Genomic DNA, 144,179 nt, shown 5'->3' on the forward strand with positions numbered 1-144,179 from the left:
TTTACTAGAATTGTTAGAATTAGGTACTGGCAACGGTTCCATTTATAATAATAAATAATGCAGATATGTGCTGCGTGTTGAGAATAAAAATTAAAGAATAGAATGACTAAAACCCAGACTTTCATTGGTGGCAAAGTTGAAGCATTTGGGTTACCTAGACTGCATCTGTCACTGTCTACAAGCAGATTCCATGAATGCAGAAGGAGATCAGGTAGTAGAGGGGCTGTTGGCTACATATACAGACTAGCATCTCCCTCCCTGCTGTCTGAGATAAACGGTACATCTTAAAGAAGCAGCTGCAGTTTACACTTCCTGTGTGGTGATAATGTAGCAAGTAGCCATGTTGTATGCCTTTTAAATCCCCCCATCCTTCTTTAATTTCCAAAATCTCTGAGAGAGGTCACAGCAGTCATCTACCACCTTTGGTTAAGGAAGTGTTTTCTTATGTCTACTATGGGGGAACTTATAGTTGGTAAATGTAGTTGAGTTACAGTTACCAAAAGTGAGCTTGACTTCTGCAGGTATAAATAAAAGAAAACGAGGAAAGTTATTTAATTTAAAAAAATAATAAAAAAACGATGATGTTGTTCACAGGTTCCATCAAGATTATGGAACAGTTCTACTTTCTTTCACTGACATCTTTTAAGTCAGAACTTGCTACTTATTTTCAATGGCATTGGGGTAGGCTCTGACCTCCCATAACCCTAAATTAGATTAAACATGTAACTGGAGGATGAATAACTGAATGATCTGAATAGGTAGATAGCCAGTTTGAGTGTTAAAATGTATTTTTGTACGGTTAGGTTAGTATTAAAATTAGCTTAGATTTGTCTTAGGATCTGAACAGGATAAGGTCTTCTGTGGGGGGGGGGGCTCTATTAGGCTTTAAGTTTAAGTTAAAATACATTTATTTAGTTAGATTTGTTAACCAGGGCAAAGTACTGATCCAGGCGGACCTATTCCAGGCTCAGCCTGGGTGCAAGAAATCAGTGCAATAAATAAAATAAAAAAACAGTATAATTATACAAGCAAAATTTACAAATGAAGTCATAAAAGCATGCATGCCTACACAACATTCATTTCCATAATAAAGGCTTATAAAAGTTCAAACAAGTATAAGGCTGAGTAGTTATTTACAGCTTTCAAGCATGTGGACAAGTATATACAACACGGAAAGAACATGGGCTATAAGAGAATGTTTGCATAAGACATTAGGTAACAGAATGTGGGGTAAGAGGGTTAGGTTATTTTATGTTGGGACAGCATTGACATTTTGCTGATTTAGAGAGGTGGGGTGTAAGAGCTTTTGTAGATCGAGGTAGAGTATCTAAGTCCCTGATACTTGGTGATATAGTTTCTCAGGACAGAGCTGTAACCAGGGTAGGATGAAAGGGGTGGCTGCCTCAGCCACAAGCAGTTAGGGGATGTGATTAGCAGGTGCAGATGGTGCAGGAGTGCAGTACTGGCATTGATTTGTGAAGGATATCGCAGTTCCATAAATGAATGCATGAATGCCAATACCATATTTGTGGTCACAGCTGAAACTCTGTGTCTGTGATGATTTAACAAGCTGGTTGCTACAGTTTTCTATAGCACTGTTGGAGGTCACGTATAGTGGAGATGTTTGGGATGAATTTAAGTCTTTGGAGTGGTTTTAGACAGCATTACTTTTTAATTAGAATTTAGTAGCAGTTTTCTGGTGTTTAGCCATTTGGCCAAGGAAAGGAGGTCATATTGAAAGCAATTTTTGATATTTTGGTGTGACTGATGTAATCTGTAGATGACCTATTTTGGCATCAAGTGCCATCCCCCAGTCTACCCCCCCAACTTTAAACTGAGGAGCAATATATATATATATATATATATATATATATATATATATATATATATATATATATATTCTTGGACTTTTGGAGCAAAATAAATGCCTTTCCTTTAAATTTGTAGCAAACTGGATGCTTCAGTTCCATTTTCAACAGATGCAATACTAGCATTCATTTCTGAATGTTGGTAATGCACTGAACCAATCAGAATCTACCAATAGTGCCCCCTAACACTTTGTGCTCAGAGCAGCTACCCCCTTCACCCCACCCTAGCTACTCCTCTGCCATGTCATCTGCATACATAAGGATTTGAAGGTTATGGAATTCTGCTGTGAGTTTATTAATGTAAAGGTAGAAAGGCTGGAGTAAAAGAACAGAACCTTGAGGAATATATTTGAGTAGTGGGAGTCTGGATAATGAAGATGATGATGATGGAGATCCTATTTTTAACACCAAAAGTACAGTGGGAAGTGGAGAAACTGATGAGGACTTTGGTACTGATAACACAGGCTTGGAGTGTTGTGTGAAGGAGAGAGTGGATACCTAGGCAAGCTCTAGCCACCCCAAGGGGTCTAGACAGCTATAAATGTACACAGACTGCAGAGAGGAAAATAATGAGCATATCTAAACAATCCTGTCTTGGTTTGTGATTTGTTGTGGACTTGACTGGTAAGAGCAGTTTTATTTGAATTTATATTGCATTTGTTATCACTATTTTTAACTGTTTGTAGGTAGGAAGAGACTGCTTATTAACAAGCTTTACTTTGATTCATATTTTGTTGTTTTACCTTTAGTTTCACTGCTGGTTGTGAGAAAGGGATAGGTTTTAGACAGGCAAGCTCTAGCCAACCCAAGGGGCCTAGACAGCTATAAATTTACACAGACTGCAGTGAGGAAAATAATGAGCATATCTAAACAATCCTGTCTTGGTTTGTGATTTGTTCTGGAGTTGACTGGTAAGAGAAGTTTTATTTATTTTTACTGTTAAAAGGAGGTGCGACTGCGAGCTATAGTGAGCAGAAGCTACTTCACAAGTGCAACGTAAAGAAATCTTGTATGGTCAGAACAACTTTATTGTATTTTATTATTTAGTTGGATATTGCTGGTATAATTTTTGTCATAGAAGTTGATTTAAGTTCCTTTGAATTCTTTGCTATTGACTTTGTGTAATTTTTTTCCTTTGCAATATTTTATTCATTTAAAGCTGAATATGGATTCCATAAATGAGTATGCAATTAACGATTTGCTAATGCACAAGTATCTTGTACAGTGTAATAAATGCTATGTATATTTAAAGGTAACAGCTGATAACACTGGTGATCTTGTTCCTCATGTCAAAAGTTAGATGATTTTCTTACCATTGCTAGAAGCAAATGTCGACTTGATGATGATGATTGCACATGTGCAGTTGGCATGGCATGGAGAACTGTTGTATCATATATTAATGACTGGACTGATGAACTAAATAATGTTAGGCATAGAACAAATAGAACAGATTTAGGAAATGATGCATCTGTTTTCTGCAAAGATCATTCAACCCCTATGAAACATGATGATGCCCCTTAGAACTATGGAATTGTGGATGCAAGTACTCAGCAATCCGAGGATCCAGTTTGTTTAGAAGGAAACAAAAAAAGAAAGAATGGACAAAGTTCTCAACAAATAACAAGGAAGAAAAATAAACTAATGACTGTAAAGGAAAGAGAATACGTAGTAAAAAGGATTCTGCTTTGTTATGTAACACACTGATGACAGGGAATGAAGATATTTGTCTATCAGAAAACCCTCAGTCTACAGAAAAAGGCATCACCTTTCCAATGGGAAAGGTAAAAAAAAGAGGCAAGGGGCAGGAGAAAAGGAAGAAATCAAAAATAAATGTGGAAGGATTGAAGAACATTACTGTAAGAAAAAAGAGAAAGACAGATGTTAAATACATGGCACAAGCTGTGGATTTACATTGCCAGCTGGATGAGAATTTTATACATAATGAAAACAGTGGAATTAATAAGACTAATAGTGATGAAGATCTATCCTTCGTAACAACTGATAGAGCAGAAATGACTGTATTACAAGCTGAATATTCTTCACAGATGGTCAGCAAAGATATTCTTGTAATTGAAGATTCAGTTATTAGATGAACTGATATTTATATTTGCAGAGATGATAATGAACATTGAATAGTGTTATGCTTGCCAGGAGCAAAAATAGAAGATGTGAAACAAGCCTTGGAACACCTTAATGTAAGGAAGTGTGGATCTGTTTTTATTCATGTTGGTACAAATGATGTCACCAACAAAGATTCTCTGACTGTTAGTTGGGAACTGACAGCCCTCCTAGATAGTATAGCTTGTACTGGTGTTAGGACATATTTTCACAAATCACCTATAGAAAGGATAGTCAGGTCACTGTGAATGAAAAGATATTTTGGATAAACACCTACATGGAAAAAATGTCCTGTTTTAAAAAATGGAAATTTGTAGAGCATCCATGCCTTCTTTTGGGCAGCACATATGTGTTCAGACAGGATTGTGTGCATTTGTCTAGATCAGGGAAGAAATTTTTGCAGCAGATATTTTGCAATATTTGACAAACACTAGCCAGGATTTTTGCCAGGTCAAAAATGTAACAGTTCACAGATAGCAACAGCTGATGCATCTCTGATGGTTGATAATGCTAGGAGCATTAATAATAAAGTTTTTTATTAGAAAATTTGCTACGTTCCCACAAGATTGATGTTGTTATTGTTTATGAAATATGGTTAAAGAACAATGATTGGAAACTAGTTCTGACAGGGTATATATGTTTTTACTGTAACAGACATTCTAACAAAAAATCAGGTGGAGGTGTTATGATAGGGATTAAAGATAGCTATGAGACCTGTGATTATTACATGTTCAATGATAACACCAATACTATAGACTGTGTAACTGTGGCAATAAGACAACCCTGAAACATATAACAATTGTTGGAGTGTATAGACCAGCAAAGTCAAGTGCAGATGACCTAGAGGAATTCATATATCTCTTACATGAAACACAGGAGGGAAGAATAATGTTAGCTGGAGACTTAAATTTACCAGAAACAGACTGGAATAATATTAATTCAACAATGTTAGTAAAGAAATTATTCACAGAGTATATTCAAGAACAACAAATGCTTCAGATTGTTAAAAAAAACCTACCAGGGGACGGAATATACTAGATATTGTTTGTGTTCCCAAAGAAATTACTGTAACTTCAAGTAAATTTTTACAACCATTGATGTGCAGTGATCATGGGGTTATTAAGGTTAATTTGTTGCTAGATAATTCTGCCAAACTGAAATCTAAGACAATGCACAGAAGGTTAATTATAGATTATAGGGAAGCAAAAAAGTTACTATATAAAATTAACTGGAGTGAGGTGTTCAGTGGAAAAACTGCACATGGAATGTGGAAGTTTTGAAAGAGAAATTGTTTGAGTGCAAAAAGTCAAAAAAAATGTTTAACATCAGGATCTAGGCATGCAACATCAGGGAGGTATATTTCCATAGAACAAGATACCTGATTAAGGTGAGAGACAAAAAATATAAGAAATGGAAGAGAGGTCGAACTACCACTTTGAAAACTGAAATAAACAAGCTAGACAAACCAATTAAGCAAAGTGTTAGACAAGATCAAGAAAAATTTGAAGAAAATTTATATAAAGATATTGAGCATAATAGGAAACTTTTTTATAGATACATAAGATGTGGAAGGAGTAAAGATACACAAACTGATAAACTATGTGCAGATTCCAAAATTTATTCTCAGACACAACAGATTATAGATATATTTACAAAATATTATGCAAAACAGTTTCGCTCCACAAAAGGGGTGGTAAGTTGTCCTAGTGACATCCAGGTAACCCCAGATACTGGAATCAAATTAGATTATATTGAAAAAGAACGGTGCAAACTGGATCCAAACAAAGCGCTGGAAGGAGACGGAATAAGTAACATTGACCTGAGAACACTTCAGCAAGAACTTACACTACCATTATATCTATTATTCACTAGGTCATATACATATGGGGAGATTCCTCAAGATTGGAGACATGCACTTATTAAACCTGTCTTTAAGGGAAAGGGGAGTAGGACAAACCCAGAATCATATAGACCCTTAAGTCTACTTTCATGTTGTGGAAAAATAATGGAGAAGGTAATACTGGATAAGTTATTGTCAGAACTGGATAGGTTGGGACTTGAAACCGTATAATCAGCATGCATATGTTGAAAATAGATCTATTACCACCTGTAACATGATGTTCTAGAACAATATAATAATAGCTATAATTGAAAAATTGTGCTGTGATGTGATTTATATAGATTTAACTTCAGCATTTGACAGTGTCATACGCAAAACCGATCAATAATTTAGTACAACTAGGTACTGATGTATTGTTGATAAGATGGATAGCTGCATGGCTTATAAATAGGACATGGCAAGTATCACACACCAATGGACAGGTGAAATCCTTGGTTATAGTCAAGGTATCCCACAGGGCTCTGTCCTAGGCCCTTACTTGTTTAAATTGTATCATTCAGACCTTACTTTTTCATCTGAGGTGTTCTACAGTCTATATGCTGATGACCTGAAATTGGGTAAACTGATTACAAGTGTTACAGATAAGGCATGTCTGCAAAATAATTTGACTAAATTGACCATTTGGGCACAGGAGATTAATATGTTGATAAATACATCAAAAACTAAGCATATGAGATTTGGGAGACATAAACTGAAAGGTGAATATTTAATACAGCACACAGTGATTGAAACTGTAGACTCATTTTTTTTTTCCATAATAAATTTTTATTGAAATATATTTTCCAAAAACATTACAAAAATACAATAAACATCACACACATACATAATACACTATAACTACTACAAACCATTTATACAATATCTACATGAAATGCTTCCTATATTTAATATATTCCTAAAATCAGTATCATGCTAATATAATATTGAAGACCTTTTACAAACTAACAGAAACTGTAGACTCATTTAAGGACCTGGGTATATGGGTAGATTCAGCTATGGGTTTTTCTAATCATATCAACCAACTGGGTAATGATAGTTATAGAACTATAGGTTGTATAAAAAGATTTATAAAGTCTAGGAAATCAAACATAATGAAGTCATTGTTTGTTAGTTACATTAGACCCAAACTTGAGTATGGAATAACAATATGGAAACCCTATAGGAAAACAAGCATGAATAAACTGGAAAGTGTACAGTGGAAATATACCAATGGCATCCATGGATGTGAAAATCTAAGTTATTATGAAAGACTAAAATATTTGAACTTGTAGTGTCTCTTACAGATATCTAAGAGGAGATCTTATTCAGGTATATAAGGCATTTAGGGACAACTACCTCTGGGAATGTTTGGAGTTATCAAAAAGTACTAGAGAATCATCAGACAACTTGTGTAGAAGATTCTATAGGAATGAGAATTGTACTAATTGGTTCTCTGACAGAGTAGCTGATGCTTGGAACAGACTACCAAATTACATTAAAGCAAGCACTAGTTAAGATATCGTTAAGAACAGCCTGGACACTTATTATGGGAACAAGTGTTTTGGTATATTGGCAAGCTAGAAGGGCATTAATGCCCGTGCTTGAAACATTTATATGTATGTATGTATGTATGTAAGTAACCGTGTCAAATACTTTAGTTAGAACTATAAATATTGATCATGTGACTTGCTGTCTGTGCAGGTCTATAAATATAACATTAATAAACATCGAGTTAGCTGTCATTTGCTCCAGCTGACCCAAAAGCCATATTGTTTGGGGGATAGGAGTGCTTTATCAGATATGTATTCACAAAGCTGGTCATAAGCTATTTTTTCTAGCAGTTTTCCTAGAGATGAAAGTATTGAACTAGGTTTAAAATGTGAGCATGTCTGGGGTTTATTTGTCTTTGGAATGGGTTTTATTATGGCACCTTCCTATAATTTGGAAAATATTGTAGAAAATGTAGAGATTATAGATATGCTTGGTGGGGGGAGTGATATGTCGTCTGTCCAGGCTTTATTGAACAAAGGTTCTAGGCTGTCAGATCCTTATGTGTTGTGACAGGGAATTTTATTGATTATGTTAATATCTGAAGTGGAAACTGCTTTGAAGTAAAGCAAAGGGGAAATGTCAGGAGGGCTTGGGTCTGCTGCTGTGGTGTTTTATGTAAAGCAGAGGGGAAATGTCAGGAGGGCTTGGGACTGCTGCTGTGGTGTTTTATGTAAAGCAGAGGGGAAATGTCAGGAGGGCTTGGGTCTGGTGCTGTGGTGTTTTATGTAAAGCAGAGGGGAAATGTCAGGAGGGCTTGGGTGTGGTGCTATGGTGTTTTATGGAACAAAGGGGAAATGTCAGGAGGGCTTGGGTCTGGTGCTGTGGTGTTTTATGTAAAGCAGAGGGGAAATGTCAGGAGGGCTTGGGTCTGCTGCTGTGGTGTTTTATGCAACAAAGGGGAAATGTCAGGAGGGCTTGGGTCTGGTGCTGTGGTGTTTTATGGAACAAAGGAAAATGTTGGTGAATTCATTGAGAAAACAGTCTCGAGAGTGCTGACATTTGCTGCTTATGAGCGAGTTATAATTAAAAGTTTTTCTTATTAACTCTACCAATTATTTGATTTTCTTAGACCCAGATTTTGTTTTGGGATGGTTGAGAAGGAAGTAAGGAAGGAAGGGCTGGGATTGTTAGAGTTATATAGCTTTGTGTTGTGTGATGACTTTTTTGACTAAGTTTCTAAGGGTAATGAATATTCCTTTAGCTTTGATGGTGTTACTTTGCTTTCATGTTTTTTATCCCTCACCTCCGAATGACAGCAAAGACTTAAGTTGATTGATGAGCCATGTAGTTTGGTTTGTAGAATCGGTGGCAAGTGGAAATAGTTTGTTTTGTACTGAAAGTAGGGTAGATATTTGGGAGCTGGCAGCTATATCTGGGTCCTCTGTGGTTAGGTTAGGCATACAGTCAATTTGCAAGAGGGTATCTTGACATTTTTCGAAGTTGATAGCAAGGTATGGTTACTTTTTGTATTGTAGATTGTAAAGTCCACATGGTGTGGGAGAATTATAGTTCTAGAAATTTTGTGTGGGATGTTTATGATCTCTTATTCTTAGAAACACTGGTTATTTGTTTTGTTGTTTGGTCAGGTGGGATCAGAAATTCTCTAAGTCTAGGTCCACTTGTTGTTGTTCTTTCATCTTTTCCCAGTTAGGGGTCACCACAGCGGAACTCTGGTCCGCTAATGATTGGCAGTAGATTTTTACGGTGCCAAGGTGCCAGCTCGATGCCCAACCTTCAACGAAGGCACGCCCATTCACGCATGTCTTTCGAACGCCACTCGTCTAGGTCCACTAACCATTCATTAATGTCTTGGTTGTTTTGATTTAGCAGCTTAAGTTGAAGTCACTCATAATTATTATTTGTTCAGTATGGTGAGTGGCTTGAGTTATTGAGCGGAGTGTTTTAGATTTGCCAGTGAGGCGGGGGTGGTAAGTAGGTGGAAGCAATATAAAGGTCATTATTTTTGGTTGGGGTATTTTTACTAATAACTAATTGAGATCATGATCTGAGGAGGTTTTTGTCTTGTGCCTGTGCGATTTGTAAAGGATCATTCTACCGTCACTAGTTTTACATCTGTTGCCATTGTTTAAAGTATAATACTGGTAGCTTGGGATGTGGAAATGAATAGGGTGATTTGTTGTCAATGATAAATGACTCTGTGATGGCTATGACATTAGTATAGTTTTTGGTGTAAGAATATGTTGAACTACACAAACTTGTTTTTGGTACTGTCAGCATTAAGGAGGCAGCATATGAGTGTGTTAACAGTTGGTGAGATGAAGTGTGTCGAAATGGAGGGATGACCTGAGCTAGCTTATTTAGTACTGTTACAAAGGAGGAGTAAAAATCTGATGGGAGATAGTGTAATTATAAGTCTTGGCCACGTGGGCTTATCAGATTTTGTGGGATTCATTTTCATGTTAAAGTGGTGGGCGTTACTCTGAAAGGGTAGGGAGTTAGTAAAACATGTAAGGAATGCAATGGTGTGTGGCAGTGTATTAGTAGAACTGATGAGGATATGGATATTTCACGGGGTGGTGATTGGATTTGCTTATTGAGAAGCTGTTCATTGTATAGTGTAGAACTAAATGTGGACCACATAATAAGTTTGTGTGTAGTGGCACGTATAAAAATTATGATAGTTAAAAGCAAACATATGTTAATGGCAGACAATGAATGATTGGCTGTTTAGTGGGGATCTGGATAAGTGGTGATTTAGTGGGGATAGCTTTAATCAGATAGGTGTTTCAGTGAAATTTTGTGTGTTGTGGAAAGTGAGGTGGCATTTTGTGGAATAGTGAATATTGCGGGTGGGGCAACAATGGTAGGGAATGGTTTTAGCTGAAGAAAAAGGGACTGATAAGAGTGTGGAAGGAGGGATGGATTCTAATCTGCAGCAATTTATTAATCACTGGATTCTACTACCACTACTCCCTAGTCTTGATAAACCAGTATGGGTAGCATAAGTCAGTAGCCTTCCCTCTTCTCAAACTTCCCACCTTCCATATGCCTGGAGACCACAATGAAGTGTATTCATTCTGCTCTAATCCACTGATTACAATGTTTCTGTTCTGTCCTTCATGATATCACCATATATAAATTTATAGAAGTTTTGAAATAGTATTATATTAAAGTGATGAATAATCTAACAATTATATATTTCAACTTTAATGGTATTCAACATTTTAAGTAAAAAAAAAATGGTCTGGCATTTATTTCATAAATTAGTTTCCCACATAGCCTGTATACAAAATCTCAACTGGTGACTAAAATGCATATAGTTGCAAGAGGGAAAGGTATGAAAAGCAGAAATGTAGTTATCATTACTATTTCTTTAAATACAAATGTGTGTTACAATAAATCAGATACTGACAGGTCATTTTTTTTGCTGGACTGTATCCCATTTAATGGTAGTAAGCCAATCTTGCTAGAATTGCCCCTTGACATAAGAAAATACAGTTCTTGGCCAAATTAAATGAAATGCCTATTCAGAATAAAAACACAGTATTATTTTCTCAGGAGACTGAAAAAGGTTTAAATACAAACGTGGACGGGATAAACTCTAGGGCTACTCTGCCACAAAGAAATTTGAGTTAGAATCCATAGAAGAGCTTATGTTAGCTATTACATGGGAAATCCCTAAAGAATAACATTTTTTATAATCTAAAGATTTGCATTCTACTCCAAATCATGGTCAACAAAGTATAGTTGTATGAGCTGCATTTACCATAACAGTAGATGTTCCATTTCCATAAAAAGGGAGAACCAGTGTTACCTGGGACAAAAGTGAGTCACCACAATGATTTTGAAGAGTCCTTCTGAATTTTCAGAATTACCCTGGGTATCAATGGAAAGGGTGAAATACATAAAGGAACATCTCATCATAAAAGGGTTCTCATCTAGGAAAAAAGAGGTCATTGTTCCCCTCTACTCAACACTTATTAGACCCATTATAGAGTACAACGCCCCTTTTGGAATGTACCTCACAAGACATCTGCAGCAGCTGGAAAGGCCACAGAAGTACCTCACAAAGAGGATTACTGGCCTCAAACAAATGCCCTACACTGACCGTCTCAAAAAACTCCAGCTTTACTCCATAGCATATCTCCTACTCCGAGGTGATCACTGCCTAACATATAAAGCTATGTCAAACCTAGAGCTGTTGGACATGCTACACCTAAAGAAATCCCAATCCCTCCAAGCTACACGCTCTAGGGACCTAAACCTTGTCACCACAATAAACAGGACATGCTGGAGGGTTAGATTCCTGTCCCAGAGACTTCCCATACTCTGGAACAGAGTCTACCCATCTATCTCAAGCAAAGTTCTTCATTAGCATTCTTCAAGAAAAATCTTGATGAGTGGATGGAAAATAGGAAATACACCCCGGGGATCACTTCTGTGTCTCTGCTCAACTGTGGCACAGGAAAATAACTTTCTTGGGTGGCATAAGCCAGGGAACCTTGTTGGCTAGGCTTACGTAGGCCCTTGGGCCGATAGCCTAGTACCTACCTATGAACCTGACCATGAGAATGAAAATGTATTTGTTTTCCAGGTTAGCCAGCACGGAGCCCTGAATCAGAACTTGTTCAGTTGTCTGTTTTGAAAGGAAGCAAACAACTCTATTTGAGGTGATCCCTGCAAATGGATAAATTCCTGGAAGATGCTCTTATTCAGTTTCCATTCATGAGAGTCTGTTCTGGTCCTGACACTATATTTTGCTCTGACATTATGTAAGATACTTGGAGGGTTAAGGAATGCTGTAGCTCAATCTCTCAAACCATCACAGACAACCTGCAAAGAGGGTATGACCTGGTATCCCTGCTTGTTTATGTACTGCATCACTGTGGTGTTGTCCGTAATCACCCAAAGAAGTCTTGGGGACCACAGATGATGAGATTTTTAGGTATGGATCAAAGCCAACATCTCTTTGACATTTCTGTGCTTTGGTTTGTCTGAGGATCTCCACAGGTCTTGCACCTTTAACCCCATAGAAACTGCTTTCTAAGCAAAATCAGAGGTGATTGTAGTTACAGAATGACTGGATATATTCGGAGAAAAGGGGAGACCTGCATTTAGAGACATTTAGTGTTTCTACCAGTATAGTTCCTTTTTTACAAAACCCAAAATTCGAATCTGAAATTCCACAGGATGAAGATGATGGGTTCATGTGCTTTTACAAATCATATGTAACCTGATAACTGCAATCATTAGAATCATAGAAGTCATGTACTCTAGAATCCTGAGATATTCAATTGACTGATTGGAAAAGCTCAAGAAAGTTTCCATATAAAAATCCACCTTTTGTTGTGTAAGAAAAGCCTTTTGTTGAGAAGTGTCTATAAGGCAGTCTAGAAACACAATCCTGTCTGACAAACACAAGGAGGTTTGTTGTACACTTATCTGGAATCCCAGATTGGTAAGAAGAGATAGAACCTATGTTAAAGACTCTTGACATCTTGGAAAAGAACAAAAAATCAAATGGAAGCAGCCACATCATGTAAACCACGTTAACAGTTTCCTTCATGCAAGTAGCATGCATCACACACCCCACCCCCTCCCCCCATTTGATTAGGTCACTCCCTTATGGTGAGTTTAGGAGAATTTATTATAACACCTCAACTAAAAATTGAAAATAGAAAAACTTGATAAGGTGTTTAATGGGTTGGTGGATTGTGGTTGTTCTAGGGAGTTACTGAATGAAGCTAGGAATGAAGTGTTACAAAAAGGAGAGGGAGGTAAAAAGTTTATGGAAGAAATAAGGACCATAAAACATAAAGTAATGATGAAAGACTGTTTTTTGTGATCAAATTCTCTCCATTTTCTGTGGTATTGGAAAAAATAGTAAAAGATTTGTGGCATTTGGTATGCCAGGATGAATACCAAACATGTAACCTTTTTGTATGGGAGGTATAGTAATTTGAAGGAATTACTGAGTGTTGATTCTGGATTTATGTATAAGGAGGATAGGATGGGGGCTTGAGCATGTGGGAACTGTAAAGTTTGCAACAAAAAAATTTAACAGGAATGAAAATCAATGTCAAAAAGTATGTAGTAGTGGAAAGGTTCAATTGTGAATCTTATGGGATGATATACGTGATTGAGTGTGAGTGTTTGGACACAAAGTGGTATATAGGACAAACTAAATGCAAGGTTAAAGTTAGAATCCGGAGCATTCGGGAGATATAACCCCAGATCTTATGTAGCTCTGTGGCAGAGCATTTTTCAGTAACACATGGAAGGTCTAGTGAGAGTCTCTTTTTTAGTGTTTTAGTCCATCCAAACTTGCCTAGAGGAGGCAATTTCAGGGAGGAATTAAACAAACTGAAATGTAGAATGATATTAAATAATAGAACATTATATCCTAGGGGTATGAATTTAGATGCTATTTGATAATGTGAATTATGTATGTGTTACTTATTTATTATAATGTTGTATTTAGAGGGAAGTATTGATTGGTGACTTAAAATGGGTTTATACCTTTAAGTGATTAATTGGGTAATTGTTAGATTAATTAAATGGGCACTTGATTTATATATGTATGACCATATTGTGTTGATGAGTTATTCCCAGAAGGCAAATGGCCGAGGTACCAGAATAAAGAGAAAATTTCATTGTGGTTTACATGGTGTGGTTGCTTCCATTTGATTTTTTTTCCAGTTCATGGTTGTATTTATTTGTAGTATTTAGTACAGCTTGGAAAAGAGTCTACAAAGATAAAGTAATCTAAATAAGGGAATATGTGAATGACATTCCATCTGCAATGAGCTATGACTGGAGCAAGAAACTTTGTAGAGACCTGTGGAGTTGCAGATAACCCAGAGAGCAATACAGAAAACTGATAATGTCACCCCAAACACAGAAAATCTGAGAAATTTCTTCAAGCCTCAGGCTATGGAAATGGGATGATAAGCATCATGGCACTCACAGGTATTAAGAGGGGGTTACAGTGTTTGAACTTTGGTGCTTTCACATAAGGACCAAGAAATGAAAGATTCAGAAATGGTCTCCAAGAAAGTTCTTTCTTTCTTTAGAACCAGAAACATTCTAGAATAGAAGCCCTTGACCTTTTGATCTAAACACACTGGTTCTATGACTCCTAGGGTGAGTAAGTGATGAAGAACCTGAGGAAAAAACTCTTTGCTTTGGAGAATGAGGAGTAATTCCCCAAAAAGGAGATATTTGTATCTAGTGCCAACTGTACTCCTCCTGAACTGCTCTTAGCACCCAAGAGTCTAAAACAATTTGCTGCAAAAGAGAAATGTAAAGAGCCCAAGTCTGGGACAGATTTTGAGAGACAATGGGCAGGAGGTGAAGCTATGTGGAGAGTGCTAGACAGTCCCTCCATTTTTCAGAAAGGATTATTGTTTCTTGTTCTCCTTCTGCCGTCTCTTTTTGGCCCCATTTACCTTGCATTGACAGAGGCTGCTTATTTTGTTTTTTAAAAGGAAAACAGGATTGGGGAGATTTGTAAGGGGGGCTTGAAAAATCTTGCACACTCCCTGAAATAACTTCACTTTTTCATTAAATTGTATAAGGACCCGAGTAGCACAGGGGCAAACCAAAGCCTCCTTATTAAATGGAGATTCAAAATGTCATACTTTACTTCATCTGCAAACTTTTGGTAATGTGCCAGGCATATCTCATTAAAACTGCAGCAGTGGCAGAGGCCTTAGGCACAGTATCTGCACAATCATACACCTGCTTTAACGTGTGTTTAAATACTTGGGATATGGTAGAAACAATAGTATTCAGAAAGGAGCTACCATCTGAAGGAAAAGAGGCACAGAGTACTCCCTCAAACTGCACAAAAACAGAATAAACTTCTACACATGCACCTAGCAATTGAGAATTTTATAAGCTAATGTGGAAGAAGAAGAAAATGATTTCATCACATCTAACACCTTGCCTTCTTTGTCCACTGGGGAGACATTGGTAGTAACTAATAAGCTGTTGTCAGCTGGTGAAGAGATAAATATTGCAGCTGAATCACACCCAAGATGAGAAACCAAAATGGTGTTTTTTGAGGTAGTTTATACAGTCTATCTGCCTTTTTCAGGGCTGAAGATTGAAAGTCTGGATTATTACATCCGGTATTAAACACACCTTCCAAGGCTGGCAAATCAGAGGGATGGGTGTAGTATGAAGGGATATCCACTTATAACTTATCATAATATCCCCTTCAGCCTTGGGGGAGGATCCACCTGTTCCCATAAAAATACCACATTCATATATCCCCTTCTTAGCCACAAGGGATTCAATTTTTCAATAGGAAGTTAGACTACGTTAAAAAAAATACTAGATAAGGGGAAACTGAAGTAAAACCTGACTCTGTGCTTAAAATGTTTCTCATATAACAATAGCAAAAGTATTCCCACCTTTCTTTGTTAACCAAAACAGCTGCATAAATTTCATATGCAAACCTGAGTTTTCTTCAGCACATTCTTCTAATTACTGGAAAGCTATAATGGACAAAGAATATCCACCAAGGCTGTTGCATGTATGGTACTACACAATTAGTCACTCCTCCCTTTATTTACTAACATAAATTACTATTAAATCATAGTTCTTTCTTGATACTGACCAAGTTAGTTACATTAGAATCATTATATCCCTACTCTGTGAAGCTTATAAATGGAACAGGCTGGCTTCAGACATGTTATTTGGAACTTTAGATATACTAATGGAGAACCTTTGTGACTTAAACTGCATCACACTAAAATAAATAGAAGCCATTTAGTTTGGGAGTACTTTATTCTAAATGCTATTTCTCAGAATGGGTCAACTTTGATGGCCATACTGTATCAAATATTGTTAGGCCTTATAAAGTATTATATTAACAGTCATCAAAAACAAAGAGAAAACATCTCAGTTCTATTAATTTTCCCAGAACATTTGCTGATTTTTATCTATTTTAAATATTTCTATTTTATCTAACTATGAGCAAGTATAAGCTTGAAACTGATAGTGTAATGATGAACGTTGTTAGTGCATATGCTCCACAAGTTGGGTGTGCGATGGATGAGAAAGAAAAATTTTGGAGTGAGTTGGATGAAGTGGTGGTGAGTGTACCCAAGGGTGAGAGACTAGTGATTGGAGCAGACTTATTGGAGCAGACTTCAATGGGCATGTTGGTGAAGTGAACAGAGGGGATGAGGAAGTGATGAGTAGGTATGGTGTTAAGGAGAGGAATGCAGAAGGTCAGATGATTATGGATTTTGCGAAAAGGATGGACATGGCTGTGGTGAATACGTATTTTAAGAAGAGGGAGGAGCATAGGGTGACGTACAAGAGTAGAGGAAGAAGCACACAGGTGGATTATATCCTATGTAGGAGGGCCAGTCTGAAGGAGATTGGAGACCATAAAGTGGTGACTGGGGAAAGTGTAGTTAAGCAGCATAGAATGGTGGTCTGCAGGATGATGTTGGTGATCAAGAAGCGGAGGAGAAGTGTGAAAGCAGTGCCAAGAATTAAATGGTGGAAGTTAAAAAAGGGTGATTGTGAGGTGGAGTTCAGGGAAGAGTTAAGACAGGCACTGGGAGGCAATGAAGAGTTACCGAATAGCTGGGTAACTACAGCAGAGCTAGTAAGGGAGACTGCTAGGAAGGTGCTTGGTGTGACATCTGGACAGAGGAAGGAGGACAAGGAGACATGGTGGTGGAATGAAGAAGTACAGGAGAGTATACAGATGAAGAGGCTGGTGAAGAAGAAGTGGGATTGACAAAGAGATGAAGAAAGTAGACATGAGTATAAGGAGATGAGGCGCATGGCAAAGAGAGAGGTGGCGAAGGCATATAGAGAGTTGTATGAGAGATTGGACACTAAAGAGGGAGAAAAGGACCTGTACTGATTGGCTAGACAGAGGGAGAGAGCTGGGAAAGATGTGCAGCAGGTAAGGGTGATAAAGGATAGTGAGGGAAAGGTACTCAGAAGTGAGGAGAGTGTGTTGAGTAGATGGAAGGAGTATTTTGAAGGGCTGATGAATGAAGAGAATGAAAGAGAGAGAAGGTTGGATGATGTGGGGATAGTGAATCAGGAAGTGAAGCAGATTAGCGAGGAGGAAGTAAGGACAGCTATGAAGAGGATGAAGAATGGAAAGGCTGTTGGCCCAGATGACATACCAATGGAAGCATGGAGGTGCTTAGGAGAAATGGCAGTGGAATTTTTAACCAGATAGTTTAATGAAATCTTGGAAAGTCAGAGGATGCCTGAGGAGTGGAGAAAACATGTTTTGGTACCTATCTTTAAGAATAAGGGTGATGTGCAGAGCTGCAGTAACTACAGAGGGATAAAACTGATCAGTCACAGCTTGAAGTTATGGGAAAGAGTAGTGGAAGCTAAGTTAAGAAGGGAGGTGATGATTAATGATCAGCAGTATGGTTTCATGCCAGGAAAGAGCACTACAGATGCAATATTTGCTGTGAGAGTGTTGTTGGAGAAATACAGAGAAGGTCAGAAGGAGTTGCAGTGTGTCTTTGTGGACTTAGAGAAAGCATATGACAGGGTGCCTAGAGAGGAGTTGTGGTGTTGTATGAGGAAGTCGAGAGTGGCAGAGAAGTATGTAAGAGTGATACAGGATATGTACAAGGGTAGTGTGACATTGGTGAGGACTGCGATGGGAGTGACAGATACGTTTAAGGTGGAGGTGGGATTACATCAAGGATCAGCTCTGAGCCCTTTCTTATTTGCAGTGGTGATGGACAGGTTGACAGATGAGATTAGACAGGAGGCCCCGTGGACTATGATGCTTGCAGATGACATTGTGATATGTAGTGAGAGTAGGGACCAGGTTGAGGAGACCCTGGAGAGGTGGAGATATGCTTTAGAGAGGAGAGGAATGAAGGTCAGCAGGGCTAAAACAGAATATATGTGTGTAAAGAGAAGGAGGGTAGAGGAATGGTGAGGATGCAGGGAGTAGAGTTGGTAAAGTTGAATGAGTTTAAGTACTTGGGATCAACAGTTCAGAGTAATGGTGAGTGTGGAAGAGAGGTGAAGAAGAGAATATAGGCAGGGTGGAATGGGTGGAGAAGAGTGTCAGGAGTGATTTGTGACAGACGGGTACCAATAAGAGTGAAAGGGAAGGTCTACAAGAGGGTAGTGAGACCAGCTATGTTATATGGGTTGGAGATGGTAGCACTGACGAAAAGGCAGGAGTCAGAGCTGGATGTGGCAGAGTTAAAGATGTTAAGATTTGACTGGATTAGGAATCAGTATATTAGAGGGTCAGCTCAGATTGGACAGTTTGGAGACAAAGCAAGAGAGGCGAGATTGCGTTGGTTTGGACATGTGCTGAGGAGGGATGCTGGGTATATTGGGAAAAGGATGCAAAGGATGGAGCTGCCAGGTAAGAGGAAAAGAGGAAGGCCTAAGATATGGTTTATGGATGTGGTGAGAGAGGACATGCAGGCGGTTGGTGTGAAAGAGCATGATGCAGAGGACAGGAAGAAATGGAAACAGATGATCCGCTGTGGCAACCCCAACGGGAACAGCTGAAAGAAGATGATGATGAGCAAGTATAAGTTTCAGGTTGCAGAATCATAACATGTGGAAGGTTATGGCAAGAATAAGATTATCATTATTAAATCACGTCAATAGAGGGGATACTAGGGACTTCGTTATCCAGCTAGTAAGTGGAATATTAATATTTACAATATCCATGCTTTTAATATCAAAGAAATTCATACGTATTTTGTTTTACATTTGTTCTTCCTTTTACATTTGCAGCCATGTATGGCTATATTAGCTATATATCACAATATGTCCATTGTGGAATTTATTAAAATTTGAATGCTTTAAAATAGGGTTCACTATGCTCCTACTAAAGTATAGGCATCAGAGTTACAAAACCAGTCGTTTTTGTTGTCTGTTATAAATGAAGTTGAAAATAAAAGAATCTGAACTGACCCACTGGAAATAATATTCATTAACAAGGCTCATTACAAGCCATATGCTTAAAATGCAAAGAGAATACCTGGAATATAACATGTAACAAACATTTTGCAAATGGCATATTTACAATTACAGATAAAATTACAAAGAAAGCATAATATATATATATATATATATATATATATATATATATATATATATATATATATATATATATACATAAAATAAAGAATATAAAAGTATAAAAGCAGATTTTTATAAGAAATGTCAGATAGCTGCACCTTCATATTTTCTGCCATACATTAAAAATATTCCAGTTATTTTAAGAATTTGATTTATAGCATCAAAAATAAAACAGCAGGCCTAAATTACAGAATATGTATCCTTTCAGATTACAACAGTTAATTAATTTGCCTTTCCATATTGTATTTTCATTCGCAGTCTTCTGGTAAGTCATTCAACTATGCCTATGTTCCCAAGGGGCACAGTTCCTTTTGGTTCATCATCACTTTTGGGCCATTAGCATATCATGAAGCAGCACAAATAACTATATGACATTTCCCAGTCCCACCATCTTCCATTTTCTCTTGATGAAGCAAAAAAGAGGATTTAGAGAACTGGTATACTAAGAGGTCGATCACAGTCATTTTTCAGGTAATAGAACTAGACTTTTAAAATAAAAGATTTGCAAGTATAGGATGTAAAGCTTTTAGCCACGATAACAATACACAGCTTGATATGAGCAACTTTAGGAGGCCACAAAGCATCATATCCAACTGTTTATTTATTTAACATTTGTTAACTGGGAAAGTCCGACTTGGAACAAAACCAATTTTCAGCAGAGGCCCGGGGAGAAATGCTCCAGACATATGTCTTCCTAATGTGGGAGGAAACCCACATGAATGTAGGGAGGACATGCAGACTCTACACAGACGGCACCCGAGCCGAGAAACAAACCGGAGAACCTCTTGTTGTGAGGCAACAATGCTACCACTGCACCATCCATTGTTATACTCTGTTATACTCATTAATTTGCTATTAATTTCTTCTATTAAATTCTTGCTTCTTCACCGCATCTTTTAAACAAAAGGCTTGTTATGCAACAAACTGATCATATTATAACTTTGTTGTGCTGCACTACAGCAGCTAAAACACAGTATGCATCAGTGCCACAAGGGAAAATGACAGCACATAGAAACAATCAAATGACAATAAAAATATAGAAAAGTCAAAACCTGTGTAACTTCAAACACATGAGCCTAGGTTAATGATCCAACTAAAACATGAACTCATTGTAACCTTACAAGAAAAGCAACCAAGCACAGCCCACATTCAATTATAGTTACCACTGGTAAGAAAGAACCACAGGGAATTAAACAAGAAAAAAAGGACATTGAAAACTACAGATGGAAAAATATTCCAAATGTCATGCACCATAAAAATAAAGTCTAATAATGGAAATGTTTACCAGGGAATTATAATTCTTGAGGTGTATAATAATAATAGTAACCTCCAGAGCATTACTACAGAGATCCTAATTACTAAGACACACTCTTCAATGTATAATTCCCTAGTAAAGGGCTCGATATACAACAATAACAAATTATCTTATTATGTCAACTTGTCCTTGTCACAAAACAAGAGGTAGACCTTTGGTGGCAAAAGCACAGCAGTATAGCAAACATCTGTAGCACATTGTGAGCTGGTGCCACAAGGTAAACATGAAAGCACAGAAAAACAAGTAAGTATATGAATAAATAATAACACAAAAACTGCCTAACATCAAACTAAGAACCCAGACAGGGGTAGTTACTGGTATTGGGCTGTGGGATTTCAACCCCTTTCTGTTTTATTGCTACTTTATTCTACTGGAAAGGAGGCACAAACGTTTATTTTCTGTAGAATATTTATATTGCATTCAGTAGTGTACTCCATATAATTTTCCATTTTCTAAAATCAGAGACCACATAGGGTTTTTGAACACAGTTCCAGAAACTGTTTTAATTGTTTGCAGATGATTCAGAAATACAAGATCAGACATCCTCACCATACTATTGACCTGTTATTTAGGTCACATCTTCCAGACTACATGTAACTATAGAATGTATTTATTTGTTTATTTATTTATTTGTTTATTTATTTATTTATTTGTCTTTGTTGACCAGGAAAGTATGACTAGACAGAGGCAGTGTCCATTTTCAGAGGAGGCCCAGGAAGAAAAGCTTCACCACAGTACATTTATATTAACAAGTGAATTTCAAACAGTTCTCAGAAAAAACAACAGTTAAATTTCTCATGAAACAACAACAATAATTACAAGACAGGTGTGACAATTGGGGAGAGATGGGTGAAGGCTGCCAGCCTAGTCAAATAGAATTTGATACATAATTCTATCAACTTTGTAAATAAATGTAAAATACAGGCATGCTTTCTTGATAATAAATGTAAAATACATGTATGTTTCTTAAGTGTAAAGAATACTGTGAAATGTGGAACTGCAAAATATGTCACAACATTGCACTCTACTGGCCCAGTGAAGCATGTTGTGACCCTTTCATATTAGAACTTAGCTCCACTGCGGCTGGATGAAGGTTTCATGCCCACTGTTTTAAGGCTAAAGTTTATGACCATAATTTAGATGTGGAAGGTGCTTTATTGCTCTAGTTTCTGTTAGAATATACATGTGAAATGTCTTCTATTATTGTAAGTTTCTGTGCAGGTGTTAGATTGCTAAATAATGCAGTTTGTTTGCCTGGGAAAACCTAAGTGTCAAAAATGATGTAATTTGGGGAGGGACCCAGCAAACATGTTTGTTAGTAATGTTTAAATACTATTTCTCACAAGAGACTCGAAAGCATTTTGATCTGGATATTCAACTTATCAGCACTCTGCCTTGTGCTCACATGTAAGTTTTAGCACTGTGATTTCTTGTAGGAATAGTTAAAGCTACTAAATATTAATTAGGTATTTTTCTTTGAAATCAGACCTGTCATACTGTATTATTTTAAGTTTCTGTGTGATCTCTGAACTCTTAGATATCTCTGTGGTGTAGTAGCTTTGCCTTGTGTTTTAGTTATTTATTATTAAATATTTTTAAAACCTTCTACCTGTGGCTGATTTGTGTAGAGATAAGCTCTAGAGTACATTGCATATTTATAGAGGTTATTGTAATAGGCCACTCTAAAATAAGCCTTGACTGTTAGTCATACTACCATTGGATAATAATATTGCACAGTAATAATTGGACACCCTTTTAAGGGCCTTTGAGTAGCTAATAATTATTAGCTGGTGGTGGCAGTAATTACTACAGTATAGCCTTGGTAAAGGGGCACAGCTGGAGAACCTGTGACAGCCTTTTCCCAAGAGGGTCTGTGTGGTTATATAACCTCTTCTCAAAGTGTGTGTGTGGTTTGTCAGCTACCTGGGCAGGGACATGAAGCACTGGTTGGACAGAGAGGGTACTCAAGGTTAACTTGCCAGCTAGGCTGAGATCTGGATCCTATAGCTGTGCCAGTGGGGAGTCTTATTTGGGACCTGGAGAGCAAGGGAGCAACCAGCCCCAAACTGACTGTGATCTCTGTGTGCACTTAAGGGAAATTCTACTTTATTGTGTGTATTAGTTATCCTTTCCTCCTCTTCTAGGAGATTACCTCCCTGGTGTAAGTGGTGAGGATTGATGCTCCTTGATTGCTGGGCCAGGGCACAGTCATCACAATAGGTATATACAGTAAAATATTTACAATCAACAATTATAAGTGTATAAAGTTGTTCCAGCTATAAATTCTTGCAGAAGTAAATGGATTGTTACTGCAAAAGGGAAACATTATTTTAAAGTTTAGTATTCTTTCATTTCAGTAAAGAAAAGTTTGCAAGGTGTTTAAGATATGTACTTAGTTATTAAATGTTGTAGTAATGGAGATTTTAGCATTGTATAGGTTTGTAAAGAGTTTGAGAGATAAATTGACGTAAGTTATAAAATAATGTAGGAGGGGATGGAAGATATTAGTATTATATGGGAGGACAGTGGTAATAGCATAAGGCAGAGAGCATGGTATAGGATTGTTTCTGTTTAGGCTACCTGTTCCAAAGTGATGTTACCTAGAAAGTTTATAGCTTAAGTATACAGGGTATGCATAAGAGGGGTAAGAATGGTGGATGGGGCAGTTAGAAAAAGAACAAGAGGAGAAGTGTTGTTTAAGGGGGGTGAAAAGAGATGTGTTAATTCAAATGCAGGAGTGAAAATTGTTAGGGGTTTAAAGATTCAAGTGGAGGAGGGCAAATATTTTGTGATAAACAATAAGAAGCTTGTACTTTCACTAGAGGTCTCAACCTGGTGATGAACATGAGCATGAGCAGGATTGGATAAGGTGTTGTTTGAACTGAATTTTATAGCTTGGGAGTTTGTTACTCATTTTTACTTGTGCAGGGTCGGGTATTCCAGAGTTTAGAGATGTGACAGGAGTATAATGATTCCCCCAATTAATTATTTGCCTTAGTAGTGCTTAGTAGAAATTTATCACCAGAATGGATGCCCCTTGTGGGGGTGTAGGACAATAACATATTTTTAATGCAGGAAATTGTTCAGGAAAATGTATCCATTTAGATGCCATAACTAGCTGAGAGTATGTTATGTAGTTGTTAAGCTCTAGACAGTTTAGCTGCTTTAAGGCTTGGTAGTGGTGAGCTCGGTGTGTGGTGTTGGGGGCTAGTTTGGATTTTAGTGTGGCATGCGGGTTTGCAAGGATAGGTGAGGCATATAAGAGGGTTGGAAGCAAAAATGATAAGGCTAGGGTTTTTCTTGCTGGGTCTGTTTTGCTCTTTAAAGTGAGCCACATTTCTGGTGGGTCTTTTTAATTGTTTGAAGAATATATTGATTGGATGTAGGATTGTCATCTATAATAATACCCAGTAATTTAGTCTGTGGTACTACCTCAATTTTAGTATTATTTGCTGATGTAACTGTGTATAATTTGCTAGGTTTATGCTTATTACAAATGTGCAAATATCAGTGGGATGTTATAAATACTGCTCAGCCACTTCTCATGTATGAGCACTTCATTTGTTGGCCAACTTGTGCAAGTCTGGCTGATGTGGAGGCTTAGCCTCCCACCTTCTCTCCTGCAGTATGATTACCAGTATTTCCTTCAGGCTGCAATTTTTGCACCCAGAATTGCTATTCCATTTTACAGCTACCTTCTGTTTCATATTAGGTTTGTGAGTACTATCTTTTAAGAAAGAAGTAAGTTTGTGATGTGAGCCATGTGACCAAGGTGAGTTTTCAATTTGCAGTAAAATTGTGAGGAGGAAGACCTTAAGCCATTTAACACATTTTCTTTTAATGAAGAGAAAAAAAGACAGACTTGTAGTAATGAAAAGTAAATTCTAGGCATACTGTGAGGCAATGAAAAATCTACTTTATGAAACATTTATTTTTAACAATAAATCAATGGGTCCGGCAGACTATCGATGCTTAGGTGACTGAATTCAAACGTACAACATGACTATGAAGTTTGTGAATTTGATGAACTGTCTGACTTGCCTGTAAGAAATAAGTATAGTCTCTGGCATTGCAAATGATTATTTAAGAGAAAGACTGTTGAGAGAGACAGAATTAATAATGGAAAAAGTCACAATGTTGTGAGTCATCCATCAAATGTGCAGCTTAAAAGTATAACAGAGAGTTGGAATTATGTAAAACTGAGACTGTATAAGAAAATATTGTAAACATAAAGTCTAGAAACTTAAAAATATATAATAAAAAATAAAATCAAAAATGCAGATAACTATACGGTAACCAAATTAGCATCTATTGATAAATGAACAGGCAAAAACTAGACCTTCTGTAAATTTTGTAACTACAGATATAAAAAGGCGCATTGTAGAGCTAAAAATCAAATATTTAGATTATGAGAAGACAGCAGTCATTTTTCAGAATGTTATTAAACACAAAAATAATGCAAAAGCAGAATGGCAATGTTGTGTAAACAAGTGAGCAGTCAAAACCTGAACACCATTAAGGTGCAGTCAGCAAATGCTGTAAAAGCTAAATGCAAAAGTAACACATTCAGAAATGGTCAGAACAACTGTGTAAATAGCATTAAAGCTAAGCATGATAGCTAAATGGTCTTTTGATCTGAAAAGCTATGGACTAATGCCAAAGTGTATGTATATGTATTTATATATATATATATATATATATATATATATATATATATATATATATATATATATATATATATATATATTTAAACTGGACACAAGCACAGAATGCAATATAGTGGCTGTGTCCGGACACAAAATGCTGTGTTCAAACTGCAAGCTGAATATATTTGCATATATATACTACTTCATGTTCTTAGCACAAACTAAATTCTTTGGGACTAGCCTGATTAACATGATTATCACATGTTGCTTTGGAAACACAATTAAAGCAACCAAATTATACTGGGCATTGATGCTTGTGTGATCTTGGGCATAACAAAGAAAGTTTATGCTACTGTGATGAATAGTGAATGCATTTTTGAAAGCTTGGATCGCAAAATGTGCAGTATGTTGCTATTGAAGATTCTGCAGAACCTGATTGTGATGCAGAGTTGAGAATATGCAGGTGGGTGGTCAGAACATTTATGGAGACAGCCCTGTCAAATTCGTCATCAGTATTGAGGCAGGTACAGTATAACAGCAGTCACATAAACAGATTCTGACTATGTGCAAAGGTGCAGAACACAAAGAGTATGCACTCAGAAATCTACTACCAAACAACTCACTGTAGCTAAAGAATGCAGGACATGCATCTGTAATTATGATTTCATCTTAGGTAGAGAGATTTACATTACAGAATGTATGATGAATGGAAAACTGAAAATAATACTTTGAAGAATTAATGCTGATTTGTGTGATGACTTGGGTTGTTTGCAAGTAAAATACCACATACAGTTATCACTTGCAGCAGATTCTGTTATTTGTGTGCATACAAAGTACCTGTTATACATAAAGCTAGCATTAGGCATTAAATAAAACATATGAATTCTGTAGAAGTAACAGTCAAGAAGACAGCACCTACAGAATACGTCAATAGTATGGTGAGCAGGGCCTGATTCAGAAATAGTACTGCGAGGTATACATGAGGTATACACCATGAAGTAACCATTTTTATTCAGAGATAGCCCTGCCATTGTGATGCAACAAAAAAACATGCAGCACCACTCCAGAAGGCTGTCTCTATATCTGTGCTAAATGCTAATGAGGTATTTGGGGGGGGAGTCTCATGCTAATTAACCATGTGCTGTCCCACAATTGCATCCATTAGCTCATTGCTTCATACAAGAGTATATTCATTAGAAAATCAGAGTTCTTCTGTTCCTTTAAGGATATACTTATCTTTACAGGAGACTTCCCTGTACTCCAGAAATGAGTATACTCATCACTGTTTTCAAAATCTAATTTCTAAACTCCTGGTAAAGGTATATACATAAAACAAAGGCAACAAGGTGAAATATTCAAGTTGATATAATTAGCTAAGCACACATAGTGAAATGATCAATGTGGGATGTACAGAGATGTAGTTAAGAATTGTTTGAAAATAGGTAGCCACAGAACCCGGACCAAAATACAAAAGGTGGGGGTGTATCCATATTCATCAAGATACCCACACCTCCAGGTAAGTGGCACAGCACGATCCTTCAGAGATCATCCACGTGCAACTAACAACAGGCAAAACTGCAATTCAAATTGTAGCTTGCTACAGATCACCCACCATGTCCCAGGACCCCCATTTCACATTTTTGGAAACACTGAGAAACATAAAGGTCCTACCAAACACCCTAATATTGGATGATTTCAATTACCCAAACATTAACTGGGAGAACTACTCAAGTACTAACTCCCTTGCTCAACATTTCCTAGAATGTATAAACTCAAATGCCCTGGATCAACTGGTCAACACTCCCAGCAGAGGTGACAACATATTGGACCTAGTCATCACCAACATGGGTGACCAGTGTTCCACACCGGAGGTCAACCCCTTGCTGGTTAGATCTGACCATAAACAAATCACTTTGGATACCACATTCTGCCCCCATCCCTGGACAAGGAAACCACCATGAAAAACTTTTCAAAAGCAAACTTCAAGATACTTAAGGCCGAGGTGGAAAGTTTCAAAGCCCCCATGCTAAAGGATAACACTGTCCAAGCTGCAAAATCCTTTACTAATGCATTTTATGGGCACCTACAAGAATGCATGGTTCGTGCTATCCCAAGCAAAACCAAGACTCATTCGTCCATGAAAAGGAAACCAGTCTGGTGGACCCCTGCCATAAACAAGCTATACAATAGAAGGAGGAAACTAGTACAGAAAAGAATAAAATCCCAAGAAGGGAAGACATCCCTGATCAGTATCAGCAAGAAACTATGATCCCTCATAAAATCATCCAAGGCGAGCTTCAAAAGAAAAATTGCCAAGAACTCCAAAGATAACCACATGGCATTCTTTAGCTATGTCAGTAATCTAAGTGGCAATGCTCAGATCTGCTCAGAGTTAGTGCAGAATGGCACAAAATGCACTGAACCGACTGATATTGCCAACATCCTGGCAGACAGGTTCAGTGCAAACTTCACCCCCCTCTCACCCCCAAAAGGGCCCATAACCATACCAGAAGAATGTAGACCCCCTGAAATCACAAACACTCAGGTTAAAACAGCCCTCTCCAAAGCCAAAAACACAGCATCAAGGGGACCGGACGGTGTCCCAGGCTGCGTCCTACACAAGCTCAAAGATGAACTAACCCCTCACCTAAACACACTGTTCAAACTCAGCCTCTCTACAGGCTACATACCCATAGAGTGGTTCACAGCAACAATTATTCCGCTCCACAAAGCTGGAGCCACAACAGACCCTGGGAACTATCGCCCTATAAGCCTGACTAGCTTGGTCTGCAAGGCTATGGAGCACATCATCATGGAACTCATTAACAGAGACATTGGGAACCTCCAAACACTGGACCCTACCCAGTTCGGCTTTGTTAAGGGCAGATCATGCCTCCTAAACCTGGTGGACTTCTTTGTGACAGTTGCCAAGGCTATAGCTGAGGGAAAGGTGGTACACACAGCCTACCTAGACCTCGCAAAGGCCTTCAACACCATTCCCCATTCTGGTATTATAGACAAACTCACCAGCCTGAACATAAAGCCCTACGTCACAAGATGGGTTGCCAACTGGCTCACGGATAGAACCCACATGGTGAGAGTTGCAGGAGCTAGGTCTGACTCTAAACCGGTTACAAGTGGTGTTCCCCAGGGCTCAGTCCTAGGACCCCCCCTGTTCGGCATATACTTCTCAGAGGTACAGGAAAGCACAGGAGGACTATGGCTGACCAAGTTCACAGACAACTGCAAACTAGGGGCTATAATTGACTCTCCGGCTGACACAGACATCCTCCAAAAGGGTCTCACTGAGACGGATACCTGGTGTCAAAATCATGGCCTCAAGCTAAATGCCAAAAAGTGCATAGTCAACCCCTTTGGAAAAATCAAACTACCCACAAACTACCACATAGGTGGTAGTCCCCTAAATACAGAAAATGTAATAAGGGATCTGGGGACCCAAGTAGATAGTAATCTCTCCTTTGATAATCACATTGCCAGAGTGGTTAGAAAATCTTTCTATGTGGCCCACATAATCACAAAAGGGTTCGCATCCAGATCAAAAGAAGACATTGTGCCCCTCTACTCATCACTTATCAGACCCATCATAGAGTACAATGCCCCATTTGGGATGTACCTTACAAGACACCTGCAACAGCTGGAAAGACCACAGAAGTACCTCACCAAGAGGATCACTGGCCTCAAACAGATGCCCTATGCAGCTCGACTGAAGAAACTCCAGCTGTACTCAGTTGCATACCACCTACTCAGAGGTGATCTCTGCCTGACATACAAGGCCATGTCCAACCCAGAATTGATGGACATGCTCCACCTAAAGAAAACCTTATCCCCTCGAGCTACACACTCTAGGGATCTAAACCTCACCACAACAATAAATAGGATGTGCTGGAGGGATAGATTCCTGTCCCAGAGACTTCCCATGCTTTGGAACAAGATTCCAATCTACATTAGGCAGAGCTCCTCGCTAACACTCTTCAAGAGAAACCAAAACCAAATTAGATCCGAACCAGACCAAGAACAAAATGATGTATCCAAAGGCACAACAGGAACAAAAAAATTCAATATGACTTAAATAAAACTCTGTTTTAATGAAAAGATAAAAATTTCCACATCAAGCGCTTTCGCCTGGAGGCATACCAGGCTTTTTCAAGATGAAACATGATTAAAAACTCAAGGCTTAAGTACTTTCTAGCCCAAATCATGTGACTAAAATCATATCAGTTTAAAACATCCACTCAAAACAAAATGTTGTCCAAAATAACTGGAAATGAACAACCCATCTAAAAAATTATGATTTTGTTCATTATAAAAAATTTTTTAGATGGGTTGTTCATTTCCAGTTATTTTGGACAACATTTTGTTTTGAGTGGATGTTTTAAACTTTGTTTAACTTTTCATATGATTAACAGAGGTCTTAGAAACCAATAGTTCTTAATAGATTTTTTTAGACACAAAATGAATTTTTTAAGACTGTTTTTAAGTTTTTTAAGCTTGTTTGTAGCTTTATAAAACAGTCATACATGCTTTATTACGAGTTGTAATTTAGACACATGTTTTTACATTATTTAGTACAATTTTGTGGGTTATTAGACATTGTATAATTTCATTGAATGAATGAATTGCTGTTGGCACTTTAACATCTGATTTGCATATTTTATTAGTTGCTATTCTAGTCACATGATTTGGGCTAGAAAGTACTTAAGCCTTGAGTTTTTAATCATGGTTCATCTTGAAAAAGCCTGGTATGCCTCCAGGCGAAGTGCTTGATGTGGAATTTTTTATCTTTTCATTAAAACAGAGTTTTATTTAAGTCATTTTGAATTTTTTTGTTCCTGTTGAGCCTTTGGATACATCATTTTGTTCTTCAAGAGAAACCTTGATGAGTGGATGGGAAACAGAAAGTTTACTCCGGGGATCACTTTAGTGGCTCTGCTGGACAGAGGCACAGAGAAGTAATCTAAGGGGGTGGCGAAAGCCAACACATTCTGGCTAGGCTTATAAATGCCTTTGGGCAAATAGCCTAGTACCTACCTATGAACCTATGAACCTAGGTATGAAAAATCTGACATACTTCTAGGTTTACATTAATAATACAAAACAGAATATGATACTGCCTTGCTGGGGATGGTGAAATCAACCAATGGATGTTAGAAATACACTTACATTAATTTGAAGACATTCTGAGATATAAATGCTTTTTCAGTAGAGCATTTCTGACTGTTACCTAAATTTTCATAACTGCATTAATTTCATAAAAGCTGTGTGACTTCAAGTGAAAAGAAGGTGCACCTTATACTTGTGACCTACAGGTGAGCAAATGATGCCATCTTATATAAAATATTAAGGCATACATGATACTTGCCATCTCACACAAATGTTTTATATATTAATATTGATCTGAAATATTCTGAAAATATTATGTGCATAGTTTCCATAGATTTGGCAATATCACAAAGCCACAGTATACAACCTCCTCTTGGCAGACATCATTTGAAAGCTTTTGAGCAGGTGAACCATTCTCTTGCTAATATCTTGGATTTGTCATGTGCACTTACATAGATCTAATCCTTTGTTTGACCATAATGCTAGTATTTTAGCAAACAAAGTGCGGTTTTTCTTTCATAAATCTGCAATATAAAATAAGCATCCACAGATATACCTTTGGTACTAACGTCAGTATATAGCCCATTATCTACCAAAGAGCTATCATATTTTACCTTTTTGTAATTCACGTAATTTATCAGATATTATAAATCTAATAAAGTATGTTTTCAGTACAGGATTTTGGAGAAAAGCTTTAAGGAAGCAAGCAGTTTCCTGGGTTACAAGACCTCAGAAAGCAAAGATGTTAATTAATCTCCTGCTGTTGAGGATTGAATGAGTTAAGGTGTTCACCCATCATGGATCATGGCAGAGGTAAGTGACAAAGGTTTTATTAGACAGGTAATGGTGTGTGTGTGTGTGTGGGGGCTTGCATGTGTGAATGTGTGTCTGCCTGGGAGACAGAAGTAGGGAGTTTAGTTAAGGGGATTGCATAAGTGTATGGGTCTGTGTGTGTATATGGCTGAATGAGTGAGTGTGTCTGAGTGCAATCATGTAGGGTGGCTTTGTATGTGTGTGTATGTCTAAATACATGAATGTATGTACGTGCGTGTGTGTGTGTGTGTGTGTGTGTGTGTGTGTGTGTGTGTGTGTGTGTGTGTGTGTGTGTGTGTGTGTGTTGGGGGGCCTGTCATATCGCCACATTCCTCTAGACTAACATAAAATCCAGCAACGTTTGGTCAGGGGAACACTAGCCATCAGGGATAACTCTTTCATCTTGTGCTTTAAAGCATTTAAAATAATGTGAACTGGGAAAACCACTAGAAACCAGGGATAACTCATCTCTTGTCTTATTGGCACATAAATATAATATGAATTGGGCATACCTCTCAAACTGTCCAGATTTTCGCAGAATGTTCAGATTTTTTGCTCACATTTTTGGTATGTTCCTCATAAAATTTGTGGTTTTCTGGCAAATTACTGGGATGATCAGAGGACTGAAATCACTAAATAATGACATACATTTGAATTTCAAACTTCAATTCTTTTAGAAAATGTATGTTAAAACAAACCCTGTTACTCTAGCAACTTTCTATAAAAGCAATTTTTAAATTTAGCCCTATTTTTGGGACTTTGTCCAGATTTCTTGCACTAAGAGGTTGAAAGGAATGGGATGGGGGAACCCCTAGACACCAAGAATGACTCTTTCATCTCATACCTTAATGGCACTTAGTGTTGGGAAAACACTATCCACCAGGCATGCTACACAGTATGCTTAAAGGCATTTAAGAAAAAAAGTTTTGCAGCACAAAACATATGGGGACACATAAGACACCAGAGATACTTTTCTTAGCATCCCATTAAGGGACTACAAAAGATACACACTATGTGCCTTCCCACTTCAGACAGAGGATATCAGTCATCTGTGTCACCACCAGACACCAGGGATTTGTGAAAACAGAACTGACGTGTTTTAAGAAGATTATGTAAAGTGAGATGGGGAAACTTCAAGCCTTGTACTCTTTACAAATAAAGCAGAAGCATTAATCCCTTATACTAACTAATCCATTAGTGTAGTTGTTTTTCACATAATCTATATAATGCTTTAATGTCTAGCATGATCCAGTGCTTGCAACAGTATGTGAGTCACAAGGGACAGTTGGGGGGCTTCAGTACAAAGTCAGGAGGAACACTAGATGACACTAGAGAGATTATTTAAACTATTACCAGTATTCACTTAGAAAGTTAATAGAGCAACAGTTATAGCATCAATATGCAGTCTACAAACAGTAGCAAGACTGCGAATGTAATGTCTGACATAACTGATTGATTGTAAGGATCTGTAATTTACAAGGGAAGGGGCAAATAAATATGAAAAGACATTGGGGATGTTTAATAACTCAGGGACAGGTGAGAAGTATGTGGTGTGTGTGTGTGTGTGTGTGTGTGTGTGTGTGTGTGTGTGTGTGTGTGTGTGTGTGTGTGTGTGTGTGTGTGTGCATGTGTGTGTGTGTGTGTGTATATATATATATATATATATATATATATATATATATATATAGCATCTATATTATACATGTGTGTGTGTGAGTTTGTGTTTGAATGTGTGTGTGTGTGTGTTTGAGTGTGTATCTGTGTGTGTGTGTGTGTGTGTGTGTGTGTGTGTGTGTGTGTGTGTGTGTGTGTGTGTGTGTGTGTGTGTGTGTGTGTGAGTGAATAGAAGGGGTGCCTGAGCCAATGTGATGTATGGGCTGCAAATGTTAACCTCTACAGAAAAGTACTGATTAGTAATCACAGTAGATAACTGCAGTTCAGAAACATACAAATTAGCTGATGCTGAGCTCTTTCCTTTTTGTGGCTAATGTGTATCTGAATGGAAAAATGCCACATCTCAGAAACAGACCCTTTTTACCACAGTCCTTATTGTGAGCACTGGAGCTTTTTCTAAATACTTAGGTGGGACTAAACAGAACAAGGTCAGAATTTCTATTAATCCACAAAACTATATAAAATGGATCAAGATGAGAATATTATATTTTACTGATTATAGAAGTGATTGTTAATTAGTCTAATGCCTTATACTTCAGTACATGATTAAAACCAAGAGTTTGGTATATTAAACTGTCTGAATCTAGTTCCAAAGTATGTACACTCAATATGCTCTTAGGCAGACATATATTTTTCAGACTACACTTTGAGATTTCATCAGCACCAAAGATGTTCCACTGATCTGTAGCAAAAATGATTGAGGGGCTAAAATGGATTGTTGGCTCCATATAGGCAACATTCTAGTCTAAGGTGTTACAAAGCAGGAACATAACACCTGATTACTCTATTAGAAGCTGAACGCATACATGACACTTGGCTTTGTTGCTTCTTTAATGTTTGTCTGTCATCTACTAATGGAAAATTGTTAATACAAAATTGTCTACTACCATGTGTTGACTATGGTGGCAAGGTAGAAAACTGATTTAAATCTGATAGGTTTTCTTCCATTTTTTTTTAAATTTCATAATGTTTACACATTTGTAAAACTAAACTTAAACTGTCTGAGCTCTCCAATAATATGAGTTTCATGTGTCAAGAAAACGTGTTTAACCCTGTGACCTCCCACTATGAATAAAAAAGTGAGTTTAAATGAAAAAGACATGTACAAATGCTTGCAGGTGAAATATAAAATGTGATTGTTTTGTAGTTTTTCAGGAAGGACTTATTTGTTTGCATATAATTAAGTCACACAAGGTTAGCATCATGAATAAAATATCCATAATTACAATTACAAGTCTCTTCAGAGAAAGCAGTCAGTAATATTCAAGTGAGAAACTTTTCTGCTGTATGTGGGAGTGCGAATGTGGAAAAACATTTTACTGTTTAGTTACCTTTCTTCTACTGTGGGGGAAAAAGAAGTTATGTAATCTGATGTGGAAACAAAAATGGTATTACTCACTGAAGACTCTATGTTGGCTCTGTCTTTCTTGCAGTTGTTACTGAATGGTTTGCCTATGTGACTTTTTACCATTTGGTTTGGATGTTAGAGATATTTTTCAGGTGTCCTAATGTTTATAGACATCAGGCTTGATTTTAAGTTGTATGTTTTTAAAGTATAGCTGGACAATCCACATATGCTGTATATTAAGAAAGTTAAAAAAAAGGCCAAAATACACATCTTTTCAGATAGTGGGGTTTGGCTTTATTGGCCTGAATGGACTTATAAAGACTTAAAAAGTAAAAGTCATGGGCATTCAGAATCCACATAGCTGAAGCATTGGTATTTCCTTAAGGGATTGTTTATATATGTCCCATGGCCTACACTACAGGAGATATAACATATTATACATCGAAGACTCTATCTTGGTTGAGTCTTTCCTGCAGCTTTACTGACTGGTTTGTCTGTGTGACCTTTTCACCCTTTGGTTTGCATACTATTTGGGATACTTTGCAGGCACCCTAATGTTTATGGATGTCAAGTTTGATTTTTAAGCTCTGTGTTAGTAACATATAACCAAACAATCCATTTATGCTATATTATCTCCACAGAGAAGAAAATGAGCCACTTTTGTGATTTTAAGTATTTTCTTCTGATTTTTTTGTTACGTTTTACTGCTTTGCTGCCTAATTTTTGGCATTTTCTGGTTTGCTAAAGTTTATATCTGTAACAGTAACAGTACTTGGAACACATCTCGAGCTGTTTACTGCATTTCCTGTGTTGCACATAATTTAAAATAGTTTTTTTTTCTCTAAAAACTGCATTTTACCTGATTTTGGCCTAGCACTCAAGTGTGGGGTCATTTATTGCACTGCTGTGATTATTTTGCTGCTTGTGTATCTCTGCTACCTTTAAACTATAATAAAAAGAAAAAAAACAAAAAAATCTTGCTTTTTTCCCACTTTCTGAAAGTTAAGAAAGTTCAGTTACAGATTTGCTGTTCTGAACTGTTTGGAAGTTTCTAGAAGGCCAGTGCTTGCTTGGGTTAAAGGGAAGTCTCTGTGTTCACCAGTGGGAGTGGTTAACACTGAACAGCCTGCCTGTCCCTGGAAGAGTGGTTACTACCTAGAAGCTGTAGTTTTATTGGCCATTTTGGGTCAATTCTAAACTCCTTGATCTGTCTCTCTTAAAACCAGACTGCCTCGTGGTTTTGGCATCGTTTCAGGCTTGCTAGTTGTTGCTGAAGCACCTACCAAGGGGAGAAAACGCTGAGAGAAGAAAAGGAGCCACTTTTGTGATTTTAAGTATTTTCTTCTGATTTTTTGTTAAGTTTTATTGCTTTGCCGCCTACTTTTTGGCATTTTCCGGTTTGCTAAAGTTTATATCTGTAACAGTAACAGTACTTGGGACACATCTAGAGCTTGTTTACTGCATTTCCTGTGTTGCACTTAATTTAAAATATTTTTTTTCTCTAAAAACTGCATTTTACCTGATTTTGGCCTAGCAGTCAAGTGCGGGGTCATTTATTGCACTGTTGTGATTATTTTGCTGCTTGTGTATCTCTACTACCTTTAAACTACAACAAAGTCTCTGTGTTCACCAGTGGGAGTGGTTAACACTAAACAGCCTGCCTGTCCCTACAGGAGTGGTTACTACCTAGAAGCTGTAGTTTTATTGGCCATTTTGGGTCAATTCTGAACTCCTTGATCTCTCTCTCTTAAAACCCTACCACTCTCTTTTTGCGCTGTTTTGCGCACTGAACAGCGTCGGGCAGCACCGCCTAAACAGGTTTAAACTATTCCAGGCTCCAGAAAGTCTGCTCTTCACTTTTTCCCTTAGAACTGTTCAAACTCTCAAAGTAATCACTCTATTCTCTTTCTAAAGCTCTGCACTTGCTCAGCTCTTATAAAGAAACACTAACTAACTAAAGCAGTACACCCTCCTTGACTTCTCATAAGTATTAGACTCCCGACTGGTCCTTCCTGATCAAGTGAAAAATCAGTTCCCTTTCCTAATCATCTGATCAGTAAAAAAAAACAGTTCCCTATACTAATCTGGTATGTCCAAGGGTCAGTTTCAAGGCTACTCTCAGTCCAGTTGGCGAATCTGGGAATTCTGAGGCAATGTTACAATTGCCTCATGTACACAGACAACCCTCTCCTCCTTCCAACAAACTCTAATACATGTGAGAGATGCAGTTACACAGCCAAACTGGAGGCAGATCTGTCTCAACCCAAGACTGGCACAGTCAGTCAGGAGGAAAAGGTAACCACCCACACCACAAATCCAGTCTCACACAGACCTATTGCATCTGCATACCCAACACATAAACACACAAAGACATACTCGGAAGCTCTAAATAAAAATCTGCCTAAACAGCAAAGACCTTTTAAGCAGATATCCAAGCAACAGCCACCCCTCAACAATACCCATGAATCACATATCTCACAAAATCAGTGTGCCTCACAACCACAGCCCTTAAGGCCAAACAACACACCAAATACACTTGTTATAGGGGACTCTATTGTCCGGCACACTGACGTCCCACTCACCAGACTGAACAAGGAGAAGGTCACTGGAAGCTGCCTGTCGGGTGCCAGGATCCACCACATAATGCAAGCACTCAAGTCACTCCAAAGCAAGTACAAGTATGACTCCGTCATTGTCCATGCTGGTGTGAATGACCTGAGACATACCTCCCTGGACTACATGAAAAGAGACATAGAGGAGCTCTCTGACCATGTAGCCCAGGCTGGTATGACCCTGACCTTGAGTAGCATCTTGCCCTCACCAAGAATGATGCCACAGTATAAAGACAAAATGATCAGTTTCAACAATTGGCTAAAGTATTGGTGTCAATCAAAGGGGATCCAGTGTCTGTCAGCCTGGGATGACATGCTCGACAAGCCACGTTGCTTCGCTAGGGACAGCTTGCACCTGTCACCCTTAGGCTTTCGTATACTGGCCAAGGCTCTTGCCACCCCCAAAGTGCCTTTTTTAGGCAAGGCTCAAAGGACAAACCCACCTCCATAGACAACCCAAGGATAAAAAAACTAAAGGTAATGCTACTCAATGGCAGAAGTCTAAACCTCAATATGCACGCACTTGAGGCTGTCCTCAGTATGGAGAAAATCGATGTCTGTGCAGTAACAGAAACCTGGTTCAAGGCTCCTGAGAGCACCCCAGCACTACCAGGTTATAACTCATACCATGCGTTTCGGCCCCAAAACTCGGACCGAAGCACAAAAGGAGGTGGAGTATCTATATTCATCAAAGATACCTACACCTCCAGGTTAGTGGCACTGTACGAAGCATCGGAAACCATCCATGTGCAACTAACAGCGGGCAAAACTGCCTTTCAGTTTGTAGCCTGCTACAGAACACCCTCCCTATTACAGGAACCCCACTTGGCATTCCTGAGAACACTGGAGAATATGAAGGTCTCTCCAAACACTATGTTATTGGGTGACTTCAACTACCCAAACATTGACTGGGAAAACTACTCAAACCAAAACACCCTTGCCCAACGGTTCCTTGAATTTATAAACTCTAACGCAATGGAACAACTGGTCACCACTCCCACAAGAGGGAACAACATATTGAACCTGGTCATCACCAACATGGGGACTCTATGTTCCACATCAGAGGTAAACCCATCATTGGTAAGTTCAGACCATAAACAAATTTCCCTGGACATCCATATCCCGTCCCCACCCCCAGCCAAAGAAATCACTGTAAAAAATTTCTCAAAAGCCAACTTTGCACTTCTCAAGACTGAGGTTTAATCCTTCAAAGCCCCTGGGCCAGAGGATAATACAGCCCAATCCACAGAATCCTTTACAAATGCATTCTATGAGCACCTGCAGGAATGCATGGATCGTGCTATCCCAAATAAAACCAAAACTCACTCCTCCAAAAACAGGAAACCAGTCTGGTGGACCCCGGCCATAAATAAGCTATACAACAGAAGGAGGAAGCTACTACACAACAGAGCAAAATCCCAAAAAGGGAAGGCATCTCTGATCAGTATTAGCAAGAAACTTTGATCCCTCATAAAATCATCAAAGGCCAGTTTCGAAAGAAAAATTGCCCTAGACACTAAAGATAATCACAAGGCCTTCTTTAGTTATGTCAGGAACATGGGCGGAAACTCCCAGATATGCTCTGAATTGTTGCATAACGGTACAAAATATACTGAACCTACAGACATAGCCAACATCCTGGCAGACAGATTCAGTGCAAACTTCTCCTCCCCTTCCCCCCCAAAGGAGCAAATGCCTATCCCAACTGAATGTAACCTCCCTGACATCACAGATGCACAGGTGAAAGCTGCCCTCTCCAAAGCAAAAAACACAGCATCTATGGGACCGGATGGTGTCCCAGGCTGTGTCTTACATGAGCTCCAAGAAGAACTGAACCCTCACATTAAGTCACTGTTCAAACTTAGCCTTACTACAGGATATGTACCCAAAGAATGGCGTACAGCTACAGTGGTCCCATTCCACAAAGGTGGTGCCACAACGGACCCCGGAAACTATCGCCCCATAAGCCTGACTAGTCTGGTCTGTAAAGCTATGGAGCGTATTATCATGGAACTCATAAACAAAGACATTGGGAGGCTCCAGACACTGGACCCTACCCAATTTAGCTTTGTTAAGGGCAGATCTTGCCTCATAAACCTAGTTGATTTCTTTGAAACAGTTATCAAAGCCATAGATGAGGGCAAGGTAGTCCACACAGCCCACCTGGACCTCGCAAAAGCCTTCGACACAATACCCCACTCGGGTATCATAAATAAGCTTACCAGCTTAAATATCAACCTCTATATCACAAGATGGGTTGCAAACTGGCTCAGAGATAGAACCCACATGGGCAGAATCGCAGGTGCCATGTCCGAATCCAAACCAGTTACAAGTAACGTCCCACAAGGCTCAGTTCTGGGACCTCTCTTGTTCAGTATATACTTCTCTGAGGTTCAGGCTAACACAGGGGGATTATGGCTGACAAAGTTCACAGATGACTGCAAACTGGGGGCCATAATCGAATCTGCAGCTGACACAAGCATCCTCCAAAAGGGTCTCACAGAGACGGATGCTTGGTGCCAGAGCCACGGCCTCAAGCTAAATGCTAAAAAGTGCATAGTCATCCCCTTTGGGAAACACAAGGTGCCCACAAATGACCACATAGGTGGTAATCCATTAAGCACGGAAGAAGTAATTAGAGATTTGGGGACCAATGTAAATAGTAATCTCTCCTTTGATAATCACGTTGCCAAAGTGGTTAGAAAGACCTTCTATATAGTCCACCTTATCACAAAAGGGTTCACATCTAGATCAAGAGATGTCATTGTGCCCCTCTACTCATCACTCATCAGGCCCATAATTGAATACAATGCCCCTTTTGGGATGTACCTTACCCTACACTTGCAGCAACTGGAGAGACTCCAAAAGTACCTCACCAAGAGGATCATGGGCTACAAACAGATGTCCTATGCAGCTCGACTAAAGAAACTCCAGCTCTACTCAGTTGTTTACCGCCTACTCAGAGGCGATCTATGCCTGACGTACAAAGCCATGCCAAACCCAGAATTAATGGACATGCTCCACCTCAAAAAATCCAAGTCCCTTAGAGCTACACGCTCCAGGGACCTAAACCTCAGCACAAAAATAAATAGGACATGCTGGAGGGACAGATTCATTTCCCAGAGGCTCCCCTCACTCTGGAATAGAATCCCAATTCATGTTAGACATAGCCCCTCGCTGACCCTCTTCAAGCGAAATTTGGATGCATGGATGGGAAACCGCAAATTCACCCCTGGGATCTCCCCAGTGTCCCTGCTAGACAGAGGCACAGTAAACTAATCTTAAAAGGGTACCTTCTGTGACCTACTTTACAGAGGCACAGTAAGCTAATCTAATAGGGAGGCGGAAGCCAAATACACTCTGGCTAGGCTTATAAATGCCCTAGGGCAGATAGCCTAGTATCTACTTATGAACCTATGAACCTACGAGCAGAAAAAAGCCAAAACATGCATGCTTACAGCTAATGGAATTTAGCTTTAATGGCCTGAATTTACCCATAAATACATAAGTAAAAAGTAATTGGCATTCAGAATTCACATAGCTGAAACACTCGTATGTTCTTAAGGGGGTCATTTGCATATATTCCATGGACCTCCACTTCAGGAGGTCTAAGGTATTACACACTGAAGACTCTATCTTGGCTGGGTCTTAATTGCAGTTTTGACTGAATAATTTGTCTGTATGACCTTTTTACCCTTTGGTTTGGATATACACATAGATAGCTATAAATTAGATATAGCTATAGATATAGATATAGATATATCCCTGGTCAAAGCTGCTTGCAAAAAAAAAAAAAAAAAAAACATTTAGTGTATGCAGAGCAATCAAGGCAAGCGGCTTTATAAGCAAGTTTTTAAAACTTTAGAGGAAAAGAAGGAGATAAAACAAAAATGAAGCAGAGTGAAGAGATGTCGAGAGCAGGGAGTTTGAAAAGGAGAGAATGTGGAAGTGAGGTTTAGTCTCTGCTGTGTAATAGGGAGTTAAAGTAGGGGAATGAAGTCTCAGTAAAGGAAGGTAGCAGCAATATAGATACTGCTAGAAAGAGCAATGGAAGGTCAGGCCTTAAGGTAAATAAAGAAAGGTCAGACATAGTGGGTAGGGAAGAGGGGGGGGCAGAGTAACTGTTGGATAAAAGATAGGTAGGGCATTAAAGCTTACTTAGTGTACAGGCTTGGTGACAAATTAGCTAGAGGGATTAAGCAAGAAGAGAGAAGAATGTATGGGTGGAAGGTATTAGTGAGTTCTGGTGGTGTGCAGGATGCCGTTTAGGAATTACACAATTTACAGTTGGGGAAAAAAGCATACATTATTTACTGAGGCAGGAGGGCAGGCAGATGTATTAATCCAGTCTGACCAATGATTTTGGGTGCAGGTGCAATATATGTTGTAGATCTCTGGGTCTTAGAGAAGGCAATGCAATAAAGTAGAGAGGGCAGTTAACAAGGTGAAATACAAGGAGCTTGTACCTAGTAAAAAGACAATAATGGGAAAGGAGAGGTTAATTGAAGGGGAAAAATAAGAATGGAAGATTCAAGTGTATTAAATTGGTTAGATTAGTACTGGGGTGGTGGGAAAGCGAGAATAGTAGGAGAGGCAATTACACAGTAAGAGGAGCTTCAGTTAGAAGAATAAACAGACAGGCATAAATACTATGCAATTCAAGAGCAGCTAAGCACACAGTATTAAACTAGTATACTTACACAGGGCTATAATACTATGCAATTCAAGAGCAGCTAAGTACACATATTATACAGCATTACACAGACATGCGTACACAGTTAAACAGAGCAACTTCAAGTGTGATACAAGTCAGGAAACATAATGCACATCACCGATACTTTAGTAGAGCATTTATCTCAGAATGTAAGAGGATCTGCTACAGGAAGACTTGAAAATGTTATGGATGATAACTCATCTACCAATGATTGCTGATAAGCTTTAAGAATTAAAAGTTCCTACCAGAGATGACTTAGAAAATCAACAACTTTGTGATGTTATTACGTCACTAAGACCAGATGGACTGAAGTCCATTCTTTCTTCAAGCCATCTTCAGAAATGAACTGTCATGCATCCAATGAATATTGTTTAAATGTGATAAATGGATTATTCCTGCTTAGCTGGGTAATCTGATGTTACTGAAGATGCATGAATCTCAGTAGGTGCAAATGCATAGGAAAGAGCATGAATGCAGTATGTTAGCTTAATGTGTTTGCTGCAAATCAAGTGGATGATTCATGAATCTGGACTGTCTGGCTTGCTCAGGAATCAAAGCTAAAAAGGAGAGTTGATTCCACATGAGTTTCTTTTACTACTACCATTAATGATATGTGCTAATGTGTTCCAATATAACAAACTCAACTGCTTTTGTATGTTAATTACTAATCAAACAACTGGAAGTTGTTTAAGTAGCAGTGTTGAAATCTGTCTTCTTCAGACACAGTATAGCAAATCAAGTGACATCTAACAATTGCCCACAATTTGATTGTCAGGAATTTAAGCCTTTTGACAAGGAATGGAAATATGACCACATAACGTCTGGTTCCAAATATCCATAACTGAATGGTCAAGCAGGAAAAATTATCTAAGCAGAGAAAACATTCTGAAGAAATTTTACTACTCTGATCAGACTGACTACAATTTGTTTCTGTTAGAATATAGAAATATACCTTTACATGTTGTGTAACCTTCACCAGCACAACTGCTAAAAGGGAAGAAGGCCAGTGACCAAGCCTCCTGCAATATTTTCTTTCTCTGTATCAAAAAGCATACAACCAGCATTGACCCTACTGCAGAGAAGGCAGTAAATCAAAAGGAGTTTTATCACAAAACAGCCAAGAATCTTTAAGTCTGAAACAAATAGAGACAGGGTGAGAATTGTTTAGGATCAAAATGTGGGTCATAAATCACAGATGCAAGCTACTGCTGTTGTTCATCATACTAAACCAAGGTCTTCTGTTATCTGAGGATATGATATCCAACCATGCAGAAGGAATCATAGGTAGTTATCAACAATTGACAGAAACAGTTTAAAGTAAACCTCCTTCTGATGTGACATTCATGACTTGCCAGCAGTCATAGCGAAGGCTTGTCCAAAAATAATGACTTCGGTTACTGAAACTGTTAAGAGATTAATTTGAAATCTGTGCTAGATACATTTCAGTCAGTTCAGTCCACAGAGATTAAAACTGCTAGTCTGAGTGATGACAGTCAAATGCAGGTAATCATTATATTTGTTGGGATAGATCAGTTAAAAATCCCCTCAGGTAATGACCATAAATAGATTATAACAGGGTTATTTGAAATAGCATGTTAGTTCAATGCAAGACATGTGGCTCACTTAGCTATAGTCACGTTGTATATACTTGTATTGTATATAACTTGTATAATTATTAATGTGCTCAGTATTCTTGTCTTCTATAAAAGTGGATGTCACATACTAATTGCATCAGTACTATCTCTTTAAGTTAGCAGTAAGACTGAGGTGTGAGTCACGTGATCAGAGCCAGAGCTTCGGTTTGAAGTAAAAGCTTGAGGTGGACACATTTTTTTCTGTCTCATTCTCAGCTCTTCCATTTACTGTCTTGAAACTAATTACTTTATGTTGCAGATCATACCCTCCCCACCTGAATTCATCAGGCTAAATGACCAGATGGCTCATAAAATTACGTATGCAGCTAGCCAGTCAGTGTTCTGAGCACTGGGTTGCATTTCACATCCTGCAGATCTGGATGGTCACCTGTTGATTGCAGAACCTAGAAAATGCATTACAGAGTAACTACAATAAGATGTGCTTTTGCTTTAAATAAACATATGTTTAAACCTAAAGTCAGAGACAATGAGATATCCAAGACAAATGAAGAATGGATACGTTAAGCTGCTTCTGTATCAGGTTTCTTTTTTTTAATTTCTACAGTTATTTAATCCATCATCTTTTTAAAGATAGCTGATTTCATTTACTTCAACAAATATTGTTATTCAATTTTAAAGTTATTTTCTTTATGAACCGATCTTCTAATGTAAGGAATTTGACCTTCACTCATTCGTTTTTTAATTTTTCTCAAACCTGGGTGTAAGTGTTAATATTTTATATTTGTAGAGGCAGTTGTTTGTTTTAATGTTTATTTCACAATTATGTAAGGAAGTTATACTTAAGAAAATGCTTGAAAATAAATGGAAAATAAAATTCTGATTAAAAACAGGTATACTGTTGTGTTTCTGGTGGCTGCAAAGAGAATACTGTAGGCTGATATTTCCCCCTCCCCACAGAAGCTAGTTAGTATTAGATTATTTTAGTGCAGATGATTCATTGTCTCGTAAACAGCATAAATCTAGTTGTAAGATTGGCTGTTATACTTTATAAAGGTTGCTGGTGCACTCCTTAGCATACCCAATATACTTATTTGAAGTAGCATGTAAAGGTGCTAAGTGATTATGAGTGCACGTCCCCAATAGAAAGCCAACTACACTCAAACTCCATTATAGTGTTGTGGGGTGCTTGTGCTAATGTAGTGCTTCTAAAACACATTTACATGACTTTGTTGCATGTATCTAATAAAGAAAGCTAAATGCAGCTAGCCACCAAGTTTCTAGTTATTAATGGTGGTTTTATTTGTTCGGTTATTAATCTCTTCAGAAAATTGATCATCATTTTGTTGCAGTTCAATTTTTTTTTTCTTTATTATTGCAGAGCCAGAAGTGGAATAATCTGCCAACGTTTAGACTAGCATAGCTGTGGCATCATGGTAGGTGTTGGAGGATGGACCTCTGTGTAAAGTCAAACCTCAAGGGGGAATGGAGAAGATGTTTAACAAATATGCAGAGACCTGACAAGACAGATATAGGGCTAGATTAAAAACTGGATTGCAGATCTCTTCTTGACTGAACTAAGTCAGTTCCTATGTCATAATGAGTGATGGATACCACCCCTACATCCAGGGATAAGACTGGTGGAAGGCTACAAACACTGTTAAGGCATCCATGGTGCAGCCACCTAGTTAACTGCTATTAGGTAGGCCAACTGATACTAGGTAGGCCAACAATAGGATAGCAGTGTATAGTTGAACAGGCATCTGTCTATCAAATATTAAGGTGTCAGCATATTTACAACAGCATTACATAAGACTGACACTAATCTCATAGCTCTCAACCTTTTGCCTCCAAGACATTGAGTACTACCTCTCTCAATATAGAACAAATACACAAAGGGTGGAATACTTACTAACAACTTCAAATAGGAAGGTCATAGTGAGGTTTATAACTCATTGCTAGATCAGGGCTTTTCATTGTACAGTACAGCTGGCAGGCTAAAGAATAAAATAAGCCTAAAATGGTGTTTCATTTATGCATACATTTTAGTAAAGCAGAAACAAAAGGAATCTTTCACTGAATGTTGATCTTGTTGGCCAAGCATGGAAAACTGTTTATTAAAAAGGAAAAGATAAGCAGACAGAATGTTCTTTAATAAAGCACAGACAAAGCCTAAGACCAAGGTTAGAAACAGTAAATAAGGTAAATTTACAAGACTAAAAGAAATATAATATGCTGTGTTCAGATTATCAGGGCAGTTAAGGTTAGTAAGTTAATTTGACCTGTTACTTCAGAGAAGATGTCTAGAGCATGAGTACAGAAAACAGGTCATCTAGAGACTATGTCAGTTTACGTTGTTCAAGACAATCAGAATGATGTACAGCAACTTGAATGGTTTATCAGAACTGTTAATGGAGACAGTATTTTGGATATTGTGAACATCTAATAAAACCTTATTAAATGAACTACAGTGTTTGGAGAATTCATGCTGAACAGTGCACTTAAGACTTGGTTGATAAGGGAGAGACTGACACCTATTGAAGCATGAGCTTGGGTAATTAAGACTTTCATTTCTCAGTCTCATGGCATACAGTGTTTCCAGCTAACTACGGTAAAGTACCATCATATCTAATCTTACACTCATACTTACAAAAAGTTGTTTTGATGAATTAATATAATTTCAATATTATTTACTGTGAATATTTGTTAAAAAAATTCCTAACTATGAATGTCTCAGATCCTTTCAATGTAGAAAAAGGAACATGGCCTTTTTAAGACTCAAAATGAGTAACAGTCCTCATAATGAGATAAAGCTGAGAGGTATTGCATGTCTTGTCAAAATCTTCTTCTTCTTTCGGCTTTTCCCGGTTAGGGGTCACCACAGCGGATCCATGTCTGCTCTTGATTGGCAGTGGAGTTTTACAGTGTCGAGTTGCCAGCCTGGCACCCAACCTTCCACAGAAGGCACACACGCATGCATGCACTCACATCTAGGGTCAATTTAGAGTGTCCAATCCACCTACAGCATGTTTTTGGGAGGAAACCGGAGCACACCCATGCGACCACAGGGAGGACATGCAGACTCCACACAGAAGGCACCCCAGCTGAGGCTCGAACTGGAGAACCTCTTGCTGTGAGGTGGCAATGCTAACCGCTGTACCACAGTGGCCACCCGTCTTTTCAGAATCTAATTTCCGCATAATATTTTTACAACAGTTGACATCTTATGCAAACCAACCTCTTGCTGGACTGGAGTACACCTTATAGGCAGAAGTGAAGTCAAAATGGGGAGTAGGCACATCTCTGCTCCCAGTCCCAAGAAATGTTGAGGACCTGGAGACAAACAACCTCAGGTGTTATAGAAGCAGCCCTCTAAATCTGGACTTATGGCTTGGTGACCATCAAGGTAGCAAGTTTTAGCCTGAACCTCATCTTGTGTTTCATAAGTCCTAGTAATCTTCCAAATGTTTCAACTGATGAACAAATGTGCTTCTTTTTATGGGAGAGTCAGAAATCAAAGCAGAGGGCACTCATTCCAAGTAATGCAGTTTCTCCAAAAGGAGGCAGTTTTGCAGTGGCTTTCTATGGCACCTTCCAATTGCATCATTAAACCCCCTTCTGGTAGAATAACTTTGAATGCCATATGAGACATCAATAATAAACATTTAAGATGCCTGACTACAGGGGAATTTGCTTGTGCCAAAGGCATCTGGTATTCAAAGGACTGTCTATCAAGAAGGCTATAGGCCTGCTTCCATGAAATGTCTATGAATAACCCAAATTAACCATTTATAATAAAGATGCTGCTATCAAAACTGTAGAATCTCAATTACAAACTTGACAAATAACTGAAAGCATCAAAGAAAACTTTGCCACTATGTATTTTTTTATATTTGTTAACCAGGAAAGTTTGATGAGCAACAGTCGCGGAGGGGAGGGAAGCTCCACATAGAATTCATTTTATGCAAGGTAATACACATATAAATCTGGTTTTGTAGATAGAAAAGAACATTAACAGTATTAATAATAACATCAAACAACATATTACAAGTTATTTGAGTAAAAGTAAAAACAAGTCTAATGATTTGTTGTATCTTTCGGCTTTTCCCGGTTAGGGGTCGCCACAGCGGAACTCCGGCCCGCTAATGATTGGCAGTAGATTTTTACGCACCGACTTGCCAGGCCTGACGCACAACCTGACCACAACAGGTTTAGTAATTTTAAAGCATCTATCAACAAAGGTGAGTTGTCTGATGTATAACAAAGATAGGAAGTTACGAAAAATACTTGTAAAGGAGGGGACATGAGACTAGCTAGAAGGGTGTGAATAGTGATAAATTCAATGACTTTTGTAAAAATAGGTAAGTTCTGTTTTGAAGTTTGTTAGGTTAATAATCTAAGACTGGGTAATAGGCTTTTCCTGAGTTTAGATATGTAAATTGGGTATAGTGCTTCTCCTTGGGAGTTTTTTTGCTTTTGGGGTGGCAGTAAGATTTTGAGCTTTAAATCTGAGATCCCTTAGTGACATATACCACTGAAGACGTGTGATTAGTGATTAACATTTCTGGGGTTGGTGCAACATTTAACTGAGTAAGGTGAAGAACAGGCATCTCACACCAGTTAATTTGTTTGAGTACAACACAGTGATGAGTTCTGTTAGATAGGTTTGCTGAAAACTCATCTATCTTCCCGTGGCATTGTTCTACCTTCATCAATTGTAAAGCTTGTAGTTTGGTGAAGATGGAGCAGCTTACATTAGGGAGGGTAGTAGATAGGTAGGTGCCATGGTTTTATGGGCATGCTCAGTCACATATGATTTTGCCCTGTATAGAAGCCCAATTTTTTGGTGTAATTGTTTGGATGGCATACTGGATATGAAAATCAAACTTATCTTCAGTTGTTACTGTGATGTTATGAAGTAGTGTCATCTGTGCCAGGGAGAGTAGGGCAGTACATGTGTACATATGCCAGCATAGATAGCTGGAGTTTTGTAAAGAATGTTATGTTATTTGACTGTCACTCTGATTTGTAAAGATATTTGAGTTAAAAATATATTTGTAAAGTTACTTTTGCTAAAATGTATCAACAGTAGGTCCTGCTGGACAGGAAGAATGTATGCATGTATATAAGGTTGTATTGTTGTAACTTATCAAATGTGTATGTTTATCAGAGAACCCTGGAAGGGTGAAAAGTTTGAAATTGTGTTATAGCTTTCAGATGCTGCCACAGATCTTAGCAAAGCTCTGTGTGTGTATTATACCAGAGGCAGGTGACCAGGGGTGATGTCATCCTCTAACCAGCATCTGGTTTGTTTGGAACTCTCACAGCATCACTTTGGAAACTGACAGGAAAGATTTCTGACAGGCTATATATTTCACACATCCACAGACATCATCTGTCTTTTGCTATGGTAAGACACTCAACACATATCAGCTTGCCTTGCTTTAGTAAGTAGTCAGGGAACAGTAATTCTGACTCAGCCAATGACATTTAATAAGAACAGTGTAGTATTGTTTTCTGCATCTGTGAGGAACTATCCAACTGCATTTTTTTTATATCTCTCTGTGGTTGAAACTCTGGTGTTTATTGTATTCAGTATTCTCCTGTTTTCTGTTTTATTATTTATCATGAAATATTTTAATACCTTTCATTGTGGCTGGTCCTTTAGAGAATACTTTTAACATCTTGAGAGTACTTATGCTTGTTTTAGTGACACTGTGGCCATTCCTGAAAGCCTTTCTGCTTTGATCACACTCTGTCATTTGTATTAGTATTAATTTTACACAGTATAATTAGGTACCCTTTGTAAGAACATTAGGGTAGCTGACTGGAGGCAGTGTGATTACCTCAGATTATGGGCAGAAAGGGGCACAGCTAGTAAATATGTGCCAACTTTTCCCGTGCGTGCGTTTGTGTGTGTGTGTGTGTGTGTGTGTGTGTGTGTGTGTGTGTGTGGAACTCAAATATACAAAGTGTGTGTCAGCTACTGGGAACAGGGACACAGAGCTCTAAAGTGGTCAGTGTGGAGTTTTGTGTGGGCCTGGAGAGAGAAAGAGTCTAGCCCCAGGTCTGGAGCATGCCCTCTGTGTGCTCTTAAGGGAAATTGTGCTTGTTGCTGGGAGATGCATCTGAAAATACTGTATGAATCAATCTTTGCTCTTAGTGACCATCCCTCATTGGAGTCAGTAGGGAGGATTGAGTCTCCTTGATTGCTGGCCCAGAGAAGGGACTCATCACAGTTACTCTAAGCAGCTTTGTATGGGTATAATGTCTATTTTAGTGTATAGCGGGTTGTGTACAGGTATTGGAGAAGTTGAGTATGTAAAAGCTATGTGTTTCATAGATAATCATTTTACTTGCTCAAGACGTCCACTAATTATTTACCACAGTTAGGTTAAAGACTAACATAATAGGTCTGAAACTTCAACTTTTACAGGTGTTGCATTTATGACATTGGTATGACAAACATATGAAATGCGTCCATCCATCCACAATCCCTTTTTACCATTTTTGCACATGGGGTTGAGGTGTCTCATCAACAGTAATAATTATCTAGTGCCAATAACCATCTACAAAGACAGGCCATTGTAAACTGGACAAAAAAAAATTTCCCGCATTCTTTCAGAGAAAGATGACAGATCACAACCCTCTAACATGGTTAAACAGAGCCAGTCAGCAAAATGCCAAGTTGCTAAGATGGAGCCTGGGGTTGCAAGCATATGATATGTCAGTGCAGCACTGCAGTGGGAGCAGCAATGCCAATGCAGATGGGCTCTCAAGACAGGGAATGGGGTGAGGTACACCCAGATAGACCTGACACTCTCAAGCGACATTTCTCAAGGGGCACTTGAAATACTAGCTTGAGTTCCCCGGGGGGGGGGTTGAGATGTGACAGTTGGGGAGAGATGGGTGAAGGCTGCCAGCCTAGTCAAATAGAATTTGATACATAATTCCAGCAACTGTATAAACATATGTAAAATACAGGCATGTTTTCTTGAGTGTAAAAGAATACTCTGAAATATGGAACTGCAAAATATGTGACAACATTGCACTCTGCTGGCCCAGTGAAGCATGTTGTGGCCCTTTCATGTTTTATAAGTAGGCTCCAGTGCATCTGGATGAAGGTTTCATGCCCATTGTTTTAAGGCTAAAGTTTATGACCAGAATTTACATGTGGGAGGTGCTTTATTGCTTTGGTTTCTGCTAGATTGTATATGTGAAATGCCTTGTATTGTTGTAGTTTACTGAGCAGGTGTTAGCTTGCTAAATAATGCAGTTTGTGGCCTGAGAGAACCTAAGTGTCAAAATGATGTAATTTGGGAGGGCCTCAGCAGAGCTGTTGGTTAGTGTTTAAAAGCTATTGTTTAGTGAGAGACTGAAAGCATTTTGACTTTGGACATATAACTCAGCACTTTGCCTTAGGCTCACATGTAAGTTTTAGCACTGTAATTTCTTGTAGGAATAGTTAAAGCTAGTAAAGATTAATTAGGTATTTTTCTTTGAAATCAGACCTGTACTACTGTATTATTTTAAGTTTCTGTGATCTCTGAACTCTTAGATATCTCTGTGGTGTAGTAGTTTTGTCTTGTGTTTTAATTATTTGTTATTAAATATTTTCGAAACCTTCTATCTGTGGCTGGTTTATGTAGAGATAAAGTATGCTTTGGAGTACATTATATATTTATAGAGTTTATTGTAATAAGCCCTTCCAATAAGCCTTGAGACGGATTAGTCATATTACCATTGGATTATAATATTGCAAAGTAATAATTGGACACCCTTTTAAGGGCCTTTTAGTAGCTGACAATTAACTGGGTGGTGTCAGGAATTACTACCGTATGGTCTGGGTAATAGGGGCTCAGCTGGAGAACCTGTGCCAGCCTTTTCCCATGAAAGTCTGTGTGGTTGTATAACCTCATTTCAAAGTGTGTGTGTGTGTGTGTGTGTGTGTGTGTGTGTGTGTGTGTGTGTGTGTGTGTGTGTGTGTGTGTGTGTGTGTGTGTGTGTGTGTGTGTGTGTGTGTGTGTATCAGCTACCTGGGCAGAGACATGGAGCATTGGTTGGACAGAGAGAGTACTGGAGGTTTTAGCTTGCCCAGTTAGACTGAGACCTGGACCCTATAGCTGTTCCAGTGGGGAGTCTTATTGAGGACCTGGTGAGCAAAGGCACAACCAGCCCCAGACTGACTGTGATCTCTGCGTGCACTTAAGGGAAATTGTACTTTACTGTGTGTATTAGTTATCCTTTACTCACCTCAGAGACGACTTCCCTGGTGTTAGTGGTGAGGATTGAGGCTCCTTGATTGCTGGGCCAGGGCACGACAGTCACACTGGAATTATTTAGATGACTTTTACTTCTGCAGAGCTTTTGCATATTTACTGATATTGGTGGATTGTAATGACAGAAGTTTGAGTGGGCTTTTATGGTTGAACATTTCTGAAATGGGTAGTTTTGCCATTATTAGTTCACACATTTTGTTTCATTGCTTACTAGAAGACTTCAAAACTACAAATTTAAAACATATTCTAACAAGCAGCGCTATATTATACAAGAAATATAATTTAATACAACCAAGAAGGTGAATCAAAGAACGCATACATGTATGCATGGCCCTAAAATGTGTAAGGAGCCTATGGTTTGAAAACAGCCCAGAAGTAAACTTAGTCCTCCACTGGCCAGATACAAAATGAATGTGGGTTTTCATGCCATTTCAATGATTGTGAGTTTCAAGAGCAGAGAATTTACTGCTCAAACTAAGTCTGTTTTCATTGCGAGACTGTATTGTTTGTTTAGCAAATGACTCAGTGTTTGTGCTATTTTATTCCAATATCTGTAATCACTGTAGAAGTAAATAAGAAAGCAGTATGCATGCTGAGTGTTTTGTACAGTGTTTATGGTAACTGAGGAAAAATATCCAAGTAATGAAACACTGGAGTGGCTGGGGTGGGGGCTGTTGCTGGAGCGGTAGGGAGTTGCTGCAGGAGGGGCTGCTCTGGGGGGCCCAATCTATTACCCTGCCTAGGGCCCCATTTAACCATGATCCAGCTCTGGTATTTTGCACTGTATTTTGCTATAAATGATCAGAAGTTGGAATGAAACAACGAAGTGTCCGTTGTAAAAAAATAATAAGCACTTTCATTCTGTGTTTGACAATAAAGGAAAGAAAGCGCTTATTTTTTACAACTGACACTTTGTTGTTTCATTCCAACTTCTGATAGTTTATGGTTTTCACTGTTATTTAATAATTAATAACAGTCATATTGTTGAACATGTCAGTGCAGTTCTGTGGATTGTAGACCTCAACTGGAGTGACAGCAGCCCACCCAGGTACATTCTGGGCAGTCATTTATGAAGTAACAGCAGTAAAAATAATGATGATGATGATGATAAAATAAGACTTAATGCAGGCAAGAAGCTGGAATAACTTTGCTGTTACTGTGTTTTCAGAAGTTAATACAGTTTCTTCCTTGCCTTAACTCATTTTTTTTTTCATTAATGCAAATTGGCCCCATTTTTGTTAGATTTTTAAAGTTACACCATTAAAAATTAACCGAGCCACATGCTCTAGGGATCGAAACCTCACCACAACAATAAATAGCACGTGCTGGAGGGATAGATTCCTGTCCCAGAGACTTCTCATGCTCTGGAACAGGATTCCAATCTACATTAGGCAGAGCTCCTCGCTAACACTCTTCAAAAGAAACGATGAGTGGATGGAAACAGAAAGTTTACCCCAGGGATCACTTCAGTGGCTCTGCTGGACAGAGGCACAGGGAACTAATCTAAGGGGGCAGCGAAAACCAACACATTCTGGCTAGGCTTATAAATGCCCTTGGGGAGATAGCCTAGTACCTACCTATGAACCTATGAACCTATAGTTTACTTAAAAGAACAATAAAAAATACTGTGTGATTTTTATTCTGCTTATAAAAAAGTTATTAAAGCTTCTTGCCTGACTTTAAGCCTTCAGTTAGGTTATTATTATCATTATTTTTCAAGTTGCCCAGTTTTTGTTGCACTTTTTGTATTTAATTGAACAAATAAAAAAAATGCAACAGTTGAGCTTGAAAGTGATAAACAGCCTTTGTTTACAGTTCTTATTTAAACTTCAAAACCTCATAGCTCAAGGGATATAGCCAAAAACGTAATGGGTCAGGATAAAGATCAAAGGTCCAGAATCAGGGACAGATTTTAAATATAACATTGTTCTTATATGCTTTGTTGCCAGAATAGCAGGTTTTGCATTAGCCTGCATTTTCTGAAGGATATGAAGTCTGAAACTCAAGTGTCTATCATTATTTAAGTTTTGCAGTCGTCATAAATTTGCCAGAAAATCACACATATTATGAGGAACAGACCAAAAATATAACACAAAATCAGGGACAGTCAAACATATGCTCTGATCTCTTAGCCTCTTAGGCCAAGAATTGGGAGAAAGAGTGAAAGGCTCAAAATCATGGGCAAATTGTAAGCTTTACTCTTGTCACCAAAGCAATGGATGAAGGTAAAACAGTTCACACCACATTACATTGACCTGGCCAAGACTTTTGACACAATCCCCTACTCAGGTATAGTGTAAAAAAAATGAATAATCTAGGAGGAAACACTTACATCACTGGCTGGATTGCCAACTTGCTCACAGGATGCAGGATATCAAAATAGGGGAAGTTACCTATAGAAAGAGACCAGTCACCAGTGGTGTCCCCCAGGATTTGGTGCAGAGACTTTTTCTGTTTGGCATATACATCTCAAAAGTAAAAGAAAATACCAAAGGACTTTGGCTGACTAAGTTTGAAATGACTGCAAGCTAGGAGCAGTTATTGAATCTCCAAATGACTTAACCATCATGCAGGAAGGTTTGTTCCAGACAATAACTGGTGCCAGAATCATGAATTGAAACTAAACTCCAAAAAATACATTATGGTATCCTTTGGGAAGTTATCTACTCCAGGGAACTGCCACATTTAAAATACCTCCTGAGAACTGACCCAGTTGTTTGGCATTTGGGAACTTGTGTGTGCAGTGACCTAACTTTTGACCAACATGTGCCCAGAATCATAAGAAAGCCTTTCTATATTGCACAGCTTATAAACAAATTGATTGTGACTAGATCTGAAGATGTTATTGTCTCCTTTACAAAGCCCTCATTAGGTCAATCATTTTGTATAATGCCCACTTTGGCATGTATCTGTCCAGACCCATGCAACAATTGGAATACCCACAGAGACGTCTTGCTAAAAGGATACAAGTCCTAAACAATAGGTCTTGCATGGACCACCTCAAAGATTTATCATTATACTCAGTATCCTAGAGAGTGCTTAGTGGTGACCTGTGTCTAGCATACAAAGCATCCTCCAACCTAATACAGATGGACCTACTGAACACCAAGTCAAATGGCATCAGAAATACTTAGTCCAGGTATCTAAACTGAATACTGTAGAGAGATGGATATATATGACAGAGGCTACCACTGTTCCAGAACAGACTATTCATTCAAGTAAAACAAAGCTCATCCTTGTCCATATTCAAATACAACTTGAGTCTTTTCTTTGTCTTTCGGCTTTTCCCGGTTAGGGGTTGCGCAGCGGTGGTCCGCTAATGATTGGCAGTGGATTTTTACGGTGCCGAGGTGCCAGCCTGACACCCAACCTTCAAGGAGGACACACCCATTCACACACGCACATACCTGCATGTCTTCAACGTCACTCGACTGCAGGGAGGACATGCAGACTCTACACAGAAGGTGCTCCAGCTGAGAATCGAACAGGAGAACCTCTTGCTGTGAGGCGACAATGCTAACCGCTGCATCACCGCGGCGGCCATTAAATACAACTTGATTCTAAGGATGGGTAATAGAAAATGTACTTCAGGATTGCCCTCCTGCCACCAATGGATAGAGGCAATTCCTAAATGCTGCATTCCTTACATGGGTCCCCTCAAATTATCTATGGTGTAATCACAGTTATTCTCACTAGGGCTAATATAAAATTATCAGCTATGGGATAGGTAAGGTAAGACCAATCAGGAAATGTTAATTCAAAAACCAAAAGGGAAATTGGCTAAGCTTAAAATGTTGTCCACGCCATAGTAAATAGTTTTTAAAAATTGCCCTTTTTAGATCACTAAGTGCCCCTGTTGCCCTTTGCCCCCCCCCAACAACTTCTGGCGCCTCTGCCTAAATGTTGTTACGAAATGGGATTCCTGTTCTACTGCCTCATTGTATCCAAATGATCTGTAATAACATGCTCATAAAACAACTCTGCACAAAGAGAAATTATCTATCCTAGTCAAACTCTATTATCAGTCCAAAGACGTTTCCATACTGCTAGGGCGCAAGTGTGTTTTAGTAACAGCTATTTTGTTTCATAGGTTCATAGGTTCATACTAGGCTATCTGCCCTAGGGCATTTATAAGCCTAGCCAGAGTGTGTTTGGCTTTCACCACCCATTTTAAATTAATTTTGCTATGCCCTTTTTCGAGGTTAGTATACTGTGCCTCTGTCTAACAGTGGCACAGAAGTGATACCTGGGGTAAACCTACGATCTCCCATCCACTCATCAAGATTCCTCTTGAAGAGAGTCAATGAGGGACTCTGCCTAACCTGGACTGGGATTTTATTCCAGAGTGAAGGGAGCCTCTAGGTTATGAATCTGTCCCTCCAGCATGTCCTATTTATTTCCGTGCTGAGGTTCAAGTCTCTCGAGCGCGTAGCTCGATGGGATTTGGATTTTCTGAGGTGCAGCATGTCCATTAATTCCGGGTTGGACATGGCTTTATACGTCAGGCACAGATCGCCTCTGAGCAGGCGGTATGCCACTGAGTAGAGCTGGAGTTTCTTTAACCGGGCAGCATATGGCATCTGTTTGAGCCCTTTGATCCTCTTGGTGAGGTACTTTTGGGGTCTTTCCAGTTGCTGCAGGTGTCTGTTAAGGTACATCCCAAAAGGGACATTGTACTCAGTTATGTGCCTGATGAGGGATGAGTAAAAAGGCACGATGACCTCCCCTGATCTAGATATGAATCCTTTCATGATTAGGTGGGCTATATAAAATGTTCTTCTAACCACTTTGGCAACGTGGTTGTCAAATGAGAGATTGCTATCAACTTGGGTCTCCAGGTCCCTAATTACTTCTTCTGTAGTTAATGGATTACCACATATGTGGTAATTTGTGGGCACTTTGTTTTTGCCAAAGGGGATGACTATACACTTTTTGGCGTTTAGCTTGAGGCCATGGCTCTGGCACCAGTTGTCTGTTTCTATGAGGCCCTTTTGGAGGATGCTTGTGTTGGCTGGAGAGTCGATTATGGCACCCAGTTTGCAGTCATCTGCGAACTTGGTCAGCCACAGTCCTTCCGTGTTGGCCTGTACCTCCGAGAAATATATACTGAACAAGAGAGGTCCCAGGACTGAGCCTTGTGGGATGCCACTTGTAACTGGTTTGGAGTCTGACATGGCTCCAGCAATTCTAACCATGTGGGTTTTGTCCTTGAGCCAGTTTGCAACCCATCTAGTGACATAGGGGTTTATATTTAAGCTGGTGAGCTTATCTATAATGCCCGAGTGGGGTATTGTATCGAAGGCTTTTGCGAGGTCCAGGTAGGCTGTGTGGACCACCTTCCCCTTGTCAATGGCCTTGGTGACTGTTTCAAAGAAATCAACCAGGTTTAAGAGGCAGGATCTGCCCTTAACAAAGCTGATCTGGGTAGGATCCAGTGTCTGTAGGTCCCCAATATCTTTATTTATGAGGTCCATGATGATCCTTTCCATAGCTTTGCAGACCAAGCTAGTCAGGCTTATGGGGCGATAGTTTCCAGGATCCGTTGAGGCACCACCTTTGTGGAGGGGGACCACTGTTGCTGTATGCCACTCTTTGGGTACATATCCTGTAGTAAGGCTGAGATTGAACAGTAGTTTTATGTTTGGGTTTAGCTCTTCTTGGAGTTCATGTAGGACACAGCCCGGGACACTGTCTGGTCCCATTGATGCTGTGTTTTTTGCTTTGGAGAGGGCAGCTCTTACCTGAGCATCTGAGATGTCAGGGGGGCAGCACTCTGCTGGGATAGATATTTGCCCTTTTGGTGGGGAGGGGGGAGAAGTTTGCGCTGAACCTGTCAGCTAAGATGTTGGCAATGCCTGTGGGTTCGGTGTATTTTTTGTCATTTTGGACTAATTCTGAGCATATCTGGGAATTCCCACCCAGGTTCCTAACATAACTAAAGAAAGCCTTGTGATTATCCTTAGTGTCCTGTGCAATTTTTCTCTCGAAGCTGGCCTTAGACGATTTTATGAGTGCCCGTAGTTTTTTGCTAATACTGATCAGAGATGCCTTCCCTTTTTGGGATTTTGCTCTATCATGTAATAGCGTCCTCCTTCTATTGTATAGTTTGTTTATGACTGGGGTCCACCAAACAGGACGTCTGCCTTTGGAGGATTGAGTCTTGGTTTTATTTGGGATTGCATGATCCATGCATTCCTGAAGGTGTTCATAGAATGCGTTTATAAAGGATTCTGCAGTCTGGGCCGTATTTCCCACAGGCCTGGGGACTTTGAAGGATTCCACCTCGGTTTTGAGGAGTGTGAAATTTGCTTTAGAGAAGTTTTTCACTGTGGTTTTCTGGGCAGGGGGTAGGGTCAGGATGTGAATATCCAGTGAGATTAGTTTATGGTCTGATTTTACCAGTGAGGGATACACTTCTGTTCTGGAGCATAGAGTCCCCATGTTGGTGATGATCAGGTCCAGTATGTTTTCCCCTCTTGTGGGAGTGGTAACAAGTTGTTCCATAGCATTTGAGTTTATAAATTCTAGGAACCTTTGGGCTAGGGTGTTGGAGCTAGAGTAATGCTCCCAGTCTATGTTTGGGTAGTTGAAGTCGCCCAATATAATGGTGTTTGGAGAGACCTTCATATTTTCCAGTGTTCTCAGGAAAGCCGAGTGGGGTTCCTGGGTTTGGGAGGGTGGTCTGTAGCAGGCTATAAACTGGAAGGCAGTTTTACCCACTGTTAGTTGCAAATGGATAGTCTCTGATGCTTCGTGCTGTGCCACCAACCTGGAGGTGTGGGTATCTTTGACGAATATTGATACCCCCCTCCTTTTGTGGTTCGATCCAAGTTTTGGGGCCGAAAAGCATGGTATGAGGTATAACCTGGTAGTGCTGGGGTGCTCTCGGTATCCTTGAACCAGGTTTCTGTTACTGCACAGATATCGATGTTCTCCATGCTAAGGAGAGTTTTGAGTGCATGCATCTTGAGGTTTAGACTTCTGGCGTTGAGTAGCATTACTCTTAGTTTCTTATCCCTTGTGATACCTATGGAGGTGGGTTTGTCTTTTGAGCCTTGCCTAAAAAAGGCACTATGGGGGTAGCAAGAGCCTTTGCCAATATCCGAAAGCCCTGGGGTGACAGGTGCAAGCTGTCCCTAGTGAAGCATCGTGGCTTGTCGAGCATGTCATCCCAGGCTGACAGGCATTGGATTCCCTTTGAATGACACCAATACTTAAGCCAATTGTTGAAATTGATCATCTTGTCTTCATATTGTGGCATCATTCTTGGTGAGGGTAAGATGCTACTCAAGGTCAGGGTCATACCGGCCTGGACTACATGCTCAGAGAGCTCCTCTATGTCTCTTTTCATGTAGTCCAGGGAGGTACGTCTCAGGTCATTCACACCAGCATGGACAATGACTGAGTCATATTTGTACTTGCCTTTGAGTGACCTGAGTGCTTGTGTTATGTGGCGGATCCTAGCGCCCGACAGACAGCTCATCGTGACCTTCTCCTTGTTCAGCCTGGTGAGCGGGACGTCAGTGTGCCTGACGATAGAGTCACCTATTACAAGTGTATCAGGTGTGTTGTTTAGCCTTAAGGGCTGTGACTGTTCGGCACACTGGCTTTATGAGCTATGTGTTGCACGTGTTTTGTTTTGGGGTAGCGGTTGCTTGGGTGTCTGCTTTGGAGGTCTCTGCTGCTTAGGCAGATTTTTATTTAGAGCCTCCGAGTATGTCTCACACTGTAGGTAATTAGTTCCCCCTCAGAAAATGCTTTAGTAAAAGGATGGTTATGTTGAAAACAAAGGTGCTACACGACGGACTGTAACTGCATTTGTTGAATATCATGAGTCAGTGCTTGGAATTTCTAATGGCGAATACAAGTGTTTGTCAGCCTGACTTCATTGTGAGGGACAACAAAGTACACAATGTATTTACTAAAACCGTTCAAGCAGAGAATGGTTGTAAAAAAACACGTAGTTTTTTCAAGAAACCACGGTCAGCGGCCTGCCTATTCAAGTACAGTAATGCAAAACATCAACAATGTGTTATTTACTTCTCACGACCTGACTTGTGATTTATGTGTGTGCATCCACTTGTCTTATTATGCACGAAAACATATATTTTCTGTGTATCTGCCCGGACCGTAGCTGAAAAGGGATCAGTGTGACCAGCCCACCTACCTGGTGAACGCATAGTAAATAATTAATAAGTAAGTAAATGGCAGTTTTGCTACATGTCTCATAGATTCCCAGCTATTTGGTCTAGTCCCATTTATAGCAAATAAAACAAATTTGTATTTAAAGCCCGCGTTTGCAATATTCCAGCTTCGTTTGTAAATTAGGTATTCCACCTTCAACAGCATTTCTTAGTAGTGAGTGTGTCTATACATACTTCATTTGGTATTGTGAATTAATTTCAATGCAAAAATATAAAATGCTAATGCGTAATACTGGGTCGAAATCAAACTGAAAATTGTTTACACTGACTTAAAAATAAACTGTAAGAGACAGAGGAGAGTGCACAATATATTGCTTTACTTTAAATGCTTTACGAGACAAAGCGAACATGATCTGCAGGTTGCATCCGTAAACATAGCTCTAAGCTATACTTTATTTCCTCATTTTGGGTCCTAAACATTCCAGGTCTCATTGTTCCATATTAAAAAGATTGTCACAAATTAATCGCTAAATATTATTTTTTAAAAATAACCATTGTAGACTTTATTCAGTCGTGTTAATTAACCAAAAGGACTTCCTATACGTATTAAAAAGCTAATAACTATGCCGTGAGCTACCTAGTTGAGGTTGTTAGTGTTCAGTAGGTATTCCACAATTTGCTCTATTGTTTCACATTGTGAAAGGCACTGTTCCACCTTCTGGGAATGGAAGGTTGAGAGCCTAAAGCTGCGTCTGCAAGATGGTGTAACAATTTATAAAGGCAAACTTGCATAAATCTGCTGTAGTGTATCCAGTCACTGCAGCTAAAAAAAACTCCCAGATGTTTCAAAACAAATTTAGTCAGTAATTGTTACTAAATTGTTTTACATCAACTGGGTGGGATGCTTCCGTTTGTCAAATATCAGGCCTCCCCATTGTTGGAAAATATTATCAAGTAAAGTGCTTCATACTTCACAAGTATCCTTCCTAAAACAGCAGAAAGCTAAGATGTGCTTCAAACATACCTTCCAATCTGTTAACACAAAAAATCTGGATAAAGGTCCCAAAATATGGACAGATTTTAAATATCACACGTATAGACTTAGAAAGTTGCTACAATAACATGATTTGTCTTAGCATGTATTTTCTGAAGGAAATAAAGTACGAAACTCAAATTATGACATTATTTAGCTATTTCAGTCCTCAGTGATTTTGCCAGAAAAAAAAAAACATTTTTTACGAGAAGTAGACCAAAAATATAAGGCAAAAATCTAGACAGTTGAGAGGTACGAAAAGCACCAAAAGACATAGACAAGGAGAAACTGACTCTAAAGAATTGTGCTAACGTAAACAAAGTACTAAGGGGGTTTTAAAGAAGACAGTGCTGCAATTACACTTGTAATAACCCTGCCTTGCATTTTGTTATGCGGGTTTATATAGTATTGCACACTCTTTTTCTGACCACCCCACAACATACCTTTGGGATAGAAAGGTTGCTAATGGGAAATAACAGTAATTTCGAGGGAGGATGTAATATTAAAACCAGCAGTAGTAAAACAGTGCGCCGCAAAACGGCATCCAGAATTATTTTATTTGCACCAGTGTGTGTGTGTGTGTGTGTGTGTGGGGGGGGGGGGGTTAATTCCTGAAGAACAAATGCTAGAATTACTCAAAGTCAGAAATCGTTAAAATTATATTGTCTAGGCCTTCATAAATTTGCCACTGTACTATATTCAGAACAGCAAATACGTCGCGGTCGAGGCACTTTTCATTGAATTAAAGACGTAAAACCGAGCAGTTTGTCGTTCAAGTTATTTTGTTTCAGGTTCTCACGTAAATTAGATCACTGTTTTAAAATGATTGTTTTCTCAGAATCCGACGAACAAACGCAATGCATACTTAAAAAACCGTAAATGTGCGTTTTCAGTGAGTACTGCAACCACAGACGAGGTTGTATTAAATACAAGAGAGTGTTAAGGGACATCACTGTCCATATAAAACGCAATTTTCGGACAAATTCGTTTTTCTAATTGAAAGTTTCAGTAAAATGGAATATGTTTATTTTAGCTCTAGTCTCTTTTTGCGATATTTTTTGTTAAAAATAAGTGTTTCATTTAAAAGGGAAGACCACAACAGAGCTATGGAATCTATCACAGTACGTAAAACAATATTCCGTGAAACACTAACTTCAGTAAGCAATTCGATTAATGTGCAGTTCCTCACTGGGTTTTATAAGGATCTGCACGTCACACTCCAGATTTTTAATCATTTTCTCTTCTAGTGAAACTCAGCAATAACACAGTAGCCGAAATTTACCAATGACCCACGGGTCTTACTAAAGGAACCACGATACTCAGATCATACCATAGCCTTCACTGCTTCATTAACGCATTGCTGTACAATGGAAAATTATTCTCCTCTAAAGCTTTTAGTATATATTTTATATGCTCGCTCATCTTAGTTAAATAAATAACTAGGGAAAAAAACCTTTAATGGTATTTTCCTTTTCCCTGCATTTTATACTAGCAAACAGTGCGGATCTGGTACAAATTCATCATCAAGTGGGCTAGAACATGATAAGAAGATGGAAGATTCAACATCACTGAATTCAGTTGTCAGAACTTGTTTTTTGAAACATAAATGTATCAGCACTAAAGTGAGAAAATGCATTAAATCATTATCATATCTAATTAAGCTAATAAATATTGCCGATGATGTTTTCTGGAAGTTATTGGACCATAACCTTCGATGGTAATTAAACCCTATGCTAATCGGGAGCATAACCTTCTAGCTATTGATTGGCCACTTGGATCATATTCCTTGACACTCCATTTGGACTTCAGAGCTGCCCTTCTATCAACTGAGTAGGCGGAGGTCTAGCAATTGAGCTGCCTGCTCCTGGGAAATGAAAAGGCTAATCTGGCTAATGAACTCGTTAGAGGTGCCGATGTGACCCTTTGGGGAGATGTTCTCCATTCAGCTGGGAAATTGCCTTGAAAGGCATGCTCCAGTCTTTAAAGTCAACCAGCTGTAATGTAAGCTAAAAGGGGAAGAATAATTATCTACATGGCTTCCATTGATTAGAAGAGAAGCAAACATAAATTCAATTATTTACAGACAAATCGTTTACTGTAAACAGACTTTCAATTAAGGATGTAGCCAGGCATTTACCTGGTGTCTTCAGCTGAGTTCATTTTTATGTGTATGAACAATATGGCTTCAAAAGGCCAAAACGTGTTTATAACTGCCCAGTGTTAATGTCTACAAAATAAATATGCACGCAACTAGTTTTCTTAGAGAAGGTACTAACTTTAAAACGTTATTTAAGTGTATCGGGGGAAAACATATCTGCTGGATAATTTCTTCTGTGTGTAAAAAGCCCACGTAAGTTATGCAATTTTAATATAAAGTGGGATGGAAGGGTCAGTAATAGGTGGCTGTGAGTACACAAAATTAAATTTATGACTGCATTTTTGCTTTCACTGGCATACACACAAGGCGAACGTAGATAAAATATTACAGAGTTAAAAATGATAACATTAGCAATAATGCGCACCACTTTTAACAAGGATTAGGGAAGATTAATGTGGAAAACGATAATGCGTTATTTAATCGTCGTTTCTTGCTATTTTGAAGAGCCTAACTCGATAAGTACACCTGTGTTGACTGAGGAGAGACCAAAGTTACACGTTTGCTTACGTTTCCAGATCTATCCATTGTTTTATTTGAGTCTCTGGGTGGTCTTTCTGCCATCTGTTGCTGAATGCACTCAAGTGGGCCATAAAGAGCAAAATGAAGGATGAGGAGATAAATCCAAGTTGGAGTAAGTTATTCAAGCAGGTCACTGCTCTTGGCTCCCTCCTCAGAGGCACCTGTGCCTTGAGGGCTGTAGCCTGCTAACAAATAAACAGTATAAGTAAACGAAACAAACTGCGTTTAGTTCAGGAAAGTGTAAATTTTGAAGAGAACAAATGATTCCTCCCCTTCAGTGCACCCACCAGTTGTAACTAATGCAGTTGGTAAAATAGGTGTATAAATTAAAATAATATTATTAAGCTGCCAGGCCTCAGCGGTCAACATGTCTTGGTGCAGCACTCCGGGAATTTGAAGCGCTTTCTCTCAACATATTTAATTACATTTAAAGTGAAAAAAAAAAAAAAACACCGACATGGCTTATTATCTATGAAGTGTGGGGGGTGCATGGGGCTTCATAAAGTGAAAGGAAAATATATAAGCAGCAATAAGACTTCTGAACTTCGTGTCAAATTGCCCAGTTAATGCACACCTTGTTTTAATAACAATAAGAAACGTAGACAATAATGCTTGAATATGCGCTGCTGAGAGTTCAACGTTTCTGGCAGGTTTTGCCATCTTTTTTTTAAAAACACAAATTAAATTATCTGCACTTGACCTACTGTCACGAACGCATTTCATTGTTCATTTTAGTAAACGTACTGTTTGTACTGGACAAGGTAATTTAACCTCAAGGTGAGATGATAAAACACCTTGCGGAAATAAAATAGCTGAGAATCAAGAAAATAAAATATAAACAAGGCGGTACAACTAACGATAGTAGGTCTGTACGTAAAACTGTAATAAGTAGGCACATTTAAGTGGAAAATAAAACGTATTCGTCAGGTTTTCGCTTATACGTGTTTTCTAACTTGTATTGCCATTCCAATCTGAGAAGTACAGTAGAATAAAATAGTATAACTAGTTTAATCTGGATCATACCTCTCAGATGTCCCAGATTATCAGGGAAGTCCCTGGTTTTGACCCAAATTTTAGGTCTGTCCCTCTTAATCCCTTTTAAAACTAATAACTGTTGGAGAAAATATGGTGAATTGCACTTAAATAACGACAGAAATTAGAGATGACTTCTTTTAGTTTAGAAAATGTATATTAATTCACATTTTCTTATTCTGTTAAATGTCTCGGGTTAACAGTTGAAATATTTTAAAAGAGCCCCTGATTATTTCTGGATTTGCCCTGATTCTGGTGAGATTTGTCCCTGATTGTTTAAGAGCTATGGTTCGGATTGCAGCAGTTTGAAAAGAAAAGAAAACAACAAACGGGCTTAACAGGAGAAAATCATATACTATAAAAGTCCTTTAAAATATAAACTGCAATTTAGCGTCCGCGATCTGTAAATACTGTTTAAACAGGACGTAGCTGCTTGGCATTAAGATCCCACACCTTCGATTGTATTTCCATCTCTGGCTCCCAGTCTAGCACCAGTCAAACGGGATGATGATGTTGGGAGAGGGAGACAGATAATAATAAACTTCGGCAGCTAGGACGCCCAAATGAAAGCTGAACGTGTTTCCAGCTCCTGCTAATAATCTTGATGGAGAGTTTATGGAGGCAATATTCCTCCAACCTGAAATACCCTTCCTAGCCCTCATCAGGCAGCTTGGCTTAATGGATGAAGAGGTCAGGAGGAAAATTATTGACATGCTGCTGCCCTTAACCTGTTTTCCAATAAAGCTGATTAGTTTTTATCAATTCATCAGCTTCCCCTTCTATGTGGGACTGCATCAAAGGCTGATTTGCTCCAGGGAAATCAACAAGTGACATATTCAGAGCATTAGATGCTGGGGGCTGGGTGTAGTTTGATATGACTGTGCGCTGTGTTTATATATGCAGCAATTTACTTTGTTAATGCAACGTCAGGATTCCATGTAAAGTGACATAAGACAGAAACTGGGGTATCAAAATTCAAAACCATCTTGCTCACTGTAAGAGAAGTACAAGGGAAACTAGAAGACAGGAGAGCATAAAGATCAGTTATCATAGCATAAAGGAAAATTATCCATGAGAACATTAAATATCAGTCATAACCTGGGGAAAACCATCTACCTGTCATATTAGATAAACATAACATCTTGACCTACGAAGCAGCATAAAATGGATGCAGTCATGCAAGGTGGGAGGGTGGCGTAATGGTTAAGGTGTTTACCTTAGAAGCACAAGGTGCAGGGTTTGATTCTCACAGGGGGTAATTGGCTAGGCTTAAAAATGGTCCATGAGGACAGCTAGCCTAGTAATAATCTATGAATCTATGAATCTATATCTAGATATGAAGCAAATGTATGCACTGTGCCAGAGATATACAGTGAAGTATGTACCATTAAACGAAACATGCATCTGGCATAAGTGCAGAAATAGCCTGTGTCCTATCCTTAATGTTTATTTACTTTTTACAATTTAAAGTAATGCTCTTGCACAATACAGGGAACTTGAGTCACCATTACTAAAGCTGTGACTTAGGGGGGAATTTAATAAAGCCTACATTGTCTTTTTTACTGTGTAGGCATTACGCCACACTGCTTACATGAAAGTAAGCAGGTTTGCAATCCAATTAGCACTGCTGGGTGGCACACATGCATGCACCAACAAAGGAAGTTCTATGGCATGCAAATCATCTCATAAGCAGGTGAATCTCATGCAACTGAGTCAGGTAGAGTGATCCAGCAAGCAGATAGGCAGCGCTGCAGACCCTGTGTCAGTGTCTGTAGTCTGCATGGAAAAATTCCATGTACAAGAATGTAGACAGACAAAAGGGGCTGTAAAAATGTAGATAGATGGATAGAAATGGCATACTACACATACATATGAGCAAAAATATCCTCTGTGTCTCTCAAACGTTACAGAAAATATGTTAAAATAATTCTTTTTAATAATCTGAGCATGTTTGCATGCCATGTCGCAGTGTGCAAACATGTCTTTAAAAAAATGTGGAAATAAAATTAATATTATGAGAGAGAAATGTATCACAGGACCCTGTGTGGAGTATCTACAATGGTGCATTAGTGCTGTTGCTAACATGGTAGGATTGGAAACGTGTAGTTTCCAGGTTGTGAGCATGGATCCCTATGCAAATGAGGTGGAATTACTGAATAGCTTAATGGGGTAATCGTGTCTGCATAGTCCCTCCGTGTAGGTAGAGAACTATGTTGGTGTCCACACAGGAAGTAGCTGATATCAGGACAGGGTGTGTCCAATAACTACTAAGCTGACTGGAGTTTAGCTGCACCTGTTCATGCAGTGCAAAGCAATGCTGAACATGGAAGTCTGGGGGTGTGTGTTCACTGACTTCTAAGCTTTATTTACCTTCGGTGACCGTGTTTCCACATGTTTGTGTTATGCACTGCTGTGCTGAGCGTGAAAGCCTAGGGGGTGTGTCCACTAGAAAGCTATGGAAAGGATCATCATGGACCTCATAAATAAAGATATTGGGGACCTACAAACACTGGATCCTACCCAGTTCGGCTTTGTTAAGGGCAGATCCTGCCTCTTAAACCTGGTTGATTTCTTTGAAATAGTCACCAAGGCCATTGACGAAGGGAAGGTGGTCCACACAGCCTACCTGGACCTCGCAAAAGCCTTCGATACAATACCCCACTCAGGCATTATAGATAAGCTCACCAGCTTAAATATAAACCCCTATGTCACTAGATGGATTGCAAACTGGCTCAAGGACAGAACCCACATGGTTAGAATTGCTGGAGCCATGTCAGACTCCAAACCAGTTACAAGTGGTGTCCCACAAGGCTCAGTCCTGGGACCTCTCTTGTTCGGTATATATTTCTCGGAGGTACAGGCCAACATGGAAGGACTGTGGCTGACCAAGTTCGCAGATGACTGCAAACTGTGGGCCATAATCGACTCTCCAGCCGACACAAGCATCCTCCAAAAGGGCCTCATAGAAACAGACAACTGATGCCAGAGCCATGGCCTCAAGCTAAATGCCAAAAGTGTATAGTCATCCCTTTGCCAAAAACAAAGTGCCCACAAATTACCACATAGGTGGTAATCCATTAAGTACAGAAGAAGTAATTAGGGACCTGGGACCCAAGTTGATAGCAATCTCTCATTTGACAACCACGTGGCCAAAGTGGTTAGAAAAACATTTTATATAGCCCACCTAATCATGAAGGGATTCACATCTAGATCAGGGGAGGTCATCATGCCTCTTTACTCATCCCTCATCAGGCCCATAATTGAGTACAATGCCCCTTTTGGGATGTACCTTACCAGACACCTGCAGCAACTGGAAAGACCCCAAAAGTACCTCACCAAGAGGATCAAAGGGCTCAAACAGATGCCATATGCTGCCCGGTTAAAGAAACTCCAACTCTACTCAGTGGCATACCGCCTGTTCAGAGTCGTTCTGTGCCTGACGTATAAAGCCATGTCCAACCCGGAATTAATGGACATGCTGCACCTCAGAAAATCCAAATCCCATCGAGCTATGTGCTCGAGAGACTTGAACCTCAGCACTGAAATAAATAGGACATGCTGGAGGGACAGATTCATAACCCAGAGGCTCCCTTCACTCTGGAATAAAATCCCAGTCCAGGTTAGGCAGAGTCCCTCATTGACTCTCTTCAAGAGGAATCTTGATAAGTGGATGGGAGATTGTAGGTTTACCCCGGGTATCACTTCTATGTCACTGTTAGACAGAGGCACAGTATACTAAACTCGAAAAAGGGCATAGCAAAATAAATGTAAAATGGGTGGCGAAAGCCAAACACATTCTGGCTAGGCTTATAAATGCCCTAGGGCAGATAGCCTAGTATGAACCTATGAACCTATGAACCTATGAACCTATGAACCTATGACTGCTAAGCTTTGTTTACCTATGGAATGTGTTTGCATGGCGTGCTGCATTGCTGAGAGTATCTAAAAGGCAATGATGTATTAATTTATTTTGACCCTTGTTTAACTTAAACTAGGGCCATTAAATGATGTTAATGATATACTAGGCAGGTGCAATGCATCATAGGTGGCCAATCACGCAGGCAGCACCTACAGTAGAGCACCTATCCATTTGCAATGGTTATGCAATTTTTGGGCCTGTAACTTGCTGCTGGCTTCCAAACTGCCCTCTTCTACAAGGCCTGATGATGTCAGCCACCTTAAGACTACCAGCTGACAGTGTAGTATCATCAGACATAAGCCATAGTGAATGTGATAAGTACTTTGATTTATAGTGTACAGGACTAGGTAGATAGGGGTTCTAATCTCATTTCAGCCCACTTCGTTTGTGTGTATATATCAATATAGCATAACCTTGGTAACCTAGATATAGGTAAGGTTTTGCAGTGTTTTATTTGTAAGCAGGTGATGTGCCCCCACAAAGGACTGACCACAACAAGGCCTGCTTATGTCATCAAGCATAATATGCCCTAAACTGATAGTACTAGCAGACATGAGGTGTGTTGCATGCAATACGTACTGTGATCTGTAATATGCCCCATTACATAGGTAAGTGTTCGCATCTACATATAGCCAACTCGCAATACATGTGTGCCTTGGCATGTCCTGTATGCAGTGATTGGAAGTAGTGCTAGCCTCAATGTTGCCATGTTTGTGTGTGAGCCTGTTTGAGCATTGTACATCATGTTGTGGAACCATAGAATGCTTGAACAGAACTAGAATAAAGCCCATACAGCCCTCATGATCATAGACATCGTTATACCCGTAGTTACGGGATCAGCAGATATTGCTCCAGTCCAAGAGGGACACAGGCAGATGCCCTGTGTTGAGATGATGGTCACCCAGCCAATCAGACAGATGGCATGTACTGAGGTGCACTGAGGTGCTTTGTGTGCCATTAGGCAGGGTTCTGTTCCAATGGTGTTTTTCAGTCTGCTAGACAAATCTCTCCCACAAGCATGAAATACTAATGTCACATACTAGGTTAATGTTCTTACAGTGAGTCATCCATCTACTGTGCCATACAGCCAATACAGCATCATTCAACATAAGGTACACAAATGTATGTGGTGTACTCAAAACAAATGCCAGCATACAGTATCTGTCGGTAACCACTACAAGTGGCATGACGAAACAATACTGCATTACATATGTACATGTCAAGTAATGTAGTCATCCTGTGCATCAGACACATAGCTTCATTTTACTGCATCAATGGTGAGGATGACAGAGATGTGGCACAGGTATCATCACTTGCACAGGATGTTGTGTGGGGGTGCAGGAGGCCTAAGCTGGCCCAAACGGTAGACAGCATGTGTGTGAGTCAGGAGGGGAGCATGTAAGATAGACCATGGAGAGGTGCCTTGTGCGTCTGTAGATGACCTGCATTTGACAGTGGTGTGTAATTGTGTGCATGTACACAGTCAAGCTCAGTGCTAGCCTTACATGTGTGTATGTTGGACAGCTTTGGACCATACATTGTAGAGTTAACAGTTCACTATCTCTGGCCCTGAACATGGGAACTGGCTCTGCCAGGATTTGCACTGGCACCACCATGGTCAGAAGTGGTGCTAGCACCTGACACTGACTGCTGTCTGCTGGGACCATGTCTCCTATGGCCTGCCATGTCATGGTGTGGACAGCACACTCCCCTCTGTAGCACTGGATATACTGCCACTACGGGAGCATGAGTGTGCATGGCCATGTGGACTCTCAGTAGATGGGGTTGCTGACCTATGTCCATGGGTCTGATGCTCAACTCCAACCACATGTTCCAGCGCAATGTGCAGTCCAAGACGGACATTGTCTCAGCCCACCATCTGTCCACTGCATCAGTGAACCAATCCAGGGTGTCCCCAGTGTGGTGGAAGCAGTCACGGATCTCATACTGTGCTGCATCCATAACCCTAAGCATACATCTGGTGTTCCATTTAGAATGTGCCTGTGCCTCCATGATGACCCAAAACATGCGCCAAGTGACCCATGATGTGACAGCTGCAACAGGTTGTGGATGGACAGAAGGCCTCCTACAAGCACCCCTGTCAATCTGCCTGTGTGGGATCTCGCCAACTCTCTGGCTATGGGTAGTGTCTACACTCACTGGAGCCATAGTTGGTACACTTTCCTGTTCAATGTCCCATCCTCTGACTGCCCAATATCTATGGCCTCCAGGAATGGGGGGTATGTGTGGGCATACAGACTGTGTGCGGTGATAATGGGGACAGAAGAGGGATGTCTACCTTTGGGACAGATTCAGCCACCGACACACCCACCTGTGCCACACTGTGGCCAGAATCATCATCAGAGTCAGAAGAGACACTGACATCAGGTTGTGTAGGGGACAGGCACCAACCCTCATGGTCACCTGAAATAAGAAAGAAAAAAGCAGTACATTAATACATGCACTATTGTGTAGGAAATGCCTCCAGGACTCAGAACAATGAAGACTCACAACTAGATTAGTGGTCAAACAACTTTCTTTTCCACTTTTGTCCACAAAACACTTCCTTGGAACAAAATACAAATTCAACTCAGGACCTTTATAACAATCACTTGAAGTAAATCAAGTAAAACATGGCCAGTAATATTTACCTTTTAATTAAACAGTATGACACTATACTTGAAAAAACAACACATAAAAACCCAGTACAACTCTTTAACAAATATATGGAAATACACATTTCACTGTCTAATGTATTTACCTTCAGTCTGTTGTATTTTAAAAGGCATTTTAGATTCCTTGCCTCATTTAAATCAGGTGCCTTATCTGTAACTGCCAAAGTGTATTTGTTTGTTGAACTACACTCCTGTGACTACCCCTTCGAGAAACCTTAGGTACCTGTTCCAGACTGGAATTTAAAAACATTGTACGCTGTTTACACACATAGTTATGTTTACATAGGGCATTATTCTGTCCCTTCACCATACTAGAATATAATTGTTCCTTAAAAAAAAGGTATCATGCTTACCAGGAGCAAGACCACAACCTTGGGCAATACCTGATGGACCTGTGAAAAGCTGAGGGTGGGGTGATGTCAGTACCACCGCATGTTGCAGCACAGCAAGGTAATATGTCCACATATCTCACATTTACAGTAGGTACTGTGTTACTTTTTGTATTGGTCACAATATGAGTATGAGTGTATAACTGAGGTTAAACCCCCTCCCAAGAACATCTGACACCCACATAAAAGTATCTACAACCTGATACACTGACAGCTACAGTATTACTACAGCCTGATACACTGACAGCTACAGTTTTACAATGGTGATCACAGTAAGCTTTCCTGAACACTCCTCAGCTGTGGAAACTGTGGCACCCAACTACATGATGCATAGTGTGATGGATGCCTGGGACCTGTTGTGTGTATCTAGGTACACCAGGAATTCCTCAGTGGCTGAGAGTGATTGTTCTGCTGCAGGCCCTCCACTGGTGATAGCACGATCCCTGGCTATATCTGCTGCCCTTTGTCGTACAGCATTTATCATGTCGGTTGCCCAGTGTTAAACCTGCTCATATGTCCTGTCCTGCTGACCCATACCATTCACATCACAGACAAGGTCTGCCCACAATGTAGCCCACTGTTCCCTGCTTTGTCTCCCTCTGGATAGTAGGATGTGATGATGTTGCCGTAGTGCTTGCCGTATAATTTCATTCTCCACATCTGAGAAGGGTGCATGGCATCTACAGTACATAATTCCTGAAAGACAACTAAAGGGGAACAAATTACAGGATCACATAAGTGGATGTACACTATGTACACATACAGCAAGGCCAAAACGGCTGGCACCAAACACTGCTTGCTCACACATGTCATACTCCACAGTGTGCAAACAAATAAAGTGTGTGGATACAACTGAGATAGTAGCAATTGTCAGCTATTCCCGTGTGTGCCATGACAGCTAGTGCTGTATTATCATACACCCAACACTCAGGTCTACTGTGGTGTTTCCCGTATGGGCAACCTCTCGATAATATGTCATACAAACAATGCCACACAAATAGTAGTGTGCTATTACAATCACTATAAAGGGACAGTCCAACAAGACCAGTGTGCCACAATGACAAAAGACAATGCACCCTTGATGTTTTGTATGTCCTGTGTAGATGTAAGACAGCAGGAGGTCACTGACATGTCATTATCACAGGTCTAAGACAGGCATAATGCTGTAATTATTATTACCCGTAAGTCTATTTACCCATCTGCAACCTGTTGTACACAAAAACATTTACATACTTGATGGAGTACAGTACTCCACTGTTAATATGTGGTGATAGTATAGTTGTCACAATGGCGTGCTCTGTGTGAGGAAGGTCTCATATAGAATGGTTCCCCATAGCCAGCTGCTTACCTTTTAAACATGCTTCCCAGCAGCAGGTGATTACCTCTAAACCAATCTGTGGTTCTGAAATGCTAATTGCAGCCAACACAGCTGATTTGCATTATCATCAGCCAATGACATGCAACCACTGTACAATATATAAGGCCTTCATGTAGATTAGGACCCCTTTCTGATATGTTGTGCTGGACATTACTGGGGTGAGGAGACTACATTATCACAGATAGTAGGTTTGAAGCAGACAGCTTTACATAGAGATGGGTGTGCTACAGGCTGCAGCTACTGCTGCAGGTAATAGACCTAGGCAGTGAGTGTGAAGACTTTGGAGGACAACATGAAGGAGTAATTGTGGGAGCTATGTCAGCCTTGTTGTAGCCAAGCCCAGAGTGAGAGTACCCTCTACACGCCAATGAAGGCATGTGTTTAAGGTAAGTATGTTAGGCAACAGTATCAATAATAGAGTACTAGGCAACATGTTTGGTGTGTCCTTGAGCAAGATGTGTATGTGTGTGTGTGTGTGTGTGTGTGTGTGTGTACATATACATATATATATATATATATATATATATATATATATATATATATATATATATATATATATATATATATATATATATATATATATTTATATATATATATATATATATGTGTGTGTGTGTGTGTGTGTGTGTGTGTGTGAATATGTCCACTATTTGTTCATCTGCCAGGGCATGTATTACAGTCTGGTAGTAATTTGCGCCATGTATGAGGGCAGTCCTTGTTACAAGCAGAGACTTCAAATGTGTATGTTTGTTGTTCAGCTGTGGTAATCTGCACTGTGACTCTGAAAGGATTGTGTGGTGCACTCTGATATTAGTGGCCCTCATTTGCAGTCCTTGAGTTGACATTCTCTGTGAATGCATATTATTGCATGACGTGACAAATTATGCACATATACATTTGCTATAGGGATACGTGAAATGTGTTCCTACATGCAGGCCTGTGACTTCCATCAGTAAAAAGCAGTAATTTCATTTGAAATCCATTGTGTGGATAAAGAGTGCATGACTCAGTCATTAATTGCTGGCTTCACAATACTGAAAATTCAGTGCTACGTACCACTGTATTTGAACCCAGGACTGTGTGTGGCAAAAATGTACTGTTTATGAGGCATTTAACCAACTGATCTACTGAGAAACTGCTGCAGTAGGTGTATTTACAAGACATATGTGCACACCTACAGGCTGTGACAATCATGCTCTACATCCATCAGTATGTGCAAGACTTTATATGGATGTATTTCTGCACCAGGGTCCCAGTTGCACATGCATTTTGCCATTGATGCCTTAGCAGGTGTCTTTCTACATGTTGCTGATAAAAGGGCATATGTACCTGCTATCAGGGGCCTCACTTACATCCATTATTATGTATTTGGCTTTGTAGTGGTGTAGTATTACACTAGAGTCCCAGGAACACTCCCATGTTTCCCATTAAGTTTTATTCAAGTTTGCGGGATGTGATATGTGATTAATGACTGTAACTGGCAATATTTATGTTTTTTAAAGCACCTGTTTTAAGTAAGAGTTGTGTGGCGTGGCAGGTTAATGCACTAGTCTGCAGGTGTGATGGTCTTGGGTTCAAAACATGGGACAGTTGTTTATTTTGTAAATGCGTAATAGAATTTTAAGGACACCTACAATCAATATAGCTCTATTTAGCTGAGCTTAGTGAAGCTGAGGGATGCAGCACACAATACAGCATCGCTCTAAAAAATAGAAAGAAAAAACTGGGGAGATAGGAAAGTGGTGAAATGGAGGGCAAGCAGGGGGAAAACATAGTGGAAGGCAGGTAGGGATATGTAAGAAGGGTGTAGGAAAGTACCATAGCTATCAATTTCCTGTACAGCAACAATTGTGCACTTTGACAGAAATTGTATGTGGATTTGAACTTTTACCCACAGACAGAGGGTGAGGACAACATAATTGTGTTGTCAAGCCAATTGGACCGGATTACTTGTGTCCAGTGGACATGTGGGCGAAATGGAGGGTGATATTTTTTTTAGGACAGGTGCCCATTTTTTTTTTTAAGGTGTGAGTGGAATGTTGGGGAAGGGAGAGAGGTACGTGTGGGGGTGGTAAGTTGGGTACGTGAGGATTCATTTGCAGACAGACAAGACAGTCAAGACAGCAGACAGGGGTGGTGTGTGACACATGAGGGGGATGAACACCTTAGATAGGGAGGGTGTTGTGGAATCCAAGTCCCATGTGCCTCCAGATGGCAGCAGTGTGACTCACATCCCCACCCATGGGACTGTCCACACTGCTCCTTCACTGCCTCAAGGGTGGCAGTGCTGGAGGCTGGGCATTGGGGTGAGGCTGCCCCACCAGGTCAGCCAGCATGCCCTCAATCTGGTGCAGGCGGCTGTCAAACCCACTGTAGACTATCCTGCGTGCCAAGACTGGCAGCTCATCCCAGGTGGCAACACCCCCCACTGTTCCCAGAGGGGGGCTGGGCCCTGTCCTGTGGGGCAGTACTACCTGACCCTGCAGGTAGTGCAGAGGCAGCAGAGTGGGCATCACCAGTCTTGGTCCCAGACATGCTGGGACCTGGTGCCACGGCCGGTTGAGGCAAGGTAGGGTGATCAGCCTGAACCGGCCTACCTTGACGTGCTGTGGTGATAGAGGTATAGTAATAGGTTAAGGTTAGTAATAATCAAACTATTGTTAGTATTAACAGAATGGAACTTCATTTTAATTCATACAAATACATATTAATGTATAGTATGGTTAACACAACAGTAAATGACATAACAGTCAATATGGTAACAGCATCCCAGTGAGAATTAAGCTATAAGGGCAACAAAATAGTTAGTTTAACAAAGTATGTTAATAGTGAATCATAATAACACATAACAATACCACATCACATTTTGCAAAAATATAGTTAAACAACATATGTTAATATTAAACCATAATGATAAATAATAATAAATAAATGAAGATAAGGGGTGGAGAGAGGGAGAAAAACATTCCATTAGTGGCATTGCAGATTATATACCTGAAAACATTTATCATAAATACTGTACAGGTGTGTCATGTCAGTTTTGGTACAGTGACTACAATTCTCCTATAGCTGATGTAGTACATACATACCTCTTAAGCTATTAGAATGAGTCAGTATGGGCCAAGCAGTGAAATTTGCAGGTACACAACTACAGAGAACAGTTTCACATAATGTTGACTTAGATAACTACCAAGATGTTCTGTAAGCATATTTGGTAATGCACTGCATTCCAGGTAGTCTTTCTCTGGTAATCCTGTGACAGATGGATTAGGCAGTTTTAATTACATTACAAGAAATTGTGACACTTGATAGGCATGTTTATGTACAGTACATAAACTAGACAGCCCTCGTGGCATGGTTGGGAGACATGGGGATAGAACCCAACAGCTGTGACTGTGGGGGACATCTGCAAATAATGTAATAATTGACTGCAGCAACTTAGTACAGACATGCAAGGAATGCAGCCATACTGCAAATAAACAGATTTATTTATGAATCAACAATGCTGGTGAACACTTTCTTGCTATTGATTTTAACATTCTGTGAAATATAAACACAATATCTGCTCATAATATGGGCTACGTCACCCATATACCTTTTGTTCCTGGGGACAGAGAGAAAATGTGAGCATTACATGACTGATACTGGAAATTAGTGCTACACATCCCTGGATTTGAACCCAGGACTATGTGTGGAAAAATATGCTATGTATTAGGGATTTAACAGACTGAGCTACTGAATCACTGCTAGCTACTGAGTGACTAATACTGGCCTAGATATAACCTGGAACCACACTATGATCCGGGCAGTACAAGCTACATGAAATTCTTCTTGCATTCTAGAACTATTACATTGTTATAATTGACTGCAGTGACTGTAGAACACATATGCATGGAATACAACAGTACTGCATATATTAATACAGCTTTATTTTAGTATCAACTATGCTGGTGAACACTTTTTATTGGTATTGCTTTGAAATATCTGTGAAGTCCACATGCAATATCTGCCCATGAAGTGGCTACCTCACCCATATACCTTTATTACCTGAAATAGGAGGAACAAAGAGCATTATGTGACCGATATTGACCTAGAGACAGCCTTAGACAGTACTATGAGTTAAGCAACACAGTTTGCAGGTCATTAGTTTTGCATTCTACAGCTATTACAGTGTTACACTTGACTGCAGCAACCTTACCATAGACAATCAATGCATACAGCTTTACTGCAATGGTTATGACAACACAATCCTGCTGTACACTGTCTTGCTTACTGTTGTTGGTATTGTTTATTGTTTATTGTACTACAGTTGTTATTGTTCATTTATTGCACTACAGCTCTAATAGCCCATTTATTGCACTACAGTTGTTTGTGCCCATTTATTGCACTACAGTTTTTCTTGTGTACACTTTATTGCAGTAAATACTTTAATCTTTCTTGCTTATTGCACTACAGTTAGCATAAATACATCCATACTTACCACACTCATGGTGCAACCTGGCCAGGTGCCTGGCATGGGACTCGACATTGCAAGCCCTCTCAGCTGCAGCTGTTGGGAGAGAAGCACACCATTATGCATACCAGTTTTGCAGACATTCAGCTTGCATATTGGTAAAACAGAGGTAAACTTACTTACATATTTGTGGGGCATTCCCTGCGCTAGCTTCTTGGACCTAGGTGTCCAAGGTTCCCCTCTTTCTCCTCTTCAGGTCATCATTATGATGATGAGATTGCTCACCTGTGTGGGGGATACCAATAGCATTGGTGAATTCCCTTGCCAAATGGTCCCAGACCTCCACCTTACACTTCGAGCCCTAGAAACCACCCTGCAGCAGCCTAGGTTCATGTTTTTTTACCAGGAGCCCAACCATGATCCTGGACTCCTGAATACCCCACGTCTGCACACAAAAGTGTATACCTTTGCCAGAACTGCCTGCTATATCAACAGTTGATTGAACTCCAATGAATGGTGCAGGATTCCTGCCTATTACACTTAATATAGGCTGTTTTCCAGCTCTTACAGGTCATTGAGCAACATAAAAAAAATTGACACATCGCTTAGCAGCACTCAAACCAGCAAAGCAGAACTGAGCAGCATGAAAACTTGCACAACCATGGTTTTAGCAAAGCTTAGCACTGTACAAACATTGGTAGGTGTTAGCATGTTTATGTAGTGCTTAGCATGGTTGAGCAAAGCTTAGCAGAGTATAGCAATACCATATTTCATAATTTTGTTATTAAATTAAACAAAAATTGTACATTAAATTTCAAAGATGTTCTGTCTGCTATGGACTCGAACCCAGGACCTACTACACATAATTCCAAAACTCTACCCATTTAGCTACTTGGACATTATGAAAGCTAGTATACCTTCACATATAGTATTAGGCTACCTGTTAGTGTTGCTGAGCACTGCGTCTCGCCACACAAATATGCATAAACAAACCTATAAATAATTAATTACATCCAGTTTCTATTTTTAGATTTCTGGCAGGTGTCGGCTATATACGTATAAGTGGTGCTTGGCTCTGCGGCGTTCTGTGCTGCACAACACAAACACCAATTACAAAAAAAAAATTACAACAGAAAAATAAAATAATTAATTATGATGATTATATCTGGTTTCTATTTTTACATGTGTATGAGGTGTCAGCTGTCTATATGTAAGAGTGGCTTGGCATTGCTGTGCTCTGCACTATGCCTTGCAAACATGCAGAAAAATAATAAAAAAAAAATAAAACCATATAACTTGTATATTACACATTTAACACAATTCGCAACATTTCAACAGTGGCAGGGTGCATTACAGGGAGCTTCACCCTCTACATAACAGCTGACCAGGCATCCACAACCATGGGTAGCCTCTACACATCTCCCTACACTGATTCAATATCCCTGTTCTTATTATCTCCCTCGGAAGTGCGCCATCATTAATATGCATAGCACACTGCTGAGGGGGATTCATGACTGTGTACAAGGATACATTCCATGTAGGCTCTACATGGTGCCTAAAATGAGTTTATTAAATCCTGGGGTTAGTGTTTTTCTTTGAAACTGAAGCTTTTCTTAACTGACTTGAATATTCCTTTGGGTCAGGTGAATACATAGCAGTTACAGCATTATGGTTAAGACCCCCCCTCCTTCTCCTCCCAGTTATATTCCATACAAGATCTTGTTTCACAAGGAGTGTCAAAACCCTGTGGCCACTACAAGTCTATGGTCCTTTTGTCTGAGTAGTCTTGTAGTCCTTTCATGGGGAGTGAAATATTATTTTTAACTTAGTGTGTTAATGTTAAGTGAGCCTCCCTCCCACCCTATTCTTGTAGAGTTGTCATAGTTGGTGGCTTTGCAGTTGCATGCCCCTACTGTTAATTTGATGTGGGACACCCCTCCCAGTCTGGTGTTCATGCTACTTAATACAGAGAGAACATTTGAGAAGGCCAACCCACTTAGGTTCTTAACCTCTGTTCTTCCTTCCTCTCTCCTTGCACTTTACTTAAAAAAAATGCATTTTATTTTACTTTTGCCTCCTCTTAAAAGTACTCAATTGTATTTATTCTGCTGCATTTATTACTGCTTGGTAGTAGCCTGATTAAATTGTAACTGTTATTCTAAGCCTTTCAGTTTAAGCACTTGAGCTTCAGACCAGTTGTTTTACATTAAGAAGTTTTGTGGTCTGCACTGTTGTGGCAGGACAGGTAGCTTACATCCTTCTAAATTGGGAATTGCAGATTGAAGGCTCAGTGCCTGTTATTCTAAAAGTGTATTAGTTCTGGTTTAAGCACTTGGGATTCAGGCCAGTTATTTTACATTAAGAAGGTTTGTGGTCTGCACTTTTGTGAGGGAGGAGAGATTAGATTCTGCCCTTCTGAGCTGGGAATTTCTGGTTAAAGAATTATTGTGCCTGCTAATTTGAACGGTTTCTTTCTGAAATTGGTGCGCCTTGTTTGCTGTAACATAGACTAGATTCAGGCATGCTGAATCTAGCTTTATTTGTATAACTTGAGCACTAATCCAGGCCATTCTTTTTGGAGAAGGTTCCCCTGCACCCTAGTGGCAGGAGTCTGCAGTTAGAACTTGTCTGATTGAAGACTGCTGGAACAGGGCTCAGTTTTGAGCTTTTTTACTGGTTAATTGGGTAATTTGTTTAAATCAGTTTGCTTGTTTTCTATTATTATATAAAAAATTTGTACTTTATTCATCTGCTTTTACTGTATTTGTGTTTCTTCCTACTTTATTGCATCTATTTTGCTGCATTTATTACTGCATGTTAGTAGCCTGATTAAATTGTAACTGTTATTCTAAGCCTTTGGTTGAAGCACTTGGGCTTCAGACCAGTTGATTTACATTAAGAAGGTTTGTGGTCTGCACTGTTGTGGCAGGACAGGTAGCTTACATCCTTCTAAGGTGGGAGTTGCTGATTGAAGGCTTAGTGTCTGTTATTCTAAGAGTGTATTAGTTCTGGTTTAAGTACTTGGGCTTCAGGCCAGTTATTTTACATTAAGAATGTATGGTCTGCACTTTTGTGAGAGGAGAGGGTAGATTCTGCCCTTCTGAGCTGGGAGTTTCTGGTTAAAGGCTTATTGTGCCTGCTTATTTGAACTGTTTCTTTCTGAAATTGGTATGCCTTGTTTGCTGTAGCATAGACTAAATTCAGACCTGCTGAATCTAACATTGTTTGTATAACTTGAGCACTAATCCAGACCATCTTTATTTGGAGAAGGTTCCCCTGCACCCTAGTGACAGGAGTGTGCAGTTAGAAATTGTCTGATCGAAGACTGCTGGAATGGGGCTCAGTTTTTTAGCTTTTTATGGGTTAATTTGTTTAAATCAGTTTGCTCATTTGCTACTGTTATATTAAAAAAATACACTTTATGCATCTCCGCTTAGCTAGGGTTAAACTATTCCTGGTGCCATAATGTCTGCTCTTCAAATTTTCCCTTAGAACTAGCCAGTATTTTAGTTTTAGCAATTAAATCTGTTTCTTTGAGCTCAGTACTTGCTCAGAACTCATTGTAAGCACTAAATAAGCTACAAATTACTACAGCACTCAACTTTCCTCACTTGTCTAAAGGAAAACAGTTTTTAGTACTTAATAAATAAGTACATATACAGGCATGTCTAAAGGTCAGCTCCCAGTGTTTTCTCCTGTCTACCTGATGAATCTGGGCATCTTGGGGCAATGCAATAATTGCCTCATGTACACAGACAACCCTCTCCTCCTACCAGTCAACACTACAACCTGTGAGAGATGCACTTATATAGCCAAACTGGAAGCAAATCTCTCTTCACCCATGACTGGACTAGACAGTCAAGAGGAGAAGCTAAACACTTGCACCACACCACACTCATCACATAGTCCCTCAAAACCTACAACACCAAAACACACACATAACAACACAAAACACACACCTACAATTGCGGAGGCTCTCAATAAGTATCTGCTCAAGCAACAGAGACCTCCAAAGCAGAAACGCATGCAACCTCCACCCCCCAACACAACCCAAATGACACATAGCCCACAAACTCAGTGTGCCACTCAGCCACAACCCATAAGGCATAACAACGTACCCAACACTCTAGTCATAGGTGATGCTATAGTCAAGCACACTGATGTTCCACTCACCAGGCTAAACAAGGAGAAAGTTACTGTCAGCTGCCTGTCAGGTGCCAGGATCCACCACATAATGCACGCACTCAGGTCACTCCACAACAAGTACAAATATGACTCTGTCATTGTCCCTGTAGTTGTGAGTGACCTGAGATGTACCTCCCTGTACTACATGAAAAGAGACATGGAGGAGCTCTCCGATCTTGTAGCCCAAGCAGGTATGACCCTAGCCCTGAGTAGCATCCTGCTATCACCCAGAATGATACCACAGTACAAGAACAAAATGATTGACGTCAACAATTGGCAAAGCTTCTGGTGTCATTCTAAGGGGATCCAGTATCTGTCTGCCTGGGATGACATTATTAACAGACCACGATGCTTTGCCAGAGATGGCCTGCACCTGTCACCCTTGGGATTCTGGATACTGGCTAAGGCTCTTGCCACCCCTATAGTGCCTTTTTTAGGCAAGGTTCAAATGACAAATTCACTACCATAACAGGTACAAGCAAGCAAAATATGAGGGTAATGCTACTCAATGCTAGAAGTCTAAACCTCAAAATGCATTCCCTCGAGGCACTCCTTAAAATGGAGAACATCGACATCTGTGTAGTGACAGAGACCTGGCTCAAGGCTCCAGGGAGGACCCCTGCATTACCAGGGTATAATTCATACCATACCTTTCGGCCACCTAACCTGGACCAAAACACTAAAGGTGGAGGCGTGTCCATATTCATTAAGGATATCCACACCTCCAGGCTAGTTGCTCAGCATAATGCATCGGAGATTATCCAAGTGCAACTAACTCTGGGCAAGACCGCAATCCAAATTGTAACTTGCTACAGATCCCCCACCATGCCCCAGGATTCCCACTCCTCATTTCTTGATACACTGGAAAATAATAGGGTACAACCCAGCACCCTAATAATGGGCGATTTCAACTACCCCACCAATAACTGGGAAAACTACTCATGTACCAACTCTTTTGCTCAACGTTTTCTGGAATTCATAAATTCCAACGCCTTGGATCAACTTATCCACATCCCCACCAGGGGCAGCAATATCTAAGACCTGGTCATTACCAACATGGGCCACAGGTGTTCCACACCACAGGTCAGGTCTGACCACAAGCTAATCAGCTTAGACATTCACATCCCCCCCACCTCCCATTAGGGAAACCACCGTAAAAAAATTTCTCCAAAGCCAACTTCAAGCTTCTTAAGACAGAAGTGGCAAACTTCACGACACCCATGCAGACGGACAGTAGAGGTACGACTGCTGAATCCTACATAAATGCACTTTATAAGCACTTACACGAGTGCATGGATTATGCTATCCCTAACAGAACCAAGATGCTATCCTACAAAAAAGGAAGCCAATCTGGTAGTCCCCTGCCATAAACAACCTCTACAACAGAAGAAAGAAACTGTTGCAAAAAGAGTAAAATCCCATGACTGGAGGAACTCCCTGGTCAGCCTCAGTAAGAAGCTGAGATCCCTCATAAAGTCTCTCCAAAGCTAGTTATGAAAACAAAATCGTCACTGATTCTAAAGACAGCCACAAAGCATTCTATAGCTATGTCAAGAATCTCAATGGCAACATTCATATCTGCTCTGAGTTATGGCACAATGGCACGAAATATACAGAACCAACTGATATTACCAACATCCTGGCAGATAGGTTCAGTGCTAACTTTACCCGCCCACCCCCTAAAGGGCCCATCTCTATACCAGAAGAATGCAAAGTTTCTGTAATCACGGCTGCACAGGTAAAAAAGACACTCTCCAAAGCCAAGAACACAGCATCCATGGGACCTGACAACATCCCAGGCTGCGTTCTGCATGAACTACAGAATGAACTGGCACCCCACCTAAGCACCATGTTCAATCATAGCCTCACCTCAGGCTTTGTGCCCACTGAATGGTGCACAGTGATGGTTATCCCACTCCACAAAGGGGGAGCCACCACGGACCCCAGGAACTACCGCCCATTAGCCTAATGAGCCTGGTCTGCAAGGCCATGGAACGTATCATCATGGAACCTATAAACAAAGACATTGGTAATCTCCAAACTCTGGACTCCACCCAGTTCAAGTTTGTAAAAGGCAGATCATATCTCCTAAACCTGATTGACTTCTTTGAAGCAGTCACCAAAGCCGTAGATGAGGGTAAGGTGGTTCACGCATCCTATCTAGATCTCGCCAAGGCTTTTGACACCATCCCCCACTCTGGAATTATAGATAAACTCACTAAACTTGGTATAAATCTCTATGTCACAAGATGGGTTGCCAACTGGCTCACTGACAGAACCTACACTGTGAAAGTAGCAGACACCAAATCTGACTTCAGACAAGTGGAGTACCACAGGGTTCAGTCCTGATTCCTCTCCTGTTTGGTATCTACTTTTTTGAAGTACAGGCTAACACAGAAGGTTTTTGGCTAATGAAGTTTGCAGAGGACTGCAAACTAGGAGCCATAATTGTAACACCTAACTATGTGGACATCCTACAAAAGGGCCTCACTGAGACAGATGCCTGGTGTCAAAGCCATGGCCTCAAGCTCAATGCCAAAAAGTGCATTGTCATCCCCTTAGGTAAAAACTCTGTACCCATGAGCTACCACATAGGTGGTAGTCTACTTAACACTGAAAGTGTGATAAGAGACCTTGGGACACAGGTGGACAGTAGTCTCTTCTTTGATAATCACATCACCACAGTAGTCAGGAAATCCTTCTACGTGGCACATCTCATCACAAAAGGTTTCTCATCCAGGAAGAAAGAGGTCATTGTTCCCCTCTACTTGTCACTCATTGACCCATTATAGAGTACAATGCCCCTTTTGGTATGTACCTCACAAGACATCTACAACAACTGGAAAGGCAGCAGAAATACCTCACAAAGAGGATTACCAGCCTCAAACAGATGCCCTACACAGACTGTCTCAAAAAACTCCAGCTTTACTCTGTCACACATCGCCTACTTAGAGGCGATCTCTGCCTAACATACAAAGCTATGTCAAACCCAGAGCTGTTGGACATGCTGCACTTAAAGAAATCCCAATCCCTCTGAGCTACATGCTCTAGGGACCTAAACCTTGTCACTACAATAAACAGAACATGCTGGAGGGATAGATTCCTGTCCCAGAGACTTCCCATACTCTGGAATAAACTACCTATCTATATCAAACAAAGCTCCTCATTAGCACTCTTCAAGAAAAATCTTGATGATTGGATGGGAAATAGGAAATTCACCCCGGTAATCACCTCTGTGGCTCTGCTCGACAGGGGCACAGGAAAATAATTTTCTTGGGTGGCGAAAGCCAGGGTACCTTTTTGGCTAGGCTTGTATAGTCCCTAGGGTGGATAGCCTAGTACCTACCTATGAACCTATGAACCTATTAGTTGCAATAGCCTCACATTTAGCTTGCACAACTGTACTTAACCTGCAGGCCCAGGAACACCTGTACTGCTGTAGTACATGTTTTTTCTTTTCTTGAGAAAATGAAGTTGAGAAAATCCCCCTTTATGTTTATGAGATCTATTTAGACTACATTAAAAAATGAAGAAGGAGGCATAGGTGTTTTTGTAGAGAGTGCAGTGTTGCTACATAACTCATGGGAAACTGAACATTCAATTGTCTTTCTGTTGTAAATAATGCTAGCTGAACAGATGATTATACTCAACATTCTGCTTGCTGTGTTGCTGTTTTGCTTTGTGTTGCGCACGTGTATCTATCTATCTATCTATCTATCTATCTATCTATCTATCTATCTATCTATCTATCTATCTGTCTGTCTATCTATCTATCTATCTATCTATCTATCTATCTATCTATCTATCTGTCTGTCTGTCTGTCTGTCTATCTATCTATCTATCTATCTATCTATCTATCTATCTATCTATCTTCATCCATCCATCCATCCATCCATCCATCCATCCATCCATCCATCCATCCATATATCCAGCAGGTGCTGCTCAGCAACATTTTCAAACTGCATCATGCATTGCCTTTAAGCACCTGTGAGTATATTTTCTTGATGAATGATGTTGTAACCCTTTTGGAGGTTCTGCAGTTTTCAGGATGCATTAAATGGTAACATAATTTTTCAAAATGGACAAAAGCATTTCGGGTAGATAAAAACTGCTATCCTTGAGGACTAACCATGTCCACTTGCCACAGTAACACAAATATGTCCTAGGTGTTTGAACTAAGTCATTAAGTCATAACCACAAGTATATAATTGTTTTTTAAATAGTTCTTTTTTACTTGTCTGAACATCCAGCCATGTCAATAAGGCCTGTATGTTCTTCCCCACTCATGGTGTCATAAGATAACATGAGGAGGAGAAGCTAGAAATAATTCCGGCAGTTAGCTTAGAAGATTAAGGAGCTGTTAACAAGCTGTTTCCTGTGGTCCAGATGTGCAAGGTTTGATTCCCTCAACCTCAATTGCCTAACTGTATGACTCTGAGCAAGTGACTTAACTAGACACTGCTCCCTGGCTGATTGTGAAAAGGGTCTCTGGAGATCACTGTTCTGTTCCCAAAAATAAATGGTTGTCATCCTGAATGAAGTTAGTTTTTTTTTCTTATACTCTTAACAGCAGTCTCCTGTTAGATGACAAGAGTGGTGCAATGTGTGGTTACAATGAGTTGCTTTAGATGTGATCTTCTGCATACCTACAGTACTGTGCTGGAGCACATGGTTTATATTCCTTGGTCAGTCTCTCATCCCAAATCCTTGTGCACTGGAGCATAGGAACAGACCTTCCCCCAGGTGATACTCCTTTGATAGTGCTTTGATAGACTCCACTCCCTAAAATGGGTGAGTCAACCTCAGGCACTTACTTTCATGGATGCCCAGTTTAAGTTGCTCCTTCAGTTCCTGGGTCATCAATAGAGCCTAGAACATCTATGGCAGTTAGGACTCAGCCTCTGTGCTCCAGGAAGCCTGAGTCTATCAGTGTTTACCTAAAGAAACATTTTATTTTTAATTATTAATGCTTTTGCTACATGTTACTAAAATAAAGTGAAAGCAGCAAGAAAGGACTGATGGCTACTTAAAAAAAAGCTAAGTTTAATTTTCAGTAATGCCACATGTAATTTTTTTCCACAAAATGAATGGGCATAAAGGCGTAAAGTGTATGAAATATTTGTGACCTATAGGCATAAATCTTGATTGTGCCACTTACCTGTACCATTCTGTATGTAACCTAGCCCCAAGCCCAGGGAAAATAAAACAACAAATCAATGACAAAGCAATAATTCCAACCTTTTCACACTCATTGTTTGATTCCACCTATCAAGGTAAAACAGCTTCCTAAATGAAACAGTCTTGAGACAGGTCCAGTGTGGATCAATCCACTACCCCAATTAACAAACATAAATAATGCGTAAAATGTGGGGATTGAAATCATTATGTCCTTTGAATAGTCAGTGCAATCACACTATTATAGAGCAGTAAATAGCTTTGGAAAATATATGGAATATGTCACAAGAAAGTGATTATTAGACAGTGCACTGTTAAAGTATTCCCAGTGTGTGTACCTCATAAACACTTTATCCTCACAGTACAGCGCATTAGTCAGTGAGTTTTAATAACTAATATTTGAAATAAAAAATGCATCATGTACTAAAATTATTTTAATACACAAATTCCACATACCAGAGAAGTGCACATTTTATTAAATGCATACAAACTTTCACACAGACATTAGAATGCAACATAAATACATTTTAACATTTTACAAAGGTAGGGAAATTAACTATAATACTTATCAACTACTTGACAATAGTTATATTTGATAGCAGCTAAGACTGGAGGTTTGTGAAGTTCTTTTTGTAAATAATATCTTCTATTTTTTCCTGTTTTGGAGATATGCCCATCACAATCTCAAAAATTAGATCTAACTTGTACAAAAGGAACCCCACTTCTTCCATGTGACTTTTAAAGAAAAATATCACTAGAACACATTGCATCCAGCATTGGTTTCCTCATGGTTCTGGCTGTGACTTCCTCAGCAGAGATACAGTCCATGAACAGTGGGCCATCAATCAATTCAGTCATCATTTACATGTATCACCCCTAGCTGGACATTCAGTGATACAGCATTACATCATGCACATTGCTACCCTCCCAGAATGCAACCATTTATATACTGATGGTGCAGTGTCCAGCAAGCATTGTCTAAAGGTTAGCTGTGAAAGTTAGTTGGTGACAGACAGATGGGGATTTGAATCCCATCACTGCCAACCATGGGAGGTCTAATGTACAGGGCTATGGATCTTGGATCTGCTCCATTGTCCACCAATAAATTATCTTTATCTAAAATCTAATGACCACCTGTGATATGATCCCTTGAGTGATATCACTGATACCAAATGGATTAAAGTAACAAAGGCACACAGATATTACACAGTATACAATTTATTATGTGCAACATGGTCTCAACAGCATGCAGGAAATATGCACTGTTGCCCTGGGTATTGACCTACACTATCCAAATCCAAAAAGAGGCTTCAGACTCAACATCTTACTGACCAATTTTTAGCCTAGCTGCCCAGACCCCCTTTGTACTACTCTCTCTGGGTTTCAATGGCTTCCAGTACTCACTTGCCGACAGTAACTGTACTTTGAGTAAACCTTTACAAGCACTCAGGTTCACACACACACACACACACACACACACACACACACACACACACACACACACACACACACACACACACACACACACATACTCTGCTTTCCAAGGAAACCTGGTGGTATTATCAGACTCTACAGCCATCTGTCCTGCCCCAAGGTAGTAAATTGCCACCATCCCAGATTCCTGACAGAGGAACTCCACAGTTACTATTCACTCATGATAACAAAGGCAAATAATTATAAATGCAAATATTAATGTGAGCAGGGCTGTATGGAAGTGCAAACCGCTTGTCACCATTTAGCAATAATTATCCTCCTATCAATTCATAAATAAGTGAATAGAGATTATCAGCTGTAAGGTTTTAAAGTACTTAAGTAAACATGTTGTACTTATGAAATAATGGCTTAAGCAGTACAGTATTAAATACACAGAGAATTATAGATTCATAGATTCATAGATTACTACTAAGATAAATGCCCTTGTGAACTATTTTAAGCCTAGCCAATTACTTCATGTGAGAATCAAAACCATGCACCTTGTGTTTGTAAGGTATGTACCTTAACCATTATACCAACCTCCCTCTTTCTACAGAACAGAAAAAAAAAAAACAGAAACTAATCAGTTTTAATTAAGAGATTACAAGAAAGACAATCACCTGCCTACAGTTAATCTTGTTCCTAGCTATTTGATGATTACAAGGATTACTGAGCCTTAAGCATACAATGACTGCATCTCTAGATTTCTCTAGAAATTACATAACTATAGAGAACAGCCTCACAAGTCTGTACTTCATAAGCTCGAAGGCAGTTCTTTTTCCCTCTCTTGACTTTTCAGAAGACTATTTGGCTTATATTTTCCTATACAGAAACCACAGATGGAATTATGCAGAATTTCACATTTATCTGACAGTGCATTTGTTTCTTGTTTGTCTGTTCATGTCTAGCTATCTCCCTAAAGAATTTTGTGGCCCTAGCTTCCTGGCTTAGGAATAGTGACAAATCTTGAAATTGCAATACATAACTAAACTTTCTTTTTCAAATGTATGCTCTTTACAGCACATCTTATTATAATTCCTGTATTTCTCATAAGAATGCAATTCTACCATGGGCTGTGTAGACTCCCTTGAACTATTTCAGCATTTCTCTCAGCTTTCTAAAGGAAGTGTAGCTAGTTGTTCAGTAATCATGTCTGATAACTGGGATCACAGAACATTGCAAACAACCTTGAACAACAGTTGCAGTTATACAAATCGCTAAGAATGTGGCTTTTTGTGAAGACAAAACCGCACTTATCTCCCTCTGAGCAGTTTCTGCCTTGCTGTATCTTTGAGAAGGTGGGATCTTAAGAAAAACACATAGTACTTTACACTGTGCATTATCAATGTATATAAAGAAAGCACCTTATTGTTTCTACTGGAGGTGCCTCTTACTATATGCATCCCAGCATCCTTTGTGCCTTTCTTTGCTGTTTTATGACATTGCTTGCTTAGCTTTAGACCACTGGATTTGAAGGTCCATGCCCCAAGTTTCTTTCTTCTTTGCTATTAGTAATACTTCCCCGCTACTTGTATATTCTTTTCCCAACGTTTTGTTTCTCATATCCATTGTCTTTTTTCTAAATACATGCAACCTTTCTTAGAGCAGTCCTACAACCTTACTAAATCCTTTTTAATCTTTTTCACATCTTCTTATAAAGTAACCCTGTTGCATATGTTTATGTTCTCAACAAAAAAGGGCAGACTTTATTCATGTGCATTAGCCAAAAGTACTACTCCCATAATATCTGATCCTGTTGGAAATGGCATCCCCTTTTGTAAGCATCATAAACATTTATGGGCCATCTTAGATGGCACCTTTTTCTTTCAACTCCATGTTGATTCCACTGTAGCAAAAGTTTCTCTCCAACTTAAAGTTGCATATAAATTCTTAAACTTATTATCTCATGAAGCCTGCTGATGGATCACTATTAATGTCCTATTGTAAAGGCTTGAATATGCATTGTCTCTAATTGTACCTATGTCTGGCCACAACACAACCATAAACCAGACTATGGAAAATAAAATACTAAAGATTTATGCATTTAGTCAGTACTACTGAACATCATTGGAACAGTATATCCAGATCTAAATGGCTCACTATCTCTGATAGGTCAGCCTGCCTACTGAATACACAACCTTTCAGATACTGTCCACCTCTGACCAACAGATGTATTGTACACAAATCCTTCTGTGATTTATGTGGTTCTACAGGCCCAAGCTAACAAGGTCTGACTTTTCCCTAGCTATCTGTAAGAAAGCTTTCTTCATGCTGGCTTCTGCCTTATGGAATTGCCTTCCTGCTGAGATTATCTCTGTCCTAGATATTAATCAATTCAAGATATAACTAAAGGGACACTTTAGGAATGAATACAAATGTATCTGTTTTAATGGTTGAAGGGAGTCAGTTTCTCATTTCTACTCATACCTCTCAGCTGTCCAAAATTTCACAGAATGTCCAGATTTTTGCTCATATTTTTGATCTGTTCCTACTGCTCCTCATACAGTTTTTGTTTTTCCAGCAAATCATTGAGGACTGAAGTCAATAAATCATTGGTTCATAGGTGTTTACTAGGCTAATGGCCACAAGGGCCTTTTTAAGCCTAGCCATGCATCCCAAATCTCTGACAAGTTCTGATACCCTTGATAAGTGTAAGCATGGGCCTGGGAGATGAACCATTTACAGGTTACCCATGTCCATTAGAGACATAGGTGCCAAACCAGAGATGGATTTCTGGTTTCACATCCAATTGTCCAAGTTGCACTTGAATTGGGTTAGGGAGAACTCTGCTTCACATGGATGGGGAGCCTGTTCCATAGATGTGGTAGTCTCTGGGATGCATACCTATCTCTCCAGCAGGTCCTAGGCAAGGTTTAAGTCTTTAGAATGGGTAATTCTGGTGCTGTTTGTTTTGTGGATATGCAGGAGGTCCATCAGACTGGGGTGTGGCAATGCCCTGTATGCCATGCATAAATCTCCCCTCAAAAGCCTATAGGCGACAGAGTAGAGGGATATGGTCTTGAGGCAGTCTGCATAGGGCATTTTACTTACACCCTGTATTCTTTTAGAGAGAAACCTCTGTGGATGTTCCCATTGTTGGATATGCATGGTTAGGTACATACCAAAAGGGGCATTGTACTCAATGATAGGTCTGATGAATGCTGAATACAGTGGAACAATGACTTCCTTACACTTAGATGCCATTCCTTTGTTTATAAGTTGTGCAACATAGAATGATTTCCTCACTACTGTAGACACATGATTGTCAAAGGCTAGACTACGAGACAGGCATTGGAGTTCCAGACTTCATATCCCTTAGAATATGCATGCCAATGTAAAACTTGTTATTCTTTTAACTTTCTAAGAGCAATATCTGAAATCTGTTTCTGATTTTGGGCCTTTGTCCCCTCATTATTTTTGGTTTTGTCCAGAATTCTTGTACTGAGAGGTTGAGAGGTATGCCTCTAATCATTGCATCTATGCTAGCAAAATTTATTCTTAGCCACCTCACTAAACAACCTAAAACCTTTCCTCATACATTTATCTTTAATATTTACTTATCCTCTTACTGTCTGACAGTATCTGTTGAGAAATACATCACTTGTATCATTTCCTGATGATGATGATGAGCTCTCTCAGTGGTGTGTGTATACGCACACGCTAACACGCATACACACACACACACACACACACACACACACACACACACACACACACACACACACACATATAAAATCATGTAAATATTGAGATGAACTTCTTAGACGCGTACACTTTTATAGTATTTGATTAGACTTTGTCAACTTGTATTACTTTGATAAACACGTTTTCTATATATTTAACATGAATATTGTGTTAGTATGTTTGCATGTTTGTCTGTCTATCTATCTATCTATCTATCTATCTATCTATCTATCTATCTATCTATCTATCTATCTATCTATCTGTCTATCTATATGCCAATGCTGATTACATTATATGTTGTTTTGTTTTGCTTTGTGGCCCTGGATGAGGCTGAAAAAGGTCCTATAGCCTACTAATCTGGTTAACAAACTTCAAATAATTAAATATGTATCTACATGTGTATACATGTGAATTAGATAGCCTTTCATTTAAGTGGACTCCATTTACATTTCCCAACTGCATCCTTTTTGTAGACAGCTGTTTACCTGTGTTTTTGCCCTACAAGCTCCTTCAGGTCTGCCCGATTTGTTCAGTTACCTTTTATGTGATGCCCTGTCCAATACCTCTGTGAAGTCTAACTGGCCCACATTCACACTGCTTTTCTTTTCTGCTGCCCTTATTACCCAGACAGAAAAAGATATTAGATTCTTCTGGCTTGGCCTTCCTCTTATGACTTAATGTGGCCTTGCAGTATTGTGAAACTCTAGCCTAAAGTAGTCATTATTCTTTGATTTCCCCAATAAATGATATCAAACAATCAGATCAGTGTTTTTCAGTAGCTGTCTTGCTCCCATTGCTGTGAAGGGGAAATCATACCTACTTTTTTCTTGTGCTTAAGAACCTTACCTTTTTGCCATGATTTATTTAAAAAAGTTACCTTGTGTTATTGATCTCTTCAGTTCCATAGAAATTCTAATTGGAATTCCATTAGGTTCCATGCATTGCCCACCTTGAGTTTCTAGAGTTCTTTTATGACCTTTTATGTTCCCAAGAACATCAAGGAACAGTGACTCCATGACTCACTGCCCATAATTTCTATCGCCTAAGCTTCTACTGAACATTTAACTGTAAAATATTGTTAGCTTTCCTTTTAATTATATATCATGTATTCAGTAACTTGGAACAAAAGTGTACCGAAAATATGTCCTTTTTGCAGATATAGTTAAGGGATAAAATCAATTTAACAGACTTGATTTCTTAACAATTTTGCTAGTTCAGGAAAGTTCAGGCCCAGAACTGTTTCAATATGTTTGGATTTTGTGTCCTTAGAGGCCAGAAAAGGTTTGAACTCAACAGTTTGTAGGCACAGCAGTAAAATATGTAGTTCTCTCAAACTTGTATTATAAGGTTTATACCATTATGATGGGATTGACTTTGTGAACCTTCTTTGTACAGATTCCAGTGACTTAAATTGTATCATACTGCAGTGACAAATTGTATTCAGGTACAGGTTTGATTAGGATACAATAAAGTTTCACTAAGTGATCTGGATCACAGGTAGCTATTGTTTTAAACAATAATCCTACTTGCTTCATTGCTCTAGTGTGCATTTGACAAACATGATCTTTAAATGTAAGTTTATCATTTATTTATTTATTTAGTTTTGCTAAGCGGGTAAGTAGTCTGGTCCCAAGACCCATTTTAGCCATGAATCAGTCCATGTGCCAACAGAATAAAAGCATATTAGATGCACAGGCTGACATGTAGGCAACGAGTACATGCAGTTATTTATTTGGTATGAAGTTATACATACAACAAGAAGGAGGAGTAGAAAACGACCATATCCAATGATTAGAATGTAAATATGTGCACCATATGCAAGGAGATACTTGTATATGATGTATATATTTACATTCTGATAATTGAATATGGTCATTTTGTACTCGTCCTACTTGTTGTATATACTGGGATAGTACACTAATCATAACAGACCATTTGCAGGCAAAGCCCTGGTGAAGAAAACACAACTAATTCACAAACATATAGTAATCACAATAGGTACAAAGTCCAACAGACTATGAAAAAATTAGCAAAAATTATTATCATAGGAGAAAACCAAATGTGGATTAATTTTAGTTGCAAGTATAGAAGGTAAGTAGCAGGTGACAAAAGAGGGTCAGAGTAGAGGTGATATAGGTGAGGGGGAGTTTAAGTGATGTGCCCAGTGGAAAAGCACTTGTAGTAAGATTTTGGATTTTGTCACCTTAAAGGTCAGGAAGCAGTTTACCTCTCAACAGTCTGTAAGTACAGCTGTAGAGATGCAGTTCTCTTGACCTGATGTAGGTGAGGGGGTAGTTAGGTGATGTGTCCAGTGAAAAGCACTTGCAAGCAGATTTTTGATAGAGGTATCTTTTGAGCTGTGCTATGAAATGGGGGAAATATTTATTTTATATGAAGGGGAGGTATTACCAGAGTCTGAGTGCAAAAATGGGGAAGGACTGGTTGGTACAGTGCAGTGCAGTTTGGTTTCAGGGGTCTGGAATGACTGCGTTAACTGAGAGGTTGTGGAAGGTGTAGGGTGTGGTTTTATTATGGAGTTTGGTAGTAAAAGGTGAAATGGTACCTGGTTGATGTAGTTAGAAAAGAAGTGCTCCCAAGAGTAGTTCAGCTTTGTTAGAAACTGGCAGCCATCTGACTTTGGTTTGTTTGGTGCACTGGTGTTCTGGGGGGCGGGGTTGGAAATTAATTGGCAGATTTTGTTTTCAGTGAGCTGTTTTTTTTTTAGAGTCTGTAGCTCTGTGTAAAGGATCCATACATTTCCTCTCATTTTATTGGTTCAGTCCTCTGACGATGGAGCATGAAACAATACACAGCATAATAAGATGCATAGTGAAGTGTAAATGCACAGAGCTGTATCAATCAAGTATCAGAGCATAAAGCTACATGATTTAAACCAATAGCTTATTGATTAGCCTGTCATAATGAAAACAGTAGTGAGAGTATTTTAAATAATCATGCATTTAATAATCAGAATTTTAGGAGACGTATATTTTACAAAGCAGCTGCAGATATGTGACCTTTTCAGCTGTAGTATATGCACCAAGTTATTGTGTTATGAAAGAGAAAGTACTGGTGTTGTGCACTGTGTTTAAAACAGAATATAATGGAAGTTAAAGAGGCACTGAAAAGCAAAATATGTTGCTTTGTTCTGATGTTCCAGACAAGTCTGGAAATCAAATACTATTTTAGTTAATGTCAAGTCAATAGTTACAAGATTCTAGAAAGTACTGGCTCAAAATATCATTCTGTGTCAGTAGATATGACTTGCCTATAAAAGCCATGGCACATGCTTAGTTAACAGACCCTTCTGATTTACCTTCTGAACTACTTGCTATCAGAACTTGAGTTTTCAGTAAGCAGTGCCTGAATTTGTTAAATAACTGACTGATACAGAGACTGCCTTGAATGAGCGGCTGCAACTGCACATAATTGAATGAGGGACCCTCGTATAGTTTGCAAGACGATTAAGCTGATGACTTTTGTATGTAACCTATTTTATGTTTTGTTAAAGTTGTTTCTTATTAAAATTGCTCTTTGGTTGCCAGCTGGTGTCTCATCTCATTCTCCCATCTGTATCATGGCTTACCACCAGTGGCGCTACTAGGGGGGAGCACACAGGAGCACATGCCCCATGTGAAACTGTGTGGCCCCTAAGTGCCCCAATTGCTTGAATCATCATTCCCAACATTGTTTTCTGTTTCCAGGACCCCTTTCTGTTTTCCAAGCACTCTAGTATGTCCCTCTGACCTGCTGGTTACATTTATTTTATTTATTTGACATTTGTTGACTGGGTGAGTCCGACTGAGCTGGAGCCCTTTTATAGTGGAGGCCTGGGGAGAAAAGCTCTACAAATAAGTATGACATCTACAATAACAACACCTCAGATACAGAATAATAATAGAAATGACTAAAGATAATAATGAGTACACGAATAAATCTACGAGTAATTACATTCAACTTCATTAACATCAGCTGGCACAATCACTTCAGAGGGCAGTAACAAGGATACTTCTGTAGGAGTCATTATCAGTCATACTGGTAGGGTATTAATCTTGACTTAGCTATGTCTAAGTTAATGTACATTTTAAAAGTAAAAAGCAGAAGGAGAGAGGGTTAGGTGAGAGAGAGGTGTATAGTAGGGGGGAGGTCAATCAAGGTGGGTAGTTCTGACACACCCATGTATTGTTTAGACAGTTTTTAGTAGCAGTTTTGAATTGATGTCGGTGATTGATATTTTGAATATCCAGTGGAAGTTTATTCCAAGACTGGGCTGGGGAGTAGCTGTAGAGATTTTTGTCCTATTCTAGTTTTAGGCTTGTATATTGAAAGAAGGTTTTGTTCCGAGCTACAAAGGGACTTTGCTGGATAATGGTGGGAGACAAGAAGGGCAATGCTGGGACAGAAGGAGGACAGATACAAAACAGAATATATTATTTGAAGCTGAGAGAGAAGTAAATTGTGAGGAAATTCTAATCAGTTTAACTTTCTAAGACCTAGACAGTGGTGCAAGTGGTAGGAGTGAGATGCATGGCTAGACTTAAAAAGGCCCTTGTGGTCATTAGCCTAGTAAACATCTATGAACCTATGAACCTAACAGTGGTCAGCAGCAAATTTAGCAGCTTTGTTGCAGGTGGAGTCTAGTTTGATAAGAGAGCGATTTGAAGATTGGTGAGGATTTGTGAGCCACAGAGTAGGCTGGGGAGAAGGTAGGCATGAGATAGGGCAAGTTTGGCTTTATTAGATAAGAATTTTTTTGTTCCTGTCAAGGAGTCTGTTCCTTAAAGCGCTCTATATGTGTACAAGCAAATTACCATGCTTTCTTTTTCCATCTGAGCATGCTCACGCAGAGTGCTTGTTTCATTACTTTCTGTTTGAAGCATGGGTATTATGAAAGAAAGAAATTTCCTTAAGGAAAAAGTTCTACCTATGATATGAAGAGATACTTTACTTCTGAAGAAACAAAGAGTGAGAGTGTGTGTGTGTGTGTGTGTGTGTGTGTGTGTAAAATGCCCCAGTCAGCATTATCCAGTTAAGAGACTTGCTCAGAGTCATACAGTAGGAAGAAGGAATCAAACTAAGTACCATGTTCATTATGAGCAGGGAGCCTTAATCCTCCACACCACCTGCCAGACGTCCATTAACATTTTTTTGTAAATCATTGAAGAATTTCATAGCTTTCATTATACATAAAAATGCAAGTCCATACAATACCTGTTATTTTGTTAACCTTTTAAGTGAATTAGTGTTGTCTGGCTCTGGCACTTCAGGCTCTGAGCTGTTACTAGACTGCTTCCTGTAGATACAATTGCAGGTTTTGAATCCTCCCACCACTATTTGCTCACTTAGACAATACTCCTGGTTTACCCATGAAAAAGAAGACTTTCTTCAGTGGGTTTATCTGGGAAGCAAGCAGATAAAAACAGTATTTAAAATCTGTCCTATTTGGGGTCTTTGTCTCCTCAAATTATTTTTGGCTTTGTTCAGAATTCTTGAGCATGGAAGTTGTGAATGATATTGTTCTTTTCCTTGTAAAATTTGTGGCTTTCTAGCAAATTGTTGTAGATTGCAGTCACCAAATAATGAAAGGTGTATGAGTGTCAGATTTTGCAACCTTCAAAAAATGCTTGATAATGCAAAGATGATTATTCTATCAACTTTCTAAATATATAACAAAAATATATAAAAACTGTTCTGATTTTGTTCCTTGTTCCTGACTCATGAGCTAAGAAATTGAGAGGACAGAGGAGTATTGCACTGTATAGTTGTGATATCAGCAAGCTGTGATATATTTCTGGACCTTTATTTACAAATGTATTCATTTACTTGATCTCAAGGAAATATCTGAGGTGTACAGTCATACAAGTGGCTTTCATTGATGGTTATATATGTGTACTTAGGTCAAAGTATTAGCAATGTAGTGGTTAGAATGAAGTAATAATAACTGAAATGGGGAGAAAGGCTAAAGTTGTTGGTTGCTGAGAATTTGTAATTAGAAATGCTAATAGACAATAGCAGAATAATTTGCTTTTGTGCGTGTGTGTGTGTGTGTGTGTGTGTGTGTGTGAGGGGGGGGGGACCCTGAACTTTTTCAGCTTAGTGTTTGAAAAGCTGGGTGTGTGGTAAAAAAAAACAAAAAAACCCCAATACATTACAACCTATAACGTTTTGTGTTATAAACAGTATGACATGAAATGGTTCTATGGATGATAAGGTAATGTCAAAACAAACTAAGCTGGAAATGAAAAAGCCTCATCTTAAGAATGTAAGTGTATGTAATTTTAATGATCTTATTCATTAAAACTACAAATTCTTAAAGTATTCTGTTGTGACTTGTTCATATGCAGTTATAATAACATTCAGAAAATCATAATTGCATTATTTAAAATCCTATACACCCGGAAAAATAAACCCTGGAATGCATTATTGTGACTAGACATTTCCTGTTGAGTGCTATGCATACCTCTCAACTGTCCCTATTTTGAAGAATGCCCCTGATTTTGCTTCAAATGCTCGTCCTGTCCCTCATAACATTTTTGATTTTTCTGGTAAATCACTCATGATTACAGTCCATCAGTAATGACAGTCATTACAGTTTTATACTTCTTACTGTTCAAGAAATGCATATTGAAGCAAAATGTGTTATTTTATTAACTTTTTAAGTGAATTAGATTAATAGTTAAAAAATTGTTCCTGTTTTTACTCTCCCTAATTATTTTTGGCTTTGCCTGAATTCTTGACCAAGTAAGTTGAGAAGTATGGTTCTATGGTGCTACACCAAAACACTCAGATCTAAATGATTTCCACTGGTATTATTCATGCACACCAGAAACAGAGTAATAGGTGGTTCATGTTGCTACATTTGCTTGGTATAGTTTTTGCCTTTAAGTGCTGTTTTCCCTAGAGGGGCTGGAACACTACCCTGTTCATTTGCAGTCTTAGTAGCGTAGCAAGTAACACACTCTACTTTTGTGCAGAAGGCTATGCGTTCTGTTCATACACCAGGTACTTGGCTTGATTTTTGCAGTACAGCATAAGGTCGTGCTGCTCTCCAGGGTGTGCTGTCCTTCATATGAGATGTTAAACTGTGCCCCCATCTGCCTGATTTGGTGTTAGTTCAGTTGGCTGTAAAAATTCCTCTGGCACTTAAAAGAGCAGACGTTTCATTGTGTCCTTGCCAAATTTTCCTTAGTATGACCATCACCTCAGGTCTCCCCTAAAAAGAGGCCATTTGCTTAGTGGGACTAATCTGGTCAAAAATGTATATATGAATAAATCAATAAATAAATTATAGTTGACACTATTTCTCAGTTATTTTATTATCATTGTTGTACTCTGACTATTTTAATGCATTTGTAAGTGGCTATGGTTATTATATCTCAGTGGATCTGTCACTGTAAAGTGATCTTGGAGATTTTTCCCCAGAATCCACTTCAAGCCCCCGTTATATGAGTCATGGTAGACATAAGGAAATATGTTTTTAATTCCATGTAAATAGAATGGCAGTAGTGTGAGTGGCAGGCATCTTGCACAGCTTCTGGAACCTATTTTCATTTTTACTTTTCTTAAACTACTCTGATTTGTGTTCACAGAGCAGCTCTTACTTCTTTAGCAGTAGTTGTTAACGCTCAACAAAATAAACTAGCTGATGAACTTCTAAAATGGCTATAAATTAAGTAACAGCATAATTCTAGCTCTCTCTGTAAAAACAGAAACTTAGCAGGGGAAAGCCAGTGGACCTGGATTTCTCAATAAATTTCAGTAACTGGCTAGTAAGTGCACTGCCTGGATGCCAGGAAAAAAGAAATACTCTCTTCCCCCATACCTAGTTTTTCTACCTCCTATGTCCATCTTGTTACCCCTTCTACTATCTTGGACGTCTTCATCCATACTTACTTATAGTCACCTTTTATTAAACCTCATATCTCTACTGACTCATATTTTGTATATAATCTAATTTATAAGATGTATATTATGTATTTAATTATTCTTCTGTATTCACTCTTACTCTTTGTTTGCAACAGTTATTTAAACTTTATTTGTAATTTTTCTGTATGGGGCTTTTCCCCAGGCCTTGGTTGAAAATGGGCTCTTGCTCAGTAGGACATTCTCAGTTAACAAATATCAAATAAATAAATAAATAAACACAGAGGACTTGAAGAAAATCACCTACAAAAAGGTGATGAAAAAACACTGACTGGGAAAAGTACTGTAGCTGTTGAGCAAAGAGAAGTGCAACCTCCAGATATGACTTCCAGTAACCCAGAGAAAAGTATAAGGCAACTGCACACAGACTTGACTAAAATAAATGAAACACTGATGGAGTATATTAACTCACACAATAAAAGGTGGAAAAATGGAAGAAGCTTTAAACAGATACTCAGATAAGGTGATAAAACTGCAAAACTTAGAGGTCGAAATGAAGAAAAGGTTGAGTGAATATGAGACTGCACAAGAAGAGATGTTTAAAAAAAATAGAATTAGAGGACAGAGCACATAGGAAAAACCTGAGATTTTCTGCTGCACCTGAGAAGCTGGAAGGAAAAGACTGTATTAATTTCATGAACGCACAAATAAGCAACTTGATTGGTATTCCACAACAAGAATTGTTAATTGAAAGGGCACATCATGTGTATGCTCCAAATCTGGCTATGAGAAAACAACCTAGACCTTTAATAGTAAAAATGCAATCTTACCAGCAGAAGGATTTGATTCTGACAAAACTGTAGCAGAAGGGCAAAGTACTAAAAGTGGAGGACAGCAGAGTGTTTGTGGGGAATAACTACTCATTGTACATCAGGCAGATGAGGAATACATTTATTCCATTATTTAAGGAATGCCAAGAAGCAGGAATGAGATTCAAACTGCTGTACCCAGCTATCTTCAAAATATTTTTCCCCGGAGAAACAACAGCATGAAGTACATGCTAAGGAAGAAATACAAAAGTTTGTCCAACCAAAAGTGAGCTGTGAAACAGGAGATTCTGCTTCTTGTTCTTCTGTAAGAAAGACCACAGAGAGACTGTATACGTGAAACCTTTCCTAGTGTTTCAACAGAAAATGCTTGAGGGGGGCACATGAGTTGAGTGAAAGAACCAAAAATGTACTGGAGATGAATCAGAGACCGGGTTTGGGAGATGGAGGTAAACAGGAATACAACAAGAAAATCTGGAAATATTGGACTTTCTTGGACTCTGTTAAACTTGTATGGGACTCTAAAGCATATGTCCTACGTCATGTCATTAATGTTCAGAAAAATACCCAGGAGAGGGGAAGAGGAGGGAGAAAGTTAACTGTAAGTGAAACAAAATTTTTTAAATATTTTTTAAGTGGTGCATGATTTTCATTGCATGTTATAAAGTTTTTCAGTTATTTTTAAGTGAAATTGGGATACCAATGAAATGGGTGTCCCTGTTTGTCTTTTTGTTTCTTTCTCCCTTCTTCTCTCTTTCTCCCTGTTCAGTTTTAAGAAATGCAAACACTGCAATGTGAAAAAAAAGATCTGGTTAAAGAAAGGATGACAAAAGAAAAATTAGTGTGTTTTTTCTCATTCTTGCATAGGGGAATTACTGGGTTAAGGCCATTAGCTTTGTATAGTAACAAGTTTTAACAGAAAACAAGTAAATGAAACAGAATATTGAATAATTATAAGGATTTTTTTCTAGTAAACAGTTTTGTATCTGGTTTTCATGTCACTAGCAGACAATCTGATAAAGAGAAATAGCTTGGAGAAAATGTTTTCTGAATGCATTCAAGTGTTTTCCCAAATGACAGAGCTATAAAGATAAGGCAAAACCAGACACCACTTAATAGAATCACAGGCTCTGCCATGCGTTTTAGCATGGAAAATCTATCATTCTGTTTAGCTTGAGTCTGTGAGTGTGGCTGCCAGTTTGGAACTTTTGTTCCTATTAGGAGGGTACAACTTTAATATTTGAAGATGTACATAGTTTTGTGTGTTATAATTAAGTTAATAATTGGGATGTGTGCGTATTTTCATTTTAGGGTTTTCAATCAAACAAAAAAATTCTGCAAGATGTGACATAGGCTCAAATGGAGATGACTAGAAACAATTGTATAAAAGATTAACCTGCCAAACAGTGCATTTATGTAACAAAAGCTGGAACTAGACATTTAACAAAAAAGCTGTTATACGTAAAAGGTAGGAATAATAATCCCTCAAGAATATGATTCTTTCTATGTCTTTAAAGGTTAATGGTCTTACAGATAAATACAAAAAAGAAAGAATAGTGAGCTATGCTAAAAAATGTAGAGTGCAAATAGTTATGCTATAGGAGACACACATGGAAAGAACTGAATATGTGAATTTGATAAAGAAAAGTTTTCAGGATGGTTATTCAGTGGAATACCTGGGGCGAAGGAAGACAGGAGTACTTATATTAATTGCAAGAGGCACTCCAATAGTAATAGAAGAGGATAAAAAGACAATAATGGCAGATATGTAGTCCTAAGGGGCCAGTGGCAAGGGGGGAGAATTACACGGAAATGTGTTTATATTCCTCTGAAAACTGCTATAATGGAGCTTAAGAAAATTCTGGGAAAAAATAATCAGCTTTCAGCAAGGAATATTACTTATAGGTGGGGACTGGAATTTGATTTTCAACCATGAAGATGTATCTAGTGGGCCAAGAATGGAAAATATAACAAAAGAAGATAGATGTTTAAAGAAATTTATGAAAATATTTGGCATGAAAGATGTGAATTCAGTACTATGAGTTTGGAGTGAATTTATATATTATTCCCCAAGATACAAAAACCGGGCTAGGATAGACAGAATTTACATTTCACAGGAACATATGCATTTAATTCAAAGTCTTGTTATGTACAAAATAACTATTTCAGATCATGCACCTATAATAACTAAAATAAAAACACAGGATAATGAAATAAAAATGAGACACTGCTGCTTTCCCACCTATCTGATGAAAAGAGATGAATTTAAGGAATGGGTTTTGGAAATTATTCAGGAGCTATTAGAGAAGATAAAAACTTATTCTGAAGATATAACTAAGGATTGAGATAAAATTTAAGTGGAATTTAAAAATAGGGTGGAAATAAAAGAAAGAGAGATTTGTTAAGAAGTAACAGAATTATTTAGAAGAGCTGACAAATATTAAAGTATTGCAAAATAGGGGGAATCTCACAGAACAGGAAGAGGAGCAACTGCAGAATGCTAAACAGAAAAGAAGGGATTACCTTGATAACATCCATGAGTTTAGAAAGATTGCTGTTAAGCAACTGTTTTTTTTATAATAACTAGAGCACAACTCAGGCAACAGAAAGTAAAGGGGCTGTCACCAAGTTTAGGGAGCCTATAACAAGGAAGATAACAAAGGATCCTGTAGAAGTATTAGAAATATTTTGGAAATCTATGAAAGTCTGTATAAAGCAGAGAAATACTGAAATAAAGAAAAGGTACAAATGGAAATGTTTTTGGAAGAATTAAATATGCCAAGGTTAGAGATAGAGGAGGCTCAATTACTAACAGTTAGGACAGGAGGAGATGAGTTAAAAAAGGGGATGTATAACCAATCTACAGGAAAGTCCCAGGAATAGATGGTACTCCTGTGGAAGTTTGGAAGCTAGGAGGGAAAAACTGATAAAGATCTGGAAGGTTTGTTTAACAGTATTTTAAGAGGAGGAGAAGTACCAACATCCTGGAAGAAAGCAGTGGTGGCTGTAATACCTAAAGGGGGTAAAGATCCATCAAATCTAGCTTCATATAGGCCCACTTCAATGCTACACCAGAATTATAAAGTGTTTATGTCTATAATGGCTAAAAGAATGGCAAAAGTGTTGCCAAAATTGATAGATATAAATCAATGTGGTTTTGTGGAAGGAAGGCAGACATTTGACAACATTAATAGAACAGTGATGATCTGGGGAGAAACAGAATGTAAGAAAATATCACTGCTGTTGGTGGGTCTTGATGTAAAGAAAGCATTTGACAGTGTAAGCTGGGATTTTATGAGCAGAGCAATGGAAACATTTGCATTCCCTGATACAACTATAAGGTTGATTAGCAGGATATATGAGGGATTGGAGGCAAAAATTAAAGTGGGTGGGGTCCTCTCTGATAATCTCTGCTTGAGCAGAGGAACCAGGTAGATGTGTCTTCTCTCCCCTTTGTTATTTCCATTATGTTTAGAACCACTGGGAAAGAAAATAAGGGACCCAAAAATTCTAGGATATAATTGGTATGGTAGTCAAGAAAAGCTGGCTGTATTTGCAGATGACATTATTTTATACCTGACAAAACCAGAACAGGACATTATAGTGCTGTGGAACATATTAAGACACTTTCAAACCTTTTTGGGATACAAAATGAATGAAGCTAAAACAAAAGAAATAGCGGTAAATGATATACCCACATGCAAGTTAATTCAGCAATAGCCATACTTTTGGAGACATGATACAATGAAATATTTGGGAGTATGGATTAAAATGATTCTGGTGTGGCAGCTAAGGATATGTGGGAAGAAACTAAACAAAAGATAATACATAAACTGAGAAAATGGAAGCTTTGTTATATGGATATTGATAATAAGATACAAGCATTTAAATATTTTTAGTCCCTTTCGTCTCATACACAGGTCAGGCATATTTTACCAACCAGAGGAGAAGCTGTGGATAGCAATTAATAAAGAGCTGAAGGATTTTATCTGGGAAGTAAAGATGGAAATAGTCAAGTGGGGTAAGCATATCTTTCCAATAGAACAGGGCAGATTGGGATTACCCAATTTGAAGGGGTATTTAACAACAACAACACAGATAAGGATCCTATATAAAGCACAAGCAGAAAACTATAATTCAAAGTGGAAAGAGATGATGATGAAATGGGGGAGGGGGACTCAAGTAACAGGGAGAGACTGGGATTTTGGATGCAGACCTTTAAGGAGAACAGCAATAATCATACAGAATATTATATTCATAAAGTAGCAGAAGGTCTAAGAACTAAGACAAAGGAATGGAGAAGGGAGATTCTGCCAATAAGGATGACCGCAATTAGGGATACAGACAATAGGCAGGAGAGGGCTGGAATATATTGGAAGAAAAATGGCAAAAGAACCAAGGTATTGAAAGCAAATAACTAGAGAGGGAAAGGTAACAGAATTTGAAGACACCAAGAACTTATTTGGACTGCAGGTTAGAGATTGTCTTCCATATCAAGGACTGATATTAGAGTATGGGCAAACAGAAAGAAATAGGGGGTCCTAAATGAAAGACCAGCACTTGTAGTGTTTTTAGTAGAATTTAGAACAGAAGTTGCCATTAAGAAAGGAATAATTAGTAGAGCATATAAAATATTGCATGATAACTATAAGAATCAATCAGAAGAGGTAGGAAGGATTGGGAAGAGAGACTGGATAAGCAACACACACAGAAACAATGGGGGATATATGTATATCTCCCAAATATGCAACAAAATCTAGAAGATTTAGGATCTTTGCCCAGAAGTTTTTATGTAGGTATTTTTATACCCTAAGCAGACTCCAAAGAAGTTTTCTGCAGGCAGACAGCAAATGTTGGAGGTGTGATGGGGAAGAAAGAGTTAACTGGGAACATATTTTCTGGGAGTGTAATGAGTTGGCAGACCTTAAAGGTTCCCTGCAGACTGCTCTGTCAGAGGTGCTGGGTGAGCAAATTGGAGTAACTAGGGAAATTATTTTTTTGAGCTATGATACCGAATCGGACTTGCCTAGACATAGTAAAGCCTTGTTGTGTCTAATTATGATGGCTGCTAAAAAAGCAATCACTAGAAAATGGAAATCAAAGTCTAAACCAACTTTAGTAGAAGAAGCAAAGATGGTAACAGAGATAAAACAACTATAACTGGGATCTTTAGAAAAGGGTAGGAGTAAATTGCATAGGGAAAAAATGGGAAATGTGGGATCAATACATGTAGAAGAGGAACGAGGTTTAAAGGAAGGCAGGATTTGAATGAGTTATGTAATGGCTGACTGGCAATGACTGGATATATTAAAAGTGATGTATAATGTTTGCAGCTACAGTTGTGTCAGCACTGTTTGCAATGTATAATGTTTGCAACTGAAAGTGTGTTACTATGGTTTATTTTCATTTCTATAAGTGTAGGATTGCCTATGTCATACATAATAATTTAATAAAGATGTTTCTTGTTTAACTATAAAAAAAAAACAAAATAAACTAGCTTAGCTGCATGCAGGTTTCCAGTTTTTGGTTCAAGTGCTGATCAGACCCTGTTCCACATTCTTCCTGAGGTGTCAAAACTGCCATTATAATTGAGTAGCTGTTAGCTGACCATCCTTGCTTCTAACTCAAAGAACCTTTAACAGATATTTAACCTACTTTGCTCTTCACTAGTACCTGTGGTGGGAAGATGTGTTTTATCTTGAAAGTTGGCAAAATGTGCTGGCTGTTTAAAAATATTTTCATTACAATGCAGCACATAATAAAATAAGTCTGACTTTTTGTTCTTGAATTCGGGTTAATGATATTTTTTCTCTTTCTGCTGAGGCACAAATGTCTCATGGATAACATTTTCCTACTTCTGCTATACTGTTAACTACACCTTTGACTTGTTACACTGTAAGATATCAGCACATCATCCAAACCTCCTGTCACTGAACATGACAAATCCGTAGTTTTTCTGAGATGTGAACATTGCCAGGATTTGTAAGATTATGACATTCACAGTTTTTTGTAGTTAAATTGTCTTTCATTTTAACAGTGAATTATGCGTGGGTTAACATCTATCATGTATTGTATACCTGATTGGTATGCCATTTTTTTTCACATGTCCTATGTGTCCCACCAGCTAGCTGCTGTGCCCTTATTGTGCTCCAGCATGAAAAGGAGCCTGGAGCTGCCACCATTTACCACCTAGCACTGGTATCCTGATAAGAAACAAAAACACTGGGGGGGCCCATACAGGGATATTGATGGATACTGGAAGAATGTTATGATCACCATTGTTTGTATTTGGGGGAAGACAGAGGAAGACAAAAAGCATACAAATTATAAAATTACTGAATTAACCATGGCTGGTTTATGGAGTTCTGTAGAAAAAAGTATTGATTTAAGTAGCCCAACCCCCTTTATATTATCCAGAATTTGTAGGAAAAAGCAGATCCATGTGAATCAGCAAAAGTTCTAGCCGATTTAAAATTAGATGAACAGGTGGAAAAGGTAGGGTTGCCACCTGTCCCCTCTTTACACAAGACAGTCCCTACTTGGGGAGTTGTGTCCTGCTAAAAAACATGAAAAATGGCAAACGTCCTAAGATTTTAAAGCAAAAATATTTTCCAAGTTTCCATTAATAGTTGCATAGAAAATGAACTTTGTATTCAAAATTCCTTAATATTATATGAAATAACAAAAACAGTTCACATTCTACAAGACTGAGCTTTTATTTTGGCTAATAAAGTGCAGTCCAGTCCTTTGCTCTGGAGATGAGCATGGTTTGTCCTGCAAAACTGTGCATTTCCATAAGATGTATTCCACTTGGAGCATTTGAAAAGGTGGCAACCCTAGAAAACAGTAAAATATGGAGTTGGAGCAACTGGACAGTTGTTTCTGACAGTATTAAGATGTTTGGATTATAGAGTATGAGCTCACACAGCAAGTTAATGAACGACAAGAAAATGTAAAGAGCATATGCTTCAACACCATCTAGACAGAGGTGCTTTAGACAAATCAGAACCAATGACTCAGGAAGCAGAAAGTAGATGAATGTCTCCATCAAACAGAGTGATTCAGCTGTGTAGACAAAGGAAAGGGAAGAAATGTAAAACAGGGAAGAAATGTAAACCTCCTTTTCAGGCTAAAATGGGTGCATTCGTGTGCAAACCAGGGTTTGATCCACCCACACAGGGTAGTAAATGTTCTTCACCATCCAATGATGAGAGTACAGGGGGAGATTTATTACCTTTAGCAGAGGCACACCCTATAGGAGACAGAAAGGGTACCCGACAGTGCTTATGATGGGGGTTAGAGACAAAGGTGGACAGAGATGAGGACATATAATAAGAAAGAGCTTTGAACATAATTCAGCCTTATAAGCAGAAGCCAGGGAAACATTTTTAATGTGGTTTCTTCAAGTTTGGGACTCTGGAGGCAATGCAGAGCATCTCAATAGGGGAGGGAGATGCACAGGTGTGCTTGCCTGGCATTTTACCTATGTTTAAAGTAGATTATTAACAAAGTAGATCAGAATGTTTTAAAGTACAAAGCTTAGTTGCCTTTCACACAGCATGGCCAGATGCTAGTACTATTGCTGATGAATATAAACCATGGAAAACAACAGATGTAGTCATACATCAGTTACATGAAATGGCAGTACTAGCTGCTGTTTTTTCCTTAGACACTGAACAAGGTGCCCTGAGAATTCCAAGTAGCCCAGATTGTCAGAAAATGACAAGGACCATGAGGAAGAGACTTATTAGAAATATACCTCAGTATGGAAGGGCCAACGGTTGTCTGCCCTAGGGAGCAGTAAGGGGCAACAGATACGGAATGTAGTACTGACTTTCACTCAAATAGGGGACTTGGTAGAAGAAAGGGAACACAGGAAAGCACAAAAATCAGAATCAGACAAACAGGGTGGAAATATAAATAGGAAGCAAATGTTTATAGACTTGTTAAGAAGGATTGTAGTGCCATCAGAAATTAATAGAATTTCAATATAAGAAATGTACAACTTGTGGAAAAAGAGACATAAGGAAGAGGAAGGAACGAATAAATAGACTGGGTAGGGTGGAATCAGTTGTATCCAGGCTTACCCACTGGAGAAGAGATGAAACAATGGAATTTAGGGAACTTTGACAATTCTAGACCATGGGGAGAAAAAGAGGGAAACAGGAATGGAAGACCCCAAAGGAAAAGGGTAAGGATTTATGACTCAAAGGCAGGTCCCCAGTAATTAGATATACAGTAAGAGCAATTACACTTGGAAACCAACACCCCTTTTTACCTCTTACTAATTTTTTTTTTTTGGAATAAGGGACAACAGCATATAATGGCATTAGTAGATATGGGAGCTAAAATAATTATTTTGGCGGGCAACCCTAGGAAATTCCAAGGGCAATCTGTAGAAACTAATGGGTATAAAGGGGCAACCATAGCAAGTTCTAGGCAGTGACATTTTAAAAGGAGAGCCTTAGAAACCACAGTAGTACCCTTTAAATTTGAAGTGTGGCACTGCTCTCTCAATGCAATTAAAGCTGTAGTTCGTGGTGAAGCTAAGTGGCAACTGATTTATATTCCCCCCAGCAAAAACAACCATGAACCTTAAGTAGTATCAAATTTCTGGAAGACATGCTGAAATATGAGATACTGTCCAAGAACTGTTGCGAGTGGTCATACCTGGACCAGCTGTGAGCCTGTTTAATAGCCTTGTATGGCCAGTGAAAAAGTCAGATGGATCTTGGTGAATGACTATAGGTTAGAGTGGACTGAACAATGTTTCCTCACCTTAGGCAGCTGCTGTTCCTGCTATTGTCACCATAGTACATAAATTGTCTTTAGTTGCTGGACTGTATCATGTGGTCTTGGACTTGCCAAATGCCTTCTTCTCCATTCCAATAGTTGAGGAGAGTACACCTTAATTTGCATTCCCTTGGGATAGTAGACAGTACACGTTTTGAATGCTAAAATAAGGATATCTTCACAGTCCCACCCTATGCCATATATTGGTAGCAAGAGACTTGCCAAAACAGCAGTTAGACAAAGTGACTGTGTTTCATTACATTGATGATATCATGATCACAATACTTGGAAAATCAGGGATGGGCTGTGAATGAAAACAAAACACTGTGAGGACCATCAGCAAAATTCCTTGGGTTGATATGGAATGGATTGAAACAAGAAGTAGCAGCATTATTCATAGATAGTGTTAAAAAAAACTTTGCTGTGCCAAAGATGAAACAGGAAGCGCAAGCCTTCCTAAGAGTAATGGGATTTTGGTGATCTTTTGTACCCCATCTGGGACTAATTTTGCACTCCATTTACAATGTGACTCGGGATAAAGCTGTTTTAACCTGGAATCCAGAGAAAACTGTATTTGAAGAGGCAAACACAGCACTGCAACAAAGTGTGGAATCGGGTCCAATTGACCCTTAGCAGCCCTTTATTTTGGAAGTGACTGTCCAGGACAATGTGATGTCTGGGAGACTGTGGCAAAAGGGTGATACTAATTTTAAACAGCTGTTAGGATTTTGGTCAAAAAGTTTTACTGGAAATCAAGTAAGATACAGACCCTTGGGACAGCGTATATTAGTTGTGTACACAGCATTGCTTCATGTTGAAAATATTACTAATCAGCAGACAGTAACTGAAAGATGACTACCCAGTCCAGGGACAGTTACACGACAACCCCTTAACAAGGACACTGATAGCAAAAGCAACTGTGCAAAAATGAAGATGCTATATGCAGAAATGAGCTAACATTGTGTCTGGAGTGTCACAACTGCAACATAAATTAATTGGACTGGTTATTTTGGAAGATATTGATATTGAGGAGCAAATGACAAAAATATGCCAGGATTGCCCATTTCTGTAGCACTACCATTTGATCAACTAGCAGATGTAGATCAGCTACAAGCCTGTTTTACTGATGGATCTGCCAAAATTTCCTCAAATGGCAGAATTTAGAATGTGGTGGCATATTACCCACAAACAGAAACCACCCTTTATGATGCAGGACCCAATAATCAAGCTGAACTATCTATGAGCAGTAATATTTGTCATCAGTAATTTAGCCTCAGGTGATGGAGCTTATATATATATATACACAGATAGCTAGGCAGTATACAAAGGACTGGCAACTTGGCCACCTTCCTGGAAATCATGGAAAACTTTTATGGGTGTGTACCAATGACTTGTAAAAGATCTGTTACCAGACTCAGCAGGGTGAGATTTTTGTTGGGTATGTACATGCCCAAGTACCCACTACTGTGAACAAGAGAAAGCAGAATCAGCAACTAGACAAAATGGTGTCAGTACAAACTGCTGGAACAGCACCTCAAGATGTCGGGATTGCATAGTGGGTGCATGAATATACAGGACAACTAGGAAGAAATGCAATGATTGTGTAAGCACAACAACACAGAATTATGTTAAACAGAGACTTGTTTACAGACATTTCTAAGCAGTATGACATTTGTCAGCAAGCAAAGCAAAGACAATTGCAAACTGAAGCTTGTTGACATCTCCTCCAAGGCAGCAGGCCAGCCCAGATTTGGTAGATAGATTTTTTTTTGGACTGCTGCCACTTAAACAGAACCAGCAACATTGTTTAAGAATGGTAGACACTTATTCCAGTTTATTAATGGTTTCACCAAGCAAGAAAGTGAATCAGCAATCATTACTGAAAGGATAAATAAACTTTGTGTAACTTATAGATTACCAGTGGAAATTCAGAGTGGATAGGAAGCCATTTACTGGACAAAAAAAAAAAATGGGCAAAAGAGAAGGGAATACGCTGGATGCTGCACATACCCTATCATCAACAAGCAGGAAGGTTAATCAAGAGGATGAATGGTCTTTTAAAGGAGCAAATTCAAAAGAATACTAGTAATGGGATACTGTATGGGTGAACTACAGTGCTAGAAACAGAAATTGAGGGTCTATATCAGCATATCGAATGCTGAAAATACTGAATGCAATTTAATCAAATTGAAATGTTTGAAATCTCAAAAGAGCGAACTGATGGAACATCGATTTCATTCCCAGGGATTTCAATACTTTAAACACTGACAGAAGTGGGGGGCTGTGCCCCCCACACCCCCCTACTTAAATATACCAACTCTGAGACCGCACCACAGTGGAGGAAATAGCAAACTCCGATGATGGCACACAGATTTCTTTCCCTGGGAAAGAAATCGATGTTCTGTCAGTTCGGTCTTCTGAGATTTCGAACATTTCAGTTCGATTAAATTAAATTCGGCGTTTTCAATATTCAAAATGCTGATAGGAACCCAAAATTGAACAATTGAGCAATAGACCTCAGAAAACCATCAAACATCCCTCTGCAGATGCATATGTATGACTCAAAATCACACTAATTATCTTAATAATTAAATTGTCTAATTAACATAGAAAGGCTGAATCCCACAGCTGTGTAACCAATGATAACAAATTCCCCACAAACACTGTATGCTATGACAGAGCAGTAAGTCTCCACTCAGAAAACAGAGGTAATTATAACAGGTTGAAAACTCCATTTACCAGAAGACTGACACTGGGACAAAAAGTTTGTTAAGTCAAGACTAGATAGTTTTTACCATTTATGAATCAGTTCAGGAAATAATCTGTAAAGTCACAAACATTGAAAGCCGGACACAAATTATTCAGAGAGGGAAACGTTTAGTAGAACTTTGTGTACATCATGATGCTGCTGGTCTGTTACAAGACTGAAGTGAACCAAATAAATGGTTAAGAAGCAGAGTAACAGTGATAACATCTGACCAACCTAGTGAAAATACAGCTACTGTTTGTGATGGACCAGGTGATACAGTACTAGTATTGCCAGACTCGGCCAATCAACCTCAGTATTTCCCTCTCCACAGATTATTGCCTTGTTTGGGAAACAGCTGCCCCATTCAAGAGAACATTCAGAGAGGGGCCATACAATGGTGATAATCTGATTCCATTACAGAAGATATTGCAAATGTAATAGCAGATTGTGATTCCTGCTGGAGACCACAACATGATATCAAATGTACATGCTGTTATTGATTTCTGCACCAGTAAATACATTACACTGACTAGATGGATGGGAATCACTTGCAATGCAATTGAATCACTGTATACATTTAAATGGCCACGTCTGATTCATCCAGACTTTCAGCAAGTTACTCGTAGGACAAATTGTGCTGCAGCTATCAAACAAGACACTGTGAGATGTGTGTCCAACTGTGATTATAGATGATTAAAGACTAAGGTACCATTGTCAAGTTTGCAAATGAAATTCAAGAACTAACCACCTCCCACTGCTGGGATATTATTATGTGCCCACCTTTGGCCAAGAAATAGTTTAACCTGTTCAGTTTATCATTGCCTCGAGGGGTTCATAGGTTTATATGCCTAGCTCCATGGCTTTGTGGGCACCTACACCCCTCCTATTTATGTTATTTATTTTCTTCCACTCCTATCTGTCGGATTTGACTAATATTATTCCAGCAGGCTCTATCCCATCCCATCCATTGGACAAGAGTACTTGTACCCATCCATTCTCCTCCACTCTGCTCTGCCTTACCGTGATTTCAAGGGAGTCTTTGGGTGATGAAATTGGCCCATGGATTCCATCCCACAGCATAGCCCCCGGTTTAGGTGATGAATCTATCAGGTTTGGTAGTCCATTGGATCTGCTGTTTGGTTTGACATATTTTTCAGGGATTCTCTCTTTGATATGGATATGTTTTGATATGTCTGCCTGATGTTCCTAAAAAGGTATGGCCCTAGAGTTTTGGGCTAGGCTTCTTTATCCTTTTGGATTAATGTTCAGAGACTTTTATCCTTTTGGTGAGGAACTTTGTCCTTTCCAGCTGCTGCTGCAAGTGTCGGGTCAGATACATTCCTAGTCCCATCAGATATGAAACTCAATCATTGGTCTGATGACGATCTGATGAGAAGATGAAGATATGACCTTTGATGAACTAGAGGCAATGTATAAGGTCTGGCAATAGAAGGTCTGTGAATATGTGTGGGCTGACAAGGTGTCGACAACTACACTAGCTACATGGGTGTTCCTCAGTCTGGGTCCTTAACTGCTGGGATTGCCAGTGGATTGCCACCTTATTTGTTTGGTGAGGGTAGCTTTTGTTTTTTTTTTTCTTAGTTTGCATTATGCTTTTTTTGTTTTTCTTTTAGGTGGCCTGGCTTCTTTCAGTCTGTACCTTGAGAGCCTTCTTGAAGGATGTCTGATTCAGATTCTGTTTCAGATGTAGTTGCAGATGGCGCCCAGTTTGCAGTCATTTGTCAACTTTGTGTTTCCTAACCTCCTGTGTTTGCTTGTACCGGAAAAGTAGATGCCAAAACCCCAGACTGACAGACCTGGGACCACACTGACACCACTGCAGGCTTGAGCAGCACATCAGCAACTCTGACCTGACCCTGTGGGTTCTTGTGGTCCCCATGTTTGCACTAGGTTTTGTGAGGTTACCTTATGATACTTAGGTTTTCAATTAATACCTGAAGTGTTTATAGACAGAGTAAAGTGTTAAGTAGAGGTAGTAGCTGTATGGACTGCCTTTCTCATCATCAATTTTAAAAGTCAGAAGTCAAAAAAGTCAAAAATAAAAAAAAGGAGCTGCAAAAGAAAACAAAGCCAAACTGCAAAGTCTGCAAAGTCTGCAAATTTTATTTATTATTGAGGTCCATTGATCCTCCATCCATTGCAGGCTTAAGGCTTGTCAAGCAAATGGGCGGTAATTTCCAGGGTAGGTGGAGGGAGGCACTTTTGTGTGAACAGGTGCAGTGGTTGCACTGCCACCCCCTGGCATCGTATCCAGAGGTAAGACTATGATTAAACAGCTGTCCTAGCTGTGGGTTTAATTCCTCATTGAGTTCATGGAGCACATGTTACATCCTTTGCTGTTGGTAACTGTGTGTGCCATTTTTCTGTATTCTGTTTTGCTGTTTATGTTAGAAGATGCTTTAAAAATACAAATTGCTGTATCGATTTGTTTTGTTTCTAGCCCCAGACTGCCTGCACTGAGGGGTGGAGTGTAAAGGATCCAAACATTCCCTTGCATTTTATTGGTCTGGTCCTCTGATGATGTGACATGAAACAATACACAGCATTGTAAGAGGCATAGTGAAGTGTGAATGCACAGAGCTGTATCAATCAAGTATCAACGCATAAAGCTGTATGATTTAAACTGATAGCTTATTGATTAACCTGTCATAATAAAATCACTAGGGAGAATATTTTAAATAATCATGCATTTATTAATCAGAATTTTAAGAGACATGTATATGTTACAAGTCAGCTGCAGATCTGTGACTATTTCAACTGTAGTCTGTGTACCAAGTCAGTGTGTTATAAAAGAGGAAGCACTCGTGTTGCAGACTCTAAGACAGAATATACTGCTACATGGAAGTTAAAGAGGCACTGAGAGGCAGAATTTGATGTTTTGTTCTGGTGTTCCAGACAAATCAGGAAATCAGTTTACTAATGTCAAGTCGATAGTTACAAGATTCCAGAAAGTACTGGTTCAAACTATCATTCTGTGTCAGTCGATATGATTTACCTATGAAAACCATGTTGCATGCTTAGTTAACTAATCCTTCTGATTTACTTTCTGAACTTCCTACTTGCTAGCAGGACTTGAGTTTTCAGCAACCAGTGCCTGAATTTATTAATTGATTGACATAGAGACTACCTTGGCCTAAAATCTTCAACTGTTGGAAGTAGAATGAGAGTCCCTCGTACGGTTTGCAAGACGATTAAGCTGATGACTTTTGTTAGTAACTGATTTTATGTTTTGTTAAAGTTTTTTCTTATAAAAATTTCTCTCAGCTTGCCAGCTGGTGTCTTGTGTCATTCTTCCATCTATATTGTGGTTTACTACCTAACTGTGGTATCCTGATAAGAGCATAAAACACATTGATGGAGAGCCTGTATTCAAGTTGATCAAGGAGGTTTCCTTTTTCTATCACTGTTCTAGCTGCCTTGGAGTGAAAGGAAGATATTTTCCAGGATGAGAATAAAAGATAATTAATATTTTCCCCAGTGTTTATGTGGCTATAGAAGTTAAGTGACTGATACAGCCATAAGCCTGGGTATGAAAGGAAAGGACATGATTGTTTCTGTTGGGTACCATCGGGATCTACAATGTTGAAATTTTTAGGAGTTCTTTTTCAGCTTTTGTGAGGTTCCAGATATCCACATGTTGTTTTTGGAGGGGTGTAGAAGTAGCTTATCTTTGTTTAGCCAAGAATTAAGGGAATGGAGGTTAGACTGAAGCTGGGTTTGAATACTTGAATGTAAGGGACTGTACTGAAGGTTAACCATGTCATCTGCATGAAGAGTGATAGGAAAGTTAGGGAGGTCATAGTTTAGTTTGTTAGTAAAGTAAATAAAGTAGAATAATCGAATCATAAGCAGTAACTAGTTGTGTGATGCAAAGAGGGCTGTCCAACATAAGTGGATGTTTGGAGCTGGGAGGTTTCTTTCAAAGTGTTTCTGACAGTTTTAACCAATTCTTTACTGAGACAATTCAAGCCCTAGCTAGCCAACTACCTCCTAGCTCCCCTGGTCCTGAAAGTACCACCCCTAGAAACCTACTCGCATTCAGCTTCCAACCAGTCGCCACTTCACTTATCCGTACCTTGATCAAAAAATTAAAACCCACTACACTTTCTGATGATCAACTCCCTGACGAGTACCTACAAAAATCAGCTGATGCTATTGCTTACCCCATCTCAATACTAATCAATCGAACCATAGTAGAAGCTAAAATTCCCACCATCTGGAAAATATCATATGTAATCCCACTTTACAAAGGAGGCAGCTCTACTGAATTCTCCAGTTATAGGCCAATAGCTATACTCTCTCCACTTGCAAAGATTATGGAAAAATGTATTCATAAACAACTCGTGCACCACCTAAACCAGAATCACCTTATGGCAGACACTCAGCATGGCTTCCGTCCTCATTACAGCACTACTTCAGCCCTCCTAGCCTTTACCAACACCATAAACCATAATCGCAACAATAATTATATATCCTCAGCCCTCTTCTTGGATCTTTCCAAGGCATTCGATATGATTGATCACCAACTTTTAATCCACTTCCTGCAAACATTCTGTCGAGATACTATAACCCTTCAATGGTTTCAATCCTACCTGAATGGTCGACAGCAGGCTGTCCTCTGGCAGAACAAACTCTCTAATCTTCTACCTAACACCCTTGGAGTACCACAAGGCTCTATACTAGGGCCCTAGCTGTTCTCCATCTTCATTAACAACCTTTATACTGTCATCTCAAAAGTCAGCTGTATCCAAATATGCTGATGACTCTACTCTGATTTGCTCGGCCACATCTCCAGTAGAGTTATGGTCAGCTACCCAGACCACCTTTAATACAATAGAAAACTGGCTTTCTGAACATCGTCTGATCCTAAATCCCAAAAAAACTAAAATGCTGCTATTTTCACCAACACGTAGGTCTACCACTTTCACCTTTACCATAAATTCAAATGATGGCACAATAATCTCCCCTGACCCCTCTACAAAACTATTAAGTGTCATCATAGATAATAATCTAAAATTCGACCTACATGTTAACCAAACTATCAAAACCATCAATAAAAAACTAGGGTCATTTTACAGAATAAAAGCCTTCCTGCTAAAATTGCCATAGCTCGCTCTCACTTTCTTTCAACCCTTCTGTATGCATCCCCTCTGATCTCGAATTTAAACAAGACTGTCCTTAACAAACTCTCAATTTGCTACAACCACATTGTCAGGTTTGCCACTGGGCTGCTTTTTAGGACACATCATTGCATCAATCTAAATCAGCTTGGGTGGCTTGAACTACCCAACCTAATCCAGTATAACCAACTGATTATGGCCTATAAAATCCTCTATAATCCGGACAATACTCCTGCACTTAAAAATATTATCACCCCCTATAACAATCCTAGACCGCTTTGATCCTCTAACAAACTACTAATTCAGACTAGCAAAATTAATAACACAGCCGATGACTCTCTCTTTGCAAACTCTGTAAGTAGACCCTGGAACTCTTCCAGCTGATATTACGTTACTTTCTACCTTAGGTCAATTTAAAACTAGACTCAAACAACATTTGGCACTTAACTGGCTATGTCATTGTATCAAGCCTGGCTAACTCTCTCTAGAATGTGTAAAAAGCTGTTAACCAGCTTACTGTGTAATTTAATTTAATCCTGATTCACGCTCGGGATTAACTCAAACCTGTGGAACATGTTTAACTTGCTTACTTATGTAATCACTGTAAATAGTCTGTTTGTAATATGTAATGCTGGTATTTTGTAATGCTGTATCTGCTTACCCTTGGAACTTTTCTCCCCAGGCCTCCGCTGAACATGGACATGCATCCAGTCGGACTATCCCGGTTAACAAATGTAAAATAAAAAATAAATAAATAGGTTCTATCCATTATCTTGGAAGCAGTTACAAGTTGCCTCAGATACAAGAAGTTCTTTAAGTTTCTTTCTGAATGCTGGGAGAGTTGTTTGTTGCCTAACTTCGGGAGGGAAGCTATTACAAACAGATGGGCTTAGTTTAGAGAAGGCCCTTTCTGCAATCGTGGTTTTAAAGCATGGCCTGCCTAAGTAAAGGGTATTGTCCTGAATTTCCCTAAGAGAGCAGCTTTGTTGCTTGAATTGAAGTTTAGATTTAAGGGACATTATTCTTGTGTGAAATTTTTGAAAATGAGTGATTTTGCTATTTGTTGTTGGCCAGTTAAGTCCTTTAAGGAAGTGTCAGTGGTGGGTCTGGGACTAGTGAATAGAATTAGTTCTGATCTGGATAGCTTATGTATTTGCACTGGAGTGAAAAGTGGGGCAGATCATACTCTGTTTTAGATATAATGATGTTATAGATGAGAGACTGATAAGAAATGAGGGCAAGAAGGTAAGTGAGTTTTTAGCAAAGTTTTAATTATGTCAGTGTTTCACTAAAAACCTTGTCACTGCAATAAACAGGACATGCTGGAGGGATAGATTCCTGTCCCAAAGACTTCCCATACTCTGGAACAGACTACCCATCTATGTCAAGGAAAGTTCTTCATTAGCACTCTTCAAGAAAAATCTTGATGAGTGGATGATGGATGGGAAATAGGAAATACACCCCGGGGATCACTTCTGTGTCTCTGCTTGACAGTGGTACAGGAAAATAACTTTCTTGTGTGGTGTAAGCCAGGGAACATTGTTGGCTAGGCTTACGTAGGCCCTCGGGCCGATGGCCTAGTACCTACCTATGAACCTATGAATCCCCAAATGATGTGGATATTCTACAAAAGGGCCTTACAGAAACAGATGCTTGGTGCCAGAGCCATGGGCTCAAGCTTTATGCCAAGAAATGTATAGTTATCCCCTTTGGGAAAAACCATGTACCCATGAATTACCACATAGGTGGCAGTACACTAAATACCAAAAGTGTGATAAGAGACTTGGGAAGACAGGTGGACAGTGGTCTCACCTTCGATAACCACATCGCCACAACAGTCAGGAAATCCTTTTATGTGGCACACCTCATCATTAAGGGCTTTTCATCCAGAAAAAAGGAGGTCATTGTCCCACTGTACTCATCCCTCATTAGACCCATTATAGAGTATAATTCCCAGTTTGGTATGTACCTCACAAGACATCTGCAACAGCTGGAAAGGTCGCAGAAATACCTCACTAAAAGAATCACAGACCTAAAGCAGATGCCCTATACTGACCATCTAAAAAAACTCCAGCTATACTCTGTGGCATATCGTCTACTCAGAGGCAATCTCTGCTTAACATACAAGGCCATGTCAAACCCTGAGCTGTTGGACATGCTCCACTTAAAGAAATCCCAATCCCTCAGAGTCACACGCTCCAGGGATCTAAACCTTGTCATCACAATGAACAAAACATGCTGGAGGGATAGGTTCCTGACCCAGAGACTCCCCATACTCTGGAATAGACTGCCCATACATGTCAAGCAGAGCGCCTCCTTGACGCTCTTCAAAAGGAACCTTGACGATTGGATGGGAGATAGGAAATTCACCACGGAGATCACGTCAGTCACCCTGTTAGACAGAGTTCCAGGGAAGTAAATATTGTGGGAAGAAATATCCAGGGAATTGTTATGGCTAGGCTTGTACAGGCCCTAGAGCCAGTAGCCTAATACCAACCTATAAACCTATGAACCTATGTTAGTGGGGTGGGTGAAAGTTAATAATAGGTCTAGTATTAAGCCTAGACAGGTTTATCTGTGGCAATAGGAGCTTACAATAAGGTTCCTGTTGTTATCATATAATACAAGTGGAGGTAGGCTGGGTAATCTCTACCTTGTGGCGAAGACCGTAACGTTGGCTTTAGAGGGACTAACTAGGAGTCTGTTAGAGCACATCTAGTTATAGAGATATGTGCAGGTTATTTGCAGGTTTTGTTGTACCTCTAGAATATTTTTGCCTGAGTTTAATAGAAGGATATCATCTGTTTGCATAATCAAGCTTGGGTAAAAGAGGTCACTTGTTAGGTCATTGATAGAATGAGTTACAACAGGGTTCATAAAACTGATTCCTGTGGTACTCTGGTATGTCAGGATCCTGTGTAAGACAGGAAATTATCTGAGTATACCTTGATGGTCCTATTTTTAAGGTAGCTGTTAAACCATTGTAGGTATCATGATCAAATCTGAGTTTACCAAGTTTATTAATTAGTAAGGTGTGATTTATTTTTTTTTTTAGGTTCTTGTGTAGTCTTTGAAGACTCCCTGCAGTCAGTGGTCCATTAGCCACAGTGTTAAAGATGTAATCAGTGACAGTATGCAGGGATGTATGACATTGTGTAGAAATGTCATAGACCTGAACTGAAAATGATCAAAACCAAATGGTTGATCATTAAAACATCAAAATACAAACATTTTTTTGTAAGGGGAGGTAACCCCCATTGTTATGTACCTGTCATTTATTACCTATTTTTTCTAACATGGGAAAACAAAAAACAGCTGATTAAACATTACCAGCCATAGGCCCTACCATCCTCAACTTGAACAGATTTTTGCTTCTCTATAATCTAGAGCAAATAGTGCTATTTTGTGGCAGTGATGAGATTCAAACCCCATCCATCACATTATTTGGCAAGAGTGGGGTGCATAAACCATTATCAGAATATACATAACCAGGCACTAAACCATAAACTATCCTCCTGTTTAGTATTTTCTCTCTGTGCAATGAAGTACAGAGCTTCCCCTCATATTGCAGATTAATTTAAAGCAGAGTACTTACAGAAAGTATGCCTAGTGGAAAAAAATCTTCTATAGTGGTACACATTGTTGTTGCCATAATCACAGACTTATTAAGTCACATGCACAGCTATGTACAACTTATATGGGTCTAGCCTTTTCATTTAGTTTTGTGGCTAACCCCTATTTTGCTACCCAAGATGAATGAGGCCTGTTAAAATAGAATGCACCTAGTTGGGAATTGAAAATAACTTTGCATTGTATTTATCACTGTTAAAAATATTTCTGCATCTGCCATTCAAGAGAATTAACTTCCACAGATTTTGCTTTGCGTATGCCTTTTATAAAATATGGGCATACACTATTAACTCTTTCTTAGTACTTTTGTCATTTGATAAATCTACCAAAAGGGACAAGTTCACTATTTTCTCAATAAATTATGTGAATATTCTTGCTGTTTTGTCATTATAGAAGGTTTCACTTATGAACAGCCTATTTACTCTTGGTAAGTTTATATTATCGTCTTTTTAGCAGTATATGTACACAGATGTCCTAAAAATAACTCCTTATTTCCTCAACATCGTTCCTTCCATTTTTGGACAAGGTAAATTTATAGCTGCTACGTTGCAAGGGTTAAATTGTAGGTATTAAATGCACTTTTGTGCCTTATGAAATTCTAAATTTGGCTCCATGAAGGAGGAACAGACATTTTGAAAATCATTACATGTTCCCAATTTGTTATATAATTTCCACAACTTACATGTTGTGATGTTCAGTTCATTATCATAATGTGACCATTTATGATTCTGTTTTGTAATGTGTATAATGCTCTTACTGATGTGTATGTCTTTTTTTTAAAAGAAGAATGCTGCCCGTGATCAGTGGACTCCTGAGACTAGGGAGAAGAAGAATGCACTGAGTGCCAGGACAGATGGACAAATGGGGATGAGTGACGATGTGCCCGAATCTGAATCACATACCTTACTGGAAGGATTATTTAAAAGTGGAAATTTCTTGTTATCACCGCAGAAAAACTAATGCAGATGGGACAGACTGCTTGCTGAGAAAATACTAAGTAGTAAGTGACCTGAAATAATTCAATGTCTGGTAGTGGGAAGATCATCCAGGCAATTTTGGCAGTGAGATACAGTACATTACTGGCCATTTTGATGGGTACTATGGCCACTATAATTTTCATAAAGTTATACTTGATATGGTTGTTGCTGTTGTTGTTCACTTCTTTTTGGGTACCACTTTCGGGATGTTAGTATACTATATTGTAAAGTGAATTGAACAGCAACAGCACTACTGGACCTAGGATAGCCAGAGTTATTCACCATCACTTATTATTTCAGTTATTGATAGAATCAAACACCTAACCTGTCTACTATAATAAAGGATATGTACCATAAAAAGCTATAAAGAAAATATTGTGATGTCTACATTAGTTACACACACACACACACACACACACACACACACACACACACACACACACACACACACACACACACACACACACACACACACACACACACACACACACACACACACACACACACACACACATTCTTATCTAGCATACGAATTCCTATTAGCACATCTTCTCTTTAACTTATTGCATCATGCCTGCTATGTCTGCCTCTTAGGATAATTAGGATATATTGTTTCTTTTCTGAAATGTCATTACCTATTGATTTAGCAGATTTTAAACGTATTAGTCTATATATTGTTAATAATTTGCTAGAATGGTCAACAGACTCTAATGCATGATGTATATAAAAGGACTAGCAGCTGACATGGCTTCTTAAGAGATTAGCTGTGCTTGTTCAGGACTCTTGTAAATCCAAAAGCTCAAATAACTGTAAAACTTATGTTGGTCCAATAAAAGGTATTACATCACCTTTGTGTTCCAGGGTCTTTATTTTTTCTGATTAGTCAGTCATTTATGCTTGGGATTTGGAATTCTCTGCTCTGTCAGCATATTTAGATATCATTAAGGCATTCCATAGTAAATTGATTTTGGATTCTCTTTATCAGCATATTTAGATGTCATTAAGACATTCTATAGCAGTAAGAGGGATCCACTGTCCGTCAGCACAGAAGTCATTAAAGTATTGTGTAGTAGTTGTTATAAATATACTATATGTGCTTTAACTGAGAAATATATTAATCATTACTGTATTAGCTGACTGACACAGTGGAAATGGACAGAAGTCAAAGAGAAGTGGCAATGTGTTCTGCACCTGATTTGATGGTGCTATGTCTAATGGAGTACCCCAGAATCCTACGTTTAGGGGCAGCTACTTTTAATCTTTTTGTTGTCTTGAAACACACCAGAGCAGTGTTGCTTACAAAGTGTGCAGACAAGTGTACAGCAGGTTTAGTCTTACTCTCTAATGACAGTATAATCGAGTTTCAGCAGTACTTTGATAACAGGTACACGATTTGACACTAAAAACGTATACTAGTTTTGCTAAAGTTTCATGCTATGACATTTCCAAACAGTTTCTCACAGATACTATTTCAGCTTGGGGCACCAAGCTTTTAAATGTTAATCATATGAGGTATCTGTACATCAACATTTTCACCTTCTGTATGAATGTTTCTGCATTACAAAAACAATCCTGTAGATCTGCACATTGGATTTTTATGGGAAAGTGTTCACCTGGAACAATTTGTCTGTGTCCATTCTATACCTACACATTCTCCAAGAATAGGGACAAGTTGCCTCTCTTGATCAGAAACTGTTCTACCCTGGAATCGTTAAATACTGCTAAATATTGTGCACCAACAGAACATCCTGACAAGGTACTTGGAGTGCAGATTCTTAGAGGCCCTTGTGTTCGTCATGTTCTGGGAATGATTAATTGATTTACTTTGTTTTGTTAATTAGATAGTGCCCATTAAGCAAAATAGCCTTTTCAAGGTGATTGCAGGGAGCACAGTTCCAGAAATCTGCACTAGTAGAATGTAATGTTAACACTGTTTTAATTCTGATTAAGCTTATCAATAAACATGTTAAAATGCATTCACATTTATGATCAGCTTCTATCAATAAAACATTGGGTTTAGATGGAAAATAATAAAAGGATATTGAAGTACTATCCCTGTAGTGTCCCGGGTAGTCCAGTTTACAAATTTTAAAAGTTGCACGCATTAGGGTATCCGTTTATTTGAAAACAATAGCAAACAGTGCCTACTTCTGTTGTGTCGTGTCCAACTTAACTAAACAGTAGAATGCGGTCTCACTCTCCTCAAAGTTATCTAGGACAGAAGAACCTAGCAAAATGCCCCTACACTATTTAGAGCAGATAGTAGTAGAGACACCCTGATACAGAGATGGGGTTAAAGGATTTTAGAAAGCTAATCTGACTAGTCCATTTTAGAATAAAACTTGGAAATGAGTTAATATTGTCATAAACCACACTAAGAGGAACAGAGACCATGCATGAACATGCTCCCTGAAGCAGGATTGAGATGAACTTCTATATCAAGTACATTTTTTTCTCCTTTTTTTTTTTTTTTGTGGTGGGCAAAGGCCTTGGTTAAAGTCTAGGAACACAGTACTAAAGAAGAGTATCGTTCAACTAGGATTTGAGCCAAGACATACTGATGAAAACTCTAATGTATGTTAGAGATGAAAACATTAATTATATTATTAATAATAAATAGTTTGGTTTTGCAACATTAAGAAACTATGTCCAACTGTTTGCTAGAACAACTTGATCTGCATTTTTACAACTCACTGAGTCTGCCGTACTATTTTGGCTATTTATTTTTGTGCTTTTGTCTTGGATTTTGTTTTTCTTTAATCACCACAGTGGCTACTTTGAGCATTTTGTCACTTTTAATTTGACATTTGTACACCTGGGGCAATGGATTAATCCAGTAATGACCCACTTCAGTCACAACCTGGGCCATAGGCCCATCTAATAAATTATATAACATTTATGTCAGCTCACACGATAAATACGTTATAACATTGAGGTTAGTACCAGTGACAAAACAGGATAAGAATCACCAAATTACAAAGAGTTTACAGATGATAAATACACAAATGGAGTTATAGTTTATAACATATTTTTCAAATATAAATTGATATTATCAACCGGTACAAAGGATAAAAGATCACATGCTCTCTACAGCCTACCTGCAACCAGATAAAGTACAGAGATAAAAATAATATACAAAACAGACGGAAAGACTCTGCAGTCTTTTAGGGTATCCAGTCTTTAGAAACTGAGATTATATATGCAAACAAATGCATAGTAACAATCATAGCATATCACAAGAAAATATTCTGAAGAAAGTATTACCTAGCATAATTAGTATGGCATAGAATAAAGGTGCCACTGTAAGCTAAACCTGTACAAGATGCAGGTGACAGGAGATATACAAGCATAAGAAGTACACTAAGCCACAGGTCCCAGTTGTAGTAGGTGCCTGTTTTTGTAAATGTAAAGTTTTGCAGCACTTCACACATGACAGAGTATCAGCCCAGGTAGCTGGACAAAGCAGTAAATAGGCAGGTCTAGATTATTATTATTATTATTATTATTTTATTTTACATTTGTTAACCGGGATGGTCCGACTGGATACATGTCCTTTTTCAGCGGAGGCCCGGGGAGAAAAGCTCCAACAGAGTTACATTGATAATTAGGTACAGTAAATGAGCTGAAAGAACTTAACAAAAACATAGGCTATTTACATACAAGTACAAGACTGCCATTACTATTTCTGAGATTACTACAAATGTAACATTAATAACATATTAGCAAGGACGGTAGGCAGTATAATGACATAGAGTTAGACAGGATACATATTTCTTTATCACAGTATACAAAGTACTTATCATCTTAGCTAGTTGTTTATGTTTTAGTTAATGGCACAGAGCTAGTCTGGGTTTGAGCAAGGACATAGCCAGTGTGACTTGAAGTGGAGTTTTAGACTATTTTGAATTGACTTAGAGAAGTTGCAAGCGTGATGTTATTTGGGAGAGAGTTCCATATTTTACCAGTGGTGTTGGCAAATGGCGTCACCACCTAGGTTGAGAGATTTAGTTGTTTGGACAAGGAGTCTGTTTGCTGAGCGAAGGCAGCTTAGATTGGAGTAGGGAGTCATTAAGTTTTTAGTGCTGGGGTATTCTCAGGTTGTTTAAGGATTTTGAAGGCCTCTATGAGTTGGGACTGGTGAAGAAGGTGTGGGAATTCTATCCATCCAAGTTTTTTCAGGTTAGTACAGTGGTGTGTTCTGTAGGGTAGGCCTGTAACGAACCTGGCAATGTGATTATAGCAGGATGAGAGCTTGGCCAGATCAGATTTGTTAAGGTGAGTGAGGACAGGAGAGGCATATAGTAGGGTAGAGAGAAGGTGTGAACGGGCTGTGGCTGCCCTGGCATTCGGGTAAGGAAGGCTTTAATTCTATATAGGGTCCCAAGTTTCTTGTTGACTGACTTAATGGCTTGGTTGATATGTATATCAAATCTGAGTTTATTGTCAATGTTTACTCCTAATAGCTTTGTATAGGTGTCTGGGGAGATGATGGTCCCATTATTGGATTTTATAGTGAAGTTTTCAGTCGGAGATCTATTGGTTGGGTAGAAGAGAAGTAACTTGGTTTTGTTTGGATTTAAGATCAGGAGATGGTTGGCAAGCCAGTTTTCGACTTTGGTGAAGCTATGTTGGGTGGTAGTTAGTAGATTTGCAAGAGAGGCATTGGAACATATTATAGTTGAGTCATCTGCATATCGAATGCAGGTGGCTTCAGGGATGACTGTTTGCATGTCGTTTATGAAGACTGAAAAGAGGAGAGGTCCTAATATGGAACCTTGAGGAACTCCTATGGTATTTGGTAGTAGGCAGGAGAGCTTGTTTTGCCACATTACTGCTTGTTGTCTCCCAGTGAGGTAAGCTTGAAACCAGTCAAGGGCTGGAGTATCTAGATACAGGGTTTTTAAAGTATATAGAAGTAACTGATGGTTTACCATATCGAAGGCTTTCGATAGGTCCAGGAAGAGAGTGGAGGATTTTTTTTATTATTCCGGTTAAGATTAATGTTTTCAGTAAAAGAGAGGAGGGCAGTGGTTGTACTATGATGGGGTCTGAATCCATGTTGAGAGTCTGTGAGTAGTTTATTTTGGGTTAGATAGAGCATTAGTTGGTTGTGCATGCACTTTTCCATAATTTTGGCAAGTGGTGATAGTATGGCTATAGGTCTATAGTTGGATAGTTCTGTGGATGAACCTCCTTTGTGGAGTGGAATAACATAGGATATTTTCCAAATTGAGGGGATTGAGGCCTCGGTTATGGTTCTGTTAATTAGGATTGAGATAGGGTAGGCTACGACATCTGCAGCAATTTGCAGGTATTCAGCCGGCAGAAGATCGCCTGAAAGGGTGGTTGGCTTCAGTTTTTGCAAAAGGGATCTGATAAAGGATGTGGACACTGGCTGGAAGTTAAAAGAGAGTGGTGAGTCGGGTATAGTGTTTATAGAAGTGTGGGAGGAGAAAGTTGGTTAGCTAATGACTGGATGGTTTCTGTGAAGAAAGTATTGAATGAATTGGCTATATCTTCTTGGCTCTTGTCAGATAATGTTCCTGGGGTCGGAGTAGTGGATTTGCCTGGTTGGAGAAGTTTATTTATGCCTGCCCAGTACTTTTGAGGGTTATTCTGATGTTTATGTTGCAGATTGTAGAAGTAATTTTTCTTATCTAGTATGATGGCTTTTTAGTCTCATTTCTAAGTTGTTGGAATTTGATACGATCTAGGGTAGTTTGGTAGTGCCATTTATCCCACGCTTTGTCTCTAGTTGTTATTTTGGTTTTGGTGTCTGTTGTTAGCTAGGGTGCTAGTTGAGTTTTAATTCTTATTGAGCGTTTAGGGGCATGCGAGTCAAGTATAGTAAGGAATGAATTGTTAAATGATGACACTGCCTCATCAAGGGGAAGGAACTTTAGTTTTGTCCAGTTACATGATTTGAGTTCAAGTTGAAATTTAGTTGGGTCAAAGTTTTTCTTGGATCTGATAGACCTATAAATAGGTAAGCTTGTACAATTAATTTTGTCTTTCATGATGTATGTGAGCAGGTGATCACTAAGATCATTAGGGAGAGTTCCAGACATATAGTTCTGGGGATGACTGTTGGTGAGTATCCAGATAAGTGAGTATAGATAATAGTAAAGTGCAACTGATAGTTCGCTTGAACAGCTAATGCCCTTCTTTTTAACTATCTGAAGTAGGGTGGTATGTAATAAATTACTGAACTTTGAAAAGTAAAGCATAGAAAAGATGTTCTGCTGTTTGTTCAATGGGAAACCAAGACACTGCCTGTAGACCAAGGATATGATGTTCCAGTTTAGCAGTATCTGAATCAAATCCAAGAAAATGGAAGTATCAAAGACCGAAGTACTGTTTTTTAATCATACGTCTGAACTGGTTATTATGCTCATTTATTGGCTCAGCACTAATGTAGGATTTAGTCAGATCACTTTGTATTTGAATGAAGTGACATTTTCAAGTGGGTAGCCAGAGGTCTTCATTATGCTTCAGGTAGAGTACACTAAATTTAGCCTTGTATAGGTTCTAAATACCATATATCTGTTTTCCAAGGTTAATAATAAGACATAATTTGGATAAGGACCATGCTGTCAGTGCTACTAAATCAGACTGCAAGGCACCTTCAGTGCTTGATAGAGCCCGGCCACCCTGGTGATGGCTAATCATCAGCATATAAGATAGGCTGGACTACACTTGAATGTGCATTGATACTGCCTGGAATGGATTTGCCATGGTGGGAATAACAAAAAGCAGTAGCTGAGAACAGCCACCTGGGAAATGTCTGTTTAGACACAGGATGTCCCTTTTTGTCCATTGATAAAAAACAAATAGCCGATTAGCTTTTCTAAAGGACTTAGTTCTGTCAAGCTAGTACCCAAGCTCCCTGTGCTCATTCAGAATATGCAGAATTCTTTCTTCTTGGTTTTTAGGTTCTGGATGGAAAACTGGGAGACTGATGGCTTGATTCAAAATAAATTCTATAAAGACTTTGGGCATAAAAGAGGCATTTGTTCTTAATGCGACTTTACCTTTATGAGATATGAGGTAAGGTTCTCCCACCATGAGAGCTTGTAACTCATCTCTTCTTATAAAAGTCAAAGCAATGATGAATACAGTTTTCCAAGTCAAGAGCCTTAATTCAACCTGATGAGCAGGTTCTAAAGGTGACATAGTCAACTTTTCCAGCACCAAGACATTCCTTTACAATGAAACTAAAAAAATGTTCTCTCGAGTTACAACAGGTAAGTCTACCTCCCAAAACAGAAAAAAAAAACTGCATAAAACCTATTAAGTTCATTGTAATTATTCATTCCAATTCCATAATAAACCCACAAGCCTGGGACTATAATGAAGGGCTTACTGAAAAAGACTAACGGCATTTAGCTCCATTTCTGCATCTCTGTGTGACAAAAAGGAAGATATAGTATCTTTATAAGTGAGCTCTAATGTGACAGGGAAAATTAATTATATTTTTTACCCTGGGAAAACATTTTTTATGACAATCAGCTGCAAGAGAATTCCTTTTTCCACACAGCAGAAGGCAGATGCTAGAAAATAAAGACAAGCTTAATTAACTGTGGACTTCCTTTTATTGTTTCTTGCAAAATTGTAGTTTTTGAGACAACAGCAAAACATTAGCAAGAATTATGCTATTAAAGCCATCCTTTGAGGGACCCACATATGGAATATCTACATGAAAATGGGAAGCAATATTATACCATGACCCCCCCAAAACGTGCACGCTGATTGGCCAGCGTGCCCGTTGTAAATCGAGTTATACTAATGGAAAAAGGTCCGTCGCCGGACTTTTTCCATTAGTATAACTTGTTTTTTTAAAACACTGTCTCGCTATGTTAAATGGGTTTAACATAGCGAGACAGCTTTAAAATAAGCAACGGAGATCTCCGTTGCTCATTTTAAAGCTGTCTCGCTATGTTAAACCCATTTAACATAGCAAGACAGTGTTTTAAAAAAAAAGCAATGGAGAAAGCAAGATCTCCGTTGCTTTTTAGTGTCTCGCTATGTTAAATGAGTTTAACATAGCGAGACAGTTTAAAATAAGCAACGGAGATGTCCGTTGTTATTTTAAAACTGTCTCGCTATGTTAAACTCATTTAACATAGCGAGACATAAAAAGCAACAGAGATCTTGCTTTCTCCGTTTTGCCCACAACTCTGATGTACCGCAGGCACGCAGTACATCAGAACTGCCGGATGCCAGACATCTGCGGAAGGGCAGTAAACAGGCATTATACTATGCCATTATTTAAGAAAAGTAATAGTTTCTTTTCTTAAATAATGTCATGTATAATAGCAATAACCACTTCTGGGTGTGGGTAATGCTAAATTTACCCACGGTTGGCTTTGTTTGGTCCCGGGCTTGCCCGGGACCAAACCACGCCAACCTTGGGTAAATTTAGCATTACCCACACCCAGGCGTGGGTTATTGCTATAATAGCCACCTCTTTCTGAAGTGGTGTTATCTGTATTTTAAAGTACAGAATGTAGCAATGAGTTTTGGGAATCCCAATGTTTTGGCAAACCAAATTATAGCATCTGGTTCTAGATTCAAAGTTGGTTGTTTTTAATTGGAAGTGTTGTACAACACTTTCTATCCCCTTCACCTTGGATTTCAGTGAAGGAAAGTAATGTTGCATAACAAGAACATTCTGGGGAAAAAATGGCAAACTGCTGATTCATAACTTAAGGTTGCTTGGTACAGCCCAACGTTACATTTTTTTAATTTGAAAATATAAAGATTTGGAATGATAAGATTGCATGCCTTGAATAACTTGCAGAAACTGCCCAGTCTGGTGGCTGAAGCACTGATGATATAGTTTATTTGGTTACTTAAGCAAAGCATGTAGGCAGTAAATAAAGTGATGCAACTAATATAAATACAAATGCTCCCACCTGCTTTACTAAACACTGGCACAAATACAGGAAACAAAGAATTGCTGACAACAAAATTAGTTCCTTTTGGTAAAAGAGTTAGTCCTCTATTCAAGGTGATAGAAACTGCATCAAAGTTGATAGAGCCCATAATGACCCAAGAGGCTTTCTTTTATATAGGTGTATATTATAAGACAGCATGATGGCTTCCAAAGGGAAACAGTATATTTTAGTCTTTGTACTGCATATAAGTTTGTGTTTGAGCTATTTCTGATGTTACCAGTATTTGCCCTGAATATTGTGAGTATCCCTCTAAAGGGGAATACCTGCAGATATGACATATTATCCTCAGGTGTGACTATAAGGATACTTCAAGGAGGGCTGCTAAGCCCAAATCAGACATCACAGTGAGAAGCTCTAGAAGAGTCCAAGGGAGGCAGTGACCACAAGAAGAGCTAGAGTCCTGGCTAGTAAGTCAGAGAGACTGGTTTATCAGAGGAGCGTCTTGCTAATCACCTTCATATCTTACCAGAGAAGAGAGACTCATTTTATAGTAATAATAGGCAGCACCAGAGGTACTATAACTTTTATGTTTAAGAGACCACAGAAGTTCAGTTTAAGTTCTAAAGAACCCAGGAGTTAATATGTTACAAAAGTCATAGATATCATTTGTACTTGCAAGAACAAGAGACATTTTGTAAAGACTGCAAACCTTTTATTTTCTTTTGTCAAAGTCAGTTGTCATCTTTACTTTTGTTTTTAATAAAACTATTTTATTGCAAAGACTCTTTAAGTGTCAGCTGCAGTATTTCCTGTACCAGTGGATGCAGCAGACAACTGCAGCTTATAATTTTCCTGAAGTCTCAACCTGTAGCTGCCAATTAAATTAAAAATAATTCCCTATGAGACCTGTATTTCTGTGATCCATGGTGAATGATGGTGCTGAATGAGACTGCATGCGGCAACAAAGTGCTGTGGTAAAGCATGCCACAATTAGTGAACTCACCTGCTTTTACTTCTAAAGTCTAGAAGAGGTGTCTTGCTGTATTTGCCTGCCAGAGTAAGTTGTAGTAGATAGCCAGTGTGAAGTCAAAGTCCCAAGGGAAGCCAGCTGCCCTAGTAGTGTTCATAAAATGGCCACAGTAGATTAGCTATTTCATACTACAGCTATTGATGCCAAGAGAATGGTAGCAATAACAATGTCCATGGCTACATTTCACACTACGTTTTGTAATAATAATAATAATAACAGTGACCATAAGTCAAATGTAAATGGTAAACCTGTTGACAAAAATGCAAATGAAATGGCTGCTGCTAGGTTAGAGAAAATTATGTTTTGTTACTGTGCCACTGCTAAGCTCATTAAATGTGCGATGGCCATGGGTGATAAAGTGTTACAGTGGTTACTAGGCTCTCAGTAGGATGACCCTCATTAATAGGTTCATAGGTAGATACTAGGCTATCTGCCCTGGGGCATTTATAAGCCTAGCCAGAGTGTATTTGGCTTCCGCCTCCCTATTAGATTAACCTACTGTGCCTCTGTAATGTAGGTCACAGAAGGTACCCTTTTAAAATTAGTTTACTGTGCTTCTGTCTAGCAGGGACACAGAAGATATCCCAGGGGTGAATTTGTGATTTCCCATCCACGCGTCCAGATTTCGCTTGAAGAGGGTCAGCGGGGGGCTATGTCTAACATGAATTGGGATTCTATTCCAGAGTGAGGGGAGCCTCTGGGAAATGAATCTGTCCCTCCAGCATGTCCTATTTATTTTGCTCTGTCATGTAGTAGCTTCCTCCTTCTGTTGTATAGCTTATTTATGGCCGGGGTCCACCAGACCAGTCTCCTGTTTTTGGAGGAGTGAGTCTTGGTTTTATTTGGGATAGCATGATCCATGCATTCCTGCAGGTGCTCATAGAATGCATTTGTAAAGGATTCTGCGGATTGGGCTGTATTATCCTCTGGCCCAAGGGCTTTGAAGGATTCCACCTCAGTCTTGAGAAGTGCAAAGATGGCTTTTGAGAAATTCTTTACAGTGATTTCCTTGGCTGGGGGTGGGAACGGGATATGGATGTCCAGGGAAATTTGTTTATGGTCTGATCTTACCAATGAGGGGTTTACCTCTGGTGTGGAACATAGAGTCCCCATGTTGGTGATGACCAGGTCCAATATGTTGTTCCCTCTTGTGGGAGTGGTGACCAGTTGTTCCATTCTGTTAGAGTTTATAAATTCAAGGAACTGTTGGGCGAGGGTGTTTAGGCTTGAGAAGTTTTCCCAGTCAATGTTTGGGTAGTTGAAGTCACCCAATAACATAGTGTTTGGAGAGACCTTCATATTCTCCAGTGTTTTCAGGAATGCCAAGTGGGGTTCCTGTAATAGGGAGGGTGTTCTGTAGCAGGCTACAAACTGAAAGGCAGTTTTGCCCGCTGTTAGTTGCACATGGATGGTTTCCGATGCTTCGTGCAGTGCCACTAACCTGGAGGTGTAGGTATCTTTATGAATATAGATACTCCTCCTTTTGTGCTTTGGTCCGAGTTTTCGGGCCAAAACGCATGGTATGAGTTATAACCTGGTAGTGCTGCGGTGCTCTCAGGAGCTTTGAACCAGGTTTCTGTTACTGCACAGACATCGATTTTCTCCATACTGAGGAGAGCCTCGAGTGCATGCATCTTGAGGTTTAGACTTCTGGCATTGAGTAGCATTACCTTTAGTTTTTTTATCCTTGGGTTGTCTATGGAGGTGGGTTTGTCCTTTGAGCCTTGCCTAAAAAAGGCACTATGGGGGTGGCAAGAACCTTGGCCAGTATACAAAAGCCTAAGGGTGACAGGTGCAAGCCGTCCCTAGCGAAGCAATGTGGCTTGTCGAGCATGTCATCCCATGCTGACAGACACTGGATCCCCTTTGAATGACATCAATACTTTAGCCAATTGTTGAAACTGATCATTTTGTCTTTATACTGTGGCATCATTCTTGGTGAGGGCAAGATGCTACTCAAGGTCAGGGTCATACCAGCCTGGGCTACATGGTCAGAGGGCTCCTCTATGTCTCTTTTCATGTAGTCCAGGGAGGTACATCTCAGGTCATTCACACCAGCATGGACAATGACGGAGTCATACTTGTACTTGCTTTGGAGTGACCTGAGTGCTTGCATTATGTGGTGGATCCTGGCACCTGACAGGCAGCTTGCAGTGACCTTCTCCTTGTTCAGTCTGGTGAGCAGGACGTCAGTGTGCCAGACAATAGAGTCCCCTATAACAAGTGTATTTGGTGTGTTGTTTGGCCTTAAGGGCTGTGACTGTGAGGCACACTGATTTTGTGAGATATGTGATTCGTGGGTATTGTTGAGGGGTGGCTGTTGCTTGGATATCTGCTTAGGAGGTCTTTGCTGTTTATGCAGATTTTTATTTAGATCCTCCGAGTATGTTTTTGTGTGTTTATGTGTTGGGTATGCAGATGCAATAGGTCTGTGTGAGACTGGATTTGTGGTGTGGGTGGTTACCTTTTCCTCCTGACTGACTGTGCCAGTCTTGGATTGAGAGAGCTCTGCCTCCAGTTTGGCTGTGTAACTGCATCTCTCACATGTATTAGAGTTTGTTGGAAGGAGGAGAGGGTTGTCTGTGTACATAAGGCAATTGTAACATTGCCTCAAAATTCCCAGATTCACCAGCTGGACTGGAGAGTAACCTTGAAATTGACCCTTGGACATACCAGATTAGTATAGGGAACTGTTTTTTACTGATCAGATTAGGGAAGGGAACTGATTTTTCACTTGATCAGGAAGGACCAATCAGGAGCCTAATACTTATGAGAAGTCAAGGAGGGTGTAGTGCTTTAGTTAGTTAGTGTTTCCTTATAAGAGCTGAGCAAGTGCAGGGCTTTAGAAAGAGAATAGAGTGATTACTTTGAGAGTTTGAACAGTTCTAAGGGAAAAAGTGAAGAGCAGACTTTGTGGAGCCTGGAATAGTTTAAACCTGTTTAGGCGGAGCTGCCCGACGCTGTACAGTGTGCAAAACCGCACAAAAAGAGAGTTGTAGGGTTTTAAGAGAGAGAGATCAAGGAGTTTAGAAGTGACCCAAAATGGCCACTAAAACTACAGCTTCTAGGTAGTAACCACTCCTCCAGGGACAGGCAGGCTGTCACTCCCACTGGTAAACACAGAGACTTCCCTTTAGCCCAAGCAAGCACTGGCCTTCTAGAAACTTCCAAACAGTTCAGAACAGCAAATCTGTAACTGAACTTTCTTAACTTTTAGAAAGTGGGAAAAAAGCAAGATTTTTTTTTTCTTTTTGTTGTAGTTTAAAGGTAGCAGAGATACACAAGCAGCAAAATAATCACAACAGTGCAATAAATGACCACACACTTGAATGCTAGGCCAAAATCAGGTAAAATGCAGTTTTTAGAGAAAAAAACGATTTTAAATCAAGGGCAACACAGGAAATGCAGTAAACAGGCTCTAGATGTGTTCCAAGTACTGTTACTGTTACAGATATAAACTTTAGTAAGCCGGAAAATGCCAAAAAGTAGGTGGCAAAGCAGTAAAATTTAACAAAAAATCAGAAGAAAATACTTAAAATCACAAAAGTGGCTCTTTTTCTTCTCTCAGCGTTTTCTCCTCTTGGTAGGTGCTTCAGCAGCAACTAGCAAGCCTGAAAAGATGCCAAAACCACGAGGCAGCAGGGTTTTAAGAGAGACAGATCAAGGAGTTTAGAATTGACCCAAAATGGCCACTAAAACTACAGTTTCTAGGTAGTAACCACTCCTCCAGGGACAGGCAGGCTCTTCAGTGTTAACCACTCCCACTGGTGAACAGAGACTTCCCTTTAGCCCAAGCAAGCACTGGTCTTCTAGAAAATTCCAAACAGTTCAGAACAGCAAATCTGTAACTGAACTTTCTTAACTTTCAGAAAGTGGGAAAAAAGCTAGATTTTTTTGTTTTTTTTTTCTTTTTGTTGTAGTTTAAAGGTAGCAGAGATACACAAGCAGCAAAATAATCACAACAGTGCAATAAATGACCCCACACTTGAGTGCTAGGCCAAAATCAGGTAAAATGCAGTTTTTAGAGAAAAAAACTATTTTAAATTAAGTGCAACACAGGAAATGCAGTAAACAGGCTCTAGATGTGTTCCAAGTACTGTTACTGTTACAGATATAAACTTTAGCAAGCCGGAAAATACCAAAAAGTAGGCGGAACAGTATCTCTGTAAGCAAAAATTTATTTCCCAAAGGCTGCATTGGTTATATGCATTCATAGGTTTATAGGCTCATATGTGTGAACTAGGCTAATGGCCTGGAGCCTTTGCAAGCCTAGCCCATAGAAGTGTCCTGGCATCTGGCCCTGGCCTAATGTTAGTTCCCAGTGCCTGTATCAAGTAGAGCCACTGGAGTGATCCCCGGGGTGAACTTTCTATTTCCCATCCACTCATCAAGATTTCTCTTGAAGAGGGCTAGTGATGTGCTCTGTTTGACATGTATGGGAAGTCTATTCCAGAGCATGGGCAGTCTCTGGGGTTATGAGCCTGTCCCTCCAGCATGTTCTGTTGATTGTGGTAATGAGGTTGAGGTCCCCAGATCTCTTATAATGCCTTCAGTTTTCAGTGGGCTCCCATCGATGTGGTAATAAGTGGGAACTGAGTTTTTCTCAAAGGGGATGACGATGCATTTTTTGGCATTAAGCTTAAGGCCATGATTTTGACACCACTCATTGGTCTCAGTGAGGCCTTTCTGTAGGATGTCTAGATCACTTGGAGGGTTAATAATGGCTCCCAGCTTGCAGTCGTCTGTGAACATTGTCAGCCAGAGTCCCTCCGTGTTGGCCTGGACTTTTGAGAAGTAGATACCAAACAGGAGAGTACCCAGGACCCTGTGGGTCTCCACTCGTGACTGGTCATCAGTCTGACTTTGAGTCCACTACTTTCACACTGTGGGTTCTATCTGTGAGCCAATTTGCAACCCACCTAGTGATATAGGGGTTGATGCCTAGTTTGGTGAGTTTATCAATAATTCCTGAATGAGAAATGGTATCAAAGGTCTTGGCCAGATCGAGGTAGGCTGTATAAACTGCCTTGCCCTCATCCACCGCTCTGGTGACTGACTCAAAGAAATCAACCAGGTTGAGCAGGCATGATCTACCTTTCACAAAACCAAATTGTGTGGGATCTAGAGTTTGGAGATTCCCTATATCCTTGTTAATTAGGTCCATGATGATGTGCTCCATAGCCTTACATATCAGACTCGTCAGGCTAATGGGGTGATAAGTCCCAGGGTCTGTAGTCACTCCCCCTCCTTTATGGAGAGGGATGACTGCAGCAGTGCGCCATAATGTAGGGACAAACCTGAGATGAGGCTGTGAATGAACAAGACACACAGATGTGGTGCCAGTTCACTTTGTAGTTCATGTAGAAAACATCCAGGGATATTGCTGAGTACCATGGAAGCTGTATTCTTGGCCTTGAACAATGCAGCTTCAACCTGTGCTGTAGTAATGCTGGGTGCCTGGCATTCCTTCGGTATTGTGATTGGTCCTTTAGAGGGGGAGAGAGGGGTACTGAATTTGTCAGCCAGTATGTTGGCAATATCTGTTGGCTCAGTATAGGAGGTACCATTTTGCAGTAACTCAGAGCAAACCTGGGTATTGCCGTGGAGATCCTTGATATAACTATAGAAGGCTTTGTGGTTGATTTCAGTGTCTTCTGCAATTCTGCCTTCATAGTTGGCTTTAGAGGTTTTGATGAGGGATCTCAACTTTTTGTTGAGGCCAATAAGGGAGATTTTCCAGTCTTGGGACTTCACCCTTTTCTGCAACAGTTTCTCCCTTCTTTTGTAGAGTTTATTAATGGCATGGGACCACCAGATTGGCTTCCTTTTTCTGGAGGAGACTGTCTTGGTTCTGTTGGGTATGGCTAGTTCCATGCATTTATGTACGTGTTAGTACAGTGCATTGGTGTATGATTCAGCAGTCATGCATCTATTTTCCATTGACATGGGTGCCATGAAGTTAGCCACTTCTGTTTTTAGGAGCCCAAAGTCAGCTTTGGAGAAGTTTTTCATGGTGGTTACCTTTGTGGGGGGTGTGGGTGAGATGTGGATTTCCATTGTGATTAGTTTGTGGTTGGACCTAACTATGGAGGAATTGACTATTGGTGTAGAGTAGCAATTGCCCATGTTTGTAATAACCAGGTCAAGGGTGTTGCTTCCTCTAGTGGGGGTAAGAATTAGCTGGTCCAGGGCACTGGAACTGATGAATTCCAGGAAGCGTTGGGCCAGTGTATTGGTGCATGAGTAGTTTTCCCAGTTGATGGAGGGGTAGTTGAAGTCACCTAGTATGAGAGTGCTGGGTTGGACCCTAATAGTTTCCAGGGTGCTTAGGAACATGGAGTGAGAGTCTTGAGACACGATTGGGGACCTATAGCAGGCTACGACCTGAATTGCCATCTTACTCAGTTCACAGGGATTAAAGCAGGTATCCTATCACCCAAGTATAAATCCAGACAATATTTGGGAAGACAACACATTCCATGGCTATAGTGCCACACCTCCCATACAATATGATTATTGTGAAAGACTTTCCCCATTTTAAAGAACTATGGAGTCAGTGGGAAGGTGAAAGTGTACTTGACATGCTCTGTTCCCAGTCTAAAATAAAGGAGCCTCAGAACTCCAGCCTGGGGACATAGCTCTACAGCCCTCAAAGGTAGTATGGTGAGGCAAACCAACAGCTATGTCTCTTAGGATTCACTTTATAATCTCAAAATACTGAAATCTCGAATTTCAGTATTTTGAGACCATAAAGTTGAATGTTCCAAATCCCGAAACCCCAAAACTGCGAAACACAAAATCACGCACATAAACACACCATACACCACACAACACATACATCATCCAACCCACACCACAACAAACAAAACATACAAAAACACAAAAACACAAACAAACAAACCTACATTACATATAAGCAAGGGGGAAAGCCCCCTGCACCCCCATGTGGGGGACTGTGCCCCCCATACCCCCCCCACTTATATATACTAACTCCGAGATCGCACAAACAGGAAAAGACAGCAAACTCACATCCAGCCATTCCGCAGTCCCTCGCACACAGACACACAGATTACACATATACAAACACCAACACATCCAACACTTACACACTCATACTTTCACCTACCTACCCTAACCCACACGTACAACTTACAAACACATTCACATACATTCAAACTCCCACCCAAAACCCTTACAAAACACTTACTTACCTTAAATCACACCTACATCCAAACACGACACCATCCACAGAAAACACCGGACTTAACGAAGCTTAAAGCCATAACCACAAATTTGAGATATTTGAATTCACGATTATGCACTTTTGCTATTTTAAAAATTCCACTTTATAGGCTTGAGATACTAAAATTCGAAATGTCAGTATTTCAAGATTATAAAGTGTAACTATCTCTTAATAACCCAGAAGTTGGTTTCAGAGTAATGTTAAAAAGCCCCAAAAGAACAAGAGTATGGGGAGAGCATATGGAGAACAAGATCTTATGGCTCCTTTAGATGCTATGGAAACATGACAGGAAGTGGGTGGAGTCAGGGGAAGTCAAAACCAGAAACAGTACATAGCGCTCTTTGATAGCAGTATGGAGAAGGAAATATCCAGTGAATGAGCTATACACCCTAAAAAGTCCTGTTGAGAGTCTGAGCAGAGGAAAAGGAAAAACTGAGGAGGAAGTAGTCCCCACTAACCAGGCCACAGAGAAATTAAAGAAGACAAGAGTCTGGAATAATAGGTGGTGGCTATGCTAAATAATGGTGCAAGCTACCATAATTGGGACACAAATGAGATACTGTAACCCCAGTATCAGAGTCAGTGGGAGAAGAGGCAGAACCTTCGACTTCTCAAAAGGTCATTTGAGAGCAAAACACTGAGCTTTGACTTGTAAGACTGAACTTCAAGAAGGCACAATGGGAGGCTGAGACTCTGACCAGAGCAAGGCAAAATGTATCACAGAGGTAGGAGAAGTACCTACTACAGCTCCCCCATCATTTTACCTCATTTTTGATCTCCAAAATATCTTATTATACTGAGTAACCAAGGCAAGAAAGGAAATATTACTCCAGCCACCACTACCTAAACTCTTTAGAGAACTAGTGATGAAATGTTCACAGTGTCATCTTAGAATGACACCTGGGTATTGATAAAACTAAAGCCTGAGTACTGGCCAGATTCTACTGGCTGAGTACAATACTTTTAGTTTGAAAACTTTTGTACAAGGTGTCAAGAATGTCAGAAAATAGCCTTGAACCTCAGATTTAGAACTCCATTAATACTCATGCTCATAATTGGTGTAACTTTTGAAAGGATTTCCATGGACATTGTTGGGCCCTTAATCAAATCCAGTAGTGGGTACTAGCATATATTTCTCATATCTGACAATGCAAACAACCCCCTAGAAGCAAACCCTTTTCAGAAGGCTAATTATAAGGCTATAGCAAAAGAAATGGTCTTACTGTTTGCCAGGGTAAGAATGCCAAAGGAAATACTCACTGATGAAGCCCCTTTATGTTAAATATTATACACCAGCTCTGCTAAAGATTCAAAGTGAAGCAACTTTGAATTTCTGTGTAGCACCCACAGGCTGATGGCCTAGTAGAATGATTTAGCACAACATTAGTCCCATGTTAAAAAGTAACAGAAAGTTATGGCAAAAATTGGAATCAGTTGTTGTTGTGTCTTGTTTATCATCCAGGAAGTTCCCAAGCACCCATAGGATACAGTCCCTTTAAACTCCTTTATGGGAAGGAACCCCCAAAGGATTACTAGATATTGCCAAGGAGATGTGGAGAAAGGTGCAACTTCATTTAAGATGATATTGGAATATTACACCTCTCTACAGGATAAGTTTAAAACAGTAATGCCAATAGGTCATGAACAAATGCAAAGGACACAAACTGTTCAACATGGAGGAGTATATAATTGAAATGCAGAATAAGGCAATTTCAGGGCAGAGGAAAAGGACTAGTCTTAATACCTTTGGGAAAATAAATACTTGGCCAAATGGCAGGGACTCTTTAAGGTCTCGGAAAGAGAGAGTGAGGTGAACTACAAGGTCAAGTAAACAGATAAAGGATATCCTGAGCAAATATATTATATAAACACTCTAAAACTGTGGAGAGAGGCAGAGGTGGAGCAGGTGAACCAGGCAGCAGAGATCAGAGACCCTATATGAGAGAGATATTGCCCATATCTGAGCTGGTAATAGATGAGACCATATGAATACCCCAAAACAATAGATACAGGAGCTTCTACTCCAAATAAAGATTTTTTTTCTGAAATGCCAGAAAGAGCTAGTCTAATTAAGCATAATATAGAGACTGATATAGGTGAAAATTTCAGTCTTAAACCATGTCAGATACCCAAGTCTCAGAGGAGGACAGTTCAGGAAGCGGTGCAGTAAATGTTTTAGCCTGGAATGTTATAGCTAACTTTTGACTAGTGTATCTATTGTTGTAAGAAATTCCTTCTATAACACACATTTTATAAACAAAGGGATTGTGTCTACATCTAGGATGTCATTGACCCCCCTTTACTCAGCCCTCCTTAGGCCAGTCATTGAATGTAATGCCTCCTTTAGCATGTATGCAACAACTGGGAATGCCCACAGAGATACCTTACTAAAAATCTACAAAGCCTAAACAACATGTCCTACATGGACTGACTCAAAGCTGTGTCACTATACACAGTTTCCTACAAACTGCTAAGAGGTGACCTGTGTCTGGCATACAAGGCATCCTCTGACCCATTACTAATGGATTTACTGTGCATCAGCAAGTCAAATGGCATCAGAAATACTCAGTCTAGAGTTCTAAACCTCTTCTACAACATCAACAGAATGGTTTGGCAGGACAGGCATATTTTACAGATGATACTGCTGTTGTGGAACATACTCCCCATCCGCAAAAAAAGTTCATCCATGTCCATTATCAAGCGCAACTTAGATCTATGATATATGAGAAACAGCAAATTTGTCCCAGGACTGCCCCCTGTATTACTAATGGACTGAGGTAACTCTTAGATGCTTTATCCCATGCACGGGGTCCCATCAAATTATCTATGGTATGATCATACTTATTTTTTTAAGAGTAATATATAATTATTGCCCATGTGATGGGTAAGATCAATCTATAACCAAATGGGATAAATTAGTTTGAGCACAAAACAGGAAACTAGCTAGGCTTAAAATAGCTGGCAAGGGCAGCTATCCTAGTACTTACAAATGAAACTATGAGTATTCAAACAGTTAATAGTGAATGGAACAGCCCATAGTTCTGTACCAAAGCCCGGTGGAAGCATTGTGTTCTGCAATGACTTTAGAAAGCTTAATAGCATATCCAAAATCAGCAGCTACCCATGCCAAGGGAGGATGACAATTGATTCCGGACTGTCTCTGATTGGGGAGTTAGTGTCTGTGTGGGACCTTCCTCATCAGTCTGGTTGTTGTTTAAGCCATCTACAAGGAAAAGGCTGCAACAAGCCTACAGATGCCTGCATCATATGGGGCAAGACTGTTTATCACTTAAGAGCCTGCGGTCTGATTTTCATCTTGGGATTTGGAGCTATTATCTTGGTTCTGGTGAGAGAAGAAGCAGAAGGGCATTGTATGCCAGCAGTGTGAAGCCATGGTGAGACTAACACTAGTAGTAGCTAAGTGGTAGCCATTCAAGAAAATTCCCTCTTTTCATCATTCTAGACAAAGCTGATTTTTTTCTTTTCAAGTACTGCTTGATTAGCTGTTGTGTAAGCTAACATCAGACTATCTCCTTAAACACTTCATCCATAAATCATATGACTCTAATTTAGCAGTTCCCCCAAGTGTTTGGAAGTGCCCTGTATATATACAGGCACCTTGAGTTGATATTTTTTCTGTAAAAGCACTTGAGATTTCACCAATACCTAGTTGCACACAAGGCAACTAGTTTTCAGTGACAAGAACTGCCCCCAGAGTTGCAATCAGATACTCCTTATTTATTTTTGCCATGGATATGACCTTTCCTACTCTCTACAGGCTTGGTGGATATGGGCATCCTGAGGCAAGGTAGAAACTACCTCATGTTTACTGATGATCAGCTAATTCAAACAAATGATAAGGTATGTAAGAGATGTATTGACACAATGTCACTGAAGGCAAAGCTCTCACATAAAAAGCACTCCTAATGTCAATCTGGTTGTTAGTAGTACACATGCTACACCCATTATACGCAGTTCAAAGCAGACACATAGACCCACATATGCTGAGGCACATAAATGTAACCTGTCTAAACCTCAAAAGACCTCCCAGATGAAGCACACATAACAAATACCCTCAGCAGCCCCAAATGCACTCTTTCAAAACAACACCCACATCAACACATACATCCACATCTCATGGAGCCTCAACTTCTAAGTCCATAAGGCAAGCAAACACATTCTGGTCATTAGAGCTTCCATTATGAGTTGCACTGATGTCTCTCTCACCAGGATGAGTAAGGAGAAAGTCATGGTCAGTTGCTTATCAGGGGCTAGGATCCACCACATTACGCACACACACTCAGGTCAATAGACCACAAGCACCAGTATGACTCAGTCATAGTCCACGTGGGTGTAAATGACCCAAGATGTACCTCCATAGACTATATGAAGAGAGACATCATGTAGCTTTCAGAATATGTATCGCAGGCTGGTATGAGACTAGCACTGAGCTGTATTTTACTTTCTCCAAAGATGATGCCGCAGTATAAACAGAAGATGACAAACTTTAATAATAGTCTTAGTTTCTGGTGTCATTTTAGGGGGTGCAATATTTGTCAGCATGGAAGGAGATAGTCAACAGACCATGCTGCTTTGCAGGGATGGTCTGCACCTCTTCCCTCTAGGCTTTTGAATATTAGCTAAAACATTGTCTTCCTCCATAGTGCCTTTTTTATACATTGCCAAACTGAAAGTACTTCTTACATAGCAAATCAAAACCAAGGAAATCTAAAGGTATTACTGCTCAAGGCTAGGAGTCTGAACAAAAATACTACAGTCCCTAGAAGGTCTCTACCCCCTAGAGAATGCTGATGTCTGTGTGGTCACTGCAACATGGTTTAAAGCCACAGAGAGCACACCGACAGTGCAAAGGTATGCTTTCCACACATTTAGACCAGCTACTACACAGACAGGGACTAAAGGTGGAGAGGGTATCACTTTACATGAAAAATAAATATACCTCAAGGCTAGTCAAACAGGACAATGCACTTGAGCTTCTCCATGCTCAAATCACCATTAGCAAAATCCCATACCACTTTCTTGCAAGCTATAGGTCCCCCTTTATGACCCAGGGAACCAATAACATGTATTTAAGCTTATTGGAAACACTTATCATCCAACCCACTACTGTGTTCATGGGTGACTTTAATTACTCCAGTATTAACTAAGAATCATATGTGATGTCAAATGTGCAGGCACAGAGATTCCTG

This window comes from Protopterus annectens, chromosome 3.part0 (genome assembly GCF_019279795.1).
Source record: "Protopterus annectens isolate FY-2018-M chromosome 3.part0, PAN1.0, whole genome shotgun sequence".
Lineage (NCBI taxonomy): Eukaryota > Metazoa > Chordata > Ceratodontiformes > Protopteridae > Protopterus > Protopterus annectens.